Source organism: Eumetopias jubatus, unplaced genomic scaffold (genome assembly GCF_037043125.1).
Source record: "Eumetopias jubatus isolate StellerSeaLion01/CBP00866 unplaced genomic scaffold, mEumJub1_p1.0 scaffold_6, whole genome shotgun sequence".
NCBI classification, from domain to species: Eukaryota; Metazoa; Chordata; class Mammalia; order Carnivora; family Otariidae; genus Eumetopias; species Eumetopias jubatus.
In genome coordinates this window covers 132,072,307-132,208,227 of record NW_028274812.1, presented here as the reverse complement: position 1 = coordinate 132,208,227, position 135,921 = coordinate 132,072,307, and the positions used below count along the sequence as shown (strand labels likewise).

The window sequence follows — 135,921 nt, the reverse complement described above, 5'->3', positions numbered from 1 at the left end:
CCATGATCCTGAGATCATGACCTGAGCTGAAACCAAGAGTCAGATGCTTAACCAACGGCACTACTCAGGTGGTCTTCAAATCTTGGGATTCTGGTGAGGTCTTTTCTATCCTCAATGGCCCTTCTTCTTTTTTTTTTATTATTAATATATAATGTATTATTTGTTTCAGGGGTACAGGTCTGTGATTCATCATTCTTACACAACACACAGCACTCACCACAACACATACCCTCCCTAATGTCCATCACTCAACCACCCTGTCCCTGCTCCAGCACCCCTCAGTTTGTTTCCTGAGATTAAAGTCTCTTATGGTTTGTCTCCCTCTCTGGTTTCATCTTGTTTCATTTTTTCCTCTCTTCCCCTATGATCCTCTGCCTTGTTTCTTAAATTCCACATTTCAGTGAGATCATATGATAATTATCTTTCTCTGATTGACTTATTTCACTTAGCGTAATACCCTCTAGTTCCATCCATGTCATTGCACATGTTAAGATTTCAATTTTTGATGGCTGCGTAATATTCCATTGTGTGTATATGTATATATATATATATATATATACACACACACACACACCACATCTTCTTTATCCATCTGTGGATGGACATCTGGGCTCTTCCGTAGTTTGGCGATTGTAGACACTCAGTGACCCTTCTTCTTGATCACAGCTGATGACTGTTCTATTCCTGGGCTCTGATACAGCCTAAGCCACAGTACCTGCCTCAGTAGATTGGCCAGAGTGACCTCATGACCTAGTTGAACCCATCAAATCTTCGCTTAAATTTTTGAAGACACTTAGTCCTCTGGTGGTGAAGCTAGGAGAGATGAGGCCCAGGAGCTGCTGTAGCAATGTCTCCTATTCTGGGATAAAGTTAATTTACAGAGAGAAGCAGGTAGTTATGCTAGCGGGAGAGAGTCAGGTGGTGTGTACTCTCTAGTTTTTGATTTCTGTACCCTATCATTTTCAGGAATCATTAAGTTTCCAATACAATTCCCTTGTTGGTTCAGTTTCCCTCATTGCAACCCAATGTGTCCAAATTTAAATCAAGTTCTTAATTTGGTCATCCCATGTGGGTAGGTTAGAAAGACTTGAGTGGTGGTCTCCATTTTCTTCTGCTAGTTAACAACCTTGGAGGGCTGCATGTTCTGTCTTACATTTTTCTCAGGGTAAACTCATCCACTCCTATTCCACTCTATGCATTCTGGGCAAGAAGCCCACATTTATGTTTGCAGCACAGACCTTTCTTTTGAGCTCCACATTACGTGTATCTTTATCTTACTGCTTACTTGATTATTCACCTTGCATGCCAAATAGGTGTTCCAAAATTACCAAATTTGTAATGGACTGTTCTTAGTTTTACCTCTATTAATAAATGCCATGTTCAATCAAGTAATGCTTGAGCCCCATGTACTTCCCCTGGAGGGATTTAGATGTGGGAGAGGGGAGATGGATAACTATATGAATTTACTGCTATTACTGGAGGGTAAGTTTTGGGTTCTCAACTCTAGAGAAAGGTAGAGATTTGGATTGCAGGGTGGCAAAGCACCCACCCACACTAGTGAAGATCTGGCCCAGGTGGGGTGGTGGGAGCTGAACTTCCTGCAGTGGCTGCCCTCACAGGTGCTGGAATAGAACACTTTTGCAGCAGGGTTAAAAAAAAAAATTTTTTTTTTTGCTGGTAAAATACACATAATGTAAAATTTATTATCGTAACCATTTTTAAGTGTACAGTTCAGTGATATTAAGCACATTCATAATGATGTGCCACCATCACCACCATTTATCTCCAGAACTCTTTGAACCTGCAAAACTGACATTCTGTACCCAGTGAACAATACCTCCACATTTCCTACTCCTCCCAGCCCCCCAGAAACCATGGTTCTACTTTCTGTCTCTATGGATTTGCCTCTTTGGGGTATTTCATATAAATGGAATCATATAATATGTGATCTTTTGTGTCTGGCTTATTTCCCTTAGCATAATGTCCTCAGGGTCCATCCACGTTGTTGCAAATGGCAAGATCTCATTCTTTCTTATGGCTGAGAAATGTTCCATTGTTATGTATACACCAGAGTTTGTTTATCCCTTCATCCATCAATGGACACTTGGGTTGCTTCCATGTTTTGGCCATTGCAAATAATGCTGATATGAATGCAGCAGGTTCTGAAGGCTGGGGGTTACATCCTGTTACCAGGGCGTCTTGTACACAGAAGCCTGAACTCCAAGTAATAGGGCTTTTGGCAATCAGTGTTCTTAGCTCACTAGCACATTCCCCAAGGTGCCATCTGGCCAGGCAGGACAAAGACCACTGCCACCTCAAAAGCCAGTCTTTCTCCTTGTTAACCAATGCTTCCGCTAAGAAGTGAGACCAATTTTCACAAAGCTCACAAAATTCAAGGGGTTTGGTTGCACCTTTCTCCTAGGAGAACAATGCTCTTGGCCTATAATTCCATGCATGTTTAATCCTTTAATGATTTTTGGCACAAGAAGGATCTTGCTTAGCTTTACGGTGACTTTCTACATATGAAATAGCTGGACCCTCCTCTCGGAAAGATGGGGAAAGGTACTTAGTTTTATCTCCTTCATTGGGGCAACCCACAAAATGCGTAAGGACTTGGATTAAATGGATTCGATTGGTAGTTAAGCACCAGGAAACAGCCACTTGCGACGAGGTGCCAAGTGCAGAAGATTGAACTTTGTTCCAATGCCATCTGCCTTCAGAGTGACTTGAGGATATTCTTACTGCAAGTTCACAGACTGGCCATAGATCTGCAATATGTTTTAGGCAAGATCTAGGATGAAAATAGGGCACGTATTCCAAAATGAGAGTTATTGGTTTTCCTATTGCAGTATACTCATATTTGTTGTATATTCTTATTTGTAGGATATTCTTTAAAGTAGCTCATAATTTAGGAGCAAATACCAATCTGGTTCCACTGGGACTTCAGTATGATTTAGGGCTCTCTCATGAATTCTCAATTCTAGGCATTCCTATGGATATGACTCCAGCTCAAACTTGTTAGCAAACATGCTGGAAGATTTATAGATCCTGTAAGTAACCGGGTCCATAGACACTCATATCTTAACAGTGACCACGAATGAACAAGACATCAAGAAACACAAAGTAAGGGATGCCTGGGTGGTTCAATCAGTTAAGTGTCTGCCTTCGGCTCAGGTCATGATCCCAGGGTTCTGGGATTGAGTCTCACATTGGGCTTCTTGCACAGCAGGGAGCCTGCTTCTCCCTCTATCTGCTCCTCCCCTTTCTTGTACGATCTCTCTCTCTCTCTCTCTGACAAATAAATAAAATATTTAAAAAACACAAAAGAAAACAATAACCCAAAGGAAAACATCTTACATTCCTGAGAAGGAAACCATTTTAGATTCTTTGGACTCTCTAAAATGAGTACTTATTATGTAAGATATGCTTTTTCTTCACTTTTCAATGAACAGGTCATTGCAAGGGAATCTATCAACTGCATTCATTTGCATGAGCAGCAGGGGTGAATCTGAAAGAGAATTTTGTGGGAGAATGCAAGTTTCAAACTGAGAAGTTACAGAAACATAGCATTAATTTATTCACTAAAGAAATATTAGACATCCCACTTCAGATTTGCAGGATGAATCAGGCATCTTGTCATACCTGGAGCAGCTCCTAAACTTAAAGAAACTTCCCAAACTGCTAAAATACAAGATAAAATATAATTCATGCCCCAGAGACATACAGAGTACTATGGAAGTTATAATGAGATCAAGATGAAGAAATAAATCTCTATGCAAGGTGGTGGATTTTATTTTTTATGGTCTCAAATTGTACCTTAGTCTCCACCTAACCATCTTTGTATAGTCAAGAAGCAAGGGTTTGGATGACTCGGTTCATTGTGAGGGGATTTCCTTAAAGTCATCTGTAGCTTCATGGCCCCTATGACCATGCTTCATAACCTCACTACAGTTATGCTTTGTGTATTGTTGGAAGTTTTGGAATGAAGGATTTCCCTTCTCCCAGTGGATCTGTGGTCATTACATCCTTCCCAAGGAACCTACTTCTTTTCTTCTTGTCCCTTCTTGTTGAGTACCTCCTCTGTCCAAGCAGAACTTTAGAAGCCACACATTCCTTTCTTCCTCCCCACAACTGTTCACCTTGACAGAAACCGAGGGTACCCCACAGGTCATGCTGCCAGTCCCTTGAGAAGCCTGATCTCACAATGTCCTGTTCTCCTCTAGCCTTTTTTCATCTCTCTTACTCCTTTAGCTGCCATCCTACCCTATGGGGAAACATGCCTGAAGTGCTCCTGGGTTCTGAGCACACAGTGGCTGGGGGGTGGGGGGGTGCTCAGGGTTGGGAGGCACAGAGCTAGGATGCTCTCATCCCTTGTCACAGGACTCTACTGAGAAGGTAGGGAAGAGTTGTAAGCAGAGGCGTGGCATGCTTGGATTTGTGCCTTTAAAAGAAGGCTCTGGCAACAGTGTAAAGGAAGAATTTGAAGGACAAAGATGGCTTTACCTGCAAACCAAGTGGTGAATTTATGGGCATAGAAGGAAAGGATGAGGGAAAATGGCTACAGGAAGGAGCTAGTTGAGCTAGTTAGAGAAATGTGAAAGGTACTGATAAGGGAAATCTGTGTCCTAAGATGGCCAACCGAGCCAGCGAGAGAGTCCCAGTCCTTGCCCCGGGGCTCTTCCGGGTTCTTCTCCCTGCCCCGCTTCGCGCAGGCGCTGAAAGTGCCAAGTATGCGGAAGTAGAAGTGTATAAATTACCCCCTTTGTTTGTGCTGGGGGCTCAGACCTTTGGGTACCACTCTCTTCTGAGCCTGCTAGCATTAAATAAACCTCCTGTCCTCCAAGATCTCCGAGTGCCATGTGGTTCTTCTGATGGGCGATCCAGTCCAGGTTCTGTAACAGTATCAAGGCTCAGGAGTTTCACTGAAATAGCAAGTGGAGGTCATAGAAATGAGGCAAGTTTCAGAAGTGATATCTGTTGGCACAGGGAGAGGAAAACACTGGATTAATTTTGCTCCTTAATGAAGTGCAGTCATGGGAAGAAGTGTGGGCCCACCAACACATCCACACATTTCCAGTATGGTGTTCCAAATGGAAAGTTAGCATGAGGAAGGTGACATCAGTGGTCTCTTCCAAGTCACGGACATATGCTGTGTTTGAGCACTACTTCCCAAACTGTGATCTATGGAACAGTAGAGTTAAGAGAAAGACATTGAAAAAGATACTTGGGGCACCTGTCTGGCTTAATCAGAAGAGCATGGCACTCTTGATCTAGAGATTGTGAGTTCAAGCCCCATGTTGGAGGTGAGAATGTACAGTGGTACAGTCCCTTTGGAAAACTGTTTGGCAGTTTCTTAAAAAATTAAATATAATTTTAAAAACAATAAAAAAATCTTTAAAAAAAGATGAACTACCAAAAAAAGGAGTGGTGGTTCTGTGGCCAAATAAGTTCAAGAAATACTGGGACGCCTGGGTGGCTCATTTGGGTTAAGCATCTGCCTTCAGCTTGGGTCATGATTCGGGGGTCCTGGGATCAAGCCCCACATGGGGCTCCCTGCTCAGCGGGGAGTCTGCTTCTCCCTCTGCCCCTCCCCCTGCTTGTGTGCTTCTCTCTCTCTAACCAATAAATAAATAAAAGCTTTAAAAAAAAAAAAGAAAAAAAATACTGCAATACCATTCCCCATATAACCAGATGAAAGACGCTGAACATTTCCTGAATGGATTGGACCATAGAACCCCGTAGCCCATCACACCTTTCCAGGGCACAGTGTTGAAAAGAGTGTGATGTTGTAAATGAAACATTTAGTGTCCTGAAAATGTGCTCTGCAGACTGGAGCTGGTCTGCTGACACTTCACCAGTCTGCTGCAAGGTTAATGCAGAAATTGAGCAGCTTTTGAAACTCGTGCAACAATCTGATATCGCTGTGGCATCCAAGCAGCATTTTATTTTTCTAATTTATGTCATTGTCTTTTATAAAGACATCATTCCACAACTGGTTGGAGAGAAAAAAAAACTGGGTTTTCATCACAGATGGTTAACAAGCACTTTTTTTTAAGATAGATAGGTTTGTTTGTTTATTTATTTATTTAGAGTGAGAACATGGGGGGCAGCAAGGAAGGGCAAAGGGCGGGGGGAGAGAGTCCCAAGTAGACTCCACGCTGAGCACAGAACCTAAGGTGGGGCTTGATCACATGACCCTGAGGTCACAACCTGAACCAAAACCAAGAGTCTGACACCTAACTGACTTTGCCAACCAGGCTCCCCAGTGAGCACTTTGAAAAAGAGCAATGGCCTAGAGACGTTGTTCTCATAGACATTTTGATTTCATGGATTAAAAAAAAATGTTTTTAAAGTGAAATCTATATATAATGGCCAACTTTTTGTTTTATTATTTGTTTGCTGGTTTTATTACTTTTGGATTTTCCATCATCTGTTCCCATCACTTTGTTTTTAAATAGGGCATCTTAGTATAAAAACAAAAGAGGAAGAACTTAATTTCAAAGAAAGGATAGTACTTCATAGCTAAGAAATCTAGCTTTAAGAAAAACTTGCTACACTGGTTTTTTTCTCCTCATTAAAGACCAGTGAGACCTTGTCACACGGTGGCATTCTCTGTAGACTGAGCTGTGAAAAACACTGACAGAGGTGGGTTCTGGGTTCCGGCACAGAGAGGAAGAGGGAGGGGGGAGAAAGAAGCTTTCCACAGATTGTTGCCTTGAAGGTGACTGAGAACAAAACCAGAGTGAACCTCTGTTGCGGTTCACAAATAGGAGGTCATTCTCATACCTGCATGTACATTAAGGATGATGCATGAGCCAAGAAGACAAGACATACCAAAGAATTTTGTAAATGGTCCTGCATCAAACAAATACTTATGTGAGTGGGGAAGGCTGGTCAAATGTTAACACTTAAAGTGATCTCCTAGAACCTCCAGGATTTCTAGGTTCTATGTAGTTATTACTACGAAAAAAACTAGATTTAAGGGGAAGCGGGTGATAGGGACAAAATCCTAGACTCAAAGTTAGGATGGCCACATTTTGTTCCCAGTTCTGCCTCTCACTGGCTTGTCATTTAGTCTCTCTGTTTCCATGTCTATAAAATGAGGGAGATTAGAGGATTTCCAAAGCTCCTTAGGGTCCTAAAACTCTAAATCTCTAAGACAAAATAATTACTGCAGATCTGTGGGCATGTTTTCAGAGCTATTAATTTTTGAGCACTCACTCTGTGACCCAGACACAATTACTCTAGCTAGACACTCTCTTTCTAAATGCCATTCCATCCCCTCCTTTCATTCTAATGGCGAAAATGTAGTCCCAATGAGGGGCAAAAAAAAAAAAAGAGAGAGAGAAAGTGTTCCCATGGCAACCTTTATGAATATTTTCCTGGAAAATCCACTTCACGGCTCTAAGACTCATATCTGAGTTGCCTTGAGCCATGGGTCCAGGGACACCTGGAGAGTCAGTGAGGAGAAAGACAGAGGGACTGAAATAAGTCACTGGAATTTGTGGAGCTTCCCTGAACAAACCATGTTTTGGGGGACCTTTTATGAATTGGCATGTTTTCTCGCTTTGCTGTTTGTCCTTCCATGGGCTCTTTTTCTTTAAACAAACCAACCAACCAACCAACCAACCACTCTCTCCTTGATCCATCTCTGTTCATCTTTTACTTAATGAGATACTAAAATTTAGTACGTTAGAGATTTCGTTTTGTAGATGTAATATGTTATTAGCATTTTAACAAATATGACAACATCTACAATATGGATTGAAACACATAAGCTATTTATTTGAATTTCTCATGAAACAATAAAGGAAAATGTTAGCCATGACAACAGTTTTCAAAGGTCAGCATGCATCATAGTATCACCTGGCTGGCTAGGTAAACAAACATGGCTCTCCTCACACCCCTAGGTTTCTAATTCTATAAATCTAGGATGGAACCTGAGAATTTGCATTTCCAGTAAGTTCCCAGGTGGTGCTGATGCTTTTCCAGGGAACATACATACTCTGAGAATTGCTGGGGTATAAAAAACCCTACATCTTAATGAATTCTTATAAAACGTGTTGTACACACTTATTTTGCAGAGGAAGAGAGATGATCCCAACAATACCCACCCCCGACTGGAAACACACCGTCTTTCTAAGACAAAGAAAGTTTGAGGAGTTGGGGAGATTGGGTCCTGTCAAGTTCCCTTTTAACTAGGGAGTTTCACACATAAATACTAAATCTGTCACTTCACCATCTTCTTTCTCTCTCCTAGTATTTCTATGGCAGCAAGAGTGAAGTGGTCTGTCCTCAACTCCAACTCCCCTACCCATCCTCCTCTTCCTCTTTTGTAAACTGCCTCTCATCGATTTATAACTGCCCTCTTCGTAGAAAAGAGAATATTAAATCTTAGTCACATAGGCTAAAACTGTTCTTCCCACCTCGCACTTTATCTTGAACATTTCTCATTCAGATTATCATGTGTACTTCATGTTAGTGGGAGCTTCCCCCATTATATTTCTTAGAGATATTCCGAGAAAAATGATTGAATTTCTTATGTTTTAGTTTGTTAATTTGGCCAACTTCGCAAACTCTCTTTTTATTTCTAAGGCAGTTAACTTAGCCCAGTAAGATGTACTACTATCCATCTTTATAGGAAGTCACGTAAGGGTGGGAAGAAATCAGTAGTCACTGGGGTTCCAGGTAACTCAGAGATTGCCCAGCCCTCTGACCCATTCTAACACAACCATTTGCTCAGCCTCAGCTCTGCTAAAAAAAAAAAAAAAAAAAAAAAATGAGTATTCAGTGGACAGTATGCAAAGGAGTCCAAGGCCTTGAAGAAGAGGGAATTTGTATCATAATACTCTGGTGTGTTGTGATAGCTTACTAATGTTCAGCCAGAAGGAAAGCTATTAACAGCATTTCTATATCTAGTCCCTGCATGTTACTACTATCTGTGAATGAATTGCTGGTCTTTCTGAAAGCTCCCTAGACTACACAGTCCCCAGGTTTAAGGAAGATGTAATTAGTGTGTCTCTTATTGGCTTCTCCATTTGTGGTCACCGTGTGTGACCAACATTAACAGAATGGAAGGATTCAGGTCATTAATCTGGGGTTCATAGCTGACCACACTGTCTATTTTCTACGTTACAGGTTACAGGAAAGAGAGTGCTCATCAGCACGTTGTCCTCACATCTTTCCTGTGACCAGAAGCACACAGAGTCTGAGGCCTTTTAGCAAACCGCTGCGCACAACAGTGAAGAAAAGGACCCCAGGGCACGACTTTAGGATAGAAAACTTCAAAAAGTTCAAGGAAAAAAAAATAGAAACATCTAATTTTTTTTTTAAGATTTTATTTATCTATTTGACAGAGAGATACACAACGAGAGAGGAAACACAAGCAGGGGCAGAGGGAGAGGGAGAAGCAGACTCCTTGCTGAGCAGGAAGTTCAATGCAGGGCTCAATCCCAGGACCCTGGGATCATGACCCGAGCCGAAGGCAGACGCTTAATGACTGAGCCACCTCTCAGTTGGTTAAGTGACTGCCTTCAGCTCAGGTCGGAGTCCCAGGATCGAGTCCCGCATCAGGCTCCCTGCTCAGCAGGGAGTCTGCTTCTCCCTCTGACCCTCCTCCCTCTCATGCTCTCTCTCTATCATCCTCTCTTTCTCAATAAATAAATAAAAATCTTAAAAAAAAAATGACTGAGCCACCCAGGTGCCCCTAGAAACATCTAATTTTATCACCAGAAGCTCTCCAAGGATAGATGATCCAAAAGGGGATGGGGAGTTCTAAAGAACAAGAATCAGACAACATGGTCATGAATGACTCCAGTGAAGAAGAGTGAGAAGTAGCTCATGAAACTTGGATAAGATCCATTTAATGATCTGGTTCTAAAATGATAGGTATAGAAGGACATACAAATAAAGATGAATTGTGTGAGCCCATGCGAGCATTGGGAAAACAAATTTTGATCCTGAATGAGCTAAGGCTTGTAGAAATTTGAAGAAAAACAGAAAGGGCTTCTTTAATTTTGTTTAGTTCAAGGAGAGAAAGAAAGGAATAGATTAAGCTTAAAAGGCCAATGATTCCAGAATAGCCAAAACAATCTTTAAAAAGAAGAACAATAACATCAGAGGACTTATACTTCCTAATTTCAAAATTTACTACAAAGTGACAGTATTCAAGATGATGTTGTACTGGCACAGAGTAGACATATAGATCAATGGAAAAGAATCACTAGTCCGGAGATAAACCCTTATAATTATGGTCAATTAATTTTCAATAAGGTGCCATGATAATTTGATGGGAAAGAATAATCTTTTTTACAAATGACACTAGAATTGGGGCACCTGGGTGGCTCCGTTGGATAACTGTCTGACTCTTGATTCCAGCTCAGGTCATGATCTCAGGGTCATGAGATCAAGCCCTTTGTCTGGGCTCCACATTGTGTGTGGAGCCTACTTAAGATTCTCTCTCTCTCTCTCTGCCCCTCCCCCCTCTAAGAAAAAGATACTAGAATAACCTAATATTTACATGTAAAAGAATGAATTCAGACTCCTACCTCATATCATAATCACAAATTAAGTCACTTCTTGATAAAATTTTACATCTTCATGGTCAAAGGCAAAATCCTAAGATTCTATACAGAGGAGAGAGAACAGATTACCTATGAAGGTAAAGATCTCATTGGTAACAGATTCCTCATTAGTGACACTTGATGCTAAAAGTGATCAAAGCAAAGCTCCAAGGGAAATTATTTTAAATTTAAAATTATCTATCCAACTAATTTGTCATTCAAGAGTGAAATCAGTGCAGTAACTCAAATAGTGTATGCCACTTTCAGAACATTTATTAAAAAATTGCCCAGGGATATACTCCAACTCAATAAAATATTAATCTAAGAAAAATGGGGGGGCCCTGGCTGGCACAGTTGGAGGAGCATGGGACTCTTTTTTTAAGATTTATTTATTTATTTGAGAGAGAGAAAGCGCATGGGGAGGGGTGGAGGGAGAGGGAGAAGCAGACTCCCCTAAGTGCGGAGCCCTATGCGGGGCTCCATCACGTGACCCTGAGTTCACAACCTGAGCTGAAATCAAGAGTCAGTTGCTCAACCCTTCAACCGACTGAGCCACCCAGGTGCCCCAGGAATGTGGGACTCTTGATCTCAGGGTCGTGAGTTCAAGCCCCACGCTGGGTGTAGAGATTACTAAAAATAAATTAATTAACTTTAAAAAATAAGAGAGAAATGGCATTTAAGAAAAAAAATAGCAGAGACATTAAACTCATAGTTAAGTCTAAGTAGTTGTTAATGACATTGCTTTGAGGCTCAGGGCAATTCTGAAGAAAATTTTCCTAGAAAGTAGTAAAGATTGGATAAACATTGTGGATCCTCCCCTTCTGCCCTAAATTCTACCCATGACAGAAAAGATATATATTTTCAGGTATAATTAGTTATTGACAGCACTGGAAAATAATAAGGGTACCATCAGGATGTCCTTTGGAAGACAGAGAGCAGTAAATCAAGTTCAAAGCTTATAGTACAGATGTGTTCTGGTTGGAGGAGGAAGGGTCCCGGAATGGCATCAGGCACAGGAACAGGAGGAGTGCTCCAGAAGAAGAAGGTAGGGCCCTGGGCAAAAGCCAGAGTAATTGCTTGGAAAACTAAATTAGGAGGTACCTGATAAGTAAGTCCTCTCTTTCATCTCCACTTAGGTTAAGCAACAGGAAATAAGGATTTGTCTCAGGTTAGGGGAACGAGGGTAGAATTAGAGCAAAGGCCAGCAAAAACCATGGTCCACAGGCCAAAAACACCTGTAGCCTATTTTGTATTTTGGATTGTCTGCAAGGTAGCTATGGTTTTTCCATTTTCCATTTTTACATTTAAAACATTTTTTAAAAAGCAAAAAATACATGACAGAGACCCTGGTGGCCTGCAAAGCCTAAAATATTTACTATAAACTGCCTACAGTTTGCAGGCCCTTGGTGTAGATATCTGGGAAAAAGAAGCTGTGTTATTATCTGAATGACTAATGATGCTCAAGAGGAGTAAGAGCAAAGACTTAAGTGAAAGCGTACAATGTCCTCTAGCTTCAAGCTCATCCTGCCATCCCCTCATCACAGGTCATGATGACTATAACCAATGTGCACAGACAGGAGAAAAGAATCTTAAAAGTAAGGAAGGAGACATACCAACAAATATAAAAAACAATTGAAGAAAATGGAAACATAAAGAATCCCCAAGTTCAAAAAACAAAAGCACTAACACTTAAGAAGAACAGTTAATAAAGAAAAGACAACTAGAGAGACATTCAGTTTGGGGTTCTTTTATTTGCAAATTAGTACTAGTAACAGCTTATAAAGTTCTGTTACGAATCCTGCTGTGATTTTTACTGGAACTGCCTGGAACTTGGAAATTAGGGGAATTGCCCTCCTTAAAATATTGAGTCTTTCAATCCATGAAAATTGTATATCACTCCTTTAAAAATTTTTTTTTAAGATTTTATTTATTTATTTGACAGAGAGAGAGAGACACAGAGAGAGACAGAACACAAGCAGGGGGAGTGGGAGAGGGAGAAGCAGGCTTCCTGTGAGCAGGGAGCCCCATGGCGGGGGCGGGGGGGGCTCTATCCCAGGACCCTGGGATCATGACCTGAGCCGAAGGCAGATGCTTAATGACTGAGTCACCCAGGCGCCCCTCCTTTTAAAATTTTTAATAAGATTTATAAATTTATCTGTTAAGGTCTTGTACATCTTCTGTTAGATTTATCCTTAATGACCTATGGTCTTATCATTTGCTCTGAATATTCTTTGCTGGCATATATGAACACCATTCACTTACATATAATGATCTTTATATGCAGCAAACTACTGACCTTGCTTATGGATTCTTTTTTTTTTTTTTTTAAGATTTTTATTTATTTAACAGCGAGAGAGATAGGGAGAGCAGGAACACAAGCAGGGGGAGTGGGAGAAGGAGAAGCAGGCTTCCCGCCGAGCAGGGAGCCCAATGCAGGGCTCGATCCCAGGACCCTGGGATCATGACCTGAGCTGAAGGCAGACGCTTAGGGACTGAGCCACCCAGGCGCCCATGACCTTGCTTATGGATTCTAAAAGGTTTTTGTAGATTCTTAGCATCTATGTATTATATTTTCTTTATTCATCCATCACTGGACACTTGGGTTGTTTCCATATCTTAGCTATTGTGAATAATGCTACAATAAACATGGGAGTGCAGATATCTCTTTGATACCCTGTTTTCATTTCCTCTGAGTATATAGACAGACGTGGAATTCCTGGGTCATATGGTAGATCTATTTTTAATTTTTTGAAGAACCTCCATATTGTTTTCTGTAGTGGTTGAACAAATTTACATTCCCATCACCAGTGTAAAAGGGTTTCCTATTCTCCACATCCTCACTAGCACTAATCTCATCTTCTTTGTGATAGTCATTTTAATAGGTGTGAAGTGACATCCCATTGTGGTTTTGATTTGCATTGCCCTGAGGATCCGTGACATTGAGTGTCTTTTCGTGTGCCTGCTGGCAATTATATCCAGCTGATCTAGGGTAACTCTAGTTTCTCTCTGAATATGACCATGAACTTTGTGGAGTTCTATGGACCTTAGAGTTAATTGTAGTGTAAGAGCCTGACATAAGCTTTCTGATTGTGAAGTAAGTGCCTGACATTAAGCTTTTGGTTGCTGAGGCAACCATTTCAAAAGGCATCCATATTGAATATTGCCATATATTGCCAGTTGGATAAACAATCAAGTAAGGAATTAGGCTGTCCCCATTCATGAAGTTTCTTCTTTCAGAAAGCCCTGGATAACCTAGATAACTGACTTCTTGAGTAACCCTGCTTCTCCCTTCCTATACCCTAATTCCTGCTTTTATACTTTAAATTAGCTAATGAAGAGTGAACTCACAAAACCCTGGTTACCCCACCCTTGGATCCTAATAAAGGCAGCTCCCTGGGCCCTCTGTGTATTTGTGTGTGTGTGTGTCTCTCTCTCCATGACCTTGCTCTGTGCCCCTCGGATGTACCATGTACCATGAACCTATGAGTAATAAATCTTGTTCCTCACTGTTTAAAATGACATGAATGGAACTAGAGAGTATAATGCTTAGAGAAATAAGTTAGTCAGAGAAAGGGAAATACCAGATGATTTCCCTCATACGTGGAATTTAAGAAACAAAACAGACGAGCATAAGGAAAAAGAGAGAGAGGGAGAGGCAAACCAAGAAAGACTCTTCACTATAGAGAACAACTGTTGGTTACCAGAGGGGAGGGGGTGGGGGGATGGGCTAAATGGGTGATAGGGATTAAGGCATGCACTTATTGAATGATCACCAGGTCATGTATAGAAGTGTTAAATGACTATATGGTACACCTGAAAATAATATAACACTATATGTTACTAACTGGAATTAGAATAAAAACTAAAAAAAAATCTTGTTCCTCAAAGTTCCCTGATGGCTTTTGCTGAAGTGCATCCTGTAATGATAATAAGAATCACAAGGGCGGGGCACCTGGGTGGCTCAGATGGTTAAGCATCTGCCTTAGGCTCAGATCATGATCCTAGGGTTCTGGGATCGAGCCCCACATCGGGCTCCTGGCTCAGCGGGGAGCCTGCTTCTCCCTCTCCCTCTCCCTCTCTCCCTGCTCATTCTCTCTCTCTCTCTGTGTCTCTAGTGGATAAATAAAATCTGTAAAAAAAAAAAAAAAATAAGAATCACTAGGGCTAGTGGGGCTCCTGGGTGGCACCTGGGGGGCTCAGCATCTGCCTTCAGCTCAGGTTGTGAACCCAGGGTCCTGGAATCGAGCTCCACATTGTCCGGCTCTCTGCTCAGCAGAGAGCCTGCTTCTCCCTCTCCCTCTGCTGTTCCCTCTGCTAGTGCTCTCTCGCTCTGTCAAATAAATAAATAAAATCTTAAAAAAAAAAAAGAATCACAAGGGCTGGTCCAGCCACAACATTGGCCCTGTGAGTAATACAGTTGCGTGAGTGGCTCAGGCATTGCTAGCCAATAGCATCATTATCAGTAGACTGGGACCCACACCACATTAACACTCCAAAGGTGGCCCCACGTCTTCCTGAGCATCCTTGTTCTAGTCTGTGAAATATTAGGTTGTAATTTTTTTCCTACATCTTACATCAGGCTAAGATTACTAGCATAAAACTGAATTTAATATTTTAAACATTTTAAACATAATTTAATAACTAATAAAAAGAGCTGGAAAATATGCCACTTATTCAAATGTTAATATTGCCTGTAAGGGAAACATTCATTCAACGGTGAACATTTAATGTAACCAGGTATAAGGAATTTAGGGCATTGAATAAAATTTAGTTTCCTCTAAAAGGATTTCTACCCTGGATATGAAGAGAAATAGACATTATATATATAATGGGATAAATCCAGTCACAGAGGAATAACAAAAGTGCTGTGGAAATAGAGAAGGATGATGATTATCCTGTCTGGGAGAGTCAGAGGAATGAATCTGTGTCCTTAGTTCTACTTATTTCAAGCCTACTCAAATATCTCTGTTCTGGAACCTTCTCCAGCTAAGGCAGTATGGTGTACATGGAGAAGAATCTGATGCAAGAAATGCTCCTTGTTTAGAAACTAACTGGAATGTGAGAACCAGTGGAAAGGGAAGAATGGGGCTGGATATCTCAGAACATTTTGCCTTGAAGATGAATAAAGGAGGAAGAGCAGTTTGGGTGGGGGGATGGCTTCTCCTGGGGATATATTCGTGGGGCAGTTAAAGGAAGTGAATCTTCCTGAAGTCACTTGTGAATTTTTGCATCCCTAAAATGGAGACAACCAAACATTATATGTATCCTGATTCCATGCAAGAGGATCCCCTTGCACTTCTGGCCAAGCTAACCTTAATCTAATCAAGCTTTTAGATCTAACTTCCGGTCTGTAAGAAATGCGTGGGATGGAGAAACAAATGCAAATCAAAACAAGAAAGCAATCGGTCAAATCTAGAATGTGGGATGTTCTACATGACTAAAGATCTGTTCTAGAAGAAAAGAAACTTAAAAGAGCTTTGAGAGGTCAGAAACAAATTCAATGGATGAAGCTTGTTCAGATCCTTATTTCAACAAACTAAGAGTATGAACTTTTTTTAGACAATTAGGAAATTTGAATTTGAATTGGGTATTCAGTTACATTGAAGAATTATTGCTAAAAAAATTTTAAAAAAGGAATTATTGCTAATTTTCTTGTATGTGTTAATGGTATTATGTTGAATAAGAAAATGGTGAGGTTTTTTTCTTTTGAGATACATACCGAAGTTTTTAGAGGTGAAAAGACGTAATGGCCTCGGATTTGTTTTCAAATATTGAAGTTAAGGAAAATGTGGAGGAAAATAACTGAATCAAGTATAGATAGCATTATATGGATCATTCTTTTCTTTCTTTTTTTTTAAGGATTTTATTTATTTGAGAGAGAGAGTGTGTATGTGTGAGGGAGCCGGGAGGGGTAGAGGGGGAGGGAGAGGGGCAAACAGACTCCTCACTGAGTGTAGAGCTGTTGTGGGGCTCAATCTAACGATCCTGAGATCATGACCTGAGCTGAAATCAAAAGTCAGACCCTTAACCGACTGAGCCACCCAGGTGCCCCTGGATCATTCTTAAAGCTGATTGATAGGATTTATGGGGTTCATCATGCTCTATATTTAAAGTATGTTTGGACACTTTTATATTAAAACATTAAAAATAAATCGTACCAGAAAAAAGGCTGGACGTAGAGCTGAGTAGAGAGGTGGGGCTAGTAATAGAAATACAGGGCAGGGTTGCACCACTTAAAGTGGACAGCTTCAGCTTTATAGTACCAGTCAAGGGTGACCCTGAAGGATAGTGCTAATGGGAAATCCTCCAATAGGCAGAACTTTGAGTACATTTGGTAGTTCGCTTTGTCTGGAGGGAGAGATGGCCAGAAGTATGGATCTATACTCATTACATCGGCAGTTGCACAGTTGGGCTGGATGTTAGGGATTGGGAGAAAAAAAGATTGGACGATTAGTGAGGAAAAGTCTGGGGAAGATGTATGTGGACGGGTCTCTCACAACGGGAAAAGACTATGAAGATATTTGGGTCTAATGTGAATGCCCAACAAATGACAGAGACTGCAGAGGAGGCTCTTAATTATCAGGTGAAGCAAATGACACATTCTGTGTATATTAGCCAGCCATTTTCCCCTGTCATCCAATCCTTCTTCGTTGGGCCCATGAACAAAGTAGCTCTGGTGGCCGGAATGGAAGCTAAGCATGGGCTCAACAATATGGATTTTCCATTACCAAGGCTGACTTGGCCAATGCCACTGCTGAATGCCTAATCTACTAACTACAGAGTCCCACACTGAGCCCTGAAATGGTACTCCTGTCTAAAGGGCCAGCCAGCTATCAGGTGTCAGGGTGATTACACTGGACCTCTTTCATCACTGAAGGAGTGAAAATGTGCCCTCACTGGAATAGACATGGAATATGGATTTGCCTTTCCTGCCTGTAATGCTTCTGCTAGCACCACAATCCATAGACTTATAGGATGACATATCTATCATCATGTCATTTTGTATAAATAATCAAGGAACTCATTTTAGAGCAAAAGAAGTTTGGCAATTCGCTCATGTCCATGGAACTAACTGGTCTCACCACATACCTCAAGTACAAGTGTCTGGCCTAATTTAAATCTCTAATGGCTTTCTGAAAATTCAGTACCAGCTCCTCTTGAGAGACAAAATCCTGAAAGAATGGAATTCTCTCTTTTTTAAAATTTATTTTTATTTGTTTAAATATGTTATGCTAGTCACCATGCAGTACATCATTTGTTTTTGATGTAGTGTTCCATGATTCATTGTTTGCATATAACACCCAGTGCTCCATGCAATACATGCCCTCCTTAATACCCATCACCGGGCTAACCCATCCCCCCCAACCCCCTCCCCTCTAAACCCCTCAGTTTGTTTCTCGGAGTCCATAGTCTCTCATGGTTCGTCTCTCCCTCCGATTTCCCCTCCTTCATTTTCCCCTTCCTTCTCCTAATGTCCTCCATGCTGTTCCTTATGTTCTACAAATAAGTGAAACCATGTGATAATTGATTTTCTCTGCTTGACTTATTTCACTTAGCATCATCTCCTCCAGTCCCATCCATGTTGATGTAAAAGTTGGGTATTCATCCTTTCTGATGGCTCAGTAATATTCCGTTGTATATATGGACCATATCTTTATCCATTCGTCTGTTGAAGGGCATCTCTGCTCTTTCCACAGTTTGGCTATTATAGACATTGCTGCTAAGAGCATTGGGGTGTATATGGCCCTTCTTTTCACTACCTCTGTGTCTTTGGGGTAAATACCCGTAGTGCAATTGCTGGGTCATAAGGTAGCTCTGTTTTTAACTTTTTGAGGAACCTCCACACTGTTTTCCAAAGTGACTGTACCAACTTGCATTCCCACCAACAGTGAAAGAAAGTTCCCCTTTCTCTACAACCTCTCCAACATTTGTTGTTTCTTGCCTTGTCAATTTTTGCCATTCTAACTGGTATAAGGTGGTATCTCAATGTGGTTTTGATTTGAATTTCCCTGATGGCTAATGATGATGAACAATTTTTTCATGTGCCTCTTAGCCATTTGTATGTCTTCTTTTGAGAAGTTTCTGGTCATGTCTTCTGCCCATTTTTTGACTTGATTATTTGTTTTTTGGGTGTTGAGTTTGAGAAGTTCTTTATAGATCTTGGATATCAACCCTTTATCTGTAGTGTCATTTGCAAATATCTTCTCCCATTCAGTGGGTTGCCTCTTTGTTTTGTTGACTGTTTCCTTTGCTGTGCAGAAGCTTTTTATCTTGATGAAGTCCCAAAAGTTCATTGTTGCTTGTTTCCCTTGCCTTTGGAGACGTGTCTTGAAAGGAGTTGCTGTGGCCGATGTCGAAGAGGTTACTGCCTATGTTCTCCTCTAGGATTTTGATGGATTCCTATCACATATTGAGGTCTTTCATCCATTTTGAGTTTATCTCTGTGTATAGTGTAAGAGAATGGTCGAGTTTCATTCTGCTGCGTATAGCTGTCTGATTTTCCCAGAACCATTTTGTCAAAGATTATTTAACTATAGAGTTGAGGGTCCGTATCTGGGCTCTCTATTCTGTTCCATTGATCTATGTGTCTGTTTTTGTGCCAGTACCATGCTGTCTTGGTGATTACAACTTTGTAATATGGAATTCTCTTATACAGGATGCCACAAATACTTTGAATCAGAGACTATTGTATGGTGGTCTTCTCCATAGCCAGAATACATGGGTCTGGGAATCAAGGACTGAGTCGAAATCTGTGATTTGGAAGTCTTGATTTCTAAAGTGGAATGTTCCCTCTAAGGGGCACAACAATGGTTACACTGAATGCAAAGATGAGATTTCTACTTGGTCATCCTGGATTCCTTGTGCCACTGAACAACAGGGAGAAAAAAGTATCACTCTAAGAGAGAAAGGAAAAAAGCACATCACTCTACTGGCTGGAGTGATTGCCATTTTCAAAGGTAATTGCATCGCACTACCCAGTAGGGGCAAAGTGGACACTTTTGGGAACCAAGGAAATTCTCTGGGGGTTGCCCCTTAATATTTTTATGCCCAATAGTAAATAGTAAAGGTTAATGGAAAACTACAGCAACCAAAAAGAGGTAAGATGATAAAGGACTCATACCTTTCAGAATTGAAGATTTGGATCACCCCACCAGGTAAAGAACCCTGACCACCTGAAGTTCTAGCTGAGAACATGAGAAATATGGAATGGGTAGTGGAAGAAGAAAGTCATAGCTATAATGTGCAAATTTATAACTGATTATAAAAGTGAGGACTGTAGTTGGGAATGTAAAATGGTGTAGTCACTATGGAAAACAATATGGAGTTTCCTCAAAAAAATTAAAAATAGAATTACTGTGTAATCCAGCAATCCCGTGGGATTGTGGGATTCAAAAGAATTAAAAGTAGGATCTTGAAGAAGTATTTCCATACCCTTGTTCTTTTTAGCATTACTTTTCATAATAGCCAAATGGTGGAAGCATTCAAATGTCCATCAGTGGATGAATGGATAAAAAGAATGTGGTCTACAAATCAACAAAATCATGAATGAAAGAGGAGAGATCACAACCAACACCAAAGAAATACAAACAAATATAAGAACATATTATGAGCAACTCTATGCCAGCAAATTAGATAACCTGGAAGAAATGGATGCATTCCTAGAGATGTATCAACTACCAAAATTGAACCAGGAAGAAATAGAAAACCTGAACAGACCTATAACCACTAAGGAAATTGAAGCAGTCATCAAAAACCCCCCAACAAACAAAAGCCCAGGGCCAGATGGCTTCCCAGGGGAATTCTACTAAACATTTAAAGAAGAATTAATACCTATTCTCCTGAAACTGTTCCAAAAAATAGAAATGGAAGGCAAACTTCCAAACTCACTTTATGAGGCCACCATTACCTTGATCCCCAAACCAGACAAAGACCCCATCAAAAAGGAGAATTACAGACCAATATCCTTGATGAACGTGGATGCAAAAATTCTCACCAAAATACTAGCCAATAGGATCGAACAGTACATTAAAAGAATTATTCACCATGACCAAGTGGGATTTATCCCTGGGCTGCAAGGTTGGTTCAACATCCGCAAATCAATCAACATGATACAATACATTAACAAAAGAAAGAACAAGAATCTTATGATCCTCTCAATAGATGCAGAAAAAGCATTTGACAAAGTACAGCATTCTTTCTTGATCAAAACTCTTCAGAGTATAGGGATAGAGGGTACATACCTCAATATCATAAAATTCATCTATGAAAAACCTACAGCGAATATCATTCTTAATGGGAAAAAATCGAGAGCTTTCCTCCTAAGGTCAGGAACGCGGCAGGGATATCCACTATCACCACTGCTATTCAACATAGTATTAGAAGTTCTAGCCACAGCAATCAGACAACAAAAAGAAATCAAAGGCATCCAAATTGGCAAAGAGGAAGTCAAACTCTCACTCTTTGCAGATGATATGATACTTTATGTGGAAAACCCAAAAGATTCCACCCCAAAACTGCTAGAACTCATACAGGAATTCAGTAAAGTGGCAGGATATAAAATCAATGCGCAGAAATCAGTGGCATTCCTATAAACCAACAACAAGACAGAAGAGAGAGAAATTAAGGAGTCAATCCCATTTACAATTGCACCCAAACCATAAGATACCTAGGAATAAATCTAACCAAAGAGGCAAAGGATCTGTACTCAGAAAACTATAAAATACTCATGAAAGAAATTGAGGAAGACACAAAGAAATGGAAAAACGTTCCATGCCCATGGATTGGAAGAACAAACGTTGTGAAGATGTCAATGCTACCTAGAGCAATCTACACATTCAATGCAATCCTCATCAAAATATCATCCACTTTTTTCAAAGAAATGGAACAAATAATCCTAAAATTTGTATGGAACCAGAAGAGACCCCGAATAGCCAGAGGAATGTTGAAAAAGAAAAGCAAAGCTGGCGGCATCACAATTCCGGACTTCCAGCTCTATTACAAAGCTGTCATCATCAAGACAGTATGGTACTGGCACAAAAACAGACACATCGATCAGTGGAACAGAATAGAGAGCCCAGAAATGGACCCTCAACCCTATGGTCAACTAATCTTTCACAAAGCAGGAAAGAATGTCCAATGGCAAAAAGACAGTCTCTTCAACAAATGGTGTTGGGAAAATTGGACAGCCACATGCATAAGAATGAAACTGGACCATTTCCTTACACCACACACAAAAATAGACTCCAAATGGTTGAAGGACCTAAATGTGAGACAGAAGTCCATCAAAATCCTAAAGGAGAACACAGGCAGCAACCTCTTCGACCTCAGCCACAGCAACTTCTTCCTAGAAACATCACCAAAGGCAAGGGAAGCAAGGGCAAAAATGAACTCTTGGGATTTCATCAAGATAAAAAGCTTTTGCACAGCAAAAGAAACAGTCCACAAAACCAAAAGACAACTGACAGAATGGGAGAAAATATTTGCAAATGACATATCAGATAAAGGGCTAGTATCCAAAATTTATAAAGAACTTATCAAATTCAACACCCAAAGAACAAATAATTCAATCAAGAAATGGGCAGACGACATGAACAGACATTTTTCCAAAGAAGACATCCACATGGCCAACAGACACATGAAAAAGTGCTCAACATCGCTCAGCATCAGGAAAATCCAAATCAAAACCTCAATGAGATACCACCTCACACCAGTCAGAATGGCTAAAATTAACAAGTCAGGAAATGATAGATGTTGGCAGGAATGCAGAGAAGGGGGAACCTTCCTACACTGTTGGTGGGAATGCAAGCTGGCGCAACCACTCTGGAAAACAGTATGGAGGTTCCTTAAACAGTTGAAAATAGAGCTACCATACAATCCAACAATTGCACTACTGGGTATTTGCCACAAAGATACAAATGTAGGGATCTGAAGGGGTACGTGCACCCCAATGTTTATAGCAGCTATGTCCACAATAGCCAAACTGTGGAAAGAGCCAAGATGTCCATCAACAGATGAATGGATAAAGAAGATGTGGTATATATACACAATGGAATATTACGCAGCCATCAAAAGGAATGAGATCTTGCCATTTGCAACGACGTGGATGGAACTGGAGGGTGTTATGCTGAGTGAAATAAGTCAATCAGAGAAAGACATGTATCATATGACCTCACTGATATGAGGAATTCTTAACCTCAGGAAACAAACTGAGGGTTGCTGGAGTGGTGGGGGGTGGGAGGGATGGGGTGGCTGGGTGATAGACATTGGGGAGGGTATGTGCTATGGTGAGCGCTGTGAATTGTGCAAGACTATTGAATCACAGATCTGTACCTCTGAAACAAATAATGCAATATATGTTAAGAAAAAAAAAAGAAAAAGATAGCAGGAGGGGAAGAATGAAGGGGGGTAAATCGGAGGGGGAGACGAACCATGAGAGACGATGGACTCTGAAAAACAAACTGAGGGTTCTAGAGGGGAGGGGGGTGGGGGGATGGGTTAGTCTGGTGATGGGTATTAAAGAGGGCATGTTCTACGTGGAGCACTGGGTGTTATGCACAAACAATGAATCATGGAACACTACATCAAAAACTAATGATGTAATGTATGGTGATTAACATAATAATAAAAAAATTTAAAGGAAAAAAAAGAATGTGGTCTATACATACAATGAGATATTGTACAGTTTTTGAAAAGGAGATCCTATCTGATGCTACAACATGGATGGACCTTAAGGATATTATGCTAAGTGAAATAAGCCAGTCACAAAAGGGCAAACACTGTATGACTCTACTTATATGAGGAATCTCTAAAGTAGTTAACTCGTAGAAAGAGGAAATAGGATGTTGGTTGCCAGAGGCTAGCAGGAAGGGAAATGCAGAATTGTTGTTCAATGGGTATAGAGTTTCAGTTTTACAAGATGAAAAAGTTCTAGAGCTCTGTTTCACAATAATGTGAATATACTTAACACAATAGAACTGTACACTGAAAAAATGGTTATCATGGTAAATTTTATGTCATATATATTTTTTTAAAGATTTTTTATTGATTTATTCATGAGAGAGAGAGAGAGAGAGAGAGGCAGAGGGAGAAGCAGGCCCCCCACAGAGCAGGGAGCCTGATGCGGAACTCTATCCCAGGACTCTGAGATTATGACCTGAGCCGAAGGCAGATGTTTAACTGACTGAGCCACCCAGGCGCCCTATATTTTTATTTTTTTAAAAGACTTTATTTATTAGAGAGAGGGAGAGAAAGTGTAAACACGCATAAGCAGGGGTGGGGAGGGGCAAAGTGAGAGGGAGAGAATCTCACGCAGACTCCATGCTCAATGCAGAGCCCAACATGGGGCTCGATCTCATGACCCTGAGACCATGACCTGAGCTGAAATCAAGAGTCAGAAGCTTAACCAACTGAGCCAGCCAGGTGCTCCTGTTATATATTTTTAAACACAATTTAAATAAATGATAAAAACATTGAGGACGATGGTAGCTTTGCGTGTTTTCTCATTGCTTGTGTTTATTTGTACATAACTAACCAGTTTTTCTCATTCTTCCCACTATTTTTATTATTGTACATATTTTTATGTATACAAGTTATTGAAGGTTAACTTTGCAATGTTTTCCTTAGGCAATGGAATATTCAGTGGGACTATGCCTGCACTTGAGGAGTAATTAATGTAGCCAGTGATGGACTCTTTAGACTGTGTCTCCCGATTTTGGAGAAATGTGAGGTCCTCTTACACAGAGGGTAGCCAGATCTTGTTGGGTGGAAGCATAGAGTTATCTCATTGTTAGAGGGAAGTTCAAATGTGTGTAGAAAAAATTACCTCTAAGCTCCAAATGCATCCTTTGTGATACTAGAGCTGGACCCTCACTTTGTCTCATCATTTAGCTTAATTCAGCTCTGAGTGAAGACTTGAATAGTTCACATAAGAATATAAAGAAGAGGCAGATTTTCCTTCATAGATGTGTGTGCCTGTGTGTCTGTGTAGGTGTGAGTGTGTGTTCCAATTTCTTGACCCTGGCATGGGTAGCCAAAAAGACTAACTACGTAGACTCCAGATTAGTGAGGTGTTACTCTTCATGGATATTTAGTTTTCGAATAGTCTCCACCCCAGGATATAAACACTAAACTTTTTCCTCCCAGCAATCATGGCTCCCAAGTCTACTGCTTTACCTCTCCCTTTCTTCTCATGGCAGAGTCCTTATTAAACAGCACCTTGAGCAGATTCCAGAGCTTCCAAGTTACCCTCGGTGATGAAAAATCCATTCCCTTTAAAGCCACAATCATTCCGATCTAAGGCTTTCCTTCCCCTGCCATTGAAAAGGTCCCCAAACTGAGGGAAGGTGAAGTGTGGAGGAAGGCAAGGTCTGTTCTTTGAGCCCCCTTCACTCCTCCTCACCTCTAAGTGTGTTGGTTTGGTTGGGAAGAGAGGACATGTGCTCTTGTCCTCTCTCTTTTTGGGAACAGAGGAATGTCTCCTACAGATTTAGCTAATGGTGTGGCCTTTTGTTGGCTGTGGCTACTTCTCTTTTTCACTCCAACTGGTTGTGGATACCTATTTCATGGCAGGTCACCAACCACTCTCCCTTTGTGGCATCGCGTGCTTTCTTGGGAAAGCCTGGAAGCCTCCCTATTGACCAGCTTCTCTGACCTGGGAAGTCTGGTCCCTGCTCAAACTCTTTCACAACTGATTGGGTAGTCTTTGGGCCAGGATGCAAGTCCTTTTAGATAAAATTAGGGCAAAACCAATCAAATCCAGTTTCCTTCCATCGTGACCCCTGGAATTAAGGGAATCTTACACGTCTTTGTTACAGCAATTGTTGCTCCTTCCTCTGCTATACTCCCTCTCTCTGCCCTGCCAATTCTCTGCAGTTCATTTCCTTGTTTAGCTGGGTGAAGTTCAGAGCTGTAAGTTCACTCTTTGGAAATACATCTAACTAGAGTAGAAGATGCCAGTCTTCCCTTTGGGCCTAAGTTGTATTTTCAAGTGATTCTCTTGTCTTCCTCACTTTGCTTAGGAGTAGGAGGTGGGGGGCAACAGCATTCCCGTTGGGCTGATAATTCCACGTTTATGGTGATGCTCTTTCTCCTTCATCAGTCTTAGCCTGATATTAGGGAGGAGGGAGTGTTTAGATCAGGAGTCGACAAAGTACAGCTCATGGGACAAATCGGGCTCACTGCCTGTTTTTGTAAATAAAGTTGTATTGGAACACAGGCACGTTCACATATTGTCTATGGTTGCTTTTGCACTACAATGCAGAGTTTCATAGTTTTAACAGAAACCATACCCACAAAGCCTAAACTATTTACTATCTAGCCCTTCACAGAAAGATTGCTGACCTCTGAGTTAGAGAATCATGGTTCATAGTAATAAGACTGGTTTTGGGGGTGCCTGAGTCGCTCAGTTAAACGTCTGCCTTCAGCTCAGGTCATGATCTCAGGGTCCTGGAATCTGGCTGGCATCGGTCTCTCTGCTCAGCGGGGAGTCTGCTTGTCCCTCTCACTCTCCCTCTGTGATCTCTCTCAAATAAATAAAATAAAATAAAGTAAAATAAAATAAAATAAAAAAGACTTGTTTTGCCATGTCTTAAGAATCTCTGATAGGGATTCATGACCCCAGTAATGTGGAACTTAACACCCCTTTGACCTCAGCTCTGGCTCTTGTCACTAATTCCATGGACAAGAAACTAAATCCTATTTAATATTTGGTTACAGTTGCTTAGACACACACACACACACACACACACACACACACACACACCATTTGAAGTTTGACTCTTTGCTTAATATTTTATTCTTTGGCTCATAGATTAAAGTTCCCCATTTAAATAATATTATTTGAATTTTTTTTAAGATTTTATTGTTAAGTAATCTCCACACCCAATGTGGGGCTGAAACTCACAACCCCAAGATCAAGAGTCTCATACTCTACCAAGTGAACCAGCCCCTAATTGAATTATTTATAGCCAAGATTCAAAGTGAGTTTCAGAGACAGAGAAAAATGAATTATTTCTCACTCTGTTCCTCTATCCACTCTATCTAAACTTATGTCTGAGATCTCTGAATAATAAAGAATTAGCCCCTGATTTTGTTGACTGTCTTTATTGTATATTGTTTCCTATTTCATTAATTTCTGCTACCTTTATAATTAAATTTTCAGGTACTTATCTTTTCTAATATTTGCATATATTCCTTATAAATTCCCCCCTTAGCACACTTTAACTACACTCACATTTTATTTACATTATCAAAATATTAAAAATATTTTCTAATTTTCATTTTGATATCATCTTTGACCCATGGGCTATTTAAAAATGAATTGTTTAATTTCAGAACATACGAGGATCACCTAGTTACTTTTGAAACATTTCTTGCTTAATTGCTTTTTGGCCAGAATATATACTTTGTATATTTCCAATTCTTTGAAATTTGTTGATTCTTATTATATGAGAGATAAATTATTGTAAATGTTTCATTGTATGTATATATCACATTTTGCTCATCCATTTATCTGCCAATGGACATTGAGTTGCTTTCCCCTCTTGGCTATTATGAGTAGTGCTACTATTAACGTGGGTGTGTGCAAATATCTTTACTGCTTTTGTTCTATAATGGCAGAGTTGAATAATTATGGCAGAGAACCAGAGACTGTATGGTCTGCAACGCTAAAATATTTAACATCTGCACTTTTAAGAAAAGTTTTCAGACCCCTGTCCCAGGCCAATCAGACTGTCAATGGTGCCATTCAGCCTCTCAGCTGTCTCTCCCAGATCAGAAATCTTTGGATTTCCACTTCTCTGGTATCTTGGCTTAATCCTGCCTCACTATCTTGCTGTCTCTTTGATACTGTTAGGAAGGACATATTTTTATTTCATCCAGCTTTCTTAGTTGTTTTCAGCAGAAGGGTTGGTCTGAATGCCCAGTCCATTAAATGTCAAAGTCAGGGGCGCCTCGGTGGCTCAGTCGGTTAAGCATCCAACTCTTGGTTTCAGCTCAGGTTATGATCTGAGGATCCTGGGATTAAACCACATCAGGCTCTGGTGCTTAGCGGGAAAGTCCGCTTCCCCTTTCTCTCTCCCTCTGCCCCTCCCCCCACTCGTGTACACACAGTCTCTCTCTAAAATAAATAAATAAATCTTTAAAAAAAAAAGTAAAAGTCAGCTTTTTAAAAGTACCTTTTAAAAAACTACTTTTCTATTTAAATCAGCCAGAATCAGTTTCTGTTGATTGCTGGTAAGAACCTTGTGTGATAAACACTTTTTCTACTGGAGATGTAAAAACAATTCCACTGAGAAAAATACCCAGCTATTTTGGACTTTTTTTTAGGGGTTTTATTTATTTATTTACATTTATTTTATTTTTTAAATTTAAATTCAATTAATTAACATATAGTGTATTATTGGTTTCAGAGGTAGAGTTCAGTGATTCATCAGTCTAATATGAACACCCAGTGCTCATTATATCACATGTCCTCCTTAATGCCCATCACCCAATTACCCCATCCCTCCCCCCACCTCCCCTCCAGCAACCCTCAGTTTGTTTCCTATGATTAATAGTCTCTTATGGTTTGTCTCCCTCTCTGGTTTTGTCTTGTTTTATTTTTTCTTCTCTTCCCCTATGATCCTCTGTTTCGTTTTCTTAAATTCCACATATCAGTGAGATTATATGATAATTGTCTTTCTCTGATTGACTTATTTTGCTTAGCATAATACCCTCTAGTTCATCCATGTCATTGCAAATGGCAAGATTTCATTTTTTTTTTTTTTTTTTTTTTGATGGCTGATATTCTGGATGTTTTATGCTACTGGGAAAACAGGCCAAAAAAAAAAAAAAGATTATGGTTTTGGCTAGATTGATAAACACTAATTACAAAGGATAAATAAGGTTTCTGCTGCAAGTGAAGGGCTGAAAAGATTATACTTGGAACTTGGCTTCTGGTACTACCGTGTCCAGGGGGATGAGTTAATAGGAATTCACTTCCATCTTATACTGCTGTGCAATTAAGGTCAGAATTCCTGCAGGAATGATAACTTCAATCATACCACCAGATGAAGCAGCTTAACTAACTGCAGTTTGGGGTGTGTTCAGTTGATTGGTTAGTTGGTTGGATTTTTGGCAACTTTTCATATTGATATATTTTCATACATACAGAAAAACTGAAATAACAGTACAAGGAACTCCCTTATACCATTTACCCAGATCCACTAAATGTTTGCATCCATCCCATTTACCATTCTGTGCGTATACATTTTTTTTTTTGAAACTTTTGAGAATATGTTGGAGACATCATGCTACCTTATACTCTAGACACTTTGGTACAAAGTACAAAAATTTTTTTTTATATGATCAGGAAACCTAACATTGACACAATAGCATTATCTGATTCATAATCCACATACTATTTTTCTCTATGGTCCCAGGAACGTCCTTCATATGTTTTCTTTGTCCTTCCAGTTGAAAATCCAATCCAGGATTGTACATTGCATTGATTTTCATTTCTCATTAATCTTCTTTAGTCTACAAAAATTCACCAGTTTTTCTTTATATCTTTGAAGAGTACAGGCCAGTTATTTTGTACAGTGTCAATCAATTTTGGTTTGCTTGATGTTTTCTCATGACTACAACTTCAGTTTATGTTTATACACTTTGGGTAGGAATACTAACCACCACAGGGATGTCATGTTCAACTCTGCTTTCTTCCAGGAGGTCTGTGAGTTGATTTGTCCCAGTGTTAGTGATGTAACTTCACTCACTTGATTAGGGGATCTCTCCAATTTTTTTTCACTGTAAAGTTACAATTATACCTTTACAATTAATAAATAATCTGTGGGAAGATATTTTGAAACCGTAAATATTCTGTTCCTTATCAAACTTTTGCCCACTAGTTGTATCACCCATTAATGATGTCCTAACTCCATCATTCCTTCTGTATTTATTAGTTGGCCTTTTACTTTTCCTTCCTCCTTCATTCATGTATGTATATATACATGTAGGGGTTCATGAACTCATTTTATTTATTGGGTTACAATCTATTACTTTCTAAATATTTATTCTGATGCTCCGAGTGTCCTATGTTAGCCTGTAGGAGCCCCTTAAAGGGGACTCTGGTGCTTTTGATTTGTTCTCATCGTTCTTTGAGTACTACCTACTTTCTGGTGCCACGTTATGGTGCAGACTCATACTTTCCCCACCCAAGCTCCGGAACCAGTCTTTTCTCCAAGGAGCACTTGACTGTGAAATTTTAGCAAAGCCAAGGAATACGTGGGTAAAATCGAGTCCTAGCATACAGCTACAGCCTTGGTGATCAACTGCAGATAGCAAAACTCTAATCTCAAAATGTCCCCTCTGAGGAGAGGCCTTGCCTGACAGCTTAATGTTTTGTTGTTTTTATTTTGTTTTTAACAGGGTCTTTTTCTTACTTGAAGTATAGTTTATATACAATAGTATATTAGTTTCAGGTGTACAGCAGAGTAATTCCACATTTTGATGCGTCACTAAGTGACCACCATGATAAATCTAGCTAGTCAGTGTACAGATTTATTACAATATTTTGACTATATTCCCTACATTATACTTTATATCCCTGCGACTTATGCATTTTATGACTGGAAGTTTGTACCTCTTAAACCCCTTTACCTGTTTCACCCATCCGCCCACCCTGCTCCTCTCGGGCAACCACCATTTTATTCTCTGTACTTAGGACTTTGTTTCTGTTTTGTTTGTTCATTTGTTTTACATTTTGGAATCCACAGGCGAATGAAATCACGGTATTTGTCTTCCTCAGTCTGACTTATTTCATTTAACATAATACCTTCTACATTTATCCATGTTGTCAAAAATGGAAAGATTTCACTCTTTTATTGCTGAGTAATATTCCATTGTATTTATATACATATACATCTTCTTTATCCATTCATCTGTCAGTGAACACTTAGGTAGCTTCCATATATTGGCTATTGTAAATAATGCTGCAATAAGCATAGAGGTGCATATATCCTTTTGAATTAGTGTTTTTGTTTTCTTTGGATAAATACCCAGAAGTGGAATTGCTTGATTATATGGTATTTCTATTTTTAGTGTTTTGAGGAACCTCCATACTGTTTCCCCGTAGATCCTGCACCAATTTACATTCCTACCAATAGTGCACAAGGGTTTCCTTTTCTCAACATCTTCACCAACACTTGTTATTTCTTATCTTTTTGATACTAGCTACTTTGACTGGTATGAGGTGATACTTCATTGTGGTTTAGATTTGCATTTCCCTGGTGATGAGTGACGCTGAGCATATTTTCACACACATGTTGGCTATCTGTATTTCTTTGGAAAAAATGTCTACTCAGGTCCTCTGCCCACTTTTTAATTCGATTGTGGGGGGGGGGTTGGTGGGGGGCATTGTTTAATTTGTTTGGTGTTGAGTTGTATGGGTTCTTTATATATTTTGGATATTAACCCCTTATCAGATACACCATTTGTAAATATCTTCTCCCATCCAGTAGGTTGCCTGTTTCATTTTGTTGATGGTTTCCTTAGCTGTGCAAAAGTTTTTTAGTTTGATGTAGTCCCAACTGTTTGTTTTTGCTTTTGTTGCCCTTGCCTGAGGAGATGATCCAAAAAAAAATTATAGCTAAGACCCATGTGTAAGAGTTTACTGCCTGTTTTCCTTTAGGACTGACAGCCTAATCCAAAGGAGCCCCTCTCCCTCTATGTCTGTTGATCTCTACCACCTCACTTTGTTTTCTTTTCTTCACAGAACTTAATCACTAAAATTATCTTGTTTGTTGATGTATTCTTGTACCTTTTCTACCTCTTCAACTTGAATATAAAAGATCTATCAGTCTTAATACCTAGGTATATTACCAGAAACTGAACTTGGCACAATTTCTTTGTTAAACATATATGAACAAATGGAATCTTCCTGCTTGAAAATCCTATGAAAGCTTTTGGCTTTCGGCTTGGGGAGGCAAAGGTGCAACTTTCTTCGGTCGTCCCGAATCCGGGTTCATCCGACACCAGCCGCCTCTGCCATGCCGCCTAAGTTCGACCCCAACGAGATCAAAGTCGTGTACCTGAGGTGCACCGGTGGCGAAGTCGGTGCCACATCTGCCCTGGCCCCGAAGATAGGCCCGCTGGGTCTGTCTCCAAAAAAGGTTGGTGATGACATCGCCAAGGCAACCGGTGATTGGAAGGGTCTAAGGATTACGGTGAAACTGACCATTCAGAACAGACAGGCCCAGATTGAAGTGGTACCTTCTGCCTCTGCCCTGATTATCAAAGCCCTCAAGGAACCACCAAGAGACAGAAAGAAGCAGAAAAACATTAAGCACAGTGGAAATATCACTTTTGATGAGATTGTCAATATTGCCCGACAGATGCGACACCGATCTTTAGTGAGAGAACTCTCTGGAACCATTAAAGAGATCCTGGGGACTGCCCAGTCTGTGGGCTGCAATGTAGATGGCCGCCACCCTCATGATATCATAGATGACATCAACAGTGGTGCGCTGGAATGCCCGGCTAGTTAACTACAAAGGAAAATGTTTCAATAAAGGATCATTTGACAACCAAAAAAAAAAAAAAAAAGAAAATCCTATGAAAACACAACATATTTCTTTACCTTTATTTTATATAATGAAAGTTTTTCAAACGACATTTGCCCTGATTCCCACCTTTCCTTAGAAAAGTTTCCTAATTACATATCCAGATAAGAAAATTTTGATGTATGATAATGACTACCACATTAGTATTTTAAATTTCCTACATTTTCATATATTTGTCTACCAGTCCATAATGTATTTAAAGTCACTCTGTTGTTTTTTGTAACTGTATCCCCAAAGAATCCCACGCTGTTACTGTGGTTACTCTTTAAACCATTCTTCTTCCACTGGGTCATCTCTGATACACAGCCATGCAGGTGGAAAGTCTAATTTAAATACTTCTTGCTGAGTCCTCCATAAAGGCCACCACATGAATGCTAATTGTGGAGCTTCCATGCCTGGCCCACTCAGAGGTATGCAGAAGGGGATCACCAAAGGTGTTAAATGTCAGAGTTTAAATGTGTAGACATGGCAGTAATCAGTGCTTTTCCTCCTAGCTCTTCATGACCCATTAAATCTATTTAGTGAAATCCTGAGAAAATGAATCTAAATTAGAGTTTTCCAACCAGTGATCTGTAAGATACAAGATACATTTTAACCACCAAACACCTGTTTTCTTCTCCACCATTTTCTTAGTGATATGACTATGGATCTGCTCTTCTATCTTTTCCTTTTATCTCACTTCCATAGTCTGGAATAGAGAATGTACATAATTTTCCTCTCCATAGTACAATTTTCATCGGGAAATATCACTTGAGACCAGTCCCTCGCTTTCATTTGGTCTAATATGATGGTACTACATGTTATTGGGACTCACGACATACCATCTGGTCTGTCCTGTGCAAAGGTAAAAGTCAGTTGGCCGCAACTCTCAACACACAGATGGCGCAGAGTTAAAAACCAAACAAACTGGTTTTGATCATTAAACTTTGATTATGTAAGATGTTAGCTTTGGAAGTAGCAGGTTGAAGGATATACAAGAACTCTGTCATTTTTGTAACTTTTTCTCTAAGTTTAACCTTATTTCAAAGTAAAAAATTTTAAGGAAGCCCTCTAAAACCCTACATTTTTGCCTTGTGTACCTGGCCTGAAGTTCACTAATAATTCACTTTAGCTGAAATAAATGGCCTGAATTTCATAAATAATTCACTTTAATCTTGTACTAACTTTCTTAACTGTTTCGCCTCACATCCTCAGCTCCTGATGACAGTTATGCCCGAGATTCCCTTCTACTGTTTGACACTTGATGCTGTCCATCAGTTTCTGAATTCTGTCCTCTTTTCTGAAGAACCATTTATTTTTGTATCATTCAGCCCACTTATCTGATACAGACCCCAGGATCCTTCCCAAGATGTAGGTTAGGCTTCCTGGGCTCACAACAGGACTTGCCAAGTTAGTCTTCCAGATAGCTACAGTAGGTACCCCACTTTCTAAGTTTGTAGATGTTCCTCGTGGAAAAGTGAGCATGGACAACTTCACCTCTTACCCTCCTCATCTCAGACACATTGCTGTTAGTCCTCTTTCCAAAGTTAGAACTTGGCTCTGAGAGGTTGACCTCTGGTCTGTTTCCCATTGGCGCTTAATCCCTAAGCCATCCTGACCAGAAGAGGGAGTAGTTACAATAAGGAATCTTCCAGCTCAGTCGTTAGTAGTCTTCTCAAACTTCAATTGTTTGCTTAGTCTGTTCAAATGGATCCCTGCTCCAGTTTCCCACTTGACATCAACTACTACACTAAATTCTTACTGTTTAAAAAGTTTAGGAGTAGTGACTTTTCCCCCTCATTTTTTGAAGTAATATATGCAAAGAAAAATTTTAAAAGCCAGTCACCCATAATTGTATCATGCAACAAAAAAAGAGATAGCAACTAGGAGATATATATATATATATATATCAGAGTCATAATATATTTCAACATATCTTTATTTTCTGGTATTCTTTTCAATAAAGAGTATCTACCAGAAACCTATCTCAAACCTCCAACATCATGCACAAGAGTTAACATGCCCTTTAATGTTGGGAACAACTCAAGGGTAACTGCTATCACTGCTACCATTTAAAATTGTGTCGCAAATTTCTGCCGATGTAAGAAGACAAAAATAAAAAAGAAACAAGATGATTTAATTTTGGGGAGGAAGAGGCAAAACTGGTATTTATAGATAATTACCAGAAAATGTGAGGTATAATAGATTGAGAAACTATTAGAGAACACATTTTGATGACTTTAACAATTTTGAGGGGTACTAGTGGGGTATTTTGTAAAGTGCCCCACTGGTTTTGTCTCATGTTTTGCTCATGATTAGATTGGACTTTTGGGTTTGGAAGAGGAAGACCACAGGGTGGCTCAGTTGGTTGGGTGTCCAACTCTTGATTTCAGCTCAGGTCTTGATCTTGGGGTTGTGAGTTCAAGCCCCACATTGGACTCCATGCTGGGTATTGAGCCTACTTAAAAAGAAAAGAAGAAAAGAAAACACAATGAGAAACTATTAGGAATAATGAAAAAGTTTAATAAAATCCACATACATGATCAAAATCAATTGTTTTCCTTTATGCTACCAACAACAAAACAGATATATTTTAAAAATCCCATTCCCCCCCCAAAAAAAAATCCCATTCCCAGTAAGCACAGGAACTCTTTAAAATACAGGCAATTAAGGGCGCCTGGGTGGCTCAGTCCTTAAGCGTCTGCCTTCGGCTCAGGTCATGGTCCCAGGGCCCTGGGATGGAGCCCCACATTGGGCTCCCTGCTTTGCGGGAAGCCTGCTTTCCCTCTCCCACTCCCCCTGCTTGTGTTCCCTCTCTCGCTGTGTCTCTCTCTGTCAAATAAATAAATAAAATCTTTAGAAAAAAATACAGGCAATTAATAATAACATGATATGTGCAAGACTTGCATAAGAAAACTATATTAGTAAAATACACAACAGGGGACCTGAATAAATAGACATATTACAGATTGATATTGTCAAGGTATAATTGCCTCAAAATTAATCAATATGAATTCTGTGCAAATTCCATTAAAATCCTGATAGGATTTTTCAAGGAATTTGATAAACTGTTTCTAACATTTGCCTGAAAGTAAATGAGCAAAAATTACCATGAAAATGTTGAAAAAGAGCAGTAAAGGATTCTTTGTCTTGCCACAGAGCAGAGATTTACTTGTAATTTTTGAAATACAGTTTTGGCAAGTGGATCGACAAAAAAACCAGTGGAACAGAATAGATTCCAGAAAAAGACCCCCAAGTATATGAGAATTTAATACATGATCATATTGGCATTTCAAAGCAATGGGGGAAAGGTATTGGGATAACTGGTTTTCCTTAGCAGAGTAAGAATTTAGGTGCCTACCTGCAATCATATGACAAAATAAATTCTAGATGGCTGAACTCCTTAACAGTTAAACATAGAGGGAAGAAAAAAAACAACTATGAAAGTTAAAAAAGAAAATATAAGTACAGTTTTGTATCATCTTTTGTGTGGGGAACATGTTACAGGTGAGGTTCTCCAAAAATCAGGCTCTAAAATGATTAGTGTGCAAGGGAGCTCTTCACATTCAGTATTTATGGAGGAAGAGAAGGGTTTAGGATTAAGGAAAGAAGCTGGGCTGTGACACAATAACAATAAGGCCTCGTTCCACCCCAGAGAGCTCATCAGGTGCTATGGGCCCAAGTTAAGGTGAGGGCATTGGGCCTTTATAGCCCCACACACTCCTGGAATTGGGTGTAGGCTGACCCCAGATGGGATGTGATGTGGGGTGGGGTCACTCTCCTAGACAGAGTAATTTCCAGGGAAGGCTGAGAGCTTCAGTCCTGAGAAGATCCCATTTGTCCAGTGCATCATCCACACTTGAGCAGCTTGGATTAATTTCTTCCTATAAACTGAGAGAGCAGATCCTCTAAATCCTGTGAGTGTCTTTTCTTGAGGAAAACTTATAAAGGCAAGATTAGTGGAATGACCTACAGCTTCCATCACTGCAGCTGGTCTTGAAGCCATAACAGATACCCAGTGTCTCCTTCTCTTTCCCATTTCAGATTCCCCATAATCTTCACTAGCACCTCTGCAGGTCTGTATAGCTTACTTGGTGAGGTGACCCAGACCCTCATCTGAGAGTCTGAGCCTCTGATCACCATGAACTTCTCATGCCATGGCTATTATACTTGTCATTTATGCTCAAAACTGAATAAGGGAATAGTAAGAGATGCTCGAGTGGAGCATCTTGCAATGCCAGAAAATAAGAAAGTATTCAAGGAAAAACCTACAGTGATGGGGATGTGGCAAAGACTTGGAGCTGACTGAAAGAACTACCTATGGCCATACCTGGAACAATTGGAGAAAAAAAAGGTAGTACTGGATTTTATTTTTTTTTAACATTTTATATATTTATTTGAGAGAGAGACCACGAGCAGAGGGGAAGCAGGGAGCCTGATGCGGCACTCGATCCCAGAACCCTGGGACCCTGACCTGAGCCAAAGGTAGACACTTAACTGATTGAACTACCCAGGCGACCAAGGTACTATTGGATTATACCCTGAAGTTTAAAATAAACATCTATGAGCCCACGTTGACGTAAATAAAATTTTTAATAAGTAAATTGGGGAAAAGAGACAAATCTCTTTTATAGAAGAATTCTAAATAATTTATGTAGGTATCCTACTCTAAAGAAGGTGGAGCATAACTCCCTGTTCCTTATATACAGGTTGCCAATAGTGACTTCCTTCCAAAGAGTACTATATGGAAAGGGGAAAAAAGAGTAGCTTTTCAGTGGAGAAAACTGACAAACAGTGCTTAAGTTAGGTGATCAAGGTTAGCCTCAACTCTGATAAGTCATGTAGAAAGAATGGACCCTGGCTCTTCACCTCTGTGGTCTCCCTCTTCCAAACCCAAAAGTCCAATCTAATAATGAGCACAACATGAGACAAAATTGGGGGCGGCACTTTACAAAAGAGCCAAATGGTACCCCTCAAAACTGTCAATGTCATCAAAACAAGAGAAGTCTGAGAGACAGTCATAGCCCAGTGAAGCCTGTTGACTAAACATGATGTGGCATTCTAGATGGGATCTTGGAACCAAAAAAGGACATTAGGTAAAAATTTAGGAAATCTCAGTAAAATGTGCCATACTAATGTAATATGTTGATAATGGGAAACTGAGTGGGGTGTATATGCGAACTTTCAGTACTATCTGCAATTTTTCTGTAAAGTTTCTATAAAACTAAAGCTATTCTAAAATTAGAAGTTTATTTTTATGTATGTATTTATTTATTTTTATTTATTTATTTCTCAGAGAGAGTGAGACAAGCAGGGGGAGTGGCAGGCAGAGGGAGAAGCAGACTCCCTGCTGAGCAAGGAGCCCGATGTGGGGACTCGATCCCAGGACCCTGGGATCATGACCTGAGCTGAAGGCAGATGCTTAACCTACTGAGCCACCCAGGTATCCCTGTGTATTTTTTTTTAAAAGATTTTATTTATTTATTTGACAGAGAGAGACATAGTGAGGGGGGGGAACACAAATAGGGGGAGTGGGAGAGGGAGAAGCAGGTTTCCTGCTGAGCAAGGAGCCCGATGTGGGGCTTGATCCCAGGACCCTGGGGTCATGACCTGAGCCGAAGGCAGACGCTTAATGACTGAGCCAGCCAGGCACCCCTTTGTTTGTATTTAGTGGATATTAACCAACCCTCAGATAAAAATACACAATAGCCCCAAAGGTGAAAACAATATATTAATTTATTTCCAAGATAACAACATGGACCATCATTGCAAACAAGGACGGATTTAGTAGTTTCAGCCCATCCCCATGGGCTAGCGGAAACCCACTTGCCCAAACACTACAGTCTTCCAATATTAAAGTATTTAAGACACAGAGATGACCAGCAACAGACATGTAAACATCTTCTATTCCAAAAGAGTTCTCGTTCTAGATGAGAAAGATCCAGTGTAAAACATTTCTTCTCGGGTGGGGTCATTTAAAGAAGTTGAAAAAAAAGATGATTCTTAGACTCCACCATTAGCTCTGGGTGTGTTCCCTACGCTTCAAGACTATACCACTCTATACAGCTCCATCTTTTTCAGTAGCAGGGAAAAAAGGCTTTATTTCAAAGGCATTCCCTTAAATACGATTAACATTCAACAGGCAGTCACAGAAAAAAAAAATAGTGTGAATTAAAGGTATCATTAGTTGTAGTAACTTTTTTTTTGTTAGAATAAATAAATATTAAGGAACTCAATGGATTTAGGAGTACAAAAGTAGACTTCACATTTTTCTGAGGTGACAGCACATTTTCTCATATTAACACTGAGACCATTCTTAAAACCTACCCTCTCTGGTATACTAAATATGGCTTTATTTCACCTTCTCTAAATATTCCATCTCAGGAAACTGAACTAAGGAGACCAGTAAGAACATCCCAATCCTCAGAGAACTCGTTTCCTCATGCTTATTAACAACTTCTCTAAGCCTCACTTACTTCATCTGCAAAATGGAGGTAATCATGTGAGCCTCCCAAGAGTGTTGTAGGGTGTTAATGCAATGAGCCATAAGGGAGCTATTTGGATGCCTACAACACAGCAGGATTTAGCTTCTGTCTATTCCTTCCTTTCTCCCTTTGGAATGATCTCGGATTTAGACTTTGATTTCTTTTTTTTTTTTAAGATTTTATTTATTTATTTGAGAGAGAGAGAACGAGTGGGGGGGGCGGCAGAGAGAAAGAGGAGAAGTGGACTCCACAGTGAGCAGGGAGCCCAACATGGGGCTCAATCCCAAGACTCCAGGATTATAACCTGAGCCGACGGCAGACACTTAACTGACTGAGCCACCCAGGCGCCCCTAGACCTCGACTTCTAATCACTCATATTCTTGGCCTGATATCCCCATCTATAACTCTGCATATGAATGCATTAAAATACAAGCAATCCGTGAGATTCTCTAGAGCAGCCTTTCCAACGTTGGAGCTATTACCAAGAATTTTAGAGTGAAAAAGCTTCTCTCTTCATTTTCTCCTTGTGTCAGATGGGTCTGGCATACAATAGGCACTCAAGAAATATTTACTGACTGCATGCTGAGTGAATGAATTGGATAAAGGATAAGGGGTAAGTGTAAGTACAAAGGATAAGAGACACAGATGCTCACTCACAATGGAAAGCTCTTAAAAATCTAGGCACTCTTATCAGCACTAAGCATTGTAAAGCTACTCAGAGAATACTGAGAATAAGCTACTCAAAATACTCTGGAGTCCTTAAAGCCTTCATGGTGTAGAATTTAGACTCCATTTTGCAGGTAAGATCACTGTGGTGGGGGTGGAGGGTGGTGACCGAAGAGGAAAGTGATTCATTCTGAGGTTAGAGATCTGGGACAAGATTCATGCAATAGCACCTCTCTTCTAGAAATATCTTCATTCTGTGGGAACGTTTCGGTGTTGTCCATGGAAAGCAACGGCAGGGGGACTAGCGAACATTCTGACACACCACAAAAAATGTCCTGTTTTGCTGGGATTCCTTTGCTGAAGCAGGAGGTAGTGGCTGCTGTCGGAAAGCATATCCCGCCTCCTGTCAATGACTTTACATTCTATACAGGACTTCAGACACAGTAAACTGGAAAGGTTAGTGTTGAAACCCGGGAACAAGATCTAGTTTTCCCTTCTGGTAGCTCAAGTTTTAAAAGAGATTGCTGAGTTGCCCAGAAAGTTGTTTCTATGCCTACATGCGGCTGAGCAAAGAGGAGTGGTGTCCACAGATGCGTGGCTATAGATCTATCATAGAAGATTCCTTCAAAGAAACACAATTCCTATTTTCCTAAATAGTATTATCTACAGTTCTCCTTTTCATGAGAACATTTCTCTATAATGAGTATCCGGTGCAAAGGTTTGACATCAGTTCAGTTGATCACTGATCAGAGAGTTAGCATGACGTAGGAGCATCAGGAGGCCGCCATTGTGGCCAAAATGCCGGCATGGCCCTGTGCAGCCATCCCAATAGCAGAGTTCACAGTGTCCAGTGGATGGTTTCACACAGAATAACATGGCCAGGTCCTGCAGCCGTAACCTCGTTCTGGCAACTATTCACATAAGCAAGGCAAAGTTCTCTCACAAAGAAAGGCTCTTCTTCCCAGCTGCGAGCGCCTGTCGAGCCCGTGTTACAGTGGATCAGAAATACCAGCTGGGCTGTATTACTGTTTCACTCTGATTTAGGGCTCTTTCTCGAAGCCTCAGTTCGAGGCATTCCACGGTGAGGGGGTACGTGGAAAGCTCAAACTTGTTAGCGAAGAGGCTGGGCGAATTAATCAACCACTTCAAATCTCCGTTTCCATAGATACAGATGCCGTGGACATAGCGGCCTGCAGAGGAGAGAACAAGAGACAGTCAGAAAATGCTGATTTCCCAAAGTTGGGGGTAGTGAGGCTGCCCAGCCGTACAGTCTTGCTTGCCTATGGAGTACCTAAAAGCGTGCCGTGTGCTACAGGATTTGAATGAAACAGGATCGTGTAGGCCCAGCCCACAAGGAAGTTCAGCTCTTTATAGGAAGACAAAGGGAACACATAGGTACTTAAATAACAGGAGAGTGAAATAATACAAAGCGAGAACATAATAGGTGTCAGGACAATTCGTGTATTATCAAGTGAGCGTGATGGATGAGAGAGGTTCTAGAAGTGTACAGATGGGACAGGTCTTGATGGGTTGCACTGCTCAGGCCTGTTCTGTGAGCCTCTCCAAGTGCCTATTTTTATCTCCACTGAGATGAGAATAAACCTCACTGATAGGACATGTCAAGACTCAACTCCTCACCCACCTCCAAGTCCCCCTGGGTACTTCTCCTCCTTTCTCTCACACCCCACATCCAATCTGTCAGCAACTCTGTCAGCTCAACCTTCAAAACGCTAATAGAATTTGACCTCTTTCCACTGCCTCCACCACTACCATCCTGGCCCACACCACCTCCACCATCCTGTCTGACTTGTTACGGTAATAATTGCCTCCACCTTGGTCTGTTAGTATATTCTCAGCACAACAGCCAGAGCGATTGTTTTAAATGTTAAGCACATCATGATGTCTCCTCTGCTCAAAACCCTCTAAGGGCTTCTCATCTCATGTGGAGGAAGAGCCAAAATGCTAGCAATGGCACTGAAAACTCCTCAGAGTCTGGCCTTTACCTCCCACCACTTGCTCATTCACTTACAACCCTTGCTCACTCACTTCGGCCACACTGCCTTCCTCGATGGATCCGAGCACACCATGCATGCTGTACCTGAGAATCCACATTGCTCTTCCTCCCCCTGCCTGCCCCCTTCCACCAGACATCCTGGAGGCTCCCTCTCACACCACACCCCAGGTTATCTGCCTCAAGGCTGTGTTCTCAGTGAGGCCTCCTCTGACCTGCCTTTCCTCCTTCCCTGATTAATTTTCCTCTTGGCTCTCATTACCAACAGACAGATGTGTGTGTCAGTGCCACGGAGTCAAATATTTTGTTTATTGTATTTCTTTCCAGATAATTGTTTATTGTCTTTCTCCCAGGACTAGAACATAAGGTCCAGAAGAGCTGGAACTTGAGACCATTTTGTTCCCCTCTGTGTCTTCTGCATCTGGGACAGTACCTGGTAAATATTTGGAGTTACATTAATAGCTACTGAGTGAATGGATAGAGAAGGATGAGTGGAGAGTTAGTGGAAGCATAGAACTGCGGGGGGGGAGCATCAGGGGCACAGATGGTGGCTTCATTTGGGGACAATGCCTCTGGAAAAAGTGTGCAAAGGTGTGAATTCTCTGCTAGAATCTGGAGTTTGGTTGGGAAGTGGGTTAGAAGAAAAATGGTAGGAAGTTGAACCTCTTTTCTAGAGGTTTCTTGGCATAGAGTAGAATGACTACGGTCGACTGACCTAAAACAAACTAAAGGGCTGGGCCTTTTTTTTAATCCCATAAATAGGGAAAGTCTTTGAAGATTTTTGAATGGAAGAATCAAATGGTGAAACGAATTTTAGCAAGATTAATTTTGCAGAGTTTTGCAGGGTACATTAGAAATCAATCATGAGGCCACACTAACAACTTAATGTAAACCAGAGAACTGGTTCAAAGTTAATGGTTGCCATGAGTGGGGAAGGAAGGGTATTAGAAACAGAACAGAGAAGGGCTGACAGGACTTGTGATTAATTTAATGTGCCTGGGAGGAAGCACAACAGAGAGTGGAAACCATGGGGCACAGAAGCCAGAGTTGTGGGAAGTCAGAGGAGAACCCGGGGGGAGATGGTGAGAAGTGAATGCACAAGCAGCACGTCCATGCTTAAGAGAATGAAGTGAACAGGAGCGACCTTTTCATGTGCATGGAGTAGAGGCTACACAGACAACTTGGTCTTCCAGCTAGAGGCAATCAGTACACACTTGAGAGAGAAGGGAATCACTCCCCACCAGCACAGAGGGCAACGCAGGATGGCAAGAGAGCAAGGGTATCATTTAGGGGAACCTGCACAAAGTTGAGACCCCCAGGCCCCGGCTGTGAGCATGGGTAGCCTTTCCTCTCAAAACAGGAAGGAACAATGAGTGTGTGTCCAAAGTACCCTGAGATGGAGGAATGGAGATGGCATGACAAACTGGTAAGGGGATTTCGATGGAATGTCTTGAAAGTTCTTCCTCAAGTTGAAATTGTTACCTTTTGAGGGTGGAAAGGCCGTAAGATTAAGAGGTTAAAGCAAGCAGGAAAGATGAAAAGGACACCAGGAAGATAATGAGGTAAATAAAAGAATGAGTAGGCAGCCAGGAGGGTCTAGCCTCCCTATCGGGGGTGAGTTTAGGACAGTTCTGTAAGAGTCTCCAGTGATGTTCTGCTTAGGGAAACACAAATGGCATAAAGCAGATGCTGGGAATCGTTATGCATAGGAATGGACCTTGCAGGGTCAAATGGCAGAGGAATCTGGAATGCTGAGTGAGAACAGCATGGGACAGCTGACCCAGTACACAGGCTGGACAGGGAGTCCTCAGAAGGAAGCTAGTAGAAGGAAGAAGCTGGGACAGTTGAAACCTTGGCAATCCCAATTTTAAAAAAGCAACCACACTTCAAACAACAACAACAACAACAACAACAACAACATATTTTAGGTGTGGGGATATAGCAATGAACAAATTGGTCAAAAATCCTAGCCCCCTTGGGAGCTTCTATTCTGCTCTGGGGAGAAAGACAGGAAGATAGTAAGTTGGTGAAGAAAACTAGGAGAGCGACAAAGAGACTGTAATCAAAGGTGGAAGCTCCAACTTCAAGACCACAGAGCTAGGTGGTCCTGTGATTCTAAGTGCTAACAGGTCCTACAGAGCGGGTACACAGCCATGGGTTTAGGACAAATCCTATTACTCACAACCAAGGGGAAAAGGTCCAGATTGGACTCCTGACTTGCTGGTTTGGCATGCACTGTTCTGCCTCCTCTGGGTTCTTTTTCTTTTCCCTATCTAGTGGTTTGGGGGACAAACTATTTTTCTGCTCTGTACCATACAAGGCTTTCAGATGTTCACTGGCATAACAGGTGCTAAGAGAAGAAAAATGAGACATTTGTCTGAGAGGCTTGGGTTGCCCAAGTTTTGTACCCTAGGTAGGTCCCTGGCTCGGGGCTACTCTCATGGGCCCACCTTTCATGTGATAAGTAAAGATCCCTCTAAAAATGCAAACCTGACTAGCCTATACCTTCTCTATGGGGTAGGGCCTGGACACAGGTGAAGACAAGGAGACTGAGGGTAAGGCTCGACAGAGGGGCAGGGTGTTGGTGACTGATGCAGTGGGACAGAAGCTTCTGTGGTGGGGGCTGGAGCCACAAAGTAATGTCACATGGGTCCCTGCTGTGGAGGCTGAAGTTCTCCCGAGTTACAGCTGGAGAGGAGGTGGAGAAGCAGATCAGAGGATGACCACGGTGGTCCTAGAAGGAGGGTGACAGGGTTGTGGGAGCAGTTTGGGGAAGTCAACACATCTCAAATATTGAGACCCCGACTGATGGTGATGGTCTCTTTTCTAAAGAAGACTTAGGGGCGCCTGGGTGGTTCAGTCAGTTAAGCGACTGCCTTCGGCTCAAGTCATGATCCTAGAGTCCCGGGATCGAGTCCCACATCGGGCTCCCTGCTCGGCAGGGAGTCTGCTTCTCCCTCTGACCCTCCCCCCTCTCATGTGCTCTCTCTCTCTCAAATAAATAAATAAAATAAAAAATAAATAAATAAAATAAAGAAGACTTAGGACATCCAAAAGCAAAGCAATCTCCTCTCCACCTTCCTCCTTCTACCAGGAGGGCAGGCCATGATGAAATGCAGGCAGGTGGCACGGGCTGTCCTCTGGGGACAATATGTTGGCTGATTAAGGTAAAGACATGAATACGCTGAAGAGCAAACTATACAGTGACATGAGGATGTTGCCATCTGCAGCAGAAGGGGACGCTCAGAAAGACAGGAGAAGGGGTGGAGTATAATGGAGAGCTGCAAAGAGGCACCCATTTGGAGGTTTTCCTCTGAAATATTGTCAATGCGATGGACCAAAGAGGGAAGCCAGAAACTGCAGGTGGATGGACGAGTGGAGGAGGCAAAGCTTTGTCACCACAGGGAACAAAGGTGAAACCCTCACACTTGCTCTTTCACTTAACCACTTGCCCACCTCCTGTTATGGGCTGAATTGTCCCCCTCCCCAAATTCATATGTTGAAGTCCTAGCCCCCCATACCTCAGACTGTGACCATATTTGAGACAGAGCTATTCAAGTTAAAATGAGGTCATACAGGATGGGCCCTAATCCAGTATGACTGGTGTGGGTATAAAAAGAGGAGATGAGAACTCAGACACACACAGAAGGAAGACCACATGAGGCCACGGGAAGAAGGTGGCCATCTGTGAGCCTCTCAGGAGAAACCAAATCTGTAGCCACCTTGCTCTCCAACTTCTAGCCTACAGGAGTGTGAGGAAATAAATTTATGTTGTTGAAGTCACCCAGTCTCTCATACATGGTTATGTTAGCCCTAGTGAATGAATACCATGCTCACTAGGTACCAGGCAAGAATCTCAATGGACTGTAGACCAGGGCTGATGAAAGCCCTTCTTTATTAAGTTCTATAGAAATGAAAACTACTGGGGCACCTGGGTGGCTCAGTCGGTTAAGAGTCTGCCTTCAGCTCAGGTCATGATCCCAGGATCCTGGGATCGAGTCCCACATTGGGCTCCCTGCTCAGTGGGGAGTCTGCTTCTCCCTCTGCCTCTGCGCCCCACCCCGTTCATGCAGGAGCACTCTCTCAAATACATAAAGAAAGAACGAAAGGAACGATCTCATTCTTATCCGTCTGGATGAGAAATATCTTGTTAGTGTTGCCTGCCATCATGCCAGAGCTGCAGCAAATACCTCTAAGCCAGCTGGAAGGTTGTGTGCGGGGTGGGGGCGTGGAGGGGGGACAGGCTGGTGTGAGGGGCAGGGGTGGAGGTCCAGCTTGCTCCATGGTGAGAACCTGACATCACGTCTCATCCTGACCACTTTCCCCTCCTAACCACTGCAATCCCAAAAGGAACAGAAAGAGGAATAAGTAAGAAGAAAGCAGAAACTAGCAAGAAAGTATCATCATAAGTTGAGCCCGCCTCTACACCCACTTGGTAATCCAGAGTTGGAGAACATCAGTGAGATAACTTCATGTCATTTCTCTTCTTTTTTCTTTTTCTTTCTTTCTTTCTCTCTCTTTTCCTTCCTTCCTTCCTTTCTTTTTTAGCAGGCGCCATGTCCAGCGTGGGGACTCATGACCAAGAGCTGAGCTAGGATCAAGAGTCATATGCTTAACCAACTGAGCCACCCAGGCACCCCTGCCTCCTAAATTTACCATGTCTTGAAGACTCTAGCTACTCTAAGAACTCACAGATTGTTCTAAATATACCAGCAGTTCTCTCCATAAGAACCCCTGTATTTCACGACCTTCATGCCAACACCAACAAGCACTGTGGCCTCAAAGTGTGGAATGAATGGCTCACCATGGCAGCCTCCGTGTTTATCTTCCATGTCAATCCACTTTATAGCCCTGAGGTTACCGGTCCACGATGCGTTTGGCATGGAGCCAGGGACACCTGCAATGTTGATAAAGAAGAAAAGCAGAAATGAGAACCAAGAAAGAAGGGTGGCATTTCATCAATGAAGCCTCCAAGTTATGCTTATATTTTTGGTAGATTATCTTTCACGTTAGATTTTCCATTGTTGGTGTGCAAAACCTCAAAAGCTTATGGTGTGAATAGTTGATGGTTATGAACCCTGCCTTGCCACCAGTAAAAAAATATATTTGCATAATTTTTTTGGTCATAATGTGTGCCCAAGCCTGCGAAATAGAGTTTAAGAGATATCATAGCATGAAATCATAATGCAGATGGAAAAGTTGGGAGATTTGAGGTTATCTCTCAATGGCCTTCAACTGAATTTGCTTTCAATCCTAATATTACAGCTTTTCAAGACTTCAGATGACTTGTATGTTAAAATGAAGCTCAGAAAACAGGCTACTCTATGTGCTAAGCACTAATAAGTTGCAATATTCAGCATACAGAAGGGAAATACCTTGTTCACTACTTATAAACGCAAACAAATCCCTTAACACTCTATCCTTTTTTTAATTATTTTTTATTTTTTATAAGCCATCTCTATACCCAACATGGGGCTCGAACTTATGATCCCAAGATCAAGAGTCCCACACTCCACTGACTGAGCCAGTCAGGCCCCCCTGACACACTATCCTTTTTATTTGTTAAAGTGCTTCTTGAGCATTTGGTGTTGCCAAGCATTGTGCTGGGCCCTGGGGAGAGAGAGAGAGAAACAAGAAACAAGATGATTCTCCAAAACCCAGTGAGAATAAACTGTTGACCCCAAGCAGTAAGTTTGATCTTTGAGTTTCTCGGAGGAAATCTGGCCCGCACTGACCCACCCATCTTCTCTATTTCTTTCAGCTGTTCTTTGGCCCAGAGTTTAGTGGCTGATCCATTAACTAATTAGTTATCTAATTCACCTTTGAAATGTAAAGAGCCTTTAAAAAGGGGAGGAGGGCTTTAGGTTGCCACTAAGCCAGGGCTTTTCCACCTTGGCATTACTGACTATTTATTTATTTATTTTTGCATATTTTAAATATTTATTTATATACATTTATATTTTTATTTAAAAATTATTTTATTTTATTTTATTTACATTCAATTAATTAACATATAGGGCATTCTTGACACTTTAGACTGGATAATTCCTTGTGGTAGGGCCTGTCCTGTTGTCGTTGATATTTAGCAGCATGCCTGGACTCCACCTACCAGATGCCAGTAGTACAGAGCCCTCAGCTGTGACAATCAAAAACATCTTCAGGTATGGCCAAATGTCCCCAGGAGGGCGGGTGGTTGGGCAAAAACTGCCCCACTTGAGAAACGCTGGGCTAAACTATTTTTTTTTTAAGATTTATTTATTTTAGAGAGAGAGAACGAGAGAGAGAGAGAGAGCATGAGCGGGAAGGGTAGAGGGAGAGGGAGGGAGAATCTCAAGCAGACTCCCTGCTGGGCGCAGACTCTGATGTGGGGATTGATCCCAGGACCCTGAGATCATGACCTGAGCCAAAATCAAGAGTCAGACATTCAACCAACCCGAGCCACCCAGACACCCCTGTGCTAAACCATTTCAAATAACCCTCTCCATCTCAATAAATTTTGGATAAGTCAGAGATTAAAGGGTCCATCTAATCCTATAGAGTAGAGTAGTTTTACTCTTTACTCTTTATGGGAATCAAAGGTAAATGCAGCAAAAGAAGAAATACTTTGTTTTATAAGCGCTCCAACAATTTTCACCAGTGAGCAATGCAATCTGAACATAATTCTCATATAATGGCACCACGCTCATGACATCTGTACCCAGACTGTAATAGTCCTTTCTCAGAAGATCCAGTAGGCAGAATAACGCCCCTCCCGATGACATATATTCAAAGAAGTCTGGATTCTAATCTCTGGAACCTGAAATTAGGTCACAGGGCAAAATGGAATTCAGTTTGCTAATCAGCTAACTTTAAAAGAGGGAAACTATCCTTAATTATCCAGGCCGGACCAATGCAATCACAAGGGTCTTTAACGGTGGAAGAGGGAGGTGATGAGCTGGTCTTTTTTTTTTTTTACCGTTTGAAGGTAGAGGAAGGGGCTAAGGAACACGGGTGACCATCAGAAAAGGCCCAGACCCTACAGAAAGGAACAGAGTCCAGCCAACGCTTTTGTTTTAGTCTGGTGAGACCCGTGTCAGACTTCTGTCCTACAGAATTGTAAGATAATACATTTATGTTGTTTAAGCTGCTAAGTCTGTGGTAGTTACAATGGCAAATAAAAAACTAATATACATACTAATGAGAAAAAAAATTACCCAGGATGATAGATATTTTTTAATAAGAAAAAAAAACTGCACAAGACCAATACTTTTCAAAAAGTTTAACTGGATTAGGCACATAAACATGTTTCCTCTTTAAGAACATTAATAAATATGTGCATTTTCAGAAGAAAAAAGCTCTGTTCTTTTGCCCTGATGTCACATGATAATTATGATGATCTAAATCAAGAATTGTACCAAGGTCTCCCAAATAAAATTAAATTTTGCACAGCCTTTCCTGTAAATGGCATGAATCCTTACCCCTAAGGCTTGCTATAAGACAGATGCCTTTTTTCTTCTCACTGCCAAACTCAAAAAGTTTGCTTATAAATATTGAGTAGTCCCCAAGAAAAATACCATTTATTTTTTTTAAAGATTTTATTTATTTATTTGAGAGAGAGAGAATGAGAGAGAGAGAGCATGAGAGGGAAGAGGGTCAGAGGGAGAAGCAGACTCCCTGCTGAGCAGGGAGCCCCATGTGGGACTCAATCCCGGGACTCCAGGATCATGACCTGAGCCGAAGGCAGTCGCTTAACCAACTGAGCCACCCCAGGCGCCCGAAAAATACCATTTATTAAGCAATATTTCTTCCTATTGCTTTGATTTGCATTTATTACTTTAAAAATTACTTTAGCGCTTGCTTTCCCAAGAGAAGCTTCTTTATTTTGTTCTTAGTACACATTTTAAAAGAATTTAGAATAAAACTTGCCTTGGTTAAGTTGGGGGTGGGGGGGGAGGGCAGTCCAGAAAACAAAGAGATAATTTGGTATATTTACTTATGTCAACAAGATCAGCTGACATGGATGTAATTTTTACAAGTCTATTCTGATGAAAAGCTATAGCAGAAGAGTGTGAAGAACGTATCGCCATAACAAAATGTCCCTGCCCTCCTTTACATGAGTACATTTTTTAAAGGACAAGATATTTTTTTTCTCTTTCATTCTGCACCAGAATCAGCATGTTCACAAGATCCCCAGAGCATCCCGGCACGTGATCAAGTCTGAGAAGCTCTGGGCTGTAACCAGCACTGCAAAGAGGACATAGCTTCTGTCTCCTCTCTCCTTGAAGTCCCTCCCTCAGCCTTCATCAGGTTTCGGGTTACCTTTTCTTTCTCCTTTCCCTACATTTCGCCCTGATGAAGAAATCTGGTACTATGTACCTTCCATCCTTTGGTTAATTTTACAAACCTGTCCACAGAGCAAGGAATACAGGCATTTGAGTAGACCTCTCAAATCACTTTCCTGAAGACCATCGGCCCACCTGGTGTGGGGTAAAGCCGCGTTGAGCAGAAGACCAGTCCTCAGGGTGCCTTGAACTCACAGCACTAGGCCCACGGGGGGATTCTCAGTCACTGTTAAGGGAGTGAATGGGTGTGGCGTGCAAGGGTTGCCCAGGAACTCAGTCTTCAGGGGTGACGGTAGGACCACTTAGATTGTGTGTGGCTAAGACAGGCCTGCTTGCCACCTTGGTTTCTGTCTTCAAGTACAGGTCACTGTACTTGAAGGTGTAATCATGCTCTACCTCTCAGTATGAAAAGTATTTATTCTCCTCTCTTAGCCAAGGCCAACCTGCTTCAGTTTGCCCTACAGCAATTGCTTAAGCGGCCATCAATCACCTATTTGCCATATCGGGCCTGCCTGGTACAACTAGCTTTGCGAGGTGATAAAACCCTCAAGGAGACTTCTGGAGACAGCTCAAATATCAACTCAATGTGAATACTTTGCAGGCATTGCTTGATTATTATTGTGAGAGGATAATGGCAAGCAAGAGATTGAAAGGTCTAAATGTACCGTGTGCCCACTATGCAGTAATATAATGTGGCTTGGGTTAAAACACACAGGGCGACCCCAAAGCTACTGATCCCATCCCAACCCGGATGCCCCTTCTACTTCCTAAAAGTATCTAATAAGCATAATTTTCTCCCAGAGATGGACCTGCGGCAGACGCCACCCTCACCCCACCTCACCCCCATGCCCCCGTGGAACACACTGGCCTTTCCCCTGGGACTGGGGAACTTAGTTCTTACCCTAGCTTTGTCACTAACCAGCTGTGTATCCTGGAACCATCATTTAAGGCCACACAGACTCACCTTTCAAGTGAAGTGTAGAACTTCAAATGAAGTATCAGCGGTTTTTCAGCCTTTTAGACTGCAATCCACAGAAAAACAATTCATGCCATTGTAGGAGCACACACATACATAAAGCCAACAAAAGTTTTACAAATTCCTTAGGCTTACTACGTATGATGCACTTGTTTATTTTGTGTTATTTTCTCATATTAAAAATTCTGGTCAAAGCCTACTAAAGTGATTTCTGGATCCACTCGTGGGAAAGAGTGCTCTTTTAAAAAATACTAGACTGGATGACTGTTTTTTGTATTGCTGTTATGATTATGATTATTCTTACTTGTCAGGATTCTAGGAGGGTAGTTATGGGGTATATGGATAAAGTCTACCCTCAATTCACAGTGTCTTAGGAAGGGTCTCTTTTGCATTATTTCTAGGATGGGGCAAAAAGAAGACACTAATATTATTGGAGAAACTATTTTAAACTATAAACTCCAATTCTCTCATTTGCTCTTCATAGGCTTATTTAAACAAAAGATTTAGATAAGTTTACAGAGTAATCAAGAATGTTTTTCTTGGACTTAGCCATTATTAGTCAAATAACTGCATTTGTTGAATTAATGAATATGGTTCTTTGAAATGCAAGCTTTATTTATATTGTCTTGATTTTCTCCTTATTGTTCTCACACAGTGTAGTCCTCATTTTGGGAGACCTACATGTGGTAACGAAGTCCAGCAACTGCTTATTATTGAAGCTCAGATATATACTTTTTAACTTATTGAATAAACAAAGGATTTTGTTTTTAAGTCTCAAAAGCCAATGCTGATGCTCACAATGCTCACAAATTAATGGTGGTGCTGTAAATTGGTATAACTCTGGAAAATGAATTTGGAAATATGCAGGGAAAGCCTCTATAACCCCCAATTCCCTCTGGCCCTTTAAACCAATAGCTTCAAAATGAGCTAAGCTAAGCGTAAGTATCTGTATGTGAAGATGTTCCTTTTGACATTATTTATACATGATTAACAGCACAGGCTTTGAGGTCAGAGTCCACATTTCAAATCCTTTTCTTGGCTCTTACTGGTTGTGTGACCTTGAACAGTTATGTATCTCTTTAAGCTATCACATACTAACCTTCAAAACCTTACAGGGTTTTGTTCATGTTAAATAAGATAACGGATGTCTTGTGCTTAGCATGGTGCCTGGCACACTTCCCTAAAGAAACGGTTGCAAACATAATCCCTCTATTAAAGTCATGGGAACAGCTGTAGCTGTGGAAGAGACTGCTTCTTTACTATAACCAGAAGCAAGTTTACCAGCCTCGACTGCTTCTCGGCCTTTTGGCTAAGATCAAGTTTACCAGCCTCGGCACTACTGACATTTGGGCCGCAATGACATTCTCACTGCTGGGGGCGCTGACCTGCGCCTTGGAGGATGTGGAGCCTAGTAGCCAGTAGCAGTGCCCAGACCCGACCCATCCCCCTACCTCCCACCCCCCCATACCCCATGACAACCCAAAAATGTTTTCAGATGTAGCCAAATGTTCCCTGGGGAGCAACACTGCCCCAACTGAGAACAGGAAATTGTACATTATTAATAAAATCATGTGCAAATATTTGCGTGTAAAATGAACACTTTTTTTTTAGTTTGCAAAAACTTCTTTAATGTTATTGCTTTTATATTTTTCATATGTTTATTTACGTACCTCTGAGGCTTACTGGCTTTGCTGACTTAGTCATTGTACATGTGAATATTCTAAGAATAATTCACAAAAGAAAAAGTAAGGCACAATGTTCAGTGGTGATTCGCTTTACCAACCAAAAAAAAAAAAAAAAAAGGGAAATTACCTAATAAGTGGGAAATGTGGTGTGAAGTAACTTGTAGCCCTTTTTCTCATTGTTAATTGGGGTCATGTTTAGCAATGAAAAGGTCTATTTTTGTTTTTACCTACAAAGTTGTTCATTAATCACTTAGGATTTTTAACGCATGCAATTTACTAAAAGAGATCCCGTCTTGTTTCTTATGCATGTTTTCTAGAGTTCTGAGTCTTTGAGATAATGGCATAGTATCCTTAAAAACGACACCCCTGCTTTTACCTCCAGTAATTGTCAACAAATTGATTCTTCTTTGGTTGTAAAAGGAAAAGATGAAATGAGTAAAGGAAGAAAAACCCAGAATTTTAGACTCAAAGGGATTTTAGAAATTTTAATATGCTTTACTATTTTAATATATTCCTTCTCATTGGCATGCTGTGTAAACTAGAGCCTAGGAAATTTAAGTGAATTGCCCAGGAGTGTGGACGTCCTTAATAATTTATTGATTTTGTTTCAAGACAATTTACGCAATTATTCAAACAGTTTTCTTGAATGTTTCCTATGTTCTAGAGTAGATGTTGAGGGTAAAGCTATGAATGAGATGTCCTTGGAGCTTTTGGCCTAGTGTATCCAGAAGGGTTTATATTTATTAATGTTTCTACTAGCAGGCAGACACCTCTAGTCGAGTCTTTCCCCGACAGTCTTCTGGTGAAGAACAGGGAAGGTCAGTGACACGTTTAAAAAGGTGGAAAATCTGACCCAGAGCAGTTCAGATTTCAATACAATCCTGACCTAAATGCTGACCTTGACCCATTGACCGGCTGCCTACATTTACCTTTGGCTGCTTATCACCTTTAACTCTTCTCAAACACTCCTTTATTCATGGCACATTTTTCTGAGATGGTGAAGCCCTTCAGTTTTACCACTGCCAGGCTTGGAGTCTGTCAACTGGCCTTCCTTTCCTCCACTAAACCAGGACAGTTTTCAAAATTCTTCACCTTCGCAAGGAACCCAAATCCACTCATTAATCGCTTCCAGCTACGACTTGGCCATTTAGTGCAGTACGGGAGCCCCCAACTGATTTCCAATCTACCGATGGTTCTCCCTGGCTTATAACGATGTTGCTTCCCTTTGCTGGCATGGTCCTAATTCAGGGGCTTCACATCTCTCGCCAGAGACTACTCTGACTGCCTCCAATCTGTCCACTTTATTGGCGATACCACTAGATGGCTTTTTCTATAATCAGGGTTGACCTTGTTTATCTCCTATTTGAGGGGGGGAGTGCAGGATTACTTTGAACTGCCTGCCCCGTGTCTGTTTCTTCAAGCCACTTTGAGATGCTTACCCATCAACCATTCATCCCCCAACAAATGAAAGCAAATTCAGACTTGCCATCAACCCAAACCTCTCCCGACGGGGCCCATTCTGCCTCTTACTGGAATTCTCACTCCTCACACCATTGCTCATTTTACATTGCTGCTTCTGATCCCCCTGGACCCAGTTTAACACTTATCTCCTCCCTCAAAAGCTTGACTCTCAATTGGCATTTTTAACTTTTGGCTTCAGACTGTCACTAATCAAGCAGCTGGCCCCAGCTAGCTCCTCAGAACCGAAACCCTGGCTGAGACCAGCAGTTCACTGCTAGAGTTCACATTCTGGCCAGGAAGGTACCAAAATACTGACCATGACAACAAAAGGATCGTTGCAACCTTGTCTCCCAGGCTACAAACAGAAGACGGGCAGCTCATAAGCCACATCTGATCGCAGTCTTATTTGGTTCGACCCTCAACAAAATGGGGATTGAACACTGAAAAAAAAACAGAAGGTTCCCCACAGAACTTTGGACTGCCAGTGTCCAAATAATTTGGACACTTGACAACAATTCACTGGGGCTTTAAGAAGACAGGAACTCTCCTGACGCCCTGATCCCCATCATACTTCACTCATTCATCTTGTCTACCTGGCCCAGATCAACACATCATGTGTAATACTTGGTTTCCAGACCTCATCCTTCACACTGCCCACCTCATCATCCAACACTGTCCACACACACCGGGCTGTCCTACCACCCTTTTGGGAATTCCTGAATTGGTCTTCCATTTTCACTGGTCATTGGTTAAGGCCCAGATACTGATGTTTTTCAAAATGCCCATATATAGTTGTACTGGGTAGCCAGGGTTGAGAACACCTGTTCTTCACAGAATTATTTTATGGAACATCCCTTCATAAGGATAATACTTTTTAGCTTCTCAAACACCAAGCATTGTGCCTCAGTAAGGAGAGATTTTATTTTTCACCAAATAAAGCAATTTTAAGTGTTAGAGGTTTTAAAAGCACAGAAAAGGGCAAAGAGACCAGTTGTTTATTTTCCAACTCCCCAAAATTAATCAGTGTCAAGCACTATGGTACATCTGCCTTGTGAATCTTTCCTTTTTCTCTTTCTAAAAATATTATTCTACAATTTGTGAAATTGTACAATTTGTGAAAAATTGAACCCTGGTTATTAGGATGGATTCAAATAATGCACAACAGTACAAAGAACAAAAACGGAAGTTAAAAAAACCCAAAACATTACAAAATCTTACATGTACAGATAACAATCATTAAGAAAAGATTATATCATAAGAAACAAGTACTGAGGATGTAGAGAAAAAGGAACCCTTGTGTACTGTTGGTGGGAATGCAAACTGGTGTAGCCACTGTGGAGAACAGTATGGAGCTTCCTCAGTAAGTTAAAAATAGAACTACCCTACAGTCCAATAATTGTGCTACTGGGTATTTACCCCAAAACCACAAAAATGCTAATTTATGCACCCCAATGTTTCTAGCAGCATTGTTCACAATAGCCAAATTATGGAAGCGGCCCAAATGCCCATCAATAGAAGAATGGATAAAGAAGATATGGTATACCTATACGATGGAATATTATTCAGCCATAAAAAAGAATAAGATCTTACCATTTGCAACGATAAGGATGGAGCTAGAAAGTATTATGCTAAGTGAAATAAGTCAGTCAGAGAAAGACAAATGTATGATTTCACTCATATGTGGAATTTAAGAAACAACAACAACAAAAAATAGGCAAAGAGAGAGAGAAACCAAGAAACAGACGCTTGACTATAGAGAACAAACAGATGGTTACCAGAGGGGAGGTGGGTGGGGGCATGGGTGAAAGAGGTGATGGGGATTGAGGAGGGTACTTGTCGTGATAGGGTGATATATGGAAGTGCTGAATCACTCGATTGTACACCTGAAACAAATACAGCACTGTATGTTAACTACACTAGAATTAAAAAAAAAAAAAAAGAATAAAAAAACACATTTTTTCATAAAGCATCTTCTTATACAAATAAATACTTCCATGTCCCCTTAAGACTTCAACATAGCTATTAACTAGTTGACTGACCTATACTGGATTATAGATTGCAAATAACCTTTCACAAGCAGCTTTTACCATTGAGATATATGGGTTGTTGGGGTGCCTGAGTGCCTCAGTTCGTTAAGTGTCTGTTGATTTCAGCTCAGGTCACGATCTCAGGGTCATGAGATCAAGGCCTGGGACAGGCTCCGTGGTGAGTGTGGAGCCTGCTTAAGATTCTTCCTCTCTCTCTCTCCCTCTGCCCCTCCCCTGCTCGCGTGCATGCTCTCTCTCTCTCTCTCTCTCTCTCGTTCTCTTTCTCTCTTAAAAAAAAGAGAAAGAGAGAGAGATGGATTGGGTTTCTTTAAATGAGTCTGGGCACTCCATATGTACAAGTTTACCACTTTCATAGGTTTATCAATTCAAAAACTGTTTCCTTAGGACTTACATTTTTAGAGATTCTAGAAACGGGTGATTCTGTTGTTATTTGGAGCACATGAACATCAAGTACTGTAATTTCCTCTGTGACCTATTTGTTTAGATGTGTTTGTTTACAGCTTCAATTAAGTATATGCACTTCAAGTAGCATTTCCTAGATTTTACGTGACTGTTTCAAATAAAAGCATTTACCAGATTGACTCCCTTCTCATTCCATTACAAGATAAGGGATTTCATGTCAGGATCATTCCCTATCGGAGGTAAGAGAACATTGCATGCCCTGTACTACTTCGTTGGTTATCTGGAAAAAGGTTCTTAACAAATCCATTAGACAAATTTTCATCTTGCCCAGTACATAGTGCCTTCTTCACCTTCAAAACAAGGCACCAGGCTACACCCAGTTGGACGTAAATCAAGAATTCATTCGCAAGTTGTAAAACATTCTCTCCAATTCCATGTAAAAGCAGCCAAATAAAAACCATACTTGCTTAGGACTCTTGTCTAATTTTAATCCCTATTTTCAACCCAAGACAGGTCCAAAAGAGTTAAAGGTCAGTGGTAAGTTCCATTTGTTGCTGCATGTACTGGGGTATATATAAAGGTTGCTAATTCTGGGAACTAAATGCCTATCTATAGCAAGCAATCTTTTATACAGAACTGGAGAAGTAGTTCTTCTGTTTATACCCTTCTTCTGCAAAATATGAGAAACATCTAAATAAACTTTCAAAAGAGAAGAAACACAGGAGAAAGAGTCTTGGGATGTGCCCCTGGTATATGGGTATCCCCCAGCCCCGATGCCATGGAGTTTGCAGTTTTTAGAAATACAGCAAGTCACAGGGCAGGCCTAGCATTTCTTCTGGGAACATCTGAACCTAAACATTTGGATAAAAAGCACTGGGTTACAGTTAGAAGTCACAATAACAACACAAAGACAGGCAAAAGTAATTTTTTGGGTGGGGATGGTTGTCACTCTTGGAAGTGACTGGAAGCGTTTCCTGGTATATTAGCAGTAACATATTTTCTTGTGCAGGTTACTCAGGTAAGGATCAGTTGAAAATTCAGTGATCAATTCCAATAAGTGCAGTTTTATATTTATGTAGTATTTCAATAAAAATTTAAGTTGTAGATGTGTAAGAATGTGTATTTTTATAAATTTGTAAAATAAAACATGAGACTTCAAAGAAATGTTGGCCCCTTCAGTTCCTTGCCCTGGCCCCTTTTCTTCTGCCCAGGGTCATCCTTGGGATCACAGTGCTGGTTTTGGGTCTCCAGCTTTCAGGTTTCTGGGCCCTGATTCTGAAGTACTTGATACTGGTGTTCTCATTTGTATGATAGTTATTTCAATATTTTAGAAACTCTGAATTATGGACATTTTTAGATCAAGACCAATGACTAATACATTTAATTTATAGTAAAAGATAAACTCTTAGGCCATCTACAAACCTAGACAACTCTTCTTCTGTATGAGTCTTGTTTGTTTTTTAAGTAGGCTCCACACCCAATGTGGGGCTTGAACGCACAACCCTGAGGTTGAGTCACATCCTCTACCGACTGAACCAGCTGGCGCCCCCCAAATGAGTTCTGATAAGAGGTCATATTGGGATGTTGGGATGTGCTCATTATGATGCTCTCGTATGACTTAGTGAAAGGACTCACGATGGAAGTTTTGTGAATCTGTCACATGTGTTTCTGGAATAAAAGTGAAATTAAGCTTGTGATGTTCCTACTGTTTACAGATCTTCCTTGACTTCCACTGGGGTTAAGTCCCACTAAACCCACTGTTAGTTGAAAATATCGAGTTGAAAAGACATTTAACACGCCTAACCTACCGAACATCAACACTTAGTCTCGCCTACCTCAAATATGCTCAGAATACCCATATTGCCTTTGGTTGGGCAATATCATCTAACACAAAGCCTATTTGATAATACAGTGTTGACTACTCGTGCAATTTGACTGAACACTGTACTGAAAGTGAAAAACAGAATGGCTGTCTGCGTACAGAATTTGTCAGCACCTCAGCTGTGATGTGCTTGTTGATGGCAGGGCTCACTGGGATCTGCAGCTGGCTGCTAAGTCCCATGAGAGAGGGCAGCATATCACTAGCCTGGGAAAAGGTCAAAATTCAAAATTCAAAGTACCATCTCCACCCAATGCGAATTACATTCACACCATCTTAAAGTTGAAAAATTGGGAGTAGAACCAGACCCATCCTAAGTCAGGGACTGTCTGTATTCTGAATCACAGTTACCGTCAAATCAAAGCTAACAAAAGCTTACCAAATTGAAGCTTAGTAATGATATAACTACATACTGTATTTACTTTTAGTTTATTACCCCGGTGAATATTACTAAAAATGACCATGCTTTTTTTTTTAAATAATAAAAGCTCCAATTGATTCTATTATTTATGGAAAATAATACATAAATAATATGGGAAAAGTCTGCTAAATGGAACCAATTATCAACAGCTATTAAGATGCCAGAGGGTCTATAAGAAACCATCATATTCACCTTGGAACCCACAACACTTATTCCAGGCAGAGGGAGAAGCAGGATCCCCAAGGAGCAGGGAGCCCAACGCAGAACTCGATCCCAGGACCCTGGGATCATGACCTGAGCCGAAGGCACACACTTAACCGACTGAGCCACCCAGGCCCTCCATATTCATTAAGATTTTTAAGGAGGCTGAATAAGAAACTGCTTTTCCAGACCCCAAAGGCTACATATTCTAGGATTCCATTTTTATGACATTCTGGAAAAGGCAAAACCAGTGGATAGAGAACACGTCAGGATTTGCCAACGTGGTAGTGGATGCATGACACTATGCAACTGTCAGAACACATGAGACTAGACACCAAAAAGTGCATATGAATTTAAAAATAAAAAAGGAAGCTTCCTCAAATTCAACAATATTGTATAAGAGAATAGGTCTCCTTCACGGTAAATGGATATATTGAAAAATTCCATTTTGTAGTATACCAATAAAAAATTTTCATTTGAGGAATATGAATGAAATTCACTACCTTTTTTGATGAATTTGGAACAAATTTATAGAATCTCATCATTCAAACTTATCTTTCAGTATTGGATAACATGCATACCAAAATGTTACCGCCCTTTTGCTCCAAAATCTAGAGTATTTCAGAAATAAATTGTGAGAAGCACTAAATAGACAAACTATCATATTATGACTTAGAAGTCCCATCGTCGTGACCCAGTTCAGCTGCTAAATCAGGTGACCCAAACAAATCACCTCACCTTCCTGGACTTGGTTTCTTTAAACCTAAATGATGGGAATATCCCTTCCAACTCCAAAACGAAATTACCCATGTCACTTCACAAAGTCATTTTGTTCTTCTTGAAATAGCCATTCTAAGTTTTTACTCTTTCTTGCATGGTCCACTTAAAACAAAAACAAAAACAAAAACAAAACCTATCCCCAAAACCACATTCAGTGAGCACCTTCTGTGAGTCAGGAGTGGCATTACGGGCCTTAGAGTTCTGGCTGGAGTTATAAGTTACTAGTTATAGAGTTACGGTAGAGTTAAGAGTTACCACTTGATCCATTTCTTAACAACACGTGCTTCCTTTCCCATCACCACCATGAGATTAGCAGTATCATTCCTTGACTGAGAAAATGGGAGTTTGAAGAATTGAAGGGATCTGCCCAAATCACAAGCTAGAAGAAGCCATGGTTTGAACCCCCTCCCCTTTGAGGGAAGGGTGCCCACATTCCTCATTCTACCACAGTTCTCAATTCCATGTAGGCCACTGGAGGGCTCTGAAGGTAAATGAGGCCATGTCTTTCATCTGGCACACTCCTCACTCCACGTGTCCTTCTTGGGACACAATGGATGGAAGCGGACAGGGAGATGGACCAGATGCCCCTTCCTGAGATACGCTGTTTCAACCTGGTTCAGGTGCCCCCTCATTCTGGTGGAAACAATACTGCATTTTTTTTTTCAACTGGGGCAGAGAGGAGATTCAGGTTATCTGGAAATTGCAGGTATCCTCAAGAGTCAAGATGCCAACATTGACACAGGATTGTTGTTGGACACCTGAGTTTCTTCGTATCTAAGCATGAACTTGCCCACCAAAAAATGATGCACGTGAGACAAATACTCTCACTAACCACTGTCATACTATCAGTTACTCTTTTCCTCTCATTTCCCCACATAGGAAAGTAGTATTGGAAGCTGGTGGGGAGAGGGAAATTCAAGCTGATTTTGTGTCTGAGATCCAGAAAATCTTCCAGATCCTTTGTAGTAATCTCAGAAGCCTTTGCATCATGGAAAAATTGTGTTTTTCCAGTTCCTGTTGTCTCTTAATGAGGACAATTGGGTGGAATAAAAACAAAAACAAAAACCTAACAGTTGTTAATACTTACCAGGCACTATGCACCATTTTTGGCATTTGATATGTACTACTACACATAATTCACTTACAATAGTAGGTACTACTATTGTCCCCATTTTACAAATACAGAAACTGAGATTCAGAGTGATTACATCATTTGCCTCAAATTGTATACACTAGAAATCTGCAAAACTGCATTTGAAGCCAAGTCGTCTGGCTCCAGAGGGCCTCCTCCCCTCCCCCACAGTTATATATTACACTAGCCTTCATCTAGCTCAATATTTATGGGCGTGCCCAGAAAATACTCTCCAGAAACCAGGAGATATGTGCTCTATTAAGACAGCTAGGCAAATGGGGTTATTGTGTTAGTACTCAGTAACTAACATCCTCATTTGGTTAGAATTCTACAGCACAAAAATCACCCACACCCACTGCCTATGATGATTGGCCTGAGTTTTATTAAGTCATGGCAGGAGTGGCAGTTGGCATCTAAATATAGACATGGTGACTGTGACAAGGAGAGAAATTCGTTGCCCAGAAGCCATTGTTCCAGTAATCCTATACTGGAAAAAAGGCAGGATGGAAATGGTCATACAATCAACAAAGGCTGAACTGGGAGCTACCTTCTCCATCACTTTATAAATTGCTAGTATTGTCTCCATTTTATAGATGAGTCAACTGAGGCCCACGTAGGATAGGTTAAACTGCTCAAGATCAGCCAGCAGGTAAATGAATGTGTAAAATTTTTGCTCCTTCCACTGCATGCTCCAGAGTTAAAGCAAAATAATGCAGGAGAATTTTTTTGAGATCACCCAGCCCACTTTTTTTTTCATTTTACTGAGGAGGAACCTGAGGCCCAGAGAAGTTAGGTGACTTACCTAGGGTCATACAAGGACAGAGGTTAGAACAGAGGCAAGAAGATAATTTTGCAGTGTGTATATCTAGGTCATTGGCCCTTCTTATGTGGTCCAGTGGTTGGAGTGTGAAGAACTTATAAAAAGGAAAATAAAACATTCACACCAGGCTCGTAACACTTACTGTCCATTTGTTTAGTATTCTACTATTTTTAGATGTGCAGTGTGAAGTGTTTAAAAAACTCAAAGTCCACAAACTGCTGTTCTAATTCTTTTTTTTTTTTTTAAGATTTACTTATTTATTTTAGTGAAAGAGAGAGAAGGTGAGAGAGAGTGAGGGGCAGAGGAGACAGAGAATCTCAAGGAGACTCCCCCGCCCAGCTCGGAGCCTGATATGGGGCTTGATCCCATGACCCCAAGATCATGACCTGAGCCAAAATCAAGAGTTGGAAGCTCAACCAACTGAGCCACCCAGGCGCCCCTGCTGTTTTAATTCTTGAGTGTCCTTTGGGGTCATCCAAAACTCTCCTCCTTAGAGCCACCTCAAGATTCTTCTGGCTCTTTTACAAGCATCTTTGAAAAGAAATACTAGCAAGTCAGAGCCACTGCTGTGAAATGCATTATTCTACATATTTATATATTGGGGAGTGAAACTGAATCAGAACTGCCCAATACACAATCTTACTTTTTAATAAATTCCCAAATACCTTCCAAACTTTCTCTAAATTCCTAAAACCAAAAATTAACTGGGGCTTAGGTTGGTAAAGTAAACTTGCCCAGTGTCAGACCAGCTGTTAACTGATGAGGCTGGGATGCCAACGTTGAAATTCGTCCTTCCACACAGTCCTGCAAGATGAGAGGAGCCTCATGCAAAGCTCGGAAGCTTGAAACCCGGGGAATCTCAGATGAAATCACACGTGAAAAATTAACAAGATGACTGAACCCAGCAGAGAAGGCTCGGGGCGCCTGGGTGGCTCAGTCGGTTAAGCATCTGCCTTCGGCTCAGGTCGTGATCCCAGGATCCCAGGATCGAGCCCCGCATCGGACTCCCTGCTCAGCGGAGACCCTGCTCCTCCCCCCTCCCTCTGCCTGCTCCCCCTGCTTATGCTCTCTCTCTCTCTCTCTCTCTCAAATAAATAAATAAAATCTTTAAAAAGAAAAAAAGAGAAGGGTCTGCGAGAACCAGTGGTCATGTTAAATACATTAATATATAGCTGAAAGTGAAATATCCTTGTGTCATTTCCACAGTCAACATACAGGGACTCTTAAAACAGACTGTCTATTTGTCCTTTTTTTGTTTTGTTTTGAGGAAGTGGATATTCAGTATCAACAAAAGTATCTCTAAACACTGCACGTAGAAGGGTCTATCCCACTAAATCAGTTTTACTATTCCTAGTAACATAACAAGCATCATTCTGACCCTTGCTTTCTAAGGCTTAAAGAGTTTGTAGATTCAGCTTTGTCCATTAAAAATAAAGGGGGGGGCGGAGAGAAGAAAACACAATCTGGTTGATGTCATAGATCCTAAAAGTTTAGGTCAGATAAAAAGATTTTCACTTTTCAGGAGATCATTATCATGGGATATGCAGAAAGCCTCAGCCTGGACTACTGGAATTTTATATTTCCTGTGAAAAGAGGAAGCTACTCCTGTCTGAAAATTATAGAGTCAATTCAAAGATTTTTCATAAATTTTGTTTTCTGGCTTTGGGTTTGTGTAGTATGTTGGTAGCTGGAGAAACTGGTTGATGGGCACAAGAGGGTAATGGAGCTGCGTGTTGGTGAATTTCGTATTAGGGTTTATAAGTGATCCCTGTGTAAGTAGCTAGGAGGGGTAACATTTCTTTTAACTTTGAGGAAGTTGAACACCCAAAATGGGAAGGATGTGGCTGCGCCAGCGAAAATCTGTATAGAATGATTGTGAAAAAGTTCTCATTTTTTTTCAGGTCCTGGCTGTGTTGATTTCCTTTTCTGAGAAATTATATTATATTCTAAACAAATACTACGTAAGTCCCTTCTGGGGCACAGTATGCTTTCAGAAAACAAAGCAACCTATGAATCCCAATTCCTTTCACCTGATGTGTTCACAAAAATAAAGTCCTGAAGACACTACTGACATCCTTTGGATTTTTAAGGAAACACTTCTTAAGGATAATACACACCCAGCAATATTCGTGTGAGGACAAAGTGAGCTGTTTTAGTTTCAAAAATTATACCAATTACATTAAGGGAAATCAAAATTACAAAGAATAAGTGCCCATCCCAACATGTGAAATTTACTTACATTTTCCTATACTTCCTCCTGGTTTTCTCTGGGTATATCTACATCCAGTTGTACTTGGTGGTGGAGCCATAGTGTAGACATGCTTTTATAGTAAAAAGATATTTAAATTAATTGTATTTAATACCTTGAGGATCTAGTTAGTTTAGGAACTCTAGACCACATTAAGGTTTTCTTTATACATATTCATATTACTAAGTGGATAAACACTTATCCTGTCACTCATGACACTCAACTTTTTCATTTAATTCTCAGAACTTATATTTTTTTTAATTCTTGGGTAAGCTTTATTTAAGTCATCTCTACACCCAATATGGGGCTCAAACTCACAACCCCGAGATCAAGAAGCCTGTACTTGCCCAACTGGGCCAGCCAGGTGCCCCTCTCAGAACAACTTATTAAGTAGCTGTTGTTATCAGGACTGTATAGATGAGGTATCTGAGGTTAGAGTTACCCATGGTCACCAAGCTAATAAGGACAAAGCTAAAACTCATCAGAGGGTTTGCCTCATTCCTGAGCCCAGGGGATATTTGCTCAATAGGAATAGTTTCCCACCAGCCCTTTGCACACCACCTTTACAACACCTTCTATATGCAACCACCACCGGTCCGGCTTTTCCTATGTATATACCCTCAGTTTCCTTTGTCCTGGTGGCTGCCTTTTTTTCTCAGTCAAGGAGAGTCTCTGATGGAAATCAACAGAACGAACATTTGCTGCAAATCTATATGTGGGCCAGTCTCCATAAGAGAGGGTCTAGATCAGCGGTTCTCCTAGACAAAAGCATTAGGATAATTAAGTTCTGCTGAAGCCGTAGGCTTCAGTTGAAGAATCATTTATGATGCCTCCAGGCATTGGCTGTGCTGTAATATGGGAGCTGGGGCGTGTTAGAAATACAGATGTTGGGGCTTCCTCCAGACCTGCTGAATCAGAAACTCTGGGGGGAGGGTCCAGCAATCTGTGTCAACAGGCCCTGTTGGTTCTGGGGCTCTGGCTGAGAACCACTGCACTATATGCATTATCTTACTTAATACTTATAACTTCTCTGGGAACTAAGTGCTATTTATTATTCCCATCATCACAGATGGGTAAACTGAGGGTCAGCATACACTAAGGCCACTACCACATAGTTAGCAAATAATAGGATCCGGGACTTCCAACTTTGTCTGGCTCCAGAGTCCTTTTCATAGTATTGTGTGGACTCAAAGGCGGATGGAAGGAGATGCTGTTGTAATGGTTCAGAGAAATAGAGTAGAGATATATGTGTTAAACAGATCATTTTGACATTGATCATACATTTATCAGGGTTTTGATACACAAAACATTTTATGTTGTTGCTTAAAGAGTCATTGAAATGCAATATTATGTTTCTGTTTAAAAAAGGCAACTATGGCTTCTAGAAAATACTTGTCTTATACAATTTGTAGACAGTGATGGCAGGTTGAAAGAATGTTGGACAAATGGTCTCGCCAGTTCTGAAATGGTAGCTACATTAATCCTTTCCGCCAGAATTCAAGTCATGGTAAGCTCAGTGAATATTTACCAATCATAATGGTATTTATATTTAATTAAATCTTCATATATACTTTAATCCAATTTTTTCTGCCTTGCATAATGTTGTTCTAGAGATTAGGAATTAAAAGCTAATTAAGAGCAGTGTTTCCGGACTTTTTCCTTCACAGGGGTGGGGAGCAAAGAATGTTTGGGCATAGATTCTCCAGGAAAGATGATCCAAATATTACAGCACAGCCAATGCCTGAAGGCATCATAAATGATTCTTCAACTGAAGCCTACGGCTTCAGCAGAACTTAATTATCTAAATAGTAGGCAACTTGCCTAAGGTTTCTCTACCAGAGCTCACCATTTTATGATATAAACTTATCAGTCTAGGTACTCAAGAGTCAGGATAAATTGTAAATCATAAATCTTCCCCAAATTACTGGCCTGAGAAGAGCCTGGAGCCCTTTTCTAATGGAGGAAAAACAGGGCATAAGGCCCAAATCACTGACATAATATTTGAAAAATCATGTCCAAATTTATTATGTGTATTTGGTATTATCTGGCTATACAAAAGTGGCAACATTTTATTTATTTTATTTTTTTGAGAGAGAGAGAGAGAGAGAGAACATGCATGGTGGCGGGCACAGAGGGAGAGACAGAGAATCTTAAGCATGCTCCATGCCCAGCCTGATGAGGGGCTCAATCTCATGACCCCAAAATCATGACCTGAGTTGAAATCAAGACTCGGACGCTTAACCAACTGAGCCACCCAGGCGCCCCTAAAGTGGTATCATTTTAAAACTGTTAAATGGATAAGGACCCACGGAAGTTTCTGCTTTATATAATTTCTCCTTCAACCAGAATTTACCTCCAAATCCAGTGTGGATTGTCATCTGGCCACACACACAAACTCAGCTTTCTCGTAGACCTGACTGTTCTAATGACATTCATGACGACAGGACTCCACCAGGCCATCGGTGTTTCTAATTCTCAGCCATTGGTACAGTCGGCATGATTGAATGCATCCTTTGTGGTTCTAGAAACTGACTTCTAAATTTAGGTTGATGTACAGAGCATACAATATATACTTTGAAAAAAAACTGGGACTGAGCCAGCCCCGCCCAGATTTAAGGGCCTGGTAACCTTTCGTGGAGAACACAGAGTTTCTCAATGGCTCACTGTTTACATTTGCCGGGAGCTACACCTGGAGAAATGTTTCAGGTTTTCTTTCTATTGTTGTCTTTCCCTAACCTTTCATTTACTTATACTCAGGGTTTTTGTTTTTTTTCCTAATCCTGTAGCTAAGAGGCAGCCTCGACCAAATTATGGCAGTAGAAGCCCCACTGCAGGAACGGTGAGTAGGTCAGGAAGAAGTACCACCGGCAGGGCTGGGTGGGTGCCAGGTTGTGGGAGAAACTCAAATCAGGTGTGAGTAAGGTGGGAACTAACTGGAGGCGCCCACATGGGGTACCAGTGCTTTCTCCTGGAATCAGACGCGAATGCGTGATGGGCCCAGGGTGGCTACCTGGAAACCAGAATTTTTTAAGGAGGAACTTTGCCCTATTGACATTTCAGCTGGAACTCTGGGGCTTGCCAATTCTACGACATCTTTCTGGTATCTTTCTCTTTCTCTTTACTGATACCATTTGTGGGACTTCGTTATTGTGGCATGACACCTCCAAGCAGTATCTTACTTCCTCTTTCTCTAATCCTTACTATTGAAAATTCGTCCCACCCCACCCAGAGACAGGACACTTTTATACATCCCTCGAAGCTTCTCGTAACTATCTAGCCCCTCCCCACACCTACGCCACTGCCATCCAGCAAGCTACAAATCCTCAAGTCAGGCACGGTGGTAGGTGGTAGTGTGGGGTAGTGATGGGGAAGACAAAGATGGTCCTCCTATTTCTTACCCTTAGGAACCCAAACACTGAGGGGGTAGGGCAGAGGAGATACGCACTTAGCAGGAAATTATGATCCAATGCCGGCAGCTGTGGCACTGAGGAGAGGAGAACCCAGAGATGGAGTACCGATTATCTGGGAGGTGGGTGATTGGAGATGGCTTCCAGAGGTGCCATCCAAGGTGGATTCTAAAGGATGAATCGGAGTTAGATAGAGATGGTAGGAGGGATATCCCAAAGACCGTCCCCCCCAAATTAAGTGAAAATTGGGAAAGTGTGTAGGACTAAGGAGTTGCTGGAACATGAAGTCTGAGGCATCAAGTAAAAAGGAAGTAGAGAGATGGGTCAGGGAAGGGTAAGGGGAAGGAGAAGTCAGGTCATGGAGGTCATGTCACCATAAGAACTTCAACCTGATCCTCAAGATAATGAAAAGCCACTGCAAAGCTTGAAGCAAGGAAACAAGCATTGCACTAACCTATCTGAGAGTTGTGTGCACTTGCCATTGTTGCGTTCTGGGAAGCGAAGATCCCTGGAGACTTAGTTCCACCAAATGGTGTGAGTCCAGATTATAAAATGCTTCCAAATAAGAAAAACTTAAGCATTTAAATTAAAATGAGCTTCCTAAATATCTGCATATGATCTATGTAAATAAATAACATATCCAGTAGTCCTGTGTTTCTCATGAACAATAGGGTGCCTAAAATAAAGATCATTTTTCTTTTTCTGTGTATTTTTGTGGTAAACTTAAAAACAGTATACGTAAAATGAACAAGAGGCGCCCGGCTGGCTCTGTCGGTAGAACATGTGACTCTTGATCTCGGGGTTGTAAGTTCGAGCTCCAGTTGGGTGTAGAGATTACTTAAAAAAAAAAAAAGACTTCTACTCATTGTAAAGGCAAAGTCCTCAAGATACTTCACAGTGATTAGGTTCAGAGTCTCAGCCTGGTTGCTTTTCCCCTCACCAGCCTTTTGTAAGAACATTAACTGAAGAACACCTCCCATTTCCACTGGCTCACAGGAGGAAGAGGCCGACCAAAGCCTGTTGCAGAGGGCGACTGAGGAAACTGGCACAGAAGCCTGTGTGGGGTTGGCAATCAGTTCTGGCAAGGACACCTTCCCATGACTCCAGCTAGCACAGTGGCCCTGCTAAGCCTCAGCATGTTCACTGTGTTCCAATACACACACTAGCACTCCATATTCCTGCTAACCTTATTTCCAGCTTAAAGTGGTCAGGTGGAGCTTGCTTCCACTGTTCTGCGCCCCCCCCCCCATCCTTACCCTATCCCCTTTCGGGAATCCTGCAGGGGATTTGCTTTACTTTTTTTTTTTTTAAAGATTGTATTTATTATTTGAGAGAGAGAGAGTGCGTGTGAGTGCTTGAGAACAAGCAGGGGGGATGGAGAGGGACCAGCAGACTGAGCTTGGAGCCCACACTGAGTTTGGAGCCCAATGCTTGGAGCCCACACTGAGCTTGGAGCCCAATGCAGGGCTCGATCTCAGGATCCTGAGATCATGGCCTGAGCTGAAATCGAGAGTAGGACACTTCACCGACTGAGACACCCAGGTGCCCCGGGAATTTGCTTTAGATATAGGAAAGAAGAAATGATTATTCCTTCCTTTCCTGGTGCAAGTTCAAACTTCAGGTCACACGAATCCAGGATTAGATCCCAGCTTTGCTTGGACAAGCTGTGTAAAGAGGAGCATATTACTTCAATTTCTCTAAGCCTCCTTTTCTTCCTCTGTACATGAGGATAACAATGATAACTTCTTATCCTTGAAAGAAACGATGTAGAACATATAGCATATAGGAGCAAACTATATCAACCAAAATAGTATTAGATGCCACCTGCAGCATACTTACATGTGTTTAAAATAGTCATTTGTAAACAAGAAGAATGAACACTCACTACACTCTGGTAAGTGTTGGTTTACTCCCGCTCCTACAAGTCTTTGTGATCTGACAATTTAGTAGCCCACAGGACAGAGTATGTCTCTGTTCCCAGTCACCTTGCCTGTCCTCTTTCTGCCCTGAGGAGACTTTGTGACCACCACTCCAACTTGGCTCTTAGGAATGCCGAGTAATTGAGAAAAGAGTCGCTGCTATGAATGTACTTTCATCTATGAAGGTAGCTTGAAACATCACTCAAATGTGTCCTTGGTAACAATACTCCATGTAAGAGCAGGGATAGGACCACCCTCATACAGGGTTGATACCCACAGCCATGCTGTCACAACAGTGGAAACTCGTTTATTGGTACATCACCAGGAACAGGTGCTACAGGTCACACAGGTGTTCTCAGACAACACACGGAAAACAGAATTTTGAAAAGAAACTCAGTCCTGAATCCAAGAGGGAATTTGGAGCTGTTTTCTGCCTACAGTGGCCTGGCATACCTCGGACCCCTTTCCAAATGATCATAAACAACAGAAAAGACTTCCCAGTCTATGAAATCAAGAGACCGCAAAGTGGAATTTCCAATAATCTGTGACTTCGAAATTGAAAATTTACTTTGGATCACCTCCAGCTGTTGATCAACTCTGGGGATTCCAATTCATTTTACCCATTCTTCTCGACAACAAAATATCAGACTGTTTTTGTTGAACCAAGTTGGTTGAGACCTGGGTAACTTGATCAGCTCTTAGATTAGAGACATTTAACTGAAGAGACAATTTATCAACTTCCAAAGAAGATTCACAGATTCTAAAAACAGCCCCACCGACTTTGAGCAATGACCTGGAGGATGAATGGGGTACTGTGTGACATGCTCTGAAAGAAACACCACCTATTTCAAGTCATAAATTCTAGAATGCTTATTAAAAATCAATTTCAACATGCGATGGCTATGCTTATCAAGGACATGAAAAGCATTCATTCACAAGACTGAGCTAGTATATGTCAATCACACCTCAATTAAAAAAAACACGCACAAACAAACGACCGAGCTACATGATACAAGATCAAAGCCAGCTTTGCCAGAGCTCCTGCAGCTCTTGCATACTTCTTATATCACTATACCGCACAGTTACAAGAGAGTTGGCACTAAGCTGGTCACTAAAAAGCAACCAGACTAATAGTTTTCTAAGCATTAAATTTTTTTTTTCAAATAATTTCAAACAAGTCTGTTCTCTAGAAGCGTTGTATGTCAGTGAACTCAATCTATGAATAAGAAAAAATTGGAATGGATATCAGCACATACCTGGAATCCTATTAAGTGTCACCCAGAAATGTTCATCGGGGCTGTAAGTATCTTTTGACCAGTGTAGTAGATCAATGGCCCTTTTGTCATGGAAGACAAAGTTGACAAACTCTCTGGTAAGGGCCACATAGGCAGTGCCAAAGTAGATGGTCAGCTGATGTGGAGGTGAGGTTTTCAAAATATTTGTATTTTTCACAAAGGAGCCATCTTCGCCTATATGCTCCCGGTGGACGAATTTAGTCCGCTTAATTGCGTGATTGGGGGGCAGCACCCCCGGGGTAATGTTTTTCCCTTTAAAGCCTTTCAGATACCGAACTATCTCCTTGTTGGTTTTCAGGGGGAAGTCTTGCCCGCACGTGTTGATGGCGTACTTCCATGGCACCTTGGACGCCACGAGGTCTTTTAGGCAGTTCAGGTCAGCCTGGAGCCTGGAGATACCCCCATAGACCACTGGCTCCATCTTGGAAGCAACAAAAGCATTTGGGAAGCAACTCAGTAACTGCCACACAGATTCCTTAAACTCAGCTGTGGCTTTCTCATCCACATGAACGCAGTAGACATTTTGGGGCATATAGATAGCCCTGAAGAGCCTTTCAAAAGTATCAAAGTCCTTATGGATGACCATGACATAAGCCAAAGGAAAAGCAACTTCTTCTTCCGACAGGGGGCTGGTGATGTAGTGATTTTGGATCAGGTAGTCCTTACAGGGGACACTCCCCAAAGGTGATGGCAAGGTCTTTCCCCACAAAAAAGTGGACTTATCTTCTAAGGCGTAATCACAGGCATGTATTCTAAAATACCTGTGACTGGAGCTATTCAGCGTCCCGAAATTCTTTGGCAGGTGTAACGGGCTATTATAAAATATCACAAAAATAACCCCACTGAACACAGTGAAAGCAAAAAAGCAGTACCTCCAAAAGTTCATTATTTTCACCTCCTTGAGGAAGGACTCTCTCTCCAGGGATTGAGAAATGACCAGTCCCTGAACCCGCAAGTGTGAAGAGGTTGAACCGCTTCTCTTCCCAGTCCTGAATTTCGGCAAGCTTCTCCAGAGGGCTTGAGTCCTTCAATCCTCATTTATTGTCCTTTCCGGCGTGGCGTCCATCCTCTGCGGCGCGGGCCGGACGAGAGATGCTGCCCTAGCTCGCACCGCTTTTCTCGGACCCCGGGTGCTGAATCCCGAGCGGCCAGCAGCGCCTCTCCGCCCAGCCCCGCTTCCGGAAAGCCTTCCCCCTATGCATACGAAATGCAAGTGGCGGATCTTAGCAAATTACGTTCTGGAAAGGACTGACGGGTCCTTTTCACAGGGGCTGAGTTTCCCTCGCCTCACCCCGCCCCCCTTCCATCCCATCAACTCGGATCTGATCTCCCGGCTCTTCTGCAGCTCTCTCCTCCTCGCCATTTAGAGTAAGTGCTTCTACTTTTTCTGCTTCGCCCCGCAACCTGCCAGCCCGCCTTGCAAACCACAACATTTAGGACTTCTGCCCCTCGGCTTTATTCGTCTTCCCGTTTCTCTGCCCCTCTTTTGCATTTCAGTGTTATTTCTACCTCTGGGCACACAGACACAGATAAAGAAAAAATGCACTTGTAATGGGCGTAGGTAAAAGATCATCAGCGGCCAAAGAGTCTGTGGCGAGCTGGGTTAAATCCGTTTCCAGTGGTGTTACATAGCCTATACATGTTTGTGTAGGCTATGTATGGGAAGAGAGAAAAAAGAATTACACTCTTGGGGCATGGGATGAGGGCAGAAGGAACCTAGCAGTGACTTGTAACATTAAAGGGTCGGTGTGGATGACATAAATGAAAGAAACACACTTTCGTTTGCACGCCACAGGGAAAGGTGATAGTCATTGTTCCCAGAAAGTTGGTTCCCATTTTCACACAGAGCTTCAGATATCTTCAACTCCTAACACGGCAGTATCTACAATATATGGAGTCACTTGCCACTGGTCTTTCGAAAGTCTGACATCTTCCGATCTGAGGTCATTTCATACAAATCAAAGAAGTCTCTTTCCCACCCAGCCCCCTCTCTCCCACTTCCTTAACTCTGAAGAAAGAACAAAGGCTTCAGGGCTGCTGCAAAATTCCTGGAAGTACCAGTCAGTGTAATTCAGGGGAGGCAGGACTGGAAGCCCAGCAGGTCTGGTCACATTACAGAGCGGTTGTCATCGCTCATCTGTGCAGGTGCCTGGAGCACTCAGCAAATGTGGAGTGCGCTGTAGACTTAGGAGGGTGGTAAGGATGCTTCTGGGGGAAAGTAACTCATCCAGCTAAAAAAAAAAAAAAAATCAATTGTGGCAGCCACAATGGTAGCTAAAAGTGGCCTGCGCCCCTCTCAGCCCGCAGTCACCCAGCCTTCCTACCTGTCTGGGCACTGTGGCCATTGGAGCAGTTACCTCTGTTAGGAAAGTGTTTGGTGTATAATGTGGCAATCTCCCTGCCCCCTTCCTATCTCACACCCCCCTTAGCTTACTATAATCCACGGAGCTAATGAATGACAACAGTGGCTTGGAGGTGACGGGTATTGATTTCGAAACAGACTCAAAGATCATCTAACACGGCCCTTTATTTTACAGATGAGGAAAATGGAAGGCAAGAAGAATATTTTTTTTTCCAAAGTCATTCAGCTGGACTGAAGCCAGAAACCTTCACTCTGCAGCTCCCTTGTCCAGATGCTGAAGCCGGTCTATTTGGCTTCAAACCGCCGCTGGTCAGTGACCAGCTGAGAGACCATGCTAAAGTTACTTAACCTCTCTTAGCCCCAGGTTCTTCCTCTGTGAGATGGAAAAATTACAGCAGTTCCCATTTCGCACGGTGGTGAAGAACAGTAAATGACTCTTGTTGAGGGTTTGGGTATACGATCACGTGTTCAATACGCATTACCAGTTACTGTTGTCATTTCTCTTTCGAAAAATATCCAACATTTCTTACCGTGTGAATGAACTGATATTTTGACTTCTGTTCCTAGTAATGGAAAAGAGAAACGTTTCCACTGGGTTGATTTATTCCCCCTGAACACGAGGGGAGGTTAAATCCCATTCTTTTCTCCCCCATCGCTAGCCCCCTTTGGCCCAGACAAAAAGTAGAAATACGGCTATGGGAAGGGAAGAACTGAATTGTCCATTTGGATGCCTTCACTTCCCTTTATTCTAGTTAGAGCCACACCCTTTTCTGCAAAATACATCCTTGGGCAGACTTGTGGAGAGCAGGAAGGAAAGAGCCAAAGGGAGGAGCGGAGGCACGGGCTCTCATCACAGATTCTGTGGGTTCTTCCTTCTTTTTGCCTTGAGCCTTGACCCCACAAGAGGGAGCCCCGCTGGAATGCCCATCCAAAGCAAACTCAACAAATCTTTAATCACGATCTAGTCAAAGCAGATTGCAAATGGGGTGGGGAGTGGGGTGAGGTGATTTACAGTTCAAAACACCAGTACCCCAGAAACCCTTCTATAGTCTGTCCTGCCTTATTTACAGTGCTTTGAATGGAAAACCTGACTTGAAAATGGGATGCCTGCTAAGCACTTAGCTCAGCGGGTAGGTTTGTTTTGCTTGGTATCTGTGGCAACTGAACAGGCATTTTCTTCTAGCAAATCACTAGGCGGGCTAAGCTATTAACTTCCAACCAGTACATTATTTCTGCTCTGTTCACTCTAGTTGGCTTCACATACTGAAAACTGTCGTCATGTGGACATTTTGTATCACACTCCCTGCCTCTCTCGGTCCCAGGATAATCTTTAACATCACCAACAAGGAGACAGCACCCAGACAGGGGCTAACTGTGCATAATCCCCTCAGCTCAACATGAAAGCAAAAGGCGAGACTCTGGGGCTTTCTGAGAACACGGTGGGATCTTTTTTCCCTCACAGGCCCATAGTTCTCATGAATGTTCTAGGAGCTCTTTGTCCACCCCAACTGGGCCACGAGAGGTAACTGCGAATGCTGGTGCGGTGGTCATAGGGGCAGGGGAGGAATCCAAGCCTGACTCCTTCCCAAGTGCGCATAGTTCTCCTTGACCTCAGATCGCTCCTCCCAGCTTAATTATTGCTACAGAATCAAGGTGATGCTTTTTGATGGGCCCCCTGACCTCTGCCAAGGGTACACCATTGGGTATCAGTCTGACAACCCAAAACACTTTGGCAGCACGGGAGACCCGGAAAGCAAACAAGATCTCCCAGCAACCAAAACAACGATCACAACGCCGTGGACTGGACTCACACACTGGAACGTAGAGAGGGCGGTAAATGAAAAAAGGAAGTGAAGCTGGTGGAGGAAGGGAAAGACAGAACTAGTAAGTTCACGAGTGGCAGTGAACACTTGGCCAAAGTGTCATGGACACCTTGAGGGTGAGGGGAGGTGGGGACCGCAGCGAAGAGCCTGGGTCCCACCTAAAGCAAGCAGCTCCAGCTCAGCGCCGGCTATTAATGCCATGCTGGTCATAGGACCAGTGCTGCCAACTCTTCAGATATTTTAAGAGAAGTGAGAAAGCTGAATTATACACACACACACACACACACACACACACACACACACACACACACACACGTATATAAAGATCCCAAACTCTTTAAATGTTACCAAGTCACTAACACATTTCTAAGACACAAGTGCCTGCATGCATATGCACCCCCAAAGACTGCATTTGGCCCTAAAGATGCCAGTTTATCATTCTTGTTTTAAGCATTAAAGGTCATGTACTTTGAATCCCTCTTGAGACTTAGCCTCTGGACTCTTCATTTAGACACAATCGTAACAAACTGACTCGGAACTGAACAGATAAGGAGTCACAGATTAAAAGAGGGATGTAGCACTGGGGAACCGGGCACCCTCGTCAAGAGGTGGCGGACAGAAGATGAAGTAGGGTCCAGAAAAACTCCAGGAGCAGAGCAATGCACAATCATTCAATAAAAGGATGGCTGGCATTCATATAGCTCGGTGACTATTTTATTACTGTCGATCAGGACCTCTAGTATTTGTAAACTAACAAATAAGTTAATGTCACTGTGAAAGGGTTTGACAACCGTAAAGATCACTGCAAACATTGGGTCAACCAGACTTTCTTTGAAAAGAAGCAGAGTACTAACATCTAGTGAATAGAAATATAAATGTATTTCTGTATCTTATGCATACATGCTGCAGATGCTATTTAAAAAGTCATTTGTGGAGGCCCCTGGGTGGCTCAGTGGGTTAAGCATCTACCTTCGCCTCAGGTCATGATCCCAGGGTCCTGGGATTGGGCCCCACATTGGGCTCCCTGCTCAGTGGGCAGTCTGCTTCTCTCTCTCCCTCTGTCACTCCCTCTGCTTGAGCTCTCTCTCTCTCTCAAATAAATAACTAAAATCTAAAAAAAAGTCTTTTGTGAAATATGTTTATTCAGAATCTTTTTTTAATAAACCTTTTTCTGCATAAAAGGGGAGGCTTTTGGTTATTTAATAAACTCACAATTATGACAACAATTTTCCCCTGAAAGTATTAGGCAATTATGTTGACCACATGATCCTATATCAGGCATCAACATTTCTTCTATAAAGGGCCACGTAGTAAATATTTCAGACTTGTGGGACTTTTGATCTCTGATGCAACCACTGAGTGCTGTTACCACATCATGAAAGTAGCCATAACAATATTACCTGTGTCTTGCTAAATCTTAATTTATGGATACTGACAGCTCAAGTTCATGTAATTTCCATGTCACCAAATCGTCTTTTGATTTTTTTCCCCAACCATTTAAAAATGTAAAGTCACTCTTAGTTTGCGGACAGTACAGAAATGGGCCAGATTTAGCCCAGGGGCTGTCTGTAGTTTGTCGATCTCTGTTCTAGATTGCAATCGTGATCCTCCAGGCCCACATTTTGCAGTATTGGAGTCCTTGCCATCACCTAGAATTTCTGTATCTTTGCAGATAAAGGAATGTAAAATGAGGGCAAATAGTGATGTTGGTCATCCTTAAACCTGCATGGAGCCCCTTACATACACTGTCTGGGTTAGAGTACAGGGCACTGGATTATATGCCTCAGTGTCCTTCTTTTTCTAGAAAATGGAGGTGCTAAGAAGACTGACCTCATAGCGTTCTAAAGAGATTTATTTATTTATCTATTTTAAGATTTTATTTATGTATTTGATAGAGAGAGAGTGTGCATGCACAAGCAGGGGGAGCGGCAGAGGGAGTAGGAGAATCCAGCTCCCCGCCGAGCAAGGAGCCCAAAGCAGGGGCTCGATGCGGGGCTCCATCCCAGGACCCTGGGATCATGACCTGAGCCAAAGGCAGTTGCTTAACTGACTGAGCCACCCAAGAGCCCTGGGTTCTAAAGAGATTTAAATAGGTCGGGACATAAAAAGAGCTTAGAACAATGCCTTGCACCGAAGAATGATTCAACACATCTTCAGGCATCTCTCTGACGGCAAACTTGGCTCACCTAGGAAACTATTGCCCCATCTGCCTTCCTAGGTACGTTCAGTGAAGCAGAACAGCTGTGCTTGAGAGGTCATTCTGCCACCTAAAAGATCCCGAAGGATAGGCAGGAGCCCTCAAGGTCACTGTTATCATGGGCGGCACTGGCCTCTTCTGCCCTGTACTCTGCCCCAGGGTGGGGCAGCTACTCTTCATTCCCAACTGCAGCCCCTTCAGACTTTTTTTTCAAACCACATCCAAATGGTTACCTCTTCAGAGTGCCAGCCTGCTGGTACACCCCACAAAAAGGTTATGCTAGAGACAAATACAACCCCATAAAAAGGTTATGCTAGAGACAAATACAGAGCACAGTGGGGAAGACTGAGGCTTTGGAGCAGGGTTTAAACAAGGCTCTGCTGGGGGCGGTGCCTGGGTCGTCCAGTTGGTTAAGCAACAGACTCTTGGTTTCGGCTCAGGTCATGATCTCAGGGTCGTGAGATCGAGCCCGACATCGGGCTCCACGCTCAGTGTGGAGTCTGCTTGTGATTCTCTCTCCCTCTGCCCCTTCCACTTGTGTTCTCTCTGTAAAATACATAAATAAATCTTAAAAAAAAAAAAAATCCAAGGCTCTGCTGCTTCCTACATGACCCTGAAAAAGTCTCTTGGGATCCCTTTACCTTAGTTTCCCAATTTTTAAAAAAAGGAGTAGTCCAAGGGCACCTGGGTGGCTCGGTTGGTTGGGCAACTGCCTTCGGCTCGGGTCATGATCCTGGAGTGCCAGGATCGAGTCCCGCATCGGGCTCCCTGCTCGGCGGGGAGTCTGCTTCTCTCTCTAACCCTCCCCCCTCTCACGTGCTCTCTCTCTCTCTCATTCTCACTCTCTCAAATAAATAAATAAATCTTTAAAAAAAGAAGAAAAAAGGAGTAGTCTATCCAAGTGGTGGAAAGTGAATCTGGCTAAGAAGGCTTCTTCTGCATCTTCTCCACCTGCTACGCCACGTAGCACAACCTCATTCTTCTGGGGTCCTACTCCTTTTCCTATTTCCCTAGAAGTAGGAGTCTTCGGGTAGCAAAGTTCTCTCCCTTCTGGGGTGAACTGCCCAGATTTCATTCTAATTGCCCACACAAAAACAAAGGTAAAAACCAAACACAAAACACAAACAAAAATTTTTATCTTTGGTTATATTCTGTTAAATTTCAAGAACAGAATAGGTGACTTTTTTTTTTTTAAGATTTTATTTATTTATTTGAGAGAGAGAATGAGAGATAGAGAGCACGAGAGGGAAGAGGGGCAGAGGGAGAAGCAGACTCCCCGCTGAGCAGGGAGCCCGATGTGGGACTCGATCCCGGGACTCCGGGACCATGACCTGAGCCGAAGGCAGTCGCCCAACCAACTGAGCCACCCAGGCGCCCAGAATAGGTGACTTTCTATGCAACTTTTCTAAATGTCTCCTTTGAGAAAAAAAAAAGATTGTAGATTCATGAAGAGAACTTGCATGTCCAAGGTCTGTCCAGATCTGGGATAGTCTTCTGCCACCTTTCTGACACTAACTACCTCCAAACTCCTCCATCTCCGTACTTTTGAACATCAAACTGACATTGCAGGGGATGGTATTTCTATTAAGAGACAGTATTTTTTTTTTTAATTTGGCAGTTTCATTTATTAAATAAACCACAAACCTTTTACCAGATAGCATTACTCAGCAAGGCAATGGCTAATTTACAATCACTAATTGTACTGGAAGAGGCCTTGAAGCAAACATCTCCACTTTTTTTTTTTTTTTAAGATTTATTCATTGGGGTGCTTAGGTGGCTCGGTCAGTTGAGCATTCCACTCTTTGGTTTTGGCTCAGGTCACGATCCTAGGGTCATGGGATTGAGCCCTGTGTTGGGAATCTGCACTCAGCAGGGTGTCTGTTGGAGATTCTAAGAGACAGTATTTTATCATTCAGCAGCTGCCAGAGAACTGTATCTTGAAGATACTCCTTATCTTTTGAACATTTTCAAATAAGTGGAAAACAAAACCGTCTTAAAATAGAGATAGGCAGTGGCTCCCTCCAACTTCTACTTTTAATAGCCCTATTAAATTCTTGACTCGTGTTCAGTTTATTCAATCCACTCTCCTACTAACTTTTTTCCCACAGAACCTGTCATTAACTTGAGTTTAGACAGTTCATTAGGGCAGAGGGCTTGGATCAATCCCAAAAAGCAGACACTTCTTCTTTCCTAGACATTAAAATGCTGGAACAAATTTTTCTCCAAGATATGTCCTGTGTTTGCACTTCATTGAAGATCTTTGCATTTGATTTCTCCCGCTGGTTAAAGTGGTTTTAGATTCAGATTTTATGTGTACTGATTTATCCTTTTAAATGACTTCCTTAAACTCTATCTTTTCTCCTCAAAAACAATGGAAAAATTGTTATAAATAGAGTAGGCTTGGCCCCAGTCTGCTTTGGTTAGGGCCCTTGTGACTGATAGTGCAGTTTCAATCACTACCCTTCAACCAGTCTTCAGTATGATGAACCTGCATAACTGAGTGGTTTGATTATAACCTGTTTCCAGTTTATTGATCAGTGCTGTTCTATGGAACATAAATATCTTGATCCTGAGATGACCTGGGCATTGGGAAGTGAGTAGGAATGTGCTGGGGCAGCGCTTAGGGTAACCATCTGTCCAGTTTGCCCAAGATGGAGAAATTTCTGGGGCATGTAGGATTTTCAGCGTTAAAACTGGGAAAGTCCTGGGCACACCAGGATGAATTGGTCATCCTAGACACCAGCAGTCCTGCCCACTCACAGCTGAGAGATACTTGCTTAAAGAGTATTCAGTAACTGATCAGTGTGTGGGGCATCTGGGTGGTTCAGTCGGTTAAGCCTCCGACTTTTGATTTCAGCTCAGGTCATGATCTCAAGGATGTGAGATCAAGCCCCGCCCCCCACGCCCCATGCTGAGCGTGGAGCCTGATTAAGATTCTCTGCCCCTCTGCCCCTCCTCTCCCTCCCTCTCTCTCTCTCTCAAAAAAAAAAAAAAAAGGAAAGAAAAGAAAGGCTAAAAAAAAAAAAAAAAAATACCAGGGGCGCCTGAGTGGCTCAGCTGGTAAAGCATCTGACTCTTAATTTCAGCTCAGGTCATGATCTCAGGGTGATGAGATCAAGCCCTGCATTGGGCTCCTCACTCAGTGGGGCTCCGTGCTCAGTGGGGAGTCTGCTGGAGATTCTTTCTCTCTGCCCCTCTCCCTGCTCATGAGCTTGCACGTGCTCTCTTTCTCTCTCAAATAAATAAATCCTTAAAAAAAAAAAATAACTGATCAGTGTGGAAGGGAAAGAAATGTTTAAGCCATTGATCAGGGTGGGGGAGCATGCAGACCATCAAAAGTCTGCAAACTGTAAAGCATTAAAACTACATAACCCTTCCCTACATATCCCAAACCACTGAGGAATGGGGACAAAATGATTAGCATTTGTGGGATAGCTTCACAGTGAACCAAAAAGAACACACATAAATTGTACTACCCACATAGATGTTCCCCACTGGATATAAGAATGTCTTAATAAGAACCTACATAATGAAGGGAGAACCCAAAAGGAAAATAACTGTTATTATAGTGTCAACGGATTCTGAAATCCCCTCCCCTCCACATCCCATGTGACTTGAGAGGTCTTTCTGTGAACACGAGACTAATAGAAAAATATGGGGGTCTTATGAATGGAAACACTTATTTTAACATTTGCAATAAATTGGGCAACAAGGCCAGAAAATGTTTCTTATTTACGGAGCAGCAGAGTCAACCAGCCATTTGAGCTCTCTGACTCTCATTTCCCAAATTTGTACAACCTTAGGATTGGAAGTAGATGCTCCCTCGGGCTTCTTTCAGCTCTAAATGCTGTGATTATTCTAAATTCTGCCCAGAATAAAGAGGAGGCTGTTTTTACAGGAAAACTGCACTGGGGAGTTTTTTCTGGATTCACTAAGTGCAGGGGAAAGTCCAAAATGTGGTAGGATAACTGACCCGTGATAAAATCAAGAAGACTTGAAGGCGGGTGGAGGGCAGTTAGCTCAGACAGACCAAAGTCCGGGGAGAGGTGAAGCCAGATGGGGGTGTGCAGCCTCTCCAAGAGACCACTGGACACCTAGCCAGGACTTCGGGGTCTAAGCTGGGCAGTTTTCAGGTGGGATGTGGGAGAGCGTTTGGAGTCCCAGGCAGGAGGGCCTTCTTTTTGTAGACCCCCAGGGAGCTCTGACTTGAAGACAGAATTACAGATTTTCATGAAGGAGGAATCCTGTGAGGATTGGGGCTAAGGAAGAGGGTGGGGAAAGAGGAAGTGTCTAGAAGGGACTTAGGATGGCAGGAAGCTAACTGCATTAGGATGATCTGAGTGTCTTCAGTTTGCTTAGAAAAAAAAAAAAGGTAGTTTGGGGGCTCCTGGGTGGCTTAGACAGTTGAGTGTCCGACTTTTGATTTTTGCTCAGGTCATGATCTCGGGATGGTGGGATCAAGCCCTGCATTGGGCTCTGTGCTCAGTGGGGAGTCTGCTAGAGATTCTCTCTCTCCCTCTCCCTCTGCCCCTGCCCTGCTCGCATGCACACGTGCACTCATGCTCTCTCTCTCTCTTTAAAATAAATAAATCTATATAAAAATGGCAGTTTTACTCCCCAAATGTTCACAATTAAGTTCTGATCTTTTAAATCTGGCTGAAAAGAAAAATTATAGGGAATCAATATCATCCATCTATTTTCTGAAAACATGGCACTGACGTAGATACAGGATAAATATATTTTGGGGAAAACCTGACACTCATGGCTTTGTCCAAAAACATCTCAAGAAAGAATGTCAAATACTCTGCAAGTCAGAGGATGAGATAAAGACAGGGTTGTAAACAGCTCTGGCACTAAGAAACCACACTAAGAAATGGTTAGTTAGGAAAGTAACTAATATATCTACTGCTTTGGATGTAACTTTCTAAGATTGCAAATTGTCTACTCTGAGGTTCAGAGAAAAAAAAAGTCACCCAAGATCTTAACAAGGTCATTTCCCTAACCAACTGATGAGGGTTTTTTTCCATCAAAGAAGCAGCCTTATGGGGTGCCTGGGTGGCACAGTTGGTTGAACGTTCAACTCTTGGTTTCGGCTCAGGTTGTGATCTCAGGGTATAGGGATGGAGCCCTGCATTGGGCTCTACACTCAGCTGGGAGTCTGCTTAAGACTTTCTCTGCCCCTCCCCACTGTGTGCTCTCTCTCTCAAATAAAAAATAAATATTTTTTTAAAAAGCAGCTTTAGGTAAAAAAATTAAAAATTTTAAAAATTTAAAAATTTAAAAAATTAAAATAAATAAATAAAAATAAATAAATAAAAAGTAAAAATAAATAAATAAATAAAAAGCAGCCAGGGGCCTCTACTGTTGGGCTGTTCTTTTTACTTCTTTGATGCAGAATAAGGCACGAGTTTGGTAAACTCAAAGATGGTAGACCTCGGATTGAAGCATAGTCTGGCTTGAACCCATACTGCTCCCAAAATAAGCTTGGCATTGGGAAGCATTCCCAAGGTGAGCAAGATGCTTTGGAAAAACTGAAGAGGAGATACCAGTCCCATTGCTGTTGACCAGGAGCAGAAAGGACTTCAGGAAATGTCCCAGAAAGACTGAACATGGCTAGAAAATGCTGTCTGAAGTTGATCCCTCAGAACGTGGCAAAGTAATCTAGGTTGTGTGTGTGTGTGTGGTGTGTGTGTGTGTGTGTGTGTGTGTGTGTGTGTGTGATGATGGGGGTGGAGGGGATGACGGTTTGCGGATGACTGAGCAGCAGGGCTGAGCAGCATATTAAAAATTATTTCTATTTAGAAAGAACAACACTGGAATTATCACAATCCTGGATTTCAAGATATACTACAAAGCTGTAGTAACCAAAACGGTATGGTACTGGCACAAAAATAGACACATAGATCAATGGAACAGAGTAGAGGGTCCAGAAATAAACCCACACGTATATGGTCAATTAATCCATGGCTAAGGAGGCAATAATATACAATGGGGGAAAAGGTAGTCTCTTCAACAAGTGGTGTTGGGAAAACTGGACAGCTATATGCAGAAGAATGAAATTGGCTTTTGTACACCATATACAAAAATAAACTCAAAATGGATTAAAGACCTATATGTGAGGCCTGAAATGATAAAATTCCTAGAATAAAATGTATGCAGTAATTTCTTTGACATCAGCTGAACATTTTTTCTAGCTATGTCTCTTCAAACAAGAGAAACAAAAACAAAATTAAATGATTGGGACTACACCAAAATAGTTTTGCACAGTGCAGGAAAGCAGTAAAAGACAACCTACTGAAAGGGAGACGATAATTGCAAATGATATATCTGATAAGGGTTAATAGCCAAAGTATACAAAGAACACATAAACTCAACACCAAAAAATCCTATCTGATTAAAAAATGGGCAGAGGACCTGAATAGACATTTTTCCAAAGAAAAAATACAGATGAACAATAGACACATGAAAAGATGCTCAACGTCACTCATCATAAGGGAAATGTAAATCAAAACCACAATGAGATATCACCTCAGACCCATCAGAATGGCTAAAATAAAAAACATAAGAAATAACAAGTGTTGGCGAGGATGTGGAGAAAGGGAACCCTTGTGCACGGTTGGTGGGAATGCAAGCTGGTGCAGCCACTGTGGAAAACAGTATGGAGGGGCCTCAAAAAATTAAAAATAGACTTCCATATGATCCAGTAATTCCACACTGGGTATTTACCCGAAGAAAAAAACCCACTAATTTGAAAAGAAAGACATAGACACCCTTATGTTTATTCCAGCATTATTTACAATAACCAAGATGCAGACGCAATCCAAGTGTCCATCTATAGATGAATGGATAAAGATGTGGTATATATATATACAATGGGATATTACTCAGCCACAAGAAAGAATGAAATCTTGCCATTTATGACAATAGGGATGGACCTACAGGGTATAAAGCTAAATGAAATAAGTCAGCCAGAGAAAGACAAATGCCATAGGATTTCACTCACAAGTGGAATTTAAGGAGAAAAAAAAAAGTACAAAGAAAACAGAGACAAACAAAAACCCAGACTCTTAAATACAGAGAACAAACTGGTGGTTGCCAGAGGGAAGGTTTGGGGTGAGGGGGGAATGTTAATAGATCAAGGGGATGAAGAGCACACTTACCTTGATGAGCACTGAACAATGTATAGAATTGTTAACTCATTATATTGTACACCTGAAACTAATGTAACACTGCATGATAATTATACTTGAATAAAAAATTATGTCCTTTTAAATCAATTCAGTAACTATTCCTATCCCACTGGATGCTCACTATGTTGGGCTGCCAAAAATATAAAAGACCCAAAAAGAGATTAGATAGTGCAGTCAGGGTAATATGATATTCACATTCAAAATGTAGAGAAGATTATAGAATGACATGAAAGAGTTATGACAAAGGTTTACAAAGTGTATAATTGAAAAAAAAAATCAGGGGAAGCTTCCTAAATGAAAGCCATTGAATGTGGACATAGTAAAACCATTATTTAAATGTGAGAGATGGAGGAGAATGGCCTATGTAGAGAGAATGACCTGAAGAAGAAAAGTGCCAAAGGCAGGAGCACAAGGCCCAGTGGTTTTTCTGGGAAAGCAGCAGTGGGAACTGACAATGAGGTGATAGTTACTAGGAATATGCTGGCAGGCAACATGCCACATTGAGATGTCTGTACAGAGTAATTTAATAAGCTGTGGGAACTCCTTAAAGCACTTGGGATTGAGAAGTTATTCCTAGAGCCATGCCTTCATGAGAAAAATATGTCAAGAGTGTTAGAATGGTTTGAAGAGAGAGATCTGGGCTAGAGAGTGCACTTGGACGGGTCTAACGACCTACTAGAGTGGCATGATGGGCTGGGGTTATAGTGCTAGCGATGGGAACAGGGTGGGTGATACTCGCTAGAAACCATCCCAGACAGAATGTACAGAATGTGCTGATTAGATATGGGGTGGAAAGCCATTGGCTAACAGGAGAGAAAGGAGGTGGCAGTCACAGAGATTCTCTAGAAGTGGGTTTGTGGGGAGTAGAGAGGTGGAAGGGGGAGCATGCCAGTGGGAGCCTCAGGAAGAGCTAGCCAATAGATGGGGAGAAATGTCTGGGAGGGCCTGGGGGCCGCGATGATTCATCAGTACCCAAGCCGTGATGAGCTGCAGACGTAAATTAGAATCACCAAGGGAGAGAGAACATTAAGAGCCGAAAAAGCAAGCTGAGGAAAGACCCCAGGGGGATGCTTATTGAAAATTCAAATTTCCCTAATTCTGAATTTCTCTGAGAATAGTGACTCTAAAATCAACTATTAACCAAGTTTCAACTGAATAGTTGGTAACCAAGAGTAAGAAAAGAACAAAATTATCCATTTAAATACAAGTTTCTCAAAGAGGGATTTAAAAGCAATGCCCTTTAACACATTTGGCAACATGAGAGCCTTTATTGAATCATAGCTGAAAAAGTTAAAAATAGAACTACCCTATGATTCGGCAATTGCACTGCTAGGTATTTACCCAAAGAATACAAAAATACTAGCTCAAAGGGGTGCATGCACCCCGATGTTTAGAGCAGCATAATCTACAATAGCTAAAGTACGGAAATAGCCAAAGTGTCCACCGACTGATGCACGGATAAAGAAGATGTAGTATCTATATACGATGGAATATTACTCAGCTATAAAAAGAAAAAAAAATCTTACCATTTTCAATGGCATGGATGGAGTTAGAGTTAAGAGAAATAAGTCAGAAAAAGACAAATACCACATGATTTCATTCATATGTGGAATTAAGAAACAAAACAAACAAAACAAACGAGCAAAGGGAAAAAAAAGACAGAGAGGCAAACCAAGAAACAGACTCAACTCTAGAGAACAAACAGATGGTTACGGGAGGGAATGGGGGTGGATGAAACGTGAAGGGGATTAAGGAGGGCACTTGTGATGAGCACCAGGTGCTGTAGGGAAGTGTTGAATCACCATATTGTACACCTGAAACTAATATTACACTGTATGTTAACTAACTGGAATTTAAATAAAATTTAAAAAGATAATGTACCTCTTCAAGTACGTAACAAATTAAAAATAAATCAATAAATAAAACTAGATAGTCCTCAAGAAAAAAAATTTCCATAACAAAGTATTGTTCAAGGACTACTGGCTTTAGTCTTTGATAATTATCTCTTTGTGGCTCTTACCCTATCTGCCTTTCTAAGTAAAAATGATTTTTATTATTTATTTATTTTATTGAGAGAGTGAGAGAGAGCACGGGCGGGGGGGGTAGCAGGGGGAGGGACAGAGGGAGAGGGAGAAGCAGATTCCCTGCCGAGCAAGGAGCCCGACACTCAACTCGATCCCAGGACCCTGGGATCATGACCTGAACTGAAGGCAGACCCGCTAACTGACTGAGCCACCCAGGTGCCCCTAAAAATGACTTCTAGAGAAGAATGATTCTATACATTCACTGTAGGGAGGAGAGAGAACACTGGATTAGCCCTAAAACAATCTGAATTCGTATTCTGAGTTTGCTGATTACTAGCCATTCAATAAATTCAAGACATACTGAGAGAAAGATATGCATCCTACAGGGAGTTTAGGTTGCCAAGTCAGTGTATAAAGCGGAAACAACATACAGTCAAAATTCCTCTGGAGAAATCCCTTGGGAATGTGCCACATTAAGATGACAGGGAGTCTCCATAATTCTAACATGACTGATTTTCCCTTTAATCTTGGTCCAGATGGTGGTTTCTTCTAACAAGCACCGAATGAAGAAGTTGGCTCTAGTTGAGGAGCTATCTTATGAGATATACACAGTATCTTTAACATTAGGGAGCCATGGGAACCAAGGCCCATCATGGGAATAAGCAGAATCCACCTCATGCTCACTCTCCAGACAAACTGGGCGGAATGGAGGGCAGGGTGGGATGGCCAAAACCATCTAAATTTACACATTGTATGTGCATGCACGCACTCGCGTGTGTGTGTGTTTGTGGGTATGTGTGAATACAGTTGAGTTTACGCAGGTTAAATGAATATAAGTTGAGACTCCATTGTATTGAGCATTGCTCATGTACCAGGGATTGTGTTAGGTATAAAGAAAAGAAAAATTAGCAGGTACAGGTTCTACCTTTGAAGCTCAGTCTAGATGGCCACTGAGAACACAAACACAGCATTCCAAGACTACTAATAGTACAGTATGATACAGGAGAAGTGAGTCCACAGGAGCGAGAATTACGAAAGTCTTTTTAGAGAGTGACTATAAGCTGAATCTGAAAAGAAAAGCATATGTCAGTCAAATGAGGGAGAGGGAGGAAAAGTCCAGAGCATCCTGTCAGGGGGACTGGCATGAGTCAAGGCAGGGCGGGTGGGAGTGGCACATTTGGGACTCACAAGTCGTCCAGTAGAGCTGGAGCACAGTATGGGATGGGGTACGTAGCAAGAAAAGGTGCTAGAAAGGCTAAGAGTGCCCTGTGCCCAGTGAAGGGCTGGGATGTTATTTTCGAGGTGATGAGGATGCATTGAAGGTCGTCAAGGAGAGAGAGGATCGAATGATCAGTTTTTATAAAGGTCATCCTGACGCTATGGAGAATGGGTTAAAGCAGGCTGAGAATGGAGTCGGGGAAAACACAGTTGACCGTTGAACAATGCAAGGGTTAGGGGTGCCCACCCCTGTTCAGGAGAAAATCCACATACAACTTTGGACTCTTCCAAAACTTAACTACTTATAGCCTACCTCTGACTGGAAGCCTTACCGATGACAACCAGTCAACACTTATTTTGCATCGGATACGTATCATATGCTCTATCCCAACAGTAAAGTCACCTGGACAAAAGAAAATGTCATTAAGAAAATCATAAGGAAGAGAAACTACGTTTACAGCACTGGATTGTTAAAAAGTCCACGCGTCAGTGGACCCACACGGTTCGAACCCACGTCGTTCACGGGTCAGCTGCAGTTAGAAAGAAACGAGACGGTCGTAGGAGAGAGACAAGGGGACACAGATGGTAGCACTGGAAGCGGAGAAGAGCCAGATTCCGTTTATTGACTGTTTAGTCTGTATCCGGCGCTATGCCAAGAACGTGTACTCATCATCTTGTTTTTTCTGCCAGGAACCCTAGGAAGCTGGAGTTGCTAGTTCGTGTCATCCCCGTGGCCATCCCGCGAGGGCCTGGCCCACCTCATCCCAGCTCCAGCCCCCACCGTCCTGCTCCCCTAGGACCTTTGCAAGCCCCGCCCCTCCACCTGGCACCTTTTTCTCAAGGGCATGGCTGGCTCGCTCTCATTTAGGAGGAACAGCTCCTGTGCTCCTTTCTCCAAGAAGGCTTCCCCAACCCACCCCATTTTGAAGCAGGTCCCTTTCTGGACCAGCCTGTCTTTCCTTCATAGCGCTTACCATAACCTCTAATTATCTTATCCGTCTGCTTATTCTTATCTATGTTCCCCGTCTAGAACAAACGCTCCATGAGGCTAGGGGCCTTCTTTGTCTCACTCGCTACTATATCCCCATACCTAGCATGGTACCTAGGTGCTCAATAAATATTTATTAAGTGAATATGCATTTTATAGATGAAGACATAGTAGAAACAAGAACAATAATAAAAATTAACACTTAAATAGGTGCTGGGCACCAGTCCAGTTCATTTAAGCCTCATATACTTGAGATAAATGTTATTTTCCCTATTTTATAGATGGGGAAACAGAGGCCCGCAAAGGTAGGCAACCTGTCCAAAGTCACACAACTTGTAAATGCCAAAGCAGGGCTCCAGATCCAGGCAGTCTGGCTACAGGCTCCATGCTTTCAATACCTTTGCTCTACGACTCGAAGCTGGTGCTTTTTCGTAAGTGTCGGGCCATGTGGCTGGGGACGGAGGAACTACGATTCCCACCTGGGTCTCTCCAAGTCTTGGAACCCAAGCTCCAGGGAAAGCCAGATCCACAGGGATGGGGCGGTGAGAGAGCGAGAGAGTGGGAATCTAGCCTGTGGGGCGGAGCTCAGAGAGGATCCTGTGGGATTCAAGGGCACGCAAAGGTGAGGGTGTAGGCTGAGGTCTGAGCGTGCCGGATTTGAGGTTCTCACTGTACCCATTCTCTCCTTCGCTGTGCCTTTTACTTTTGGAGGAAAGGCACATTATTCAACTGTTCCGATTCCACCTTCTCGTTGATAAAATGTGGGTTTAAGTACTGACCGGACAAGATTCTTGTGAAGATTAAACTAAGATAAGGCAGACCCATTGTTAGATGTACAGTAAATAGTCCCCTCATTTTTCCTGTTACCTCCCACTCACAGGAAAAAGCCCAAGTTCCAGGAAAACGGGCTAACTATCCAGATGACACAAGGAACAAGAGAGAACACTCTTGGGTGTGGGTCCAGCCATCTAACCATTCCACAAACTTTTTTTTTTTTTAAGATTATTTATTTATTTATTTGACAGAGAGAGACACAGCGAGAGAGGGAACACAGCAGGGGGAGTGGGAGAGGGAGAAGCAGGCTTCCCGCGGAGCAGGGAGCCCGATCATGACCCGAGCTGAAGGCAGACACGTAACGACTGAGCCATCCAGGCGCCCCTAACCATTCCACAAACTTAACAAGACCTACAATGAGCCAAGTTTTGTCTTTGGAACACTTGCACTTTTTGCAATAATTAAATGAAGAATTCATCAAACTAGGTACATTTTAATCTAAATGTATAACACAAGTCTCCCCTCTCCTTCTAGATGTTTCTTTTTATTCTTACTTCTTGCTAGGTATATGAGGTATTTATCTTTGGACAAGTCCCATGTTTTAGTCTTCAAGTTTCTCATCTGCAAAATGGGAACGGTAGTCCTTTTACAGGGGTCTTATAAGGATTAAAGATCATGTGTAAGTACTTTTGCAAAATAAGTACTCTCCAAACATAACAAAGGAACGTTATTAAAAATGTTTTTATGGGAGTGCCTAGCTGGCTCAGTTGGTAGAGCATGTGACTCTTTTATTTTTATTATTATTTTTTAAAGATTTTATTTATTTATTTGACAGAGAGAGACACAGTGAGAGAGGGAACACAAGCAGGGGGAGTGGGAGAGGGAGAGGCAGGCTTCTGGCCAAGCAGGCAGCCCGATGCGGGTCTAGGACCCTTGGATCATGACCTGAGCCAAAGGCAGACGCTTAATGGCTGAGCCACCCAAGCGCCCCTATTTTTATTATTTTTTAAATATTTTATTTATTTATTTTTGAGAGAGAGAGAAAGAGAGAGGGAGAGCACAAGCGGGCTGGGGAGGGACAGAAGGAGAAGCAGACCCCCTGCTGAGCAGTCCTGATGCAGGACTCAATCCCAGGACCCTGGGATCATGACCTGAGCTGAAGGCAGCCACTTAAATGACTGAGCCACCCAGGTGCCCTGAGCATGTGACTCTTGATCTCGGGGTTGTGGGTTTGAGCCCCACGTCGGGTGTAGAGCTCACTTAAAAATAAAGTCTTAAAAAAATATGCTTTTATGAGGCAGAAGGGATATGCTTCTTGAGATCATGCCACTTCCACAAAAGTAACTTAATTAGTATTCTCCAAATTACAATTGCTCAAGGCCTTAAAGTTTTATATCTCAACTAAATCTTGCCCTTCTAATACCAGGTGGAGATAATCATTAACACCCTGCCCTCAGGACAACGGACCATTTTGCTGTGGTCTAAGGAGCCACCTTCTACCATAGCCTGCCCCCTTGGGAAAGTGACCTAAGAAAGGCTGGTCAACATTCTTCATCCCCCTGCCCCAGTTTGGTTAGGGATAGGGATTTGGACCAAGCAGGACCAATCTGAGGACTCCCCTACACTGTTGCTGGAACTCTCAGGAAAAAGATTTTCTTGTCCCCCAGGAGTGCCAGGGGTCAGAACCACGTACCCAGAGCTACTTCTGGCCATCTCTGACACCATGTGGGGAGAACCTGCCTGAATGGGGCCAACACAGAGAGAGAGCTAGGGTCACCAGCTCGTCCCAGTTTGCCAGGACTTTTCTGATGGTAGCACTGAGAGTCCCGTACCTAGGACCTCCCTTTAGCTCTGGGCAAACAGGAACAGTTTTTCACCTCCTAGAAAGACCACCTGGCAAGAAAGAGTCCTGAATATATTGTTTCCACTCTCGATCCAGCTTTATTTGGAGCCCTTTGAGCATTTCAATTCTGTGACCCAGTGGGTTCTGGTGTCTATTTTAGCAACTTTGAGTTGTGTTTCTGCCATTTGCCACTTAAGGAGTCAGAGCACACTCCCAAAGAATGTGCACATATAAATAAAACTCGAAGTTAAAGAAGCAAAATAAGTGGAAGTAGGAAACATGCTATTTTTAGATTTGAAAAATGCAGAAATGTGATCATGCAGTCACTTCTGAGGTTGAGATAATTTATTTGAAGAAGGGGCTCCGAAAAAAAAAATGTATACAAAATGGAAAAAGGGAGAGAGGCAAACGAAAACATTCTTATGGAAGAAAAACCTCATGGCATGAGAAAGGTCAGAGTAATTCATGGGCAAAAATTCAAAAGAACAAACTTACATAGCGAGGGGGTTAAACAAAATAGCTGGGAAAAAAAAATAACAGCTTTGCTTTTCCATTGAAGATGGACGATTTGGTCAAGGGAATGACCTGCAAAAAACAAGCCCAGCAGCTGTTTCTGCAGATACTGATCAATTTCACAAGATTTAAAGCAAAAATCTAAATGGCCTCTGGCTCTCCACCATGGGGCAGGGAGGCCAAAGACAGTGCTATAGGAATAACCAAAAAAGCTTGAGAACATGGTCTTTGGACTATGGCTAGCAGAACCTGGTGCTCTGTAGTGTCGGTCAGAGAAGTGTTGAAATCTGCACTCCTGGAGGGTTTCCTCTGGGAATATGGCCAGAAGGGAGAGGTCTAGATAGTCTATCTCTATCGGAGCCGCACAGAGTGGAATGATAGCCCCCTCTGTCTGGCCTCCCCTGAAGAAGGATGAGAGACTGGGGCCTCTTCCCCAAGGGACTCTTTCTGGCTTGTTTCGATACCATTTCTAATTCCAGTGCAGAATGGAAAAAGTTGAAGTGTTGAAAACCAAGAGAGAAATCATTTTCTCAATAGAAAGATAACATGGGAGGAAAAAAAAAGCCAGTGAAGCTATGTGATTCAGGGCTACCTCTGTGAATATACTTTCCACTGAGTCTCACCAACTTTAAACTATTTTCACTTGGTTTTCTGATGTCATCTCATTAGAGGGAACTAGCCATTTTCGTGGTCTTGTTACTTTGGTGGGTGATTTGGGGAAACTGAGGCACCCCGGCATGGTCTTTCTAACACAACCACTTTAATTGAGGATGGTAGGAGAAAGAGAGGAAGGAACGTTTGAGGGAGGAAAGGAACAACACTATCTCTACTTGCACATTTTGCAAAAAAGATGTCAACACCCTACTTGCTGAAGGACTTTTCCTCTTTTCACATGACATTGAAAACAGAAGAGCTGATATCATTCGAAGTTGTCTGGTAGCAAAGAACCCCATTCACACACTAAATCTTAAGTCACAAGGAATAGTCGAGCTTAAAACCCGGTAGCTCCCTGAGTGTGTGATTGGATTTTACATTGCCTTTGAAGATGGAGACACCCAACATGGGCTAGAGCGTTTGATGATTTGTTTTTTTAAAAAAATAACTTGCAATTCAGGAAGCCCCACCTATAAGCAGGATATCCTTCTGCTTTCTCCCTGAACCAGGATGCCATTCAGCATCTAAGAAAGGAGTCAAAGCCGCAGGAGATGTCATGCTATCCTGAAAAGCATCCCTTGCAGAATCAGACCTGAGGGATCACTGATTCTGGGCTGTGCTTGCCTTCCTCCCTGGGGGATGCTCATGGTGGAGCTCTCACCTCCGAAGGAAATGGAATACATTCGCCAAGGCTAATGGGCAACTGAGAATCCTGACTCACCAACATTTATTTCTACCTTCCTACAAATTCCTGATAGTCGCGTGCCAGGTGTTTATACGGTGCTGGGCAATGTGTCTTCTGCAAGGAAAGGCATAGGTAGAGACAAAGGGGGGTCTTCTTACCTGGGCCCTCATTTGGTAGTTGGGGAGATTTAAGGTTCCAAGAGGTTATGTGATTTACATGGAGTGACAGGGTCACTCCGAGAGGGCAGAAGCCAGCAAGCGTACCACACCACAAACCTATAGCAAAAATGGTTTCCTCTCCTGGGCTTATCTACGTAACCATCTTGGTCTCCCACCTTGTCTATTTGACATGGCTGGAAAGGAGAAAGAGACTAAGGGGAAGAAAAAGAAAAAGGAGGGAGGTGAAAGATTCTTTTTTCCCTTGGTTTTCTTCTGTTGATTTGACATTGAGACGATTGATCATCCACCTGTCACAATAACCACAGACATTTAACACCAGCCCCAATCCACATTTTTCTTCTTTTAAAAAGTGATGATTCAGGCTTTTGTTAAGTTAACAAAATGCCCTCACCTCAAACCATATGTAAGGAACCACATACATAGTACTGACTTTTTATTAATCAAAAGGGAATAGTGAGAATAGAAAGGGACTACATACTTAAATATGAAAATCAGCTCGACGTACCTAATGCTCCCAAATTATATGCCAATGATGGAACAGCAGACAAGAGGAGAAAAGATGGGGGCCAGACAGAGAGGGGAGGTCAGGAGAGCCCAAGCTCACAGTACAAGAGCAAACCCTATTCAACAGGCCAGTCACCCTGGAATTCACAGACCAAACACGGTATTTTCCAGAGAATGTTGGCATGTTTATTGCCCAGCAGGCTCTGCCCTGCAGCCTGAGAGCACCGACCAGTATTTCCAAGTTGGCAGCCCCCCAAAACCAGAACAATGATTGCTTTTCTCTTGCTATAATAATGCTGTTGAGTTCATCAGAGATCCATTTTGTATTTTTCATTGAGTCCAAAGCATGCGGTTTCCTTCAGAAGAAATCCTATCACGGTTTATGTAGTTTTAAAAATAACTGATCTGGTCCATTGGTAAAGGTAGAAATGTTTTGTTGAGAGAAGAAGGAGCTGCTCCTAGAATCTCCTTATTGATCTGAAGTAAAATGTTAAAAAAAACAACAACAAAAAAACAACCAACTCTATACATGTGATATAGTATATGCATGAATCCAAATATTTCTCAACTCACTAGGTCTTAGGGAGGCAACTATGGTGTAAAGCCTTATGCTTGGTCATTTATTCATTCATTTCATTACTCAATCATTTATCGAATTTATCGACCATTTACTATGTGTTCTAAGCATTGAGGATGCAGCAGTTAACAAGATAGAAAATGACCCCAACATCATGGCGCTAATAATACAGAGAAGGCCAAGAACAAACCCATGCAAATAAGTAAATATGATTATTCCAAATAAAAAAAGTGATTATTCCAAATTCCTTTGAAAGAAAAATAGGGTGGGGTGGTCAGCTCAGCCTCTGTGACCTGTAACATCCGGCTGACGAGGTGCCTGTGCAGGTCTGGGGGTAGGAAGGAGAATGGCTGAGGCAAAGACCCTGAGGTAAGAGCGAGTCTGACAAATTTGGGGGAAAGCAAGAACACCACCGGGGACCAAGAAAGTAATGCCTATTGTGGTAAAGTTTTCATAAGATGAATGCAAAAGAAATTGATCAGTTGTAAAGCAATACCACTCAAAAGTATTACTTGGCCATGCTAGACCACGATTCTGCATCTGGAAAGGATTAGAGGGAGAACTATGGATTTCACTTTTCATCTTCTATGTCCACTAAAAAGGAGCAGGCTCTTGAGAAGCCTTTCGAAGTACAGCACGTTGACGTCACGTGAAACACGCAACCACACATACCTGGGATCCTATTGAGCGTCACCCAGAAATGTTCATCGGGGCTGAAAGTGTCTTTGGACCAGTGGAACAAGTCAACAGCCCGTGGGTCGTGGAGGACAAAGTCGGTGAACTCTCTGGATAGAGCAACATAGGCAGAGCCAAAGTAAATGGTGAGGTTATGGGGAGGAGGTGGTTTCAGCTTTGTGGTTCTGATCACATAGGAAAGCTCTTTGCCCAGGTGCTCCCGGTGGACGAATTTAGTCCGTCCAATAGCGTGAGCTGGGGGCAGCACCCCGGGGGTAATGTTTTTCCCTTTAAAGCCTTTCAGATACCGAACTATCTCCTTGTTGGTTTTCAGGGGGAAGTCTTGCCCGCACGTGTTGATAGCGTACTTCCAGGGTACCTTGGACACCGAGAGGTCTTTGATGCAGTTCAGGTCAGCCTGGAGCCTGGAGATCCCCCCATAGACAACTGGCTCCATCTTGGAAGCCAGGAAAGCATTTGGGAAGCAGCTCAGTAATTGCTCCACTGAATCTTTAAATTCAACGGTCGCCTTTTCATCCACATGAACACAGTAGACATTCTGAGGCATGTAAATAGCTCTAAAGAGCCTTGCAAAGGTATCAAAATTGTGATGGATGGCCATAATATATGCCAAAGGAAATTCAGCTTCTTCTTTAGATAAAGGGGCCGTGATGTAGTGGCTTTGGGTCAGGTAATCCTTGCAAGAAGACTTCTCATACATTATCAGTTTGTTTCTCCACAGGAAAGGTGTTTTGCCTCTGACAAAGGATGCGCAAACTTGAGTCAGCATCAAAGTGTCTGAGTTATTCAGCCTCTGGAAGCTTTGCTCGCCCCCAAAACTGAGCACGTAGAACACAATAAAAATGATTACGCAAGAAACAGAAACTATAAAGAGGTAACGCATCGAAGGCATGCCTCACAGAGGAGCAAGATTTCAAAGCCGGGCAAAATCTGGAAGTCCTTCCCCAAACTTACTTTTTCCTCTGAGTTCTTAGTTTGGTACATACTCCAGTAATTCCTAGCCTGAAGGAGACGCTGGGAATTGATTCCGTTTCATGCCTGCAGTCCGGCTGCTGGCTCCGGCCGTCCCCGTGCTGATATTAGTAACTGGTCCCGCCTCCTCCTCTGCTTCTCAGAGGGCCTTTGTCTAAAGCCCAGCGGCAGGTTCCCGAAGCCCGGCCTTTTCCCTCCCTCTGCCTCCCTGCCCGCATCTGCTCGCTGTGGCCCCCGATCTCTCCGGCAACTCCTTTCCGCTGCAGGATGAGCTTCTCAGATGTCTTTTCTTTGAGTTCCCGTGTGTTTCCCCTTCGCACCCCCTGGTTTCTGCCATTCAGGGGATTAGCGCCGTGAAAGCCAAAGTTGAAATAATGTGTTCTGGCAGGCGTGCTGTTTCCTGCTAGTCACCCGCAGGCGGCGGCGCTCCCCCCCCACCCCACCCCCACCCCGGCTGCTCATGGCAACACCTGGCCCCTCGGCCCTTCCAGTCCAATCCACGGGATGTAATGTGGCCTCCGTGCGCAAATGCTTTCATGAAAAACATGCTCTAATGACAAAAGTGACAATATCTAAAAGAAAAAAAACAACAGCATCCATCCCGGCTCCTTTGTAGTGCTTTCGGGTCCTGCCCTACCCTTTAGGAAAACAAGAGATTACGGGACTCCCATTCCTAGGGGACCTGAAAACGCAGGCTCCCTGGGGCCGTGACTTTGAGATCGGGTGCCAGCCCCTTGCCCACCCTTACGGCATCCAGCATTCACGGCAGTGCTTGTCACACGAGCAAGTCCCAAGCTACATCCCCTGATTTACTTAAGCCTTTAAAGTTTCCCTGGAAAGAACTTGAATCCTGGCCACAAATGATGTTCAGATTAGGGGACCTGGGGGGCACTCAGCTCTTAAACACCCGGAGAACATCATCTAATACTCAGAGAAGTACTTCATACCTGCCCAGTCAGGCTTATTGACCACCTAGGAAAAGCATGGCTGTTTTCCCCCACCTGTAAAGGGTAGTGTTTTGGCTAAAGAATATCAAGCTCTTTGGGGCGCCTGGATGGAAAAACAATGTGAGCCCCCGCCATTCGAGGCACCATGCTCCAAGTGATAGACTTCCTGAGCACATTGTATTGTTGGTTTGTTTTTAAGTAAACTCTATGCCCAACACAGGGCTCGAACTCAAGAACCCCCGACATCAAGAGCCGCACACTCCACTGACCGAGCCAGCCAGGCGCCCCTCTGTATCTTTTCTTTCTGCTAGTTTCCATTGTTCTTATTTTTCGTTCTTCCAACTCGTACCTTATTTTCCTCTCCCCTTTACTAAATCCTTCTCATTCTTTAAGACCTGTCACAAATAAACTCCATGTAGAACCCACCTTCAGATTTTTAGGCAAAGTAGAAAAAAGAAAATGTAGCCATTATGTGGGTAAAACAGATAAATCTAATTCTTAGTGTCTTCCACGGAATAAAGCAAAGAAAATGACGGCAAAGTGCATGATAATGGAAAAGTCAATCCCAAGCTTCTTTTTCCAAATTATACCTTTAAGTATTAGGTTATTGTGTATTTTATTTCAGAACAACAGACAGTCATTTCAGTATCTAGTTTGGAAAAGCCTTTTGGCTTAGAATGAATATTAATATATTTGCGGCCTGACAAAGTGTTCAGGGTGCAGATGCATGACTTAATTAGGCCAACAGAGACTGTTTACATTATTGTTTCCAACTGGCCATTAACACAGGAGCTCGGATCTACACAGGCTTGGGAACAGACTAATAATGCCATTATATTAAGAAATACACACCAGCCGAATTAGGGGCTATCCTAATGTTTCTGTATTCAATCTATTACTTCCAATGGCATTGTTTGTGTGTTTAAAATATAGCTGTTTTCCCTCTCTGCCCTTTTGGCTGCCCTTGGTCCAACTTTCCCCACCCCCAGGTTCTGGTATTTAAGAAAAAAATAAAACAAAACACAAAAAAATAAAACCCACAGGAGAACTTTTTAAGAAACCGCATGTCAAAACACAGAAAGGCTGAAATGGTTACCTTTCCTTCCTAATAGGCCATAAGAGCGGTTTACCCAGAACAGACACCATGTGTTTTTTTGCTACCGAGACTGACCAGCTCAGCCTTCCCTCCCTCTCCGCCTTTGACTGCAGGCAAGGACCAGGTGGGCACCTGTAGGCCTAGCAACTGAGCCTTGTCACTCACTTTGGAAGCAGTTATTCCCCAGCTAGCCAATTAATCAGGGGAGCCATGCTTACCCTCCCCTGGGGCCACCATCAGCACTTGCTCTTTATTCCATCCAGTTTTTATTTTTTGTACAGCTGTAGATAATTCTTCCAGCTCTGGAGCTATCTTAGAACACAGCCCCCAAATGAAGAGAGTATCCTTTCTTGGAAATGATAGAAGACTCAGAATCTCTATGAAATAGAGAAATCATCAAGGGAACGGAAGAAGATCCTCTGACACCTCAGCAGCCTTACGCTTTCCGTGTCAAAGAGGACAGCGTTGAAGGGGGCGGCACCACACATATCATGGCTCACCAGACTGTCGTAAAGGACCTTGCGTGAGAAACTGGGCTTCCATCTTGCTGCAAAGGAGCACCACCAAGGACACTTTTAGATGGAGGAGTGCTCCCAGGCCACCCGTGCCAGATAAGGGAGGACCAAGAGCAAAATAAATCGCGGTGAGGAAGTATTCATCAGCCCATACATGTATACTGCACCCACTGATAATAATAACAAATAATAAATAAGTCCATTATTTATGTATTCATTAACGATGTTTCCTAGAAACAACCCTGAGGCTTTAATGGGGATTTAGTCGTGTAAATACTCACAGAACATCAGCTGCTGCAGCTTTGGGGTTTTTTCTTAAAAAAATACAGATAGAAGAAGGATTTAAAGTCCCAGGGTCACTAAGGAATTCATGGGCTGGGAATCAGTGGGAAGTCTAGACTTACTTTTCCATTCGTTCAACCTTGTAATGTAGAAATATGTATGTTACCATATTTATACTATTTATTTACCTGTTTGTATGTGTTCAATGAATGAATGAATGAATGAATGAAGGGAGTCCACATCCCCCATGGTTCCAGGTAGCCATAGGTAAATGCACTCTTAACTGGAATTGGGAACAAAGGAACTGGTATCTTTTATTTTGACAAACAAAAACTCTGACCGGATTCATTTTATTTTCTTTCTTGTTTTTTTTTCTGATTAATTAATTAATTTTTTCCAATTAATTAACATCTAATGTATTATTGGTTTCAGAAGTACAGGCCTGTGATCAGTCTTACATAACACCCAGTGCTCATTACATCACGTGCCCTCCTTAATGTCCATCACCTAGATACCCTATCCCTCTGCCACTTTCCCCTCCGGCAACCCTCAGTTTGTTTCCTATGATTAAGAGTCTGACCAGATTGATTGACCAGGTAGATTAAATGACATTAAAAAACCCACAACTTTCGATCAAGTTTCTGTGGGAAACTATGCAAGATAATGTTTTCACTTATGTGTCAAGAAAGGTTGTCCAGGGGCGCCTGGGTGACTCAGGTGGTTGCAGGTCATGATCCCAGGGTCCTGGGATCCAGCGCCCTGTCTGGCTCCCTGCTCAGCCGGGAGTCTGCTTCTCCCTCTCCCTCTGGCCCTCCCCTCTGCTCATGCTCTTTACTTGCTCTCTCTTTCTCTCTCTGTCAAATGAATAAATAAAAAATCTTAAAAAAAACCACAAACGAACAAGGGCTGACTATTAACCCTCACAACATTACTAACAGGGCAATAGTGCTCACATGGTGCAAAAATCAGGACACTGGATCTTAGTCCCTTTTCTAACTTTAACCGAGTATGTGGTCTTAGGTCCCTATTTGCTTCATCTTTAAAAAGGATGTTGTCGGGCGCCTGGGTGGCTCAGTCGTTAAGCGTCTGCCTTCGGCTCAGGTCATGATCCCAGGGTCCTGGGATCGAGCCCTGCATGGGGCTCCCTGCTCCGCGGGAAGCCTGCTTCTCCCTCTCCCACTCCCCCTGCTCGTGTTCCTGCTCTCTCTGTGTCTCTCTGTCAAATAAATAAATAAAATCTTTGAAAAAAAAAATAAAATAAAAAGGATGTTGTCTATAGTCCCTTTTAGCTAAAATGAGCTATAATTCAGTATTTGTATGGTGAATCCGCTAAGCAGCAGTGACAGAATGCAGGAAGTGTGAGGAATGGCCCCTGTCCTGTAGGAAATTCCATCTTCACTAGGATTCAAAATACATACAGCTGAAAATACGTGACCGGCAAAACACAGAAGACTGTGGATCGGTTCCAAACAAGAGGACATCCAGTAAATGTGATGGAAGCTCAGAGGGGAAAAAAGCTCCCTTGGAACTGGGACGGTGAGAAAAGGCTTCCAGTGGGTGGATTCTGACCCTCAGAACATAGAGAAGGCATTCCACCTGGAGAGATTACAAGATAGAGCAAGAACAGAAGAACAAGAAAGCCCAATGTGGAGAAATTTCCTGGGGCCGAGTTGTGAATCTGGAACTTCTCTGGCTTAGCAGCAGATAAAAACCTTCTTATCAGCTAACCCTGACTTCAGAGTACCAGTCACGGTTAGAGGATGAGCTCAGTAGAGTGGGGACATTTTCCCCTTGTTCCTGTCATGGTCCAGCAACTCGAACAGCCTTCCCTCATGTTCTGGAAGGTGAGCCATTTGGCACACACCGTGTTCAATGCTTGTTGAATGGGTCCAGAATCATCTGGACATTTGGAAAAGTACCATTTCCAGCTATGGAAAAAGGACTGTTAAAACCTATATTTGCCACTTGTTCTAATTTGTAAATTAGAACAGCAAAGGCTAGGAGAACCCTCCACGAGTTGTGATTTTACTGTTCCAGTATTCCTTGAGCATACCTGCAGAGACCTAACTATGAATGTATCACATCGGCCCTGAACTCTTTTGCAATTCCTCACACACCTTTTCTTTAATTGCATGTATTGATGAAAACTTCATTATGGTTTCATAATTGTTTTGGGATTGGTTTTTCCATTCTCAATTAACTGCTGTCCTTTAGTTGGGAAAGAAATGGAGGGAACACAGGCTTGAGCAGGCAGACCACATTTAAAATGTTAAATAACAGCAGAAAGGGCCCCTCAAGGACAGGGTCTGATGAAGTTTATAGAAGTAACATTGAGAGCTTAAGTCCCGTGGCTGAAAAGTTTGAGTGAATGAGGTGAGACGTTATCATTTCTTGGGCTCACTGATGGGTGTCCTTTGGAAGGTCATTTTTGTGTGGTTTCCTTTGTTACTGAAGCAGGTCAAATGACTCAGGGATTTATTTTTAATTGAGCTAAGGGTAATTCACAGGAAAGTAAAGAATGGTGACAATCCAATTCACTTCGGACAGCCAACTATGTAATTCTGTTCTGGTGGCCAGATAGTTTGTAAATGGAGGTTTTTGGTTTTCTCTTTCATGATGATGATCACGATATTAAAGAGAAGAAAGAAGACATTTCCAAAATACATCTTCAACTAAAACAACAACTCCCATAACTGAGGGTTCTCTGGGGAAAAATCCACCTTCTCCTGAGACCCAATTATTATGCTTTCTATACCATTCATCGAATTAGCAACAGAAGAATTTGTTGTCTAGATCCATGGAACCCAAAGCATTATTTCAAACCCTCATCTCAGAGGAGGGAAGAAGTTTAATATGCAGAATTTTAAGACCTAGAGATCAGGTCCAGAGGATGGTTATGCTACACCGTATCATGGTGATGTGAGCTGAACTGATCTGCATCTGATTTTGATGGAGCAAAGTTATATGGAAACACTTCCTGGATGTTAAAGGATGCTATGCAAATACTTGCAAAAGATAGCATATACATATTCAAACAGGCAAGTGCCCAAGCACGCACAGATAGGCAGCAACGTTCTGATAGCATAAATGTATCAGCTGGAAATAGGAAGAGCCTGAAATTTGGAGGCTTAGAAAATGAAAACGAAATTACCCCAAATAAGTCACAGCATATTAACATTCCAAGAGGAAACTTACTACTGAATTTACATGGGGAAGTAAACTGCTTAACCCTGGAAGAACCAAAACATTTGTTTCTAAAAGTATTCAGCCAAACTAGGTGTGTCTGTGGCTTAGGGATAAGGATTGTCCAGATCAAAAGTATGCAAACTTCTGTGAAGCATCCCATCCCCTGGAGGGGTTGTGAAAAATATAGGTTGCAGGGCCCACACCCCAAGTGGTCAGTAAGTTCCAGGTGGAACTTAATGATCTGCATTTCTTTCTTTCTTTTCCTTTCTTTCTTTTTCTTTCTTTCTTTCTTTCTTTCTTTCTTTCTTTCTTTCTTTCTTTCTTTCTTTCTTTCTTTCTTTCTTTCTTTCTTTCTCTCTCTCTCTCTCTCTCTCTCTCTCTTTCTTTCTTTCTTTCTTTCTTCTTTTTTTAGGTTGATTTATTTATTTGAGAGGGGTGGGGAAGGATAGAAAGAGGAGAGAGAAACTCAAGCAGACCCTGCACTGAGTGTGGAGCCTGATGTGGGGCTTGATCTCACCACCCTGAGATCATGACCTGATACAAAACCAAGAGTTGGACGCTTCACCGACTGAGTCACCCAGGCGCCCCAACAATCCGTGTTTCTAACAAGCTCTTGGGACCAACTGTTTGAGAACCAATAGATCAAAGACCAGAATTCTTTGGTTTTGTTTTTCCTCAATGACTCTACCTGATCTATTTTCCTGTGACTAAGCCATTTACCATAAAAAACAAACAAAACAAAACAACCAAAGTTTTGGGGACAACAATATTGCACAATTTGGAAAATACTTAATAAACATGAACTCAAATGGTGGATAATCTGATCCCTTGCATAAAATTTACTATGGAAAGCTTATCAGCACCCCCAGGAAGAATGGAAGAAAATGGACGTCCAGAAAGGTACCGTTTGCTGCTCTTTAAATGACAAAAGTCCAGGGGCGCCTGGGCGGATCAGTCAGTTAAGTGGCTGACTCTTGATTTCAGTTCAGGGTCATGAGATTGGCCCTGCCTTGGGCTCCATGCTCAGCAAGGAGTCTGCTTGAGATTCTCTCTCCCCCTCTGTCCCTACCCAACCTCACTCTCTGAAAAAAAGAGAGAGAGAGAGAAGCCCTAGTTGCAAGAGTCCTGCCCCAAATGCCTTAAGCGTCAGGATTCTTGATTTTGGCTCAGATCATGAACTTAGGGTCATGAGATCCAGCCCCACGTCAGGCTCCATGCTCAGTGTGGAGTCTACTTGTCCCTCTCCCCGTCTGCTCCTCTCCCTCCTCACATGAACTCTCTAAAATAAGTAAATAAAATCTTTAAAAAAATAAATAAAAATAAACAACAACAACCCCCCAAAAGAGAGAGAGAGAAGCAGAAAATAGCAATTATTGGGGGCAGATGTGGGACAACCTGAATCTCACGTGTGGCTGGTCAAAGTGTGAATGAACACAGCGCTGGGAAATGCAGGATCTACCAAATTTGAGCAGAGGCAGGTGCTCTGACCCAGTAATGCCATTCCCGGGGATTTACTCAACAGAAATGCATCCACGTTTATCAAAGGCCATACAACTCTGTATTCACTGCAGCCATATTCACAACAGACCCAAATGCCCATCAGGGTTTCTCAACCTTGGCACAACTGGCATTTTGGGGTGAATATGCCTGTTGTGGGGGTTGCCCTGTGCATTGTAGGATGTTTCGCAGCATCTCTGGCCTTGACCCACTAAGTGCCAGTAGCATCCCTTGCCCCTAACTGCAAATTGTAACAACCAAAAGTATTTTCAGATATCTCCAAATGTTCCCTGGGGGGGCAAAACCATCCCTCCTCACCTCATGCACCTCCTTCTCTCTACAAGGCAATGAGAATGAAAAAATGTAACTGCTTGCAACACAAAAAGTGAATCTCATAGACATAACATGGAGCAAAAAAAGCCAGAGAGAAAAAGAGTACATGCTGTTTATTTCCATGTATATACAGGACAAAAGCAGGAAAAAGTAATCTGTGGTGTTAGACATCAGGATAGTGACGGGGAGGCAGGTCATGTTCTGTGTCTTGATGGTTGTTACTTGGGTGTGCTCAGTGGGTGAAACTGTACCATGCTGAACACTCTTAATCTGTGCACTTTCCCATGTTCTACAACTCTTCACCAAAAATGAATGAATGAATGAATGAATGAATGAAATGAGTCATGGTCCTTCTCCCAGAAAATCTCTGCCAGGTGAGTCTTCTAGGTGAGTAGGTCCTTCTAGGATCTTCTAGGATCAGGCGTCCTGGAATAACTAATATTTATGGGTTATTACCCAGGGTGACCAAAAACTCGGCAGACACATACCAGAGCCCGCTCACTTCTTCCTCAAGCAGTCGGACTGCTACGGGTGTCTCCAGTCTGGTTCCTGACACCAGCCACCCTGGGCCACGACCCAGCCGGCCACCTCTCCTTCCTGCCAGTGAGAAACGTCCAGAAGAAAAGGAGTCAAGAGAAAACAGAACAGGAGGTCAAAAATTCAAAAGCCCTTTGTGCTCAACAGCACATTGCTGAGTGCTAGCCCTTAGGGCGCCTGTCACCTGGAACAGATGTGGATGGAGGAGGCACCCACAGAGACAAACCAAATGTATGAATGACAAAGCTGATAGCTGGCATCCGGGGCTATCACCCCTACCTGCCCAATGAGGAACTGAGACTCAGGGACCTTCCAGCCCGGGGTCACTCAGTGGGGAGGGGTGACCCGGGACTGGAATGGGGGTGTCTGTGCCATCTTGTGCCCCATCAGGCAGGCCCAGGAATGGCATAGCACCGAGATGGTCTTCGTGGAGAGATCATGAGGAGGAACGGGGTCTGGGCTCACTTCCAGTGAGACACAGGCATTCCTTTTCTCCAACACTTCTATTTTCTGATTTAAGTTCAATCAAGCAGCAGTGTTGAGAAAGCACAAAGGACAGAAACATGAAATGTCCTTTCCTTTCCTTTCAGCTTCTTTTTTCTATAGCTCAGAAAAACCATCTAGACAAATCTTTTCCTTACGGCACATATTATGATTGATTTCCAAACTCCATCCCTCCCTCCCCTCTTTGGGTGACCACATTTCTGCATGTTCTGACTGGTCACAAGTAGAAGGCAGGATCTAGGGAATTCCTGGCCTAGGCTGAACTGGGTTCCTGAGGTCTGGCCCCTGAACTAATTACCAGGTGCTTGGTAACAATCTGGAGGAATAGAGGCCCCGTGTACCATCCCTCTCTCTTCTCTTTCTGCAGAGAACAATTCCCCACGCCCAAAGCACTCCTTCCTCTGTTCTGATCTGACTTGGGGATGCCAGGTGCTCAGAGCTTGCTTCATGCTTCCTGGATTCCCAGCCCTTCCCCATCCTCAGACACCGGCTGTCCTGGTGACTTCTGCTAAGGTTTTTTTTTGTTTGTTTGTTTGTTTGTTTGTTTGTTTGTTTTTAAGCTTTCCTTTCTCAGGAGGACTAGGTGTGAGACCATCCACATGACTGATACATTTGACAGGGGTTTGATACACTATTGCAAGAATTCCGTCAGAATCAGTTACCTGTTTGACCAAAACATACCCTCACCCCCTCAACTTGAAAAACAGAGTTAATACCTTCCATTCGGCCCTTTTATTTTTTTAAGATTTTATTTTTGGGGTGCCTGGGTGGCTCAGTTGATTGGATGTCCAACTCTTGCTCTCAACTCTGGTCTTGATCTCAGGGTTGTGAGTTCAAGCCCTGCATTGGGCTCCATACTGGGCATGGAAACTACTCAAAAAATAATAATAGTAATTTAAAAATAAATAAATAAAGATGTTATTTTTAAGTAAACTTTATACCCAATATGGGGCTCAAACTCACAGCCTTGAGATCAAGAGTCACTGCTCTACCCACTGAGTAGCCAGGCACCCCTCCATTTGGCCCTTTTAGGTCCCTCCCTCTGTTCTCCACCCTGCAGGAGGGCTGACTTATAGGGAGTGTATCAAGCAGCTCTGGCCCTGGCTGGGCAGGAGAGAGAGCTCAAGGTGTTTGCTCCCCAGCTCCTCTCTTGCCAGTCACAGCAGGATAGCTGCCTCCTTTGACTGAAGTTCTTCACAAAGGAGCCCAGTCCACAACACCTTTTCCAAGCACTCCTTCTTTCAGGTCTAGAAGTGGTAACAATAGTTCCACTATTACTGGCCCTGGGTATTACCATACTCTTTATAGTTTCCCTCCACTCTGCCCACAGAGTCCCTTGGGTAAGTCTTTCTTGATTAGCCTAATTTAAAGATTTTATGTATTTATTTGAGAGAGAGAGTGCACGAGAGCACGTGCGTGCATGAAGGTGGCGGGAGGGACAGAGGAGAAGGGAGAGAGAGAGAGAGAGAATCTCAAGCAGACTCCTTGCTGAGCACAGAGCCCAATGTGGGGCTCGATCTCATGACCCTGAGATCACATGACCTGAGCCAAAACCAAGAGGCCGAGGCTCAAGCAACTGAGCCACTCAGGCACCCTTTGATTAGCCTAATCTAAGCATGCTATCTGTTTCTTGCTGGGGCTCTGACTGCTGTAACACTAATAAAAGATAACATTGAGAGAATACTTGTCAGGTGCCAAGTATTTGGTCACTCTTTCATGCAGGACATCATTAATGCTCACAGCAACCCAGTGAAGTAAGCACTATTATTATCCCCCTGTTACAGATGAGCAAGTAAGACTCAGAGAGGTCCCCAAATTACCCAAGTTCATGAAATCAGGTAGAGTTGGAGCCTAACTTTGTATTTTACATATTTCCATATTTACCTGCCTCCCAATACAAGTACATTTATGATGTTATCAAAATCATTCAGGGCGCCTGGGTAGCCCAGTTGGTTAAGCGACTGCCTTCGGCTCAGGTCATGGTCCCGGAGTCCCGGGATCGAGTCCCGCATCGGGCTCCCTGCTCGGCGGGGAGTCTGCTTCTCCCTCTGGCCCTCCCCCCTCTCACGTGCTCTCTCTCTCTCAAATAAATAAATAAAATCTTTAAAAAAAAAAAAAAGAAAAGAAATCATTCAGAACTCCTCCCCAGGAGCCAAAGCTGCAGCTAGTGGGCGGTGGCTCCTGGGAGCAGGATTGCTGCTGAGCACCGTGAGGGGGAGGACTGGTTTCACAGAGTGGAAGCAAGCCCCTAAGTGAATACAGTGAGGAGAACAGCGGGCTGGGTCCCTCACTGCCAGGGAAGGAAATGGAGGGGATCGACCCTGTGTTGGTGGATCAGAAGTGCAGATATCAGTGTGCACTTGTGGTTTGAATATCTACTCGAAAAGCTAAGATATAGATGGGTATGTGTGTGAATGTGTGAGTGACGTGGAGTGCATGTTTGTACAGATGTGTGTCATGCGTATATACAGACATTATGGGTACCCATACATATATATTTTTTTCCTAGCTCTATGCCCTGAGAGGGCATAGAAGTAATAACGCCCTTGAGTGCCCAGACCTTGGTTTCTAAATATTCTCCATGAAATGGAACCAGGGTTCCTTGAAGAAAATGGCTGATTCCAAGACAGGGGGCAGGTTTAGTACAAGTAAGGAAGTGCTCAAAGAATAATGGGGTTGGTTGAAGGGATTCAAAAATCACCTTGAAGGGGCCCCCACTGGCTGAGTCTGAGACAATTTCAGCAGCAAAATAGGTAAAAATTGTAATGGATTATAACACACTGAGTAAAATGGGAATCCGTGTCCATAGGGATATAAATAAACAAACACATCTACCTTATAGATGAATGTCAACTAATAGACATAGAAAGAGGGAGTTAGGAAAAAATCATATTTTGGCAACCACACAATAATAATTGAGCCAGGCAAGAACCATCAGTGGATGGTAGAACTGGGGAGTGAACGTTTCATGAAGAACAGTGTATCTGAAGAGTCTCAAACGGTCTCCACGCAAAATGCTTATTAATGACGTAGTAATAAATACAAAATCTTACTGATTAACTTTATAGGGAAGCAATTGGCAGTTAGTACCTTACCCCAGAGACAAAAGTTAACATCACCACTACTAGAAGAAATAAACATTGCGTGCTTCCATGGCATCATTTTTCTGGTATCTTTGCCCAAAAGGCATAACTTGAATCTAATCACGAGGAAACATCAACACTGCACTCTTCAAAAACAGTAAGAGCTGGGGGGACACAGGCTGAGAAATGGTTCCAAATTAAGGGGGATTAAAGAGGGAGGGCAGCTAAGTGCAGCTTGAGATCGTTACTCAGATCCTAGATTATGAAGGACGTTTTTAGTACAACCAGTAAGACTGGAATAGGGTCTGTGGTTTGAAGAGCAATGACATGTCCCTGGATGGTGGCGCTAGTCATATAGGGGAGTTTCTCTGTGGTTAGGAAACACTGTTTGAAGCAGTAAGGAGGAATTGACAAGTGGCTTAGGAAAAATTTATAAAAGAGAGAGGGAAGGGGGCGCTTGGGTGGCTCAGTTGGTTGGGTGACTGCCTTCGGCTCAGGTCATGATCCTAGAGTCCCACAATCGAGCCCCACGTCGGGCTCCCTGCTCAGCAGGGAGTCTGCTTTTCCCTCTGACCCTCCCCCCTCTCGTGTTCTCTCTCTCATTCTCTCTCTCTCTCAAATAAATAAAATCTTTAAAAAAAGAGAGAGAGGGAAGGATAAGATAAGGCAAAGGCAAACGTGGTAAAATGTTATGGGTTGGGGGACGTGGGAATGAAGGGTAGAGCTCTGTACTCTTCTTGTAAGTATAATAATTTTGAAAAGAGTTTAAAATAAAAGGTTAAAAACTCATTGAGATCTTTAAACATTTTCTAGATAATCAGAGTCATGTTTTTTTTTAGTTTAATTTTTAAAATTTTAATTCCAGCATAGTTCACATACAGTGTTGTATTAGTTTCAGGTATACGATATAGTGATTCAGCAATTCCATGTTACTCAGTGCTCATCACAACAAGTATAGTCCTTAATCCCCATCACCTATTTCACCCGTCTCCCCAACCACCTCCCCTTTGGGAACCATCAATTTGCTCTCCAGAGTTAAGAATCTGTTTTTCAGTTTATCTCTCTCTCTCTCTCTTTTTTTTTTTTTTTTGGAGTTATGTTTCCATTAAATACACTGCTTAAGCTGTGGGAACTTCTGCAGGGCAGCCTGGTGGATTAGGCTGATTATGAAGTGGGGGGTCACACAAACCTAGAAATTAAGTCATTTTACCTTCTGGAGTGTCAGTTTCTGCACCTGCAAATTGAAGGTAATAATATCTACCTCCCTCGGAGGATTTCCTTTTTTTAAAACAAGATTTATTTATTTGAGAGAGAGAGGGAGAAAAAGCACGTGTGAGTTGGGGGAGAGGCAGAGCAATTCCCAAGCAGACTCTGCTGAACAGGGAGCCTGACATGAGGCTCGATACCAGGACCCAGAGATCATGACCTGAGCCGAAACCAAGAGTCTGCCGCCTCACTGCGCCACCCAGGCGCCCCTCCCTCAGAGGATTTCTGTGAGGCTTAAGTGACTCAATCCATGAAGCATCAATGTTAAGTCTTTCTGCTTTCTCCTTGAGAAAGCATTTGTTCTAGAAAATTTCTTCTTTGAGAAAATGTACATTACCAACAGCAACAAAACTGCCAATGCTGGGGCCGTCTAGAATGTGGAAATATCCCCATTTTATAGAATGAACGTAGCACCAGGATGCTACCTAGAGATCCGTGCCTTGTTACTGGATTCAGCACTTCCCTACATTTTATACCAAGTGGAAGGTTTGCCCCTCTGAGATTCTGAAATCTGGGGTCTAATGTGGGAATGGTATATTAAGGGAATACTTTTCCACCGTTTTTACCCCGTGACATCTACCGAAAACAATCATTTGTCTGGCACTTGTAAAAAATATGGACCAAAAAAAAAAATATATATATATATATATGAAATATAAATATAGACATATATAGAGACATATATATAGAACTATAGACATATAAATATAAATATATATATAGACATATATATATGTGAAATATATATATGTCTATATAAAAAACATGTATATATAGAGAGAGACAAAGCTCTCTCCACCAGAGTTGTCTGGCCAAGGGACACCAAGTGCCTGGGACCTTGCGTGCCGCCAGGATCCATCTGTAGCTGACCTACAACCACCGCCAGCCTATCAGCACACGCAGACGCTGGAAGTTCCACAGTGAGCACCAAGCACAACAGCAAAGAGGCTGCTATCATGGGAGATAGCTCGGGAATAAGCTAAAAGCACTGCACACGCTTCGGCAAAAGGCTGAGCTGTTTCTAGCTGCGCTATGCATTCGGCTCTGCTGGGCCCTGTGACCTTCAGAGCAAGTCAAGGTCTCCACTCTCAGGACCCACATTTTGTTGGTAGTGAGCGATCCCAATCCCGCCGTCTCCTTGATTTCATTTCCCCTCCCGTCCGGACCTTCCCTTTTATGGCTTCAGAGCAGAAACCAAGCAGAGCCTTAAATCCTGACCCTCGCCTTGCTTTTGCCAGATTCCTGAGACTGAAGACACTGGAGTCTCCCAGAGCAGGACTGAGCCCTGAGAAGTCCCAAGAGCAGCTAAAAACAGTGGTGCATGGCTCGGCATTTGAATGGAAAGTTCTACCGGGGGACTTTACCTTCTGTAAAAATTTGATATGATTTTTCACCAAGGCTCGAAGGAGGTCAGTCAGGATGGCAGAAATTATAGGAATTTGAAGCTCGCTTCATTCCTAATAAGGAGAAAACTACAGAGACACATTTATGAATCCTCTGAGGTAAAAAAAAAAAAAAAGCAAAAAACTGGTTGTGAAACTCTGTGAGACGCTGCCCTGAGTTTGTCAAGCTCTGTAAGCCAAGAATTAGCATTCGGAGCAGTACATTGAGGTAACTGAGACAACCTCCCTCCTCAGTGTCCAGGTGTCCGAACGCCCCTACCACAGACCGATGCATCGCCCCCAGAATGGAGACCACAGCCACGGGGCACCTCTTGAGAAATGGAGGGAACAAAAAGTAAAAGCTGCAGAAACCCCAACAAGGACTCCAGCACACACCCTTCCTTATAAAGAACAGGGAGGGTAAGGATGGGGGCTAAAATAGTCCACAGGGTTTTATCAGAAAGGAGGGAATTGGAGTCATTTGCTTCTTAAAAAGAGGAGGAATCGTGGTTTGTGTAAACCCAGAGAAAAAGGGTCCTATCACAGTAACTGCGTCTCATTTACATGGGTTGCTTTATTTATTCCTAAGGAATTTTCTTTAAAGCTTATTTATTTAAGCAATCTCTACACCCAACATGGGACTTGAACTCACGACCTGGAGATCAAGGGTCTCGTGCTCCACCGACTGAGCCAGCCGGGCGCCCAGTTTTATTCATCTTTTAAATAAGTCTTAGCCGATTGCTTAGTCAGAGGATTCAGGAGGCAAAAACCTTAACATTTGGGGCCATGCCCTGTGTTCTTAATTCAGGGTTGGACAATTTCATCTCTCAGTCCACTCCACCCTCAAAACAAATTTAACATTTTTGACTCTGACACTTATGAACTGGGTGTCCTCAGGAAAGTACCCCAAATTCTCCATACCTCGGTTTCCTCATCTATAAAATAGGATTGCCATAATACTGAGATGCAAGGAAAGAAGGTCTAAAAGGCAGTTCGTCTTCTCGGAAGAAGATCTACCAAAGGCCAGCAAGGACATGAAAAGATGTTGGACATCGTTGTTCGTTAGAGAAATGCGAATCTAAATCACAGCTATAATTTTATAGCCACTACAATGGTGTAAATAAAAGAGCAGGCAGTAACAAGCATTGGTGAGGATGTGGAGTCATTGGAACCCTCACAGACTGCTGGGGGGAATGCCCAATGCATCACCTGCTTTGGAAACCAGCTGGGCAGGTCTTTAAAATGTTAAACATAGAGTTACCACATGGACCAGCAATTTCACTCTTGGGATCTACCCAGGAGAAATGAAAACCTGTGTCTATACAAAGACTTACTCAGGAATGTTCACGTAGCACTATTCATAATGGCCAAAAAGTAGAAGTAACCCAAATGTCTATCAACGGATCAATAAACAAGATATGGTACATCCATATGATGGAAGAGTAGATGAACTGTCTAAAGGAGTAAAGTACTGAGGCATGCTACAACATGAATAAACCGCAAGAATATCACACAAAGCAAAAGAGCCAGACATGAAAATATATATATAATTTGATTTATATATAATGTCCAGAAAAGGCATATCCATACAGACAGGAAAGTAAGGTTTGGGTATGGAAATAGAAAGCGGCTATAAAGGACAGGAGGTTTCTTTTGGAGGTGATAAAAATATTCTAAATTAGGGGCACCGGAGTGGCTCAGTCGGTTAAATGTCTGCCTTTGGCTCAGGGATCGAGCCCCTCATAAGGCTCCCTGCTTGGCGGGGAGTCTGCTTCTCCCTCTACCTGCCGCTCCCCCTGCTTGTGCTCTCTCTCTCTCTGTCTCTGTCAAATAAATAAATAAAAAATCTTTTAAAAAGATATTCTAAATTAGATGGGGGTCATGGTTGCACAACTTTGTAAACATACTGAAAATCAGTGAACTGTACATTCAAAATGGGTGAATGTGGTGTTTTACGGTGTGTGAACTAGACTTCCGAATCACATGCCTCAGTTTTGTGGTATGTAAATTATACCTCAACGAAGCGGTTAACTTAGGGGGAAAAAAAAAAAGGAAAGAAAGAAAAGGTAATTTGTCCAGTGCCTGACATTGTAAGGACTCACACCTTCTGGAAAGGCTTCACAGCACCTAAACCTGGGGTTGAAAAAGCAGCTAGTCATTCTGTCAGCCTAGTGCATGCTGTCGGTGACCTGGACAGCAGGAAACTTCTGGATTGGCATGAAAGCAGCACCCTATTTATTTTATACTAACAACATCAGGTGAATCAAATGCAACCTGACACCGAGCTCTGTGTGGATTGAGGTTGGCAAACACGTAAAGCTCTCCAGACCCTCCAGAGCTGCATTCCATCAGGCCCTGGAGAGGCTAAAATGACAAAAACCAAACGAGAAGATAAGGACTATCCAGTTAGGTAAAAACAGATAGATGGGGCACAGAGGGCACAGGTGGACTCTGCCTGGGGCTGTGGCTTGTCAAAGGTTTCACAGCAGACATTACAACTCAGCTGGGCCCTCCAAGATAATCAGGATTTCTCCAGACAAAGGGGCCAGGGGGAAAACTGGCAGAAAGGCCAGGAAGTCTGTTTGGGGCCTAGCAATTATACAGAGAATTCAAGTGGTAGTCAAACAAACCACTTCACCTGTATTTTCTGGATTTTTAAAATTTACTTGTTTGTTTGTTTGTAGGCTCCACACCCAGCCTAGGGCTTGAACTCACAACCCTGAGATCAAGACCTGAGCTGAGATCAAGAGTCAGACCCTTAACTGACTGAGCCACCCAGGTGCCCCCCCCCACCCCCGGATATTTTAGAACAAAGTCTCTCAAGGCCAACATGACTATGGCAAATTCCCTTAATTGTTGATTCCACTTTTCCAAAACCTACAACTTCAGTCTTCAAAATGCATAAACCGTAATTTATGCTGACCTTAGCAATCAGATGACTAATAACTCCCACAGGCCAACTGCACTCCCAAGAGTGTTTTCAAATGGATGTAGCATAGGCGTATCCTTTGGAAAAGTAGGTGGGAAGTGGGCGGGCAGGTCCTGCCCTGTGGACTGCTTCAAAGCTGAGCCAGAGTTGAAAAGAAAATAAACTTTCTGCAAAGCTTAAGAAGCATCTTCCTTGTTTGTAGAAAATATTGTATTAGACAAGCACAATAGGACTTCTCTCCCCCACTCCTTTGCTCCTCATTCAACATGATATGGGAACCCCACAGAATGATAAGGCTAGGCAAGTGTCTCAGTCTTCGTGCCAATCATTCAGTTCACATTCTCATATTTGGGGGGCACGTGGTGGGTGACTGACTAGGATCCATGCAGTAAATTAAGATGCATGGAGGAGACGTTATAATCCAACTAGGAGTAAAGTAGGTGGGGAGGGTGGCTGCTTGATCTGAAGAAATGGCTAGACTGGGCGGTGAGAGTCAAGAACATTCCAGAACAGTGGGACAGCACCAGCAAGGGTGGGGAGACTGTCTTTGGTCACACACAGAAGTTTTAGAATAGTAACACTAAAACCGCAAAAATCAACATCTAAGAAGTTAGTCTGTTCCCCTCTTTCTGGACATTGACTTCCTACAACGTGATCCTTCCAACAGGCCTACAAAGAGATATTTTATCTTCAAGGTAAGATGAAGAATCTGTCTCAGAGAAATTGGGCATCTTGCCCAAAGTTATAAAGTGTAGGTGGCGGAGCTAAGACGGTCTGCTTTTAAATCCCACCAGCAAATGGAGGCCACCCTCTGACTCCACAGAGTAAACAGTATTCAACACACTCCACAGACCACTGAAGTCTGAAATGCATTCTAACTGACCACTGACTCTAGTTCAGTTAGGCCTAACCCTTCCTTTTTCTTTCTCTTCAATCTACTTTCATCTTCCTCAGTCTAAAATTAAGATGGGTCACCACAGGAAGAAATGCTATCTCTGAATATTAAGCATTACTATCTTCATTAAATCAATTAAATCTAAATATTAATATCTTAATTTGATTAATCTAGGGTCATGTCTCCGGTTTTTCCTCAGAAATCCCAGATGTTCTAATTAACAAAGCAAGCTTGTTCATATATGTCAGCACTATGATGCAAACCATTTTTGAGAGTAATATATGTGGATATGTAAAATGCATATAAATAAACTAAACTGCATCTTAGGGCAATTTCTGATTTGCAGAAATTATCATTAATTTGAGTTTAAAAACTCAAAAAAGTGTCCGAGATCTCCAGTGGTCCTTGGCTCTGCTGTCATCATAAGCAAGTAAGCCTGCTATTCCATAACTTAGACCGTAAAAGACCCTGAACTTCTAGGTGACCTCAGTCCTATCAGGGTGTAACTGTCAAGATAACCCAGGTCACCCTCTTGAGAGAAAAGAAGCAGGAGAGAATTGTCTAACTTAGCGAGGAAGGATAAAGAGGAAAGAAAGTAAGGTTAGAGTATGAGCCACAGAATGCTCCAAAAACAAATTCAGTGACCAGGGAAGGAGGGCAGACAGAAATATAGCACAGATAAGATCATTCAAAGGTTGCAAACCCACTTCCCCCTTCCCCGCCCCCATTTATTCTGGAGAAATAAAACTAATACCACTATTTCCTTGCCAATCTATCTATGCAAAGGTGAAGTGTGTCACGCGGTTTATCACCTTCTCAAGAGACCGTATTTCCCTGAAAAGAACTCATGGGGGCCCCATTCACCGATTCCCTTTCCTGTAAGTTGACAAAATTGGTATTTTCTAGCAGACATGAAAAAATATTGTTCAAGCTAATAGTAAGACTTACACTGCCCCCAGCCGCAAGTCTGCCCATACACCTTGTGGCTTTTTTGGAAGCTCTGTGAGCATAATGTGTTTGAGGAACATAAATTCCCTCTGGGCATAGCAAGATCCCAGCCAAATCATTGGGGCCAAAGGATGAGTTCCCAGGACCATGATTCAGATCTGCTCTTCCCTGACTCCTGCAGCTGCTTCTCTCAAGAGTTTGGCACCTCTGACTGCATTTCTACAAAGATAGAAAATAAGGAGATTAGCCATCGCAGATAATGGTAGAGTCACTCTAGTATGGACTCTACGGCAGCAAGCCTCCCCTATCAAGGGCACAGAGATACATGCAGGACACAGAAAACCTTCAGGGCTGGTCTATAGGCTGGCTCCAGAGGGAAAGAAAAATGAGAAGCAGGGAGTCTGCCTTCTAGGTCCACTATCTCCAGCTCTCTTCCTTTCTCTGTTCCTTTCCCTCACGCACCTTGGCATTCCTTTCTCCTCCCCTCTCCAACAAAACCTGCAGTCAGGTTTCTTTTTTCACTCATTCAGATTTTTTTTATTTTATTTTATTTTATTTTTAAAGATTTTATTTATTATTTATTTGAGAGAGAGAGAATGAGAGAGAGCACGAGAGGGAAGAGGGTCACAGGGAGAAGCAGACTCCCCGCTGAGCAGGGAGCCCGCTGTGGGACTCGATCCTGGGACTCCAGGATCATGACCTGAGCCGAAGGCAGTCGCTTAACCAACTGAGCCACCCAGGCACCCTCACTCATTCAGATTTTAATATGAATTTCAAATAAACTCCCACGGAATCATATTCCAAATACCCCTTTGTAGCAAGTGAGGCAGAAATCATTGGTCAGTTTTCAAATCTTTAAATCCAAGGAACACTCGATGAACATAACACCCACTGGTGTTACCCTAACCCGGGCAGAACCATGCAAGCCAGACATACACAAGAGGAGAAACTCAGAAGCAAAGTTGGGAGGCCAAGAACTTGCACCTGGGGCCTACAAATGGATCTTTTCCCTAATTGGAAATCATGCCCAGGTGAGTCAGAGGATTAAGAGGCTGCCATCTTGTTGCAGACTGGCTGAAGGAAGAGATGGGGAGGAGAGAGCTTAGAGAAAAGTGGGGGAAAGATGGAGGCACGGAGGGGAAGCAGGGAGGGCAGGAAGCCCTAATTTCACAACAGCTAGTGAAGTTTATTGGGCAACCTCTTTATATTTGCTTTAATTTTTATTTATTTGGGGAGGGAGAAATCTTTTTAAGAACATGAGTGGGGGCACCTGGGTGGCTCAGTCGGTTAAGTGTCTGCCTTTGGCTCAGGTTGTGATCTCAGGGTCCTGGGACGGAGCCCCAAGTCAGGCTCCTTGCTCAGTGGGGATCCTAATTGCTTCTCCCTCTTCCTCTGCCCCTGCCCCTGCTCATGAACACGTGCTCTCTCTCTCTCAAATAAATAAATAAAATCTTCAATAATAAAAAAAAGACCATAGGTGAACTCCTTTTCTGTGACCCTTCTGTCCTGATGGGCACCTTCACCTGTGTGGACTATGCACAAATTCTTACCTTCTGAGGCTTCCAGAGGACCTGCCAGTTCTTAAGGCACCTATTATGGACGGGGCGGGGCATGTTTTGTTTCATGCTTTAACCCGCAGCTGACTAGAACAGCTTGAGACCTAAATGAAGGGCAGCCACGTACAGAGCAGGCAGTGTGCCTATGATGTGATGTGAAATGAGAACAGAGACTCATCCTGCAGTTCCTACGTGACTCAAAGCAAGACTCTCTGCGCATATTGGAAGGGGCCGCCGTGAGAAACGGCCGACGTCCCCCGAACCCCATGGCGTCCGGCGGCGGAGGAGGAAGATGCAAAGAGCGTGAGCCACAGGGCAGTGGGCAGCACCAGCAAGTGAAGCGCTGAAGCCAGGGTGTGAATTTCAGAAAAGGAAGCAGGCAAAGCCAAAGCCAAAGCAGCGGAGGGGACCACGCTGAGACACAAGCGTGGCTGACTCCTCGATGCTGCTGGGATGCCATCACTGTTGTCCCACCATTTTACCCAGAGCGGGGAGGACATCTGCTGCGAGTACACCAGCCACACGTACAAATGATACTTGGGGTATACTCGGTTAGATACACTATATTACTTAAATTAATTTCCCCTCTTTGTTGTTTTTACTTTTTATATGTTTAAAATTTTTTTAATTTAAATTCAAATCAGCCAACATATAGTACGTCATTAGTTTCAGATGTAGTGTTCAATAATTTATCAGTTGCATATAACACCCAGTTTGTTTTTATTTCTTTTAATGTGGCTACTAGAAAATCTAAAATTACATATATGGCTCACGTTATATTTCTATTGGGTGGTGCTGTTCTAGCTCCCCATGAGGCCATTTTGTCTGTGAGATTTTTTTGTCCTGGCCCTATTACTTCTTTGAGAATTCTAATAAACCCCAAATCACTGCAGTCAACTAGAAAAACCTTAAAATGTCCAAAACAATCAAGCAGCCAATTAATACATCAACCAGAAGTGCCCTCAAAGCAGAATTGACTCAGATTTCCACATAGCAGGAGTGATAGTTAAGACAGACAGTTAGGTTTCAGTTCCATTCTCTCCTCATGACCAAGCTCTCTACTAAGGCTCACCCAGGTCCTTCATGAGCCAACTTTACCAGTGAGGGGGCACCGGCTTCCAGAAAGGATCCTTCAGGGGCGCTTGGGTGGCTCAGTCAGTTAAGCGGCTGCCTTCTCTCAGGTCATAATCAGGCTCATATCGGGCTCCTCGCTCAGCAGGGAAGCCTGCCTCTCCCTCTCCCCTCCTTCTGCTCTCTCTCCCTCTCTGCCCAATAAATAAATAAATAAATAATCTTTAAAAAAAAAAAGATCCTTCATACATATAAGACAGAATCTACTTCAAGGGCTCACTCTTCTAAGATTTGGAGCGGTGCAATGGTTTGCCATTGCTTCACTGATCTGTAACCGCTAACCAGAGGTGTAAAAATCCATTTCCAATAGATGAACCAGGTTGAGAAGCCAGGGTGTTAGCCTTAAGTTTCTGTTCAACAAACTGATTAGCATCATCCTTTAGGATCACAGAATCTCAGAGTGGAAGAGACTCACAGGCCATCTTGTCTAACACCTGATAAATGAGCTGCCTTCACTGCATTTCTCCTTCTCTGTTTCTACCTATCCCTTTTGCTTGTTCACCACCAAGGAAGCTACCCATTCTAACTCCAGACTGACAGGTTTTTAAATCTCCCCCCACTGAGCAAATCTTTTAATTTTGTGAAGACAGTGATCCTTGTTCAAATCTTTTTCAGATTGAATAACCTTTTTGTTTGCCTTGGTCCTTTCTAGAAAAAAAAATGGGGTTTGGTCTTTTATCCTTCTTGGCTGCTATCTTTGGAAACTTTGTTGTCAACATCTTTGCTTAAAGTATGGTGCTTATACCTAAACAGTCAACATCATGCTTGATCCAAGCAACATGTAAGTCAGAAGTGGGGTTATTCCTCCCTCATTCTGGACACCAGAATCCCATATAAACAATTATATGGTCATGACTCCCCCCCCACAACTTTCTTGAGTCTTGATTTCTTTTATCACTACAACATTACCCCTTCCAACTTTTGGAAAACCGCAGATTTGAAAAGTATTCTATGAGATGTCACCTCACACCTGTTAAAATGACTATTATCAAAAAGACAAGAAATATCAAGGCTTGGTGAGGACGTGGAAAAAAAGGAAACCTCTTGCACTGTTGTTGGGAATGTAAATTTGTAAATTGGTACAGCCACTCTGGAAAACAGTATGGAGGGTCCTCAAAAAGTTAAAAATAGAACTGCCCTGGGGCATCTGGGGGGCTCAGATGGTTAAGCATCTGCCTTCGGCTTGGGTCATGATCTCCAGGTCCTGGGATAGAGCCCCGTGTCGGGCTCCCGGCTCAGCGGGGAGTCTGCTTCTCCCTCTGCCTCTCCTCCTGCTCATGCTCGCTCTCTGTATCTCTTTGTCTCAAATGAATAAATAAAACCTTTAAAAAAAAATAGAACTGCCCTATGATCCTGCAACCCTACTTCTGGGTATTTATTTGAAAAAACAAAACCACTAGAAGAAAAAGATATGGCACTCCCTGTTCTCGCAGCACTATTTACAATAGCCAAGACATGGAAACAACCTAAGTGTCCAGAAGTGGATGAATGGATAAAGAAGATGTGATACATATACAATGGAATGTTACTGAGCATAAAAAAGAATGACATCTTGCCATTTGTGACAACATGAATGGACCTCAAAGACATTATGCTAAGTGAAATAAGTCAGACAAAGAAAGACAAATACCGTATGATCTCACTTACATGTGGAATCAGGGAAAGAAAAAAAAAAAACACTCACAATACGGAGAACAATTTGATGGTTTCCAGAGATGGGATGGGGGGATGGGGAGGCAAATGGGTAAAGGTGGTCAAGAGGTACAACTTTACAGTTTTGGTTTTTTTTTTAAAGATTTTATTTATTTGACGGAGAGAGACACAGTGAGAGAGGGAACACAAGCAGGGGGAGCGGGAGAGGGAGAAGCAGGCCTCCCGCCGAGCAGGGAGCCCGATGCGGGGCTCAATCCCAGGACCCCGGGATCATGACCTGAGCCGAAAGTAGACGCTTAATGACTGAACCACCCAGGTGCCCCTACACACTTCCAGTTTTAAAATAAATAAGTCATAGAGATGTAATGTACAAATTGGTGACTCTAGTTAATAATACTGTATTATACTGTGGGGCCTAAGGGCAGCCCACGCCAAAAATGTGCCACTTTGGCATATTGACTATTTTGAACTAAAGTTACTTAAGAAAGAGACAGTGCATTACCCAAAGAATACAAAAATACAGATTTGAAGGGGTACGTGCTCCCCAGTGTTTATACTAGCATTATCAACAATAGCCAAACTATGGCGAGAGCCCAAATGTCCATCGGCTGATGAATGGATAAAGCAGATGTGAGATTTATTTATACATAAATATATAAATCTCATATATATACATATATAAATATAAAAATCTCATATATATACACACATAAATGTATAATGGAATACTACTCAGCCATCAAAAAGAATGCAATCCTGCCACTTGCAACAATGTGGGTGGAGCTAGAGTGTATTATGCTAAGTGAAATAAGTCAGTCAGAGAAAGTCAAATATCATATGATCTCACTCATTTGTAGAATTTAAGAAGGAAAACAAAGGAACATAGGGGAAGGGGTGAAAAAAGAGAGAGGGAAGCAAGCCATAAGAGACTCTTAACCATTGGGAACAAGTTGAAGGTTGTTGGAGGGAGGTGGGTGGGGGATAGACTAGATGGGTGATGGGGATTAAGGAGGGCACTTCTTGTGATGAGCACTGGGTATCGTATGTAAGTGATGAATCACTGATTTCCACTCCAGAAACCAATATTGCACTGTATGTTAACTAAGTAAAATTTAAATTAAGAAAAGAAAAGAAAGAGCCCACGCAAGAGCAACATCCTGACCCTCCCCCCCACCCTTTGTCTCCAGAAAGCAGGAAATAAATCTCCTGTGGAAAGCTACCCTCCCTGTATCAGGAGATAAAGGGACATCCTTCTCACCAGAGGTAGGAAATTCAGAGCCGAGAAGAATGGAGAAACAAACCTTGGTACTTTTACTAATTTATTAGCCCAGCCCAAATCCTGTTTAGAATTTCTTAGTAATTGAGGCTCCCAAACATAAGTTTTCTTTGTCCTGTCAATTTCTCACAGATTTATGTCTCTTTGTCTAAAATGTATAAAAGCTGGATGCCACCATCATTTCTTTGGGTCATACTTTCATTATTGGTTCTCTGCACACAAGTAATTAAACTTTGGATTTTTTTCCTCCTGTTAATTTATCTCATGCCAATTGAATTCTTAGACCAGACAGAATAACGTTGAAAAGAAGAGGTAAATTTTTTCCTCTCTGACAGTATATTTGAAAATTGCTAAGGAAACGCTTTATTATTATTATTATTTTCAAGAAAGCTGTTCTTAAATGTTCTTATCACACATACAAAAAATTCTCATCACAAGAAAAATAAAATTGCAACTCTCCATGGTGATGGATGCTAACCAGATTTAGAGTGGTGATCGTTTTGCAGTATCTACAAATAGCAGGTCACGCTGTATGTACACTTGGAACTAATATAATGTTATATGCTAATTATACCTCGCTTAAAAATAAATCTTAAAAATAAATGAGAGGTTGTTTTCAGGTGGTTAAAAAAAAAGCATTCTAAGTCTATGAAGTTTTGTATAACAACATCTAAAACAAGCATCTGCAGTGGTTCACAGCCCTGGCTGTCCCTGAGAATTACCCGGAAACAGAACAAATACCTAAGGTGAGGTCCACCCCAGAAGTCAGGCCCTATGGGAAATGGGGCCTGACCTTATATATTTTTAAAAGCTCCAGGTGAATGTAGTATGCATCCAGGGTTGAACCACTAATCTCAAGAAACCATGACTCTGATGCTCATATTGATTCAAGTTATTTTTCCCTTGAACTGTGAATCTGAATCTTTATTCTGAATTGAACTAGCAGAACTGAATCCGTTCACTAGAAACACTTGAGATCATTCAAATCATTTAGAACTTGGGCCAAAGGAAAGGTGCAGTTAATTTAGTAACAACTGAGATCTAACTGAAATTAATAGAACACCAGGCTTAGGAGACGGGGTTTATATCACTGGCATGATCACTCACTAGCTGGGTAGCTTGAGGACTTCACACAACCCCATTGACGTTTCTTTGTCTATAAAATGAAGGTATTGGTCTAGAAACCTTTAAGGTGCTCTAAATTTCTGATTCAATTCCAGGAAAGAACTTGCAAATAAAAAGTTTTAAAGTCGTACGCTGCTCCCATTTTGAAAGCATGTGAATTTAGCTATTGGAGCTTTGACAGGAGTGAAAGTATTATTAAAATGTTCAAATTGCCATTTCAATTTACTTTGTAATATTTTTTCCTGATTGTAAATGACATCACACTTAAAGGAGAGTTGGGTTTAGTCTTTCATTGGCACAGCCGGCTTTCCCTCAATCCTTTGCCCTGTCTCAAGGCTGCAGCACATATCTGAAGTGGGTCTGTGGGTCCAGAAAGGCAGTTTGACATATCAGCAAAATCGAGTCAGAGGGTTGAGCTCTACCTCTGCCCTGCTAATCCCTATGCCTTAGTTTCCTCATCTGTAAAATGGACATGAGTCATATCATGAATGACATCGGTGAGCAGAACTGCTATAAAGATTTTTTTAATTAACATTTAAAACTGAAAAGATCTTTGAAATGTTAACCTTTTTTTTTTTTTTTTTTACTATTTTCTAAAGCAGTTCATTCAGTATCAACCATGCAGTGTTTACCCATAAAAACAAAAGTTAAGAGACACACATACCTGGGATCCTATTGAGGGTCACCCAGAAATGTTCATCAGGGCTGTAAGTGTCCTTGGACCAGGAAAGCAAGTCAAGTGCATGCTGGTCTTGGAGGACAAAGTTGGCAAATTCCCTTGTGAGGGCCACATAGGCAGTGCCAAAGTAAATGGTCATGTTGTGAGGAGGTGGAGTTTTCAATTTTGTTGTTTTAAGCATGTAGGAATTTTTTTTGCTTAATAGCTCCCGGTGGACGAATTTAGTCCGTCCAATAGCGTGACCGGGGGGTAGCACCCCTGGGGTAATGTTTTTCCCTTTAAAGCTTTTCAGATACCGAATTATCTCCTTGTTGGTTTTCAGGGGGAAGTCTTGCCCACACATGTTGATGGCGTACTTCCAGGGCACGTCGGACGCTGCGAGGTCTTTGATGCAGTTCAGGTCAGCCTGGAGCCTGGAGATCCCCCCATAGACAACTGGCTCCATCTTGGAAGCCAGGAAAGCATTTGGGAAGCAGCTCAGTAATTGCTTTACTGCATCTTTAAATGTATCTGTCGCCTTCTCATCCACGTGAACACAGTAGACATTTTGGGGCATATAAATTGCCCTAAAGAGTCTCTCAAAAGTGCCAAAGTCTTTGTGGATGGTCACCGTGTACGCCAAAGGGAACCCCGCTTCTTCTTCCGATAGTGTTTCTGTTATATAATGACTTTGAGCCATGTACTCGTAACAGGTAGATTCACTGAGGGTAGTTTTCAATGCATTCTCTCTTGGGTAAAAAACCTTCCCCTTAAAAATCTGATGACAGACTTCTGCTAACAGTGAAGCATTGGACAGAGATGCCTTCAGAAAATGCTTCTCCTCCCATAACTCGTTATTGTAAACAAAGACAAAAATCAGGGCAGTGATAAGAGACACGGTAAAAAGACAATGCTTCCAAGAGACCATCATTCAAGACCAGAAAGTGAGGGAAATGTCTCTCGAGAGCTGATCAGAGTGTAGATATATTTAACTTACATTTTCTCCAGAATCCATAAATCATCCTCTTGGTAGACGCAATTCTGATCAGTGGTTGTGTGCCCTTCCAGTTGACCGTTTTGTCCTTTTGCTGTCTTCCTTCCCTGCTCATTCACCACTGTTTCATTTCCACCTTTCTCTGACACATCTCTGAAGTAGCTCCCTTGGATTTGCTTTGCTCCGGCTCCCGTTAACCTGCAACCTGTTACCACACAAAAACAAGCGGCCTCAGGCAGATTCTGATTCTGATGAGGCCACCTATCTCCGCCGTAAAATCACTGAAGGGTGAGGTCACCATTCCGCAAGTCATCCCCCTAAGACTTCTACCCTAGGCTCTTCTCCCAGCCAAAGGTTGGCAACTGTGTCAGCTCCCCAACTTCCTGTTAATCATTGCGTTCAACTGACTGGCTTGTTTGCTTAAACAGCACTGCCAAGTTAAAAGCTTCAGTTCTAAGCATGTGAACACTGCCTGGAGAGATATTCTGTCAATAAATATTTAGTGCTTAAAAATTAATCGCTTAACCTATCTTTTTCCACACACACTCACCCTCCTCCCTATATTGGCTGGGTATGCTATAAATCAAGGCATATGACTGGCTGTTGAGCCAAATTCTTTCCAAGGCTTAATTTTCTCTGCTGCTAGGTGAAGTCCTTAAAAAGGCACATTTGCAAGCTTACCTGACCACCTAACTTATTACACAGAGTGACCAGGGCACTGGATGAATAAAGGCTAATTAAAAAAAAAAATACCCACCCCCCCCAAACAGCTGTCCTTACCCCAAAATTGTGTAAAACCTAAAACTGAAGTTAGTGGAATGCCAAGGTGATTTCACCCTAGCCCAAATTGGGTACCTGCAGAGCAGCCTGATGTCTGGAGAGGAAAAAGAGAGGAGCCGTCTCAGTCTGGGAAGTTCCAGAACTCAAGGGGAGAGGTTTTACAAATGTACAAACCCTTTCAAAGGGGTTTCCCCCATGTAAAAGTGAAAATAATTTTACCACCTTTGTAGGTCAGTCATGAGAATAAAATGAGATAATATGTCTAAGAGTTCATGGGCATGGCCAACCACAAGTAGGGGGGAGAGAGAAGAGTGAACAAAAGCCCCTCCCCCATCGCGTGTCAAGAAAATGACACAGTCGCCACCTTTCCTTTGAAACCTTTTTACACTTCCCTTATTCTCTCCTCTGCGAGCCCCTGCCAGTTAGATGATACACCAAAGAGAACACGGATCGTTTTACTTTATTTGGTAGTTAGCTGCATGTGGGTGTGAACGTACGCGGTCCACACTCGGAGGAGTGGTGTGTGAGCACATCCCTCATCTGTTTCTAGCTCCCACCACTGTCTGCACATGCTAGACAATCAAATATGTATCGATCGAATGCTCTAGTTTTCATCTCCCTGTTTCCCTGATCACATTAGTGCGAGATTCCAAGTATTAAGGACTTCTAATTTTGGGTCTGTGGATGTGGGTACATTCAACATACCTATTTTCCCAATACGTCTTAGTTATAAAACAACATAATATTACAGACTGTAAACAGTGTTTTCATGTATGGTAGTCTATTTACCTCTCGCCCCTAGACATACATGTTTTGCCTTTGGTTTGTTACTTTCTTACTCCTTATTGTACCTTCCGTCCTTGACTTTGTATCGTGCTTTGTTTTGGGTGCCATGTTTGAAGCCAAGTTAAATGCACGGTGAAATGCCATTGAATTTGGAATCCTGAACCTGCTTTACAACTGTGTTTACCTGGCTTTATGATTGCATAAAGCCGACCTTGTGGAAAGATACAACCCCCTGACCTGCCTTCAGAGCGGGCTTGAGACACGCCCAGAGTGACAAAATAGGAAAACCAGAAAAGTAGCTCTGCGTTTGGCAGAACCTGATTTTAAGTAATCGATCTGTCTTCAGTTCTGGAGATGGATTTTGGTAGAAATCACTTGCAAGCCCACCTCATTGCTTTTCTAGTTTGTCCAGTTTTATCTATTCTCAACTGGAGTTTATGCCTCACTGGAATGTTGTGGAGACTCATGAAGTAAAAGTATGTTTTAACCCACCGCACAGTGCCAAGTACTTTGTTAAATTCTGGAAACATTTTCCCCTTGCTTGAAGAAAACTGAAGAACATAAAGTCAACCATTAAATTAGAAGTGAACATTGCCCTTTAATAAAAGCTTAAAAGTTGTAATTAAATATATATGGATCCTAATGATTTAACAAGGCAAATGAAAACAATCACAGTCCCCAGTAAGTCCATGGCATAAGGAGACCCCACACTACCCTGAGCTATTCTTTGAAAAACCTTCAGAAATGGAAATCCCATGTACCACTATCGAATGATTCATTCACTCATACAACAATCATTTTTTGTGTGCTTACTTTATGCCAGGCACTGTGCTAGATTCTGGAAATAGAAAACATAAAGGCAGCCCACATAAGCTTAATCCTCCTGGATTGTATACTGCTTGGAATTAAACAGAGGTAACGCTGTGTGCCCCTCCTTCCAATCTTCTCTCTCCTCTCTCTCTCTCTCTCTCTCTATCTCTCTCCCCCTCATTCCCAGGAGGATGAAGTTGCCCAGATGCATCCTACCGCAAATACCTCCTTCCCTTTAAGGTAAAGGCAGGTTAACCAAATTAACCCTAATGTTTTGGAAAGTGGGATAACAAAAGCTGGAATGCGGACACACAAAGATCTGTTTGCCTTTTAGTCCCACCCTCAAAGGGCTGGCCTGGGAACCAAAGAAAGATCTGTGCCTGGAGTCTTGATGTCTCAAGTTATCTAGTTACTACCAGTTACTACCCTTCCCTACAGAATCCGGAAAGGCTTTGAATCTAAGGCTTCCGACCCCAGAGAGGTTCTAAGCAGTTAACAGGGAAGTAGCTGTTGTGCCAAAACTGGATCTCCCACTAGGACGCTCTAATGTAGGATGCATGAGAATTATTCTCTGGTATTTTTCTGAGACTACCCTCCATTTTCCCCACTCAAAGTTTGCTTTTGCCAGAGAAGGGATTTTTGGATTCTCTTCACAGATCATTGGTACTTGAGGTGCACCCTTAAACTTAGTTCCAAATGGGAAATCCTATAGTCCCAGATCCAGAGTGAGTTATAATGGATTTAGATCTGTGTTCCTCACACAGATCTGCCCACTAAGGAAGCGAAGTCACAAGGCAACAGGATTTAGTAGAAAATGCCCTGGGTTGGGAGTTAGGAGGCCGGATTCTACGGTCCGTAAGGAAAGTTGTATACCTTGAATGAGTTACTTCACCATGAGCCTCAGGCCAGGCAAACAGGAGGGCCTATGTGCTCTTTACACATCCTTCTGGGAATGAATTATGATTCATGTTCCGGGGAACAAGCTAGATGCTATTATAGTTTTACCCAGCTTCCTCTCTTCCCATAAGTGGTTTAAAGCAACTTATAATATCCAGTGGGTTTAAAAAAAAAAAAAAACAAAATTGGCAGGGGCATCTGGGTGGCTCAGTCAGTTAAGGGTCTGCCTTCAGCTCAGGTCATGATCCCAGGGTTGTGGGATCGAGTCCCGCACCAGGGTCCCTGCTCAGGGGGGAATCTGCTCCCCTCTGCTCATGCTCTCTCTCTCTGTCAAATAAATAAATAAAATCTTAAAACACACACACATACACACACACACACACAAAATTTGCAGTAGAGTCAAGAAAAGCCAAAGGAATAGCAAGTCAGTAATTATTAAAATAACCTTTTCCTGAAGAGACTAAAAGAAGCTCAACTGTTGTAATAGAGTTTTGAGTGTTGGGATTCTGAGAAATTACTGTTTTTATATACTTGTTTCTGTTTTTCATATTTATGGTCATAGATTATTTTCCTAATCAGAAAAGTAAAGTTGTAACGGCTTCGGCTGGTTATCTTTCCCCTCATCCTCGGCTGAGCGTTTGTCCGATCGACAATTCAACTTCCTCCTTAGCATTCAACTTCCTCAATTTCTTCACGGCCTGGCATTCTGTACCACTTGCAAAAGTATGAAAAAATAGACCCTACTCCACAGGAATCTTGCTAGAGAAATAAATATAATGCTTTATGAGATTCGACGTCTTTTACCAACAAAAGAATAAAATCATCAGATATCTATTTTTGTACACATGGGTGTTCTTCAGACCCTTCCAGCATTGGAAGGTGGAGGAGGGTAAGGAGAGAAGCAGCAGCTTTTCTGAAGGTTAAGGACTGAGGTCCTCTCATTTTGAAAGAGCCAGTCAAGCCGAATGATCTCAGCCAAAGCTGATTTTCCATTCCTTGGCAATGACCTAATTACTTCACTGTACCGCTTAGCAGATCCTGCCCATTCAATTACTTCAGGACTTCCCTGCTCTTTAGGGGCTCCATTTTCTTCTCTGTATACCCTATTCTTCCTTCTCTTGACCCACCTAACCTGTTCTTCTCTTCTCCATAGTTAACAAGAGAACATTTAAATTCCATGCCCACCATGGATAAAACTTGGCGACCCACAAAGACAAAGAAAAAGGGCTAGTAGACGTTAAAAAAAAAAAGATTCACCTTCACTGAATTGCAAATAAAAACAAAAATGCAGCTCTTTTTCTCTTTAATTCAAATAGCTTTTAAAAAGAAGCATCTAAGAATATCCACTGTGGGCAGAGTGTGATGACATAAGCCCTCTTGTACACTGGTGGTCTGATTGAAAATTAGAACGTATTTTGGAAGGTAATGAAGGGGTTCCGAGGATTCAGAGTATGCTACCCCAAAGTCTGCAACCCTGACATAAGGATGATTGTGATCCGAAGTGATTCAGAAGAAGCAAACACAGGAAACTCTGCCCTTCCTCTCTCTAGCAGGAAAGGCTCAGGATGATTCTTCACACTTGATCTTAGCCAAATGGCCCTGAAGTGATGGGATGATTCTTAATCTACTGAAACAACTCTAGACCATTATGGACATGGCACCAGAGGAATCTAGATCATAAACCTTACTAACTAGCTCTTATCTTCTATTAGTTGCACCCACATATTTCTTTTACTACAATTTGCCACCCCTAAGAGCCTAAACTCCTTTTCCTTTGTCTGTTCCTTCCCTACAAAGGTATCGTTCTTTGGTAAGATCCTGTATAAACCCCAAGTTTTAACCATTCCTTTGAGTTACTCACTGCTGTTTCTCTCCCGTGTGAATGTGCACTATATGTATTAATAAACTCTTTTTCTCTCTACAACCTGTGTTTTGTCAGTGTAATTTCTAGAGCTTTAGCTGAAGAACCTAAGCCAGTAAACTCAAGGTTTTTTTTTTTCTCCCCTAGACAATTTTGCAATATGTATCAAGAACTTAAAATGTTCCTATCTCTTCAATTTTTTTAAAGATTTTATTTATTTTTATTTGAGAGTGGGAGAGAGCACAAGAGGGGGCAGCCGAGGGAAAGGGAGAAGCAGACTGCCCCCTGAGCATGGAGCCTGATGCTGGGCTCCATCCCAGGACCCTGAGATCATGACCTGAGCTGAGATCAAGAGTCAGCCTCTTAACTGAGTGAGCCACCCAGGTGCCCCTCAATTTCTTTTGTTAATGGCTGTTATGATGTTTTTACTGAAGTATATTTGACACACAGTGTTACGTTAGTTTCAGGTGAATGACATGGTGATTTCATTCTTTCAATTCATGAAGTTTTTGTTCCAAAGGCAGTAACACTAAAATGTGACAAAGCTTTATGTGAAAAGGTGTGACTTTCCATGTTCTTCAACATCGATTATGATAATATTTTCCACAGTAGGAAAATGGAAATGAATGCTCAACAACTGGCAAATTATGCTTCATCCATACTGTGAAAAAGAAAGCAGTTACATCATATTTCCAAGAAGACAGGGCAATCATTCTCATATATTGTTAGGAGAAAGTAGCAGGATACAAAATTATATAAATCAATATGACCTAACTACAGGGGTGCCTGGGCGGCTCAGTCACTTAAGAGTCTGACTCTTGATCTCAGCTCAGGTCTTGATCTCAGGGTCATGAGTTAAAGCCCCATGATGGGCATGGAGCCTACTTTAAAAAAATGTATATATATATAACCTAACTACATAAAGCAATACATGGAGAAGGAGATAAATGATACAAATATTTTCGCACCAATTATTTCTCAATTTGTATGATGTATAATTTTTATTTTCTTACAATTTCTACTTAGCAATTTTACTTTACTCTTCATTTCCCAGGTTTTCTACGATAGGACTGTATTTTAGAATATGAAAAAAGTAATTTTTAAAAATTTTCTGCCCATCAGAAATACAAATCAAAACCACAATGAGATACTACCTTATACCAGTTAGAATGGCAGAAATTAACAAAACAGGAAACAACACATGTTGGCGGGGATGTGGAGAAAGGGGAACCCTCCTACACTGTTGGTGGGAATGCAAGCTGGTGCAGCGACTCTGGAAAACAGTATGGAGGTTCCTCAAAAAGTTAAAAATAGAGCTACCCTATGACCCAACAATTGCACTACTGGGTAGTTACCCCAAAGACACAAATGTAGTGATCCGAAGGGGCACGTGCACCCCAATGTTTATAGCAGCAATGTCCACAATAACCAAACTATGGTAAGAGCCTAGATGTCCATCAACAGATGAGTGGATAAAGAAGATGTGGTGTATATATATATATATATATATACACACACACACACACACACACACACACACACAATGGAATATTATGCAGCCATCAAAAAATGAAATCTTGCCATTTGCAATGATGTGGATGGAACTGGAGGGTATTATGCTGAGCAAAATAAGTCAATCAGAGAAAGACAATTATCATATGATCTCACTGATATGTGGAATTTGAGAAACAAGGCAGAGGATCATAAGGGAAGAGGGGGAAAAATGAAACAAGATGAAACCAGAGAGGAGACAAACCGGAAGAGACTCTTAATCTCAGGAAACAAACAGGATTGCTGGAGTGGAGGGGTGTGGGAGGGATGGGGTGGCTGGGTGATGGACACTGGGGAGGGTATGTGGTATGGTGAGTGCTGTGAATTGTGTAAGACTGATGAATCACAGACCTGTACCCATGAAACAAATAATACATTAGATGTTAATTTTTAAAAATAAATAAATGGAGAAAAAAATAAATAAAAATTTAAAAAATTAAAAATAAAAAAAAATTTCTGCCCATCAATAACTAGTATAGGGTTTTCAAATTTTACATGAAGGATGAGTTCCTGAAGACTCATCCACACCTGGAGTACAGAGCTAACAATGGATGGTGGGATTTCTATTCACCAAGCTAAGTGAGGCTGCCACATGACCAAGCCTAAACATAGTCTATACTTCATTTGGCCAACAGTGCTGAATTCTTGAAATTCTTGACAGCTTAAAAAAAAAAAATAAGGGGCACCTGGGTGGCTCAGTTGGTTAATCATCTGCCTTCAGCTCAGGTCATGACCAAGTCCCGCATGGGGCTCCTTGCTCAGCGGGGAGTCTGCTTCTCCCTCTGCCTGCCACTCCCCCTGCTTGTGCGATCGTGTGCTCTCTCTCTGATAAATAAATAAATAAATAAATAAATAAATAAATAAATAAAATCTTTAAAAGAATTAATTTGGACATATTTGCATTATTTCAAATTGTTCTTATAGGGATCTTATTGACTTTTTTCAGATCTCAAACTTCCCAAACTCACACAATTCAAATTTGCATAAAATGAGACCATAACAAGTTAGGCATGTTGAAGATAGTTGAATTCCTGAACAGCATACTATAATTGCTTTAAAAAGTTTCATGTGTCCTATCAAAGATTTGTGACATACCATGCAGTAAAAATTTAATAAATATATTCTATAAGCAAAAAATATATTATTGATATGTAAAAAGTATAATTTATTTTATATGAATTCCATTGAAACAGAGGCACAGGGACACCTGGGTGGCTCAGTTGGTTGAGCATCTGCCTTCGGCTCATGATCCCAGGGTCCTAGGATCGGGTCCCGCATCGGGCTCCTTGCTCGGAGAGGAGCCTGCTTCTCCCTCTCCAGCTCCCCCTGCTTGTGCTGTCTATCTCTCTCTGTCAAATAAATAAATAAATTCTTTAAAAAAATTTTAAAAAAAGAAACAGACGCACAAAACAGTCTATAGGATGTTCATAAAGACTGGAAACATAGGTGAATACATATAAAGCCATCAAGCACATTTTCAAAGTGTAAAACACACACACACACTGCTCCCAGATGTTATGTAGAATGGAAATCAAGTTTCACATATCTGGAAACCTATTGAGAGTCCCCCAGAAATGTTCATCAGGAGAGTAGGTGTCCTTCAACCACCCAAGTAAATCAATAGCCCTCTGGTCTTGAAGAACAACTTTAGCAAATTCTCTTGTAAGGACCACATCGGCAGAGCCAAAGCAAATGCCAGGTTATGAGGAGGTGTTTCTTTCATCCAAGCCTGAAGCATAAAGAAAAACAAACAGCATCCCTGCTCTAAGTGCACGTATTTGGTCCTTCTGATAATAGAAGGAGGAGGCGGCACCCCTAGAATTACAGTTTTCTCTTAAAATCCTTTCAGATGCTAAACTAGTTCCTTACTGGTTTCAGGGGGATCTCGCCCATAGATATTGATGGTGTACTTCTGTGGAACTTCAGAAGCTACAAGTATTGCCGGGCTGTTCAGGTCCGACCGAAGCCTGGAAATTTCTGCGTAAACCACGGGCTCCCTCTTGGAAGTCAGAAAGGCATTTGCAAAACAGCTCAATAGCCTTCCCACTGCAACTTTGAGAGCAGGGATTACTTTCTCATCCGCATGAACATAGTAGAAATTTTGAGGTGTGCAAATAGTCTTGAAGAGACTTTCAAATATATCCAAATCTTTGTGGATGACCATCATCCACATGGTCATACCATCCACGGTATGCCAAAGAGAACTCAGCTTCATCTTTACACAGATGTTTCGTTAGGTATTGATTTTGGAGCCAGTATTGTTGGCAAGTTATAGTTCTCAATGGTGTTGATGGGATTCTGGGAAGCCTGCCCCAAATATGCCTGTTTGGCATATTGATTATTTTGAATTAAAATTACTTAAGAAAAAGCTGGTGCAAGAAGATGCACTGAATCTCCTATGTTCTCCTGGAAGCAGGAAATACATCTCTCATGTGAAAGGTACCCTCCTTCTACTTACTAGGAGAAGGAGAGGCATCCATATCACCAGAGATAGGGAATTTAGGGCCAAGAAGGCTGTATAAGCAAACCTTGTCACTTTTTCACTAATTTACTACCCCAGCCCAACCTTCCTCATCTTTTCGATTCTTCAACAAATTTATTGTTTCTTTGTCTAAAAGGTATAAAAGCTGCCTACTTGGGTCACCTCTTTGAGTCTCATATTTCTATGAGCTCCCATACATATGAAATTAAATTTGTTTTTCTTCTGTTAATCTGTTTGATGTCACTTTAATGATGAGACCAGCCAAAGAACCTAGAAAGGGAAGAAAGGGAAACGTTTGCCTCCACTACGGTGTCACTGGTATATTTTTATCCCAGAAAATTTTCTTTCCTTTCATGTCACAGACTTCTGAAAACACTGGAGTTTGAGATTTTCCTCCCTTGCAGGTATTTTTGTGAAACTAAATTGATATACAGGAACAAAAGAGTTAAAGAAATGGCTGTAAGCCCTTCAACAAACTCAAACACCTTCAGCTTCATTCTTCTTACCATCTCTTCTTTGTTTGTCACTTGCTGGACTTCATGTCATTGCTGAAGTCAGTCTGCAGGTCTATCCTTAGATTATTAGGGAATCTACTCCCACTTGACATTTTGAGCAAGAAGAGAAATATTGCCACTCACTTAAAGGGATCAACTGCAAGTTTGCAGCTCTTCTCTTACCTTGAAGGGGTTGAGCACATCTGAGAACATGAGCCAATGGGGCCAATGGAGCAAGGGCTGGACAGTGTTGTGTACCTCTGTCTAAGCCACCCTCAAGAGAAGACCCTGACAAACCTGCTGCAGCAGCCAACTCAGAGGGGGTCTTCTCATGCGGGGTGAAGGTGGGACGTTTGCCCATCTTTCAGCCCTTTTACCCCATCACAATCACTGATGTCATCTTTGGATACAAGGGACAGTATATGTCTTCAATTTGGGGTACTTTCAGTTGTGGGGAGGCAGGTCACCATTGACACTGACGTTGACAGCATCCAAAACTGCTCAACGGCAGTGTTTCTCTTTATTTAAAAATAAAAATCAGGAATTCATAGAACTTCAGGGCTGGACGGAATGTGGCAGATTATTCAGACCAACTCATCCGATTCACAAATGGAGAACATGGACAATGAGCTGTACTATTCTATCACACTCTGGTCCCTGTCTTCTCATTGACAACAGGTGAGATAAGCATTGACGTACCCATCGGGCACGTGACGAGGCACCAGTAGAAGCCCACATGTACGCTGACTTGCCTGACAGCCAATAATGAGTTAATGGTAGTCATCAGGTCTCAAACCGGATTCTTCTGACTGCATGGGTCTTCTACCTGGAATATTCTCTCCTCTCACTTTTTCTTGATGGGTTCCTCCCATCCATTAGGTCCCCCTGTGGTACTCCTTTCATGGTGTCCCTTCCCTACCCTTCCAAATCTGGGTTAGGAGCCCTTCCACCTTCCTAACTGGACTTTGTACCCTTCTAATTGCTCATTTGCTCCACCACTAGGCTATGGAAGACTCTTCTATCTACTGGTCACTGTATTTTCAGCACCTACCTTCCAGTAGGAACTCATCATTGAATTAAGTCTGGTGACCCCTCTTCCCTCTACACAAACTATGGCAGGGGGGAGGTAGGGGGGCCCAAATCCAGGCTTCCGCATGTTTTTGTACAGCCTGTGAGCTAAGAATGGTTTTACATTTTTAAACAGTTGCAAGAAAATCTGAAGAAAAAACTACTTCATGACAGGTGAAAATTATAGAAAATTCAAATTTTAGTGTCCATAAATAGAGTTTTATTGGGACACAGACACACTGATTTGTTGACACATTGGCTATGGCTGCTTTGACATTGCAACAGCAGAGTTGACCAGTTGTAACATAAGCCATCTGGGCACCAAAGCCTAAAATAGTTACTATCTGGCTTTTCACAGAAAAGGTTTGCTGATCATCTTCCCTGTAATTACCAATGTCTCTGCGAGTCGTATGTTTTCACCACATCAAGGTGATTGTTGTGGACTTGGTACAACTGTACAACTTTTTGCCTTATTTTCTAGATTTCCTTGTGCATGCTAGACTAACATCAAATTTAATAGGAGGGCATGGGTTTTAAAGAGAGGCTTATGTGGTTTTGCTGGTTCCTAGCTGCGTGAACTTGGGTGAGTTGCTTTACCTTTCTGTTTCAGTTTCATCATCTGTAAAATGAAGATAACGCCAGTGGGGTTTCTTGTGAATTAATGAGTTAACAAGTGGGATGCACTTTGGGCAGACTCTGATGCATAAAAAATATTCTCAAATGCTGGTTTTTATTATCTGCACATGGTCATTTTAAAAGTCTGCCAGCACCCCTAGTGAATTGAAAATTCATAGCACAGTGCTTTGCCTGACTCCACTGGGCCCAAACTTTGGCAAGATGTGGTGCTGTCACTCAGTGGCCACATACTGTGTAGCTTGACGTGTCTTTCTTTCCCTCTCCGTGGTTGAAAAGCTTGTGAATGAGAGGAGAGAAAAATTTGCATGGCATCATAGCATTCCATTCCCCACTAGACAGGGCATAACTTGAAGGAAAGAACACATCTTCAGTGACATAGGAGGAGTGCTCAATGTGGCGTTGGAGGGGTCCTGGAAAACATGTCCCTCTCAAGGTCTCCATCCCACCAGCCAGCCAAGGAATCCAGAATGCTAGTTAAGAGGTCTCATTAGGAGGCACATTGTTTGAGTTATTCAAGAGGGATGACACAACAGATATTTCTTGGTATCTCATTAAGCCATTAGCAACCAATGACACTCAGCAGACCTTCTGAAAAAAATGGGATGAGGGACAGGTTAGATTAGATGGAAGGAAAGCAAGCGAGGTCTGGAGTATGGGGTGCTACTGGGGATGCTTTGGAGCGTACTGGAAGGGAGGGCAGCCCAGAGAGAATACAAGGGTGGGAAGATGCAACCAAGGGTCATGCACCATCACTTATATTATCATTTTCAGAATAAGAGATGTCTTACAAATCAAATTTCCCCCCAATGTCTTAGGTACACTCACCTCAAAATTCACGTTTCATTTTAATTCTTCTCATGTCATTTGACTATTAAATTTTCAATTCTATTTCTTTCTAGAACAGTTAAATGTTTACAGAGAACAGTCCAGGGATGCAACTGGAAAGAAGGTTAGAGGTCCTCTTAGCCCGTGCTGTCACTTTACAGAGGAAAGCAAAATGCCATCCAGAGAAAGAAAGTGACTTGCTTGAACTCACAGAGCTATCAAGCGCCCGCCCCAGGAGTGGTAGCTGGCCCAGGCAATCAGCTACTTCCAAAAATGTTTCCTTCCCTTGTCCGAGAGAGAAGACTTCAGAAAACACAATTTCACAAGTGCTGCCTATCCGGAACTCTGAAAGACAAATTAAACAAAGGATGAGATTATCTGAACTTCATGAGATTTGTTCTTATATTCAGTCTCTACCCTCAGAAACCCAGGCTAAATGTAATAT

At 42.1% G+C, this 135,921-nt stretch overlaps 2 protein-coding genes and 2 pseudogenes across 10 annotated transcripts; 1 reads left to right on the top strand and 3 right to left on the bottom strand.

Annotated features, from left to right (window-relative positions):
- The first annotated feature begins 31,559 nt into the window (after nt 1–31,559).
- On the top strand, nt 31,560–32,131 carry LOC114212520 (large ribosomal subunit protein uL11 pseudogene; annotated as a pseudogene).
- Nucleotides 32,132–34,253: 2,122 nt separating this feature from the next.
- Nucleotides 34,254–124,193, bottom strand: LOC114212530 (N-acetyllactosaminide beta-1,6-N-acetylglucosaminyl-transferase). 9 transcript variants are annotated; one of them, XR_015768377.1, is made up of 4 exons: nt 122,299–123,633; nt 103,838–103,946; nt 46,104–46,196; nt 34,531–34,595 (listed from the first exon to the last, which is right to left on the bottom strand). XR_015768377.1 is itself a non-coding variant. In XM_088024121.1 (4 exons), exons 2-4 carry the CDS (start codon nt 123,221–123,223, stop codon nt 40,288–40,290), a joined length of 1,209 nt encoding a protein of 402 aa, XP_087880247.1. In that variant the 5' UTR covers nt 123,224–123,491; nt 124,142–124,193; the 3' UTR covers nt 37,855–40,287. The 9 variants fall into 9 exon arrangements, 6 of the variants coding, with proteins under 6 accessions (XP_087880248.1, XP_087880247.1, XP_087880246.1 ...); XM_088024121.1 differs by lacking the exons at nt 34,531–34,595; nt 103,838–103,946 and adding exons at nt 37,855–40,478; nt 124,142–124,193 and having other exon boundaries at nt 122,299–123,491; XR_015768376.1 differs by lacking the exon at nt 34,531–34,595 and adding an exon at nt 40,390–40,478.
- On the bottom strand, nt 94,397–95,626 carry LOC148164161 (N-acetyllactosaminide beta-1,6-N-acetylglucosaminyl-transferase-like). The gene has a single exon (XM_088024218.1). The coding sequence runs from the start codon at nt 95,411–95,413 to the stop codon at nt 94,397–94,399; it is 1,017 nt and encodes a 338-aa protein (XP_087880344.1). The 5' UTR covers nt 95,414–95,626.
- Nucleotides 124,194–131,509: 7,316 nt separating the features above from the next.
- LOC148164160 (N-acetyllactosaminide beta-1,6-N-acetylglucosaminyl-transferase pseudogene) lies at nt 131,510–132,304 on the bottom strand (annotated as a pseudogene).
- Between the last annotated feature and the right edge of the window lie 3,617 nt (nt 132,305–135,921).

Coding starts and splice junctions, on each gene's coding strand:
- LOC114212530 (XM_088024121.1), bottom strand. CDS start 123,223: ATGATGGTCTCTTGGAAGCATTGTCTTTTTACCGTGTCTCTTATCACT. Junction 46,197..122,298: donor GACCCTCAATAGGATCCCAG/GTATGTGTGTCT, acceptor TCAACATTGCAG/GTGTCCCTGGCTCCATGCCA. Junction 40,479..46,103: donor TAAACACGGAGGCTGCCATG/GTGAGCCATTCA, acceptor TCTCCTCTGCAG/GCCGCTATGTCCACGGCATC.
- LOC148164161 (XM_088024218.1), bottom strand. CDS start 95,413: ATGCCTTCGATGCGTTACCTCTTTATAGTTTCTGTTTCTTGCGTAATC.